The sequence below is a fragment of the Megascapheus bottae genome, chromosome 28 (assembly GCF_031878675.1).
Source record: "Megascapheus bottae isolate mThoBot1 chromosome 28, mThoBot2.hap1, whole genome shotgun sequence".
Classification (NCBI taxonomy): domain Eukaryota; kingdom Metazoa; phylum Chordata; class Mammalia; order Rodentia; family Geomyidae; genus Megascapheus; species Megascapheus bottae.
Window position 1 is genome coordinate 14,670,089 of NC_143536.1, and position 117,047 is coordinate 14,787,135.

General features: G+C 45.8%; 3 protein-coding genes across 4 annotated transcripts in view; 2 read left to right on the forward strand and 1 right to left on the reverse strand.

The window, feature by feature from the left end:
• Positions 1–5,277: 5,277 nt before the first annotated feature.
• Ube2l3 (ubiquitin conjugating enzyme E2 L3) lies at positions 5,278–59,034 on the reverse strand. Of its 2 annotated transcripts, XM_090320559.1 has the most exons (4): positions 58,972–59,034; positions 35,036–35,131; positions 18,207–18,393; positions 5,278–7,756 (listed from the first exon to the last, which is right to left on the reverse strand). In XM_090320559.1, exons 1-4 carry the CDS (start codon positions 58,996–58,998, stop codon positions 7,602–7,604), a joined length of 465 nt encoding a protein of 154 aa, XP_090176685.1. In that variant the 5' UTR covers positions 58,999–59,034; the 3' UTR covers positions 5,278–7,601. The 2 variants fall into 2 exon arrangements, with proteins under 2 accessions (XP_090176685.1, XP_090176684.1); XM_090320558.1 differs by lacking the exon at positions 35,036–35,131 and having other exon boundaries at positions 58,972–59,027.
• A 14,064-nt stretch (positions 59,035–73,098) lies between these two features.
• On the forward strand, positions 73,099–78,410 carry LOC150045270 (RIMS-binding protein 3-like). The gene has a single exon (XM_090320557.1). It carries the CDS (start codon positions 73,188–73,190, stop codon positions 78,021–78,023), a length of 4,836 nt encoding a protein of 1,611 aa, XP_090176683.1. The 5' UTR covers positions 73,099–73,187; the 3' UTR covers positions 78,024–78,410.
• Positions 78,411–103,901: 25,491 nt separating this feature from the next.
• The window catches only part of Hic2 (HIC ZBTB transcriptional repressor 2), a 35,918-nt gene continuing 22,772 nt past the window's right edge, over positions 103,902–117,047 (forward strand). The window contains exon 1 of the mRNA XM_090320161.1: positions 103,902–103,973. The gene's annotated coding sequence lies outside the window, so the exon portion shown is untranslated. The remainder of the gene's footprint in view (positions 103,974–117,047) is intronic.

Sequence of the window (117,047 nt, forward strand, 5' to 3'; positions counted from 1 at the left end):
AGCTAGGCCCTGTCATGGAGCCATTTTCTGCTCAAGGATAACACTCAACCACTTGAGCCACCATGTCACTTCTAGCTTTTTTTAATAGTACCACCCTATGTCTGAGCCTTGGTGTTGTACCTGAGCTTTTCAGCTCAAGGCTTCTGCCCTACCCTTGAGCCAATCCCCACTTCCCATTTTTTAGGGGTTAATCAGAGGTAAGAGTCTCAGGTCCGTTTGTACTGTACTAGCTTTGAACCATGATCCTCAGATCTCAGCCTCCTGAGTAGCTAGGATTACAGGCATGAGCCACCGCACCTGGCTTCATAGGGCTTTTTTTTTTTTTTGGTGTCAGTCCTGGGGCTTGAACTCAGGGCCTGAGTACTACTGTCCTTGGGCTTTCTCAAGGCTAGAGTTCTACCACTTGAGCCACAGCAGCACCATTTCCAGCTTTTTCTGCATATGTGCTACCGAGGAATTGAACCCAGATCTTCATGCATAATAAGCAAGCACCCTACCACTAAGCCAAACTCCTGGCCCCTCACTGGGACCTTTCTATCCAGGCTGGCTTCGAACTTCTATCCTCAGATCTCAGTCTCTTGAGTAGCTAGGATTACACACATGAGCCACCTACATCCCAGCTTTCAGCTCCATCTTTTCTAGTTCCATATCTATCTTCCCTCCTTGCCTGCTCCTGACTTTGGCAACAAGAGTACCTTTGCCACTTCTTCTTATGCCTGGTTGGTTTCTCCTGTTTTCTAGGCTTTTCCTCCTTCCTTCCAGCCAGTCTAGCAGCAGTGCTGGTTAGTTGTAGTTGCAGGCTGCCGGCTAGGGCTGACAGGAGGGAGAGGTGCTCCCAACAGAAGGGTTCTGCAATGGAGTGCTCAGTGAGGAAGGCACCTGGCTCTGATGTTTGGGAGAGAAATGTGAATAAGCAGAAGATATTCTTGGGGTTAGAGGAGTCTGCACTGATGCTCAGACAGAGCTGCAGGAATGGCTACCCAAGAGAGGAAGAAGAGACCAGCAGAGGAGGCTGAGAATAGCTCTCTGAGCTTTCAGGAATGGTGAGACTTGCAAGAGAATCAGGTGACTGAGACCCACCTCACTAGAGAAAGGGAACAGCAAAAGGACAGGGAACCAAGAATGTGGCCTAGTGGTAGACTGCTTGCCTAGCAGGCATGAAGTCCTGGGTTCGATTCCTTAGTACCACATATACAGAAAAAGCTGGAAATGGTGATGTGGCTCAAGGGTAGAGTACTAGCCTTAAGGAAGCTCAAGGACAGTGCTCAGTTTAAGCCCTAATTTCAAGCCCTGGGACTGACAAAAAAAAAAAAAAGGAAAAAGAAAAAAGAAAAATAAGGACAGAATCCAGTGCATGTCACATAAATAAATGGGTTTTCAAAGCTCTGCTAGGTAACCACTAAGTCTATACAAGAAGACATGAAAAATTTAATGACTGTGACTCCTCCACATCCCCAAGCTGGTCCTGAGGCTTGGAGGGCCTGGGTTCTGTACCTGAGCCTCTCTGTGCTCCTACCACTCGAGCCATAGTGCTAGTTCCAACCTTTTGTGTTTATGTGGTATTGAGGAATCAAACCCAGGGCTTCACACATGTTAGGGAAGCACCACTAAGCCACATTCTCAGCCCATAAGTTTCTTATTTTTGTTTTATTGCTGATCCTGGGGCTTGAACTCAGGGTCTGGGTACTATCCCTAAATCTCTTTGTGTTCAAGGCTAGTGCTCTACCTTCTGAGCCACAGCACCACTTCCGGACTGTGAGACTCTTCAATTAGTAGTCTAAAATTAAGATCTGCCAAGCAGGTGGCTCATGCCTATAATTCTAGCTACTCAGGAGACTGGAGGATGGTGATTTAAGGCCAATCTGGGCAGGAATGCCTATGAAACATTAAAAAAAAAAAAGCTGGGTGTGGTGGCTCATGCCTATAATCCTGGCTACTAAGGAAGCTGAAATCTGAGGATCACAGTTCAAAGCCAGCCCAGGCACTCAAGTCTGTGAGACTCTTATCTCCAGTAAAAAACTGGAAGTGCCAGTCAGGCACAGAGTAAAAGTCCCACAACTGACAAAAAAAAATGGAGGAGTGGTTGCTCGTGGCATTTGAACTCAGGGCCTGGAAGCTGTCCCTGAATTTTTATGCTCAAGGCTATAGCACTCTACCAATTTGAGCCACAGCTGCACTCCTGGTTTTCTGGTGGCTAATTGGAGATAAGGATCTCACTGGGAATTTCCTGTCCAAGCAGGCTTTGAATCACAATCCCCAGAACTCAGCCTCTTGAGTAGCTAGGACTACAGACATGCCACCAGGAACCAGCTTGTAAGACGTATTCCAACAAACTCCTCAAAAAAAGCCAGAAGCTGGGGTCAGGAGTGTGGCCTAGTAGTAAAGTGCTCACCTAGTACATACACAGAAACGCCGGAAGTAGTGCTGTGGCTCAAAGGGGGTAGAGCTCTATTCTTAAGAAAGCCCAAGGATAGTGCCCAGGTCCTGAGTTCAAGCCCCAGGACTGGCACACACACACAAAGCCAGAAGTAGAGCTACAGTTCAAGTGGTAGAGCACTGGCCTTGAACAAAGCAGCTGAGCAAGGACAGTGCCCAGTGCTCAGGCTCTGCATTCAAGCCCAGGACTGGCGCACACACACACACACACACACACAGAACCAGATTTCTTTTCTCCCCTTTGGTACTAGGGTTTGCATTTGTTATGCAGGTGCTCTGCCACTGAGCCATGCCTCCAGCATGAGCATATTGTTTGGCAGTCCTGGGGCTTGAACTCAGGTCCTGGGCACTGTCCCTGAGCTTTTCTTGCTCAAGACTAGCACTCTACCACTTGAGTCACAATGCCACTTCTGTTCATGGGGTACTGAGGACTTGAACTCAGACCTTCAAGCATGCTAGGCAAGCACTCTACCACTAAGCCACCCTCCCAGTCTATGAGCCTATTCCTTTTGTGGAGTCCTTTGCACACAATGAATGCCTTAGGCAAATGGTTTACTGTTATTCCAAACTTTCAGTGCTAATGCATACGAAGTCTACTTTTGCTAGAACTCTACTGATCTACACCACCAGTGTGGTCTAGTTACACTGGGGCGCCTACAGTAACGTATGAGGTCAACTATGTGGGCATCCCTAATTCTGTCAGAAAGACTCTTGAAGGACCAGGAGTTTGGCCTAGTGGTAGAATGATTGCCTAGCATGCACGAAGACCCGGGTTCGAGTCCTGGTACCATGTATATAGAAAAAGCTGGAATGATGCTGTGGTTTAAGTGGTAGAGTTCTAGCATTGAGAAAACCCAAGGGCAGTGCTCAGGTTCCAAGTTCAATCCCCAGAACTGGCAAAAAAAATAAAAAAATGACTCTTCAGAAGTGGCTTACTTCCCTGGCCCTCTGGGCTCTTCCAGGAGTCCTAAGGAGCATGTTCTAACCTATGAGAAAATAGTCTTTTTACTCGGTACGGACTAGACCAGGCACTGGGCTGTACTCAACAATTCCCTGCACTGGCTTTGCTATGGCTCAGGCAAGAAGAAGACTAGAGCCAGGCAGGGAAAAAGACCAATACCAGCTCTGGCTTTCTCGTTGATTGGTTGAACTGTATAGGTGGGTAGAGATGAACTGCCAAATGAAAGTCAGAAAAAGGCTCAGAAGCTGCTCATTTGGCAGCAAGGTACTTGTGAGCCCCATGGTCAAAGGAGGCTTCAAGATATTAAGGGTGACAAGCCAGGATCCAACTGGTACCAGAATTATGAGCTAGATGTTTATTTCAAAGCTAAACAGGGAAAGAAATGAAAGGTGTGAGCCAGGCGCGGTGGCTCACATCTGTAATCCCAGCTACTTAGGAGGCTGAGATCTGAGGATCAAGGTTCAAAGCCAGCCCGGGTACAAAAGGACCTGAGACTCTTATCTCTAATTAACCTCTAGAAAATGGGAAGGGGCTTGGCTCAAGGGTAGGGCAGTAGCCTTGAGCTGAAGAGCTCAGGGACAGCGCCCATGTCGAGTTCCAGCCTTATGACCCCCCCACACACACAATAAATAAATAAAAGTTGTGGTAGCACTAGCTATAATTCTAGCATTCATTAGTTTGAGACAGGAAGATTTCAAGGTCAATGACATCATGTACCAGATACTGAAACCCTCTCAAAACCAAACTAACCACCAACCCAACCCCCCTAAACTGTTGGGAATGTGCACAGCAGAAAACTAGTTTAGAAGACAGGTATTTGAAGGTTTTTCAGGCCATTGGATTTTTTTTTTTTTTTTGCCAGTCCTAGAGCTTGAACTCAGGGCTGGGCACTGTCTCTGAGCTTCTTTTGCTAAAGGCTAGTACTCTACCACTTGATGCACAGCACCACTTATGTTTTTTCTCTTTATGTGGTACTGAAGAATCAAACCCAGGGCTTCATGCTTGCTAGGTAAGCAATCTACCATTAAGCCATATTCCCAGCTCGAGGCCACTTGACTTTTATTTTTGGCCAGTCCTGGGGCTTGAACTCAGGGTCTGAGCATTGTCCTTGGACTTTCTTTTCCCTCACAGCTAGAGCTCTACCACTTGAGCCACAGCGCCACTTCTGGCTTTTTTTCATGCATGCTAGGGAAGCATTCTACCACTAGACCAAACTTCCAGTTCGAGGCCACTGACGTTATCGTCAGTGGGCTTGTGGCTAGGTCTAGACACACAGAGACCCCTGGGGGGAGGTAGTATGCAGACTGATGGGCCCACACTGAATAAGTATAAAAACATAGCCAGGTGTTCCTATTACTTGGAGACTACTCTATAAGATAAAAGGTGTTCACAGAGGTGTATTGAGACTAGAGGACAAAAATGTGTGACAGAACCCATCTCTGGCCAAAGAAAAGGACCTTTCTCTTTCCCCTGGTAAAAATAACACACCAGAAAGCTTCCCACCCAAAGACCTGAGGTATCTGGTATTCAGTTCCAAGTAGTAAATTTGGCCTGACCAAAAGTGGTTATGGGTCTGGCTGAGTCAGCCCTATGGTTGGCATTTGTTTCTGGCTAGAATCCTTTAGGGGATCAGCCCAGCCTTCATCAAAGCCACCCATCCCATCTCAGGGTGTCTTCACCTCCGTTACATGAAAGTGGTTCATATCATCACTCTTCACCCATCTGCTTCCCTCTGGGGAAACACAATTCCCATGCCCCTTTTTTTTCGGAGAGCCTGGGAAGGACAGGTCAGAGGCCCAGCCACCCCTTCCCAGTGTCCAGGGACTTAGGCCCCTGTAATGCCCACCCCAAAAGAAAGAAGGCAACATGACCAAGCCAGCCAGTGTTGGAGAGCATTTTTATTAAGGGCAGCAGAATGGGATCGCAGCATCTTAGAAGAAAGCCTATTCTCCGCCACTGTGGAGGGGGCAGGGCGAGGACCTAGGGCACTTCAAGGAACCAGGCAGATGTGAATTCCTGAGGCAGCACGGGTCAGTGGTAGATGGCTGCTCCACAGCTCGCCCCTTCTCTAGAGTACCCAGCTTTTGGGTTTGGGAGCAGCCAGCGCTGCCACCAGCTTGCTGAAAGCCTAACCCAGGGCAAGGCTGAGAGGAGCCCAGGACACACAGGCCCAGGGAGGGATACCCACTGCACTGACTCCAAAGCCAGGCCTCTGCTGCCAGGGAAGACAAGAGTCCCTGAGGGGCTGCCGGCATAGCGGTGCCCTCCTGTGGGGGACAGAGAGCAGTGAGGGAGTGTCAGGCAGGCAGAGCTACATTGGCAGAAATGTGAAGCAACAAGACTTTCAGGAATGGCAATATTTCTAGATTCAGAGGAGCAACGAGAACAAATGGTAGCTTGTTTAGCTTCTGACAGAATTTGGCATTTTATTACAAATCTGAGTGTGAGTGAAATAAACTCCATGATCATTTTTCTGCTAGTGAAGAGACAAGATGTGGAAATGCTAGTCCAGTGCTCTTGCCAGCTAGGATCATGGGAGTCTCCACCCACCTACTCCCCTGTGAACCTAGGACTAAAGAAGCTGAGTTCATTTCCACAGCGTGGGGCTGCGTGCTTGAGACAGTATTATGCTGCCTGACCCATAAAACTTCTTACTTCTCTGCACAGATGAAACCCAGAGCTGTCTTACAACATCTGTGAGCCAAGAAAGACCTCAAGTTCTAGAACTAAAGTTAAAACAGAGAGCAAAGTTTTTGGAAGTTGTCTTCTCCACAGGATCTAGTCTCCCCAGAAGACGAGAAGGGAAGCCGCCAGTGGTAGAAGCAGAGTTGGTGATACAGGGTTGGGCGAATGCTTGTCAGCTTCCGCAGGGTGTCAGAGTGCATTGTTTTTGCTACTGTTTCAGGGATAGTCCCACTTGCTTTGAAAAGACATTAACATTCAACTCCTTACAAAGTTCATCTGATGATAAATTCTAAGGTCAATTTTTATTTCTACAAAAAAAAGGCAATCAAAACAATATAAAACACATTGAAAGGGTACTGAGTGAGCTTCAAGTGGAGCTTGACTCTGCAAAGGCTGTGAGTCCAAAGGGAGAGGGAAGGCCATCTTGTTCCTGGGCTGGGCTGGGCTGGGCTGGCAGCTGTTCCGAAGGAAGAGGCCAGTAGGAAGGAACCCGAGCGACCCCAGACTGGTGCTGGCTACAAAGCCACGTCCCACCAATTCCAATTCTGCAAAGGGTCAAATCTGCCAAGGGAGGGCTGTGGTGGGACTGCCGCACTGAGTTGGAGAGCTCCGTGGCACATTCAGATGGTAGAGGAGCTTGGAACTTCAAAAGGATATTCTGGCTTTGCTTTATGATGACCAGTGGATCTTCTAACATGGCTGCAGGAAGGGATGCTGCTGACCTTTGAGAGCTTTTCTGGTGAGAAATTCATCACACAAGTGCATAGCATCCTCACCTGACAGGCCCTCCCTCCAGCGTCATCATATGAACAGTGGAGCTTTCGCCCATTCAATCCACATTATTGTGGAAACAAACCAGGACTTTATACAGGAGCTGAGCTTTTCTTTGGGTGGCCTTTCTTTCTTTCTTTTTTTTTTAATTTTTATTTTTTAAAGAGAGGAGGTATGTGCATGGAGTGTGGATGCTTGCTTGTTTTGTAAATTTTTTTTTTTTTTTAAAAAGGATGTTATAAACTGGTATCAGGAAAAGTCTGAACCAGCTCCCACAGGGCAATAGGACAGAAGAAAAGTCACCACTGCCACTTTGTAGAGGGAGGAGATAAGACTTGGGTCTGGGGAAGTGAATTACTTGAAAAATAAACTAAATGCAAGAAAGTAGGAGTTGCTAGGGCAGGAGAGGAAAAAGAACCGCAACTTTTTTCCCCCAACCTTCTGGACTAACTTGAAGATTTAGGGTAAATTTGGATAAGAAAAGAAACACCATTCTTTTGAAGTAGATTGAAGCAGTGATTTTTAAAACAAAGAAAGCAGAACTAGAACATATGAAATTTTTAATCCTTTCTTTACAGGTTACCTAGACCACTTTTGATTAAGAAAACTGTAGAAAGTTAGTAACTGCCACAAGCGAACGCCAGGCGGTGGCACATGTCAATTTTCCACAGAGTCCTGCTTTGCGGGGTGTCTGAATGCACTGCTCGGGGTCTCTGTTCACACTTGCTGGAATCGTTCACGGCAGATTTTAGTCCACAGGTCGCTTTTCCCCATATTTCTTTGTAAACTCTTCAGCGTTCTTACAGAATTTTTTACGGTCCTTAGAGTATTCTTCAGCTAGGTCAGCCCGGAGGGGGTGCTCGGGCTGGGGGTCGTTCACCAGTGCTATGAGGGACTGGATTACTGCCAAGAGAAGGACAAGGCATGGCGGGTTAGAACAGACTCAGAGAGTACAGGAGGCTGCTGATCTCAGGAAATAAACCCTTGACTTCTATAAGGACTAAGCAAGTGTTTTTTAGAAAAAGTATCCTCTATTTAAAAAAAAAAGCAACAACAACAAAAAAAACGATCACCAGAACTGAACCTATCATGCCTCTGCAATCAGAAGAAACAGCCATCATTAGAGTGGGTAAACGAGTGGTGCCCTGCGCCTCTGGGAAGCCTTCCTCACTTGACACCTTGGGATCCCCTGGACCTCGTCATTCCCATTTGCCTTCTGTATGTCGGCTAGTGAGAGTGCATGCCCCCACGCACACAGTCACTTCTCAGGTCCAGACCAGTTAGTGCGTATGCTAAGGTGGTACATACACAGTTCAAGATAGTTTCAATCACAGTGATCCAGTAAGTAGAAGAAAGAGGGGGTATAACAGGGCTGTACTTGTCCATATGCAACGAGCTCATCTTAGAGGAACCCTGAATCTTCTGAATTTGCAAGTAAAGTGAGTTGGTATACTTCATCCAACTACAGAGAGATTGACAACTATCAGTAACATGAGTCTGTCAAGACACAGGCATTGACAATGCTGTGTTTACTTCCCACTGACAAGTTCCCAGGTCAAAGATGCCTTTCATCTCTCATCTCTGGATGTTGACACTGCAGATTCCCCTCCTGGGCACAGGAAAGCTTTGCAGCTATCATTACAAAAAATGGAGTAAAACACTAACAGTGGTTCAGTTATACAGAAGGGTAACCAGTAATGACCCATGCTGAGTAAAGCAGGGCACAAAGACACTTCTCCCCAACGGCTGCCTATTAATGTCAGTAGGTGAATAGGTCATCAGAGAGCTCATGCGGTCATGGTGGGCCTGGGCAGGCAGGGGGAACATGTAGGGTGGACAAGGTCCAGGATGAGTAGGAAATATAGGTGGCTGGCCCCAAAGGGTGAGCTCTGAAGAGCAGAAAGGTGCCAAGGCCCTAGAAGGTCTTCTGAAGGCCAGAATTGCTTCTTTAATTCAGTCTCAATACCCTTCAGAGTAGACTCCTCCTTGTACCCGCAGTATGCAATATCTCTAAAGGAGTATGTTTTTGCCTCTTTATTTCAAAGTTTTCCTTTCTACATTTCATTTCATTCATTGTATCTGAACAGATACAATAAATACATTTTGTTTCTATATTTTTTCACTGCTATGCCACTGTTAACTACTCAGTTTTGTTGTTGTTTGTGCTTTGTACTGGGGTTTGAACTTAGGGCAGGGGCTCTGTCCCAGAGCTCTTTTACTCAAAGCCAGCACTCTTACTACTTTGAGCCACAGTGCCACTTCGTTTTTCTGGTGGTTAACTGGAGATAAGAGTCTCAAAAATGTTTCTGCCTGGGCTTGCTTTGAACCATGATTCTCAGAGATTAGAGCCAAATGAATAGCTAAGATTATAAGCATATGCCACTGGCACCCAGCTCATTCCAGCTTTTTTCTGGCTAACTGAAGATGAGGGTCCCATTGATTTTCATGTTTGGGGTGGCCTCTGACCTGTGATCTACAGATGTCAGCTTCTTGAACAGCTACAATTACAGATATGAGCCACCAGTTCTTGGCTACCTCATAGAGGTGGACAGTGTGATAAGGGCACACAGTTCAGGACTAATCCCTAGCCTTTAAATATGTTTTTCAGAGGCAGGAAAATTAATGATTCACATGAAAAATTTTTATTTGCCATAAACAGAAGCCATACATTAATAATATAGGTAAGGAATGTATCTCAATGGTAGAGTACTTGCATAGTGTATAACAGGCCCCGAGTTCCATCTCTAGCATCCCAGAAAATGAAAAGCATCTCCAGGTCTCCCTCAGTTCCTAGCTGAGTGGCCCATAATCATACCAGGGAACACGTGTCTCCCCAGGCCATTTCCATGCTTCTTTAAAACCCTACCTTTGGGACCGGGAGTTTGTACTAGTTAGTGGCAGAGTGCTTGCCTAGCATGCACGAAGACCTGGGTTTGATTTCTCAGTACCACATACATAGAAAAGTCAGAAGTGGTGCTGTATTTCAAGTGGTAGGGTGTTACCCTTGAGGAAAGCCCAAGGAAAGTACTCAGGCCCTGAGTTCTAGACTTAGGACTGGCAAAAAAACAAAACAAAACAAAAAACAAACCCCTACCCTTAGCTTACTAACAGATGAGAGGACTGTGCCCTTTTCCTTTGTTGTTCTTCACTTTAAGTTTGGACACCTGAACCACATTTGCTAAGAAACAACAGTATATGGTGGCTTCCCCATCTTTCTTCATGATCAGAAGTGGTTCTAAAATAGAAAAATTACTGCCTCATTAGTACTTTAATAACCTCACTGGGCTAAAGTGCAAGCCAAATTCATTGTGAGGGATATTCCTAAGTTTTCAGGACTTTGTGCTCACCCTGCTATATATAGATGCTCAAGTTCTCTACTTCAGTGACCATCCTAGAATCTAATTTATTAGTGTAACACCACTTAAAAGATAATAACTTTGCAAGTTGATTGCCTATTTCATTCTTTCCTGGGAATTCATTTTTACTTCAAGTCTTAAAAAACAAAAATTACATAGGCTGGGTGTATGTGGCTTAGTGGTAGAGTACTTGCCTAGCATGTATGAAGCCCTGGGTTTGATCTCTCAGTACCACATAAATAAAAAAGGCTGGCAGTGGAGCTGTGGCAAGTGGTAGAATGCTAGCCTTGAGCAAAAGAAGCCCAGGAACAGCCCTAAGTTCAAGGCCCAAGACTAGCAGAAAAAGAAAAAGTAATCTTATCATATGAATCTCATTTTTTTTGTTGTTGTTTCTTTGGGTGTATTTCTGGTTCCTCAGCTAAACCATAATAATGACAGTAGACAGAACCTGGTTTTGCCAGAGGAACCCCGACAGCTACAAACCACGCTTGGCTCTCCAACTGCTTTTCAAGCTAACCAGTGCTGTTGTCTTGGCCTCATCATTTTTCACATACATGACACTGTATTCATCATACTCTACAACAGTCTGACCCTAGTGTTTTCACTCCTCCTTCCCCCTACAAGTCCCGTGGCTTGAACTTAGGGCTTGCGAACTGTCCTTGAGCTTCTTTTGCACAAGGCTATTAGCACTCTACCACCTGAGCCACAGTACCACTTTCAGCCTTTTCTGTTTATGTGGTACTCAGGAATTGAGCCCAAGGCATCAAGCATTAAGCCAACATTCCCAACCCTTCATTTTGGCCTAGTGGTTAAAGTGCTTGCCTAGCATGCACGAAGACTCAGGTTCGATTCCTTGGTAGCACATACATAGAAAAAAGCCGGAAGTGGTGCTGAGGCTCAAGTGGTAGAGCTCTAGCCTTGAGAAAGTCTAAGGACAGTGCTCAGGCCCTGAGCTCAAGGCCAGGACTGGCAAAAAAAAAAAAAAAGAACTAGTGTCTTGACCTTACACCAAATGCTCCCCAGAAGTACTTTTACACCTTCAAAATATACACTTAAAAAACACACTAAGGGGCGGGCGGGAGTTTGGCCTAGTGGTAGAGTGCTTGCCTAGTATGCACAAAGACCCAGGATCAATTCCTCCATAACACATATACAGAAAATGCCAGAAGTGGTTTTGTGGCTCAACGGTAGAGCTCTAGCCTTGAGAAAGCTCAACGACAGTACTCAGGCCCTGAGTTCAAGACCAAGGACTGCCTACCTGCCCCCCACCAAAAAAGCCACACACATTAAGGTGGGCATGTTTGATATATGTATTTAAGCCTCTATACTTTGAAGGCTCATCTATAAACAGTACCAGCTAGTAGGGAGGTTGAAGAGAATTACCTAAGCCTAGGTTTAAGGGCAACATGGGAAACACAGCAAGATTTATAAATACACACACCATACACACACACACACACACACACACACACACACACACACACACACACACACACACAGAAATGCACCCACACATGTGCGTGCACTGGGCGCCAGAGGCTCATGACTGTAATCCTAGCTATTCAGGAGGCTAGCATTTGGAGAATCATTGTTCAAAGCCAGCCTGGGCAGACAAACCTGACTCATCTCTAACTACCAAAACACCAGATACTGAGCTATGGCTCAAGTGGTAGAATACTAGCCTTTACCACAATAGTTCAATGACAGTGCCCAAGTCCCAAGTCCAAGCCCCATAAAACAAGGCCAACAAAACAGGCTAGTCATGGTTGTATGCTCCTATCATCACATCATCAGTTAGGATAGGATAGAAAGCCTAAAAGGCAGATTGAGACTCGGGTAGAAGGAAGCAAAATGAGATCCCATCTCAAAAATAACCACTGGGGAGGGGGGGAGAGGTACGTGTGCTAGTGTGCGTGTGTGTGTGTGCGCACGTGCACGCGTGTTAGGAGTACCTGTACCTCAGTAGTAGAGTATCTACCTAAACCAAGCCATGAGTCTGAGTTCAAGCCTCAGTACTGCCAACCCTACTATCAATGACTGCTCAAATTTTACTTTCTACTTGACTATATTATTGGAAAATAAAGCTTGTAAAAATTCCTCCTTGGAGCCGGACACAGTGGCTCATGCCTGTAATCCTAGCTACTCAGAAGGCAGAGATCTGAGAATCAGGTTCAAAGCCTGCCCGGGCACTAAAGTCTGTGAGACTCATTTCCAATTAACCACTAGAAAACCGGAAGTGGCACTGTGGCTCAAGGGGTAGGACTGTAGACTTGAGCTGAAGAGCCCATGGACAACGCCCAGGCCCAGAGCTCAAGCCCTATGACTTACCAAAAGGTGGTAGGGGTCCCTGGGAGTTTGGCCTAGTGGTAGAGTGCTTACCTACCATACACAGACCCAGGTTCGATTCCTCTGTACCACACACATAGAGCCATAATCCTCAGATCTCAGCCTCCTTAGTAGTTAGGATTACAGGCATGAGCCACTAGCGCCCCACTGCTTTCTAAATTTAATGTACTTATTTGCTATAAAATAATAGTATAGAGGGGACTGAAACTATAACTGATGGATATGATTTAATTTTTCTCTTCATATAATTTTATTACTGTGTTGTCTGCAATAAGGAGATTCAATATGGGGCTGGCTTCAATACCAATTGTATTTTATATAGAAAACCTCATTCAGCTACCAAACCAAGAATTTGTTTTTGAGACGAGATCTTGTCTTGCTAGCCTTGATCTCATAATTCTCTTAGTTTCCTAAGTCAATGATTACAGGAGGCATGTGTCACCAAGCCCTGTTCTAAGCTTCTGTTTTACTGCTAAGATACTACTAGAATCAAATTCTGCCAAACAAAACTCTTTACATTCTTTCTCCTGCTATTATCCATTCTGTATATATAGTTTTGATGTCTTTTGTGCTGTTTTAGTGCTTATTTACAGATTTTTTAATTTTTCCTAAGCTGAGACTTACACCAAAAATGTAACTCATTTCCAAATACAGTATATATTATTTTAAATATTCTTTCACAAGGTCGTACAACATCAACAGGCTTTTTTTGTTTGTTTGTTTTTGTTTTGTCAGTCAGTCATGGGGGTTGAGCTCTGAGCCTGGGCACTGCCCGTAAGCTTTTCAACTCAAGGTTAAAGCTCTACCACTTGAGCCACAGCACTACTTCTGGTATTCTGGTATTTAATTGGAGATAATAGCCTCACAGATTTTTTTTTTTGCTTTATTATTTTTTTTATTGTAATTAGTAAAAGGGTTACATGATATTTGCCAGATAGAAGGTGCATTAATTCACATACATTGATACACCCTTTCACATGTCTTGGTACAGCCTCACAGATTTTTGAGCCTAGGCTGGCTTTGAACTATGATCCTCAGATCTCAGCATCCTGAGTAGCCAGGATTATAGGTGTAGCTATCTGTGCTAGGCTTCACTTTTTTTGGGGGGGTGGGGTGAGGGCGGGGGCGATACAGTTGTAGGACTTGAACTCAGGGCCTGGGCACTGTCCCTGAGCTTTTTCACTCAAGTCAAGTACTCTACCTCTTTGAACCACAGTGTCATTTTTCATTTTCTGGTGGTTACCCAGAGATAAGAATCTCACAGACTTTCCTGACTGGACTGGCTTCAAACCACAGTCCTCAGATCTCAGCCAGCCTCCTGTACAGCTAGGATTACAGGTGTGAATCACCAGCTCCTAGCCAACAACAGCAATTTATTCATTTATTTATTTACTCTCAGTTCTGGGGCTTGAACTCAGGGCCTGGGCACTCCTGAGCTTCTTTTGTTCAAGACTAGCATTCTATCACTTCATCCACAGCTCCATTTCTGTTTATGTGGTATTGAGGAATGGAACCAAGGGCTTCATGTATGCTAGGCAAACACTACTACAAAGCCACTCCCAGCCCTCAATACTTTTTATTATCACTCTCAAAAGAAAACCCATTCTTCTCAGTATTCATTTCCAATTCTTGCTGTGGACAATCACTAATTTCTTTGGGGTAGGGGGTGTAAGTCATGGGGCTTAAACTCATAATGCTGTCCCTGAGATTTTATTCTGAAGCCTAGAGCTCTACCACTTTGAGCCACAGCTCTACTACTTGTTTTTAAATGGTTAATTGTAGGTAAGAATCTCATAGGGTCATTTTTGCCTGGGCTAGCTTCAAATTGTGATCCTCAAATCTCAGCCTCCCAAGTAGCTATGATTACAGGCATGAGCCACCAGTGTCCAGCTTGTCTACTTTATTTTTTGTTTCTGTGGAACTGAGGAATTGATTTGATCTCAGGGCCTTAAGCATGCTAGGCAAGCACTCTGCATAAGCCACATTTCTAGCCCCCCTTTTATTAAAGAATTTATTAACATTAATTTTTATATCATATTTCAAATGACATGTTTAACAAACAAGTATTCAAGAAGGGAATCTCTATACACAAATCACTGGCACTTAGATTTTAGAACATAATTAAAATTAGGCTGTATCTATGTATGTCATAGATACATATTAGTCTATATAATAAAGCATTATGTCTATAGAGTCATACATTTTTATGTTTATGTAGTTGTGTTTATATTTCTAATACCATGTCCACAGCATTCCTTCCCCCTTTTTTTGGTAGGTAGTGGGGCTTGAACTCTGGGCCTAAGTATTGTCCCTGAGCTTTTCAGCTCAAGACAAGGGCTCTACACCATAGCACTGCTTCCGGTTTGCTGGCGGTTAATTGGAGATAAGTCTCTGGGCCTTTAGTGCTTTAGAGCCCAGGCTGCTTTGATCCCAGATCCTCAGATCTCAGCCTCCTGAATAGCTAGGATTACAAGTGTAAGCCACCATGCTAGGCTCAGAGCACTAGTTTTGAAGGGGAAAAAAATACCAGAGATACTGCCCAGGTCCTGAATTCAAGCTTCAGGACTAGTACACACACACACACACACACACACACTCACACACGTTTGTGAGGCTATCTCAAACAATGGTTGTATACAGTGGCAAGGAGTGATCAATGGGGATGCTGAAATTTCTAAGGACATGGTCAGAAGGAAACACATTAGATGCTAGGAAGAGTGTCAGGGGCTGATCAAAGCAGGAGGGAGGCATATCTAGTTCAAAACTTTGGGAAATAAATGAGAAAACCACAAGGCATTTAAAAGGGAAGACACTTCAGGATGGTGGTAGTTGAGCTAAAGTGAGGAACTAGGGCTAGAAAAAACCAGGATGCTGAACATATGTGATCTGGCAAGTAGAAACAGCAGCATGATTAGGACAGCAACCATATGGAACAAGTTGCTCAAGTGAGCCTTGCATAGGCAGCAAAGGAGTTCAACATCAGTGATCTCCTGCTTTGCTTGTATAACTGTCTCATTCTGCATACCCCTCTTCACACTTGCCACACATCTTGCCAAATGAGCAGCCTGGCCTGGAAGGACTTCCCCACAGGCATGGCCAAGTAAAAAGATCTGGCCCTTTGGTAAGGTCCCTAGCAGTTGGTTGACAAGACACTTGTGAGCAAATGAGGCTAGAGACTCCCACTAGACTTAAGAATCTATAGATAAAAACACCAGACTGACGCCAGGCACGGTGGCTCATAGCTACTCAAGAGGCTGAGATTTGAGGATCATAGTTCAAAGCCAGCCTAGCCACTAAAGAATATAAGACTCTTATCTCCAATTAAATCCTAGAAAATGGAAAGTTGGGCTGTGGCTCGAGGGGTAAGGGTGTAGCTTTGAGCTGAAGAGCTTTGGGACAGCGCCCAGGCCCAGAGTTCAAGCCCCACGACCCACAAAGAAAACAAACAACAGCAACAACAACAACAACAAAAACAAACAATGACAACAACAAAAAACCCACCAGACTAGTGCGCCAAGAAATGAATCAAGCTACCATCAGCATCACTATCAAGTGTCAAACCCATCTAGCAATTATACCTATCAACTACTCAGCTATGAGAGAACTATGGCTTTCATGAGCTCATTTCCAAGGTGTGAGACTATGTGTTTTTGTTTTCCCCTTTTATCTTTTTTTTCTTTTGCCAGTTCTAGGGCTTGAACTCAGGGCCTAGGCTCTGTCCCTGAGTCTCTCTGTACTCAAAGCTCCCCCTCTACCACTTGAAATACAGTGCTACTTCCAGCCTTTTTTGTTTATGTGGTACTGAAAAATCAAACCCAAGGCTTCACGAATGCTAGGCAAGCACTCTACCACTGAGCACACTCCCTGCCCCTACTTTTTTTCTTGTAAAAGGTCTTCAACTCTATCTACCAGGGATTCCACCAAAAAGAATTGTCTTAGTCACTTCAAAACTTCACTGCAAGCCAGGCATGGTGGCTCACGTCTGTAATCTTAGCTACTCAGGAGGCTGAAATCTGAGAATCACAGTTCAAAGCCAGCCTGGGCACTAAAAAGTCTGTAAGACTCTTATTTTCAATTAATCATCAGAAAAGTGGAAGTGGCACTATGGTTCAGGGGTAGGGCAGTAGCCTTGAGCCTTTAGCCTAAAGCCTAAAAACTAGAGTCCATAATAAAGTTTTGTTACTTCCACAGGAAAAGAGGCAACCAAGATATTTTTATCACCACCACCACCCCCAAAATAAAAAAAAAAGAAATATGACTGCATCACCTAGACACATATAGGCACATAGACACACAGACACACACAACCACACCCAATTCCAGCAAGTTCCAAGTCTATTACAAGCCAACTGTATATTTTCATCCAGAAATGCTGTCTTTAACTCTAACCTTGTTCCCTCCCTCAAAACACACAGAACAGCTGGTGGCTCATGCCTGTAATTCAAACTACTCAGGAGGCTGAGATCTAAGGACCGGGGTTCAAAGCCAGCCTGGGCACTAAAGTGCAAGAGACCCATCTCCAAATAACTACCAGAAAACTGGAAGTGACACTGTGGCTCAAGTGGTAGAGCAATAGCATTGAGCTAAAGAGCTCAGGGACAGCGCCCAGGGTTCATGTCCTATGACTGACAAAAATAATCAAAAACACACACCCACAGGAGCATGGCTCATACTCTACTGGTTAGCCTGAAATGACTTCATCAACCTATTGTTTTGTTAGTTTTTTCTTTGTCCATCATGGAACTTGAATCCAGGGCTTGGGTGTTGTCACTGAGCTTTTTTTCTTTTTTTGGGGGGGGGGAGGGCATGGGGCTTGAACTTGCTAGGTACTGTCCCTGAGCTTTTTTTCCTTTTCTTTTCTTTTTGCCAGTCTTGGGGCTTGTACTCAGGGCCTGAGCATTGTCCTTGGGCTTTCCAAAGGTTAGCATTCTGCCACTTGAGCCACAGCACCACTTCCAGCTTTTTCTATATATATGTGGTACTGAGGAATTGAACCCGAATCCTCGTGTACACTAGGCAAGCACTCTACCACTAGGCCAAACTCCTGGTATCCCTGAGCTTTTATGCTCAAGACTAGCACTCTACCACTTTGAGCCACAGCTCTACTTTCAGTTTTCTGGTGGTTAATTGGAGACAAGGGTCTCATGGACTTTCCTGCTTATTCTGGTTTCAAACCTCAAGCCTCAGTCTTCAGAGTAACTGAACTAGGATTACAGGTGTGAGCCACTGGCACCTGGCTCCCTTTCTGCTTTATGAAGCCAAAGTTCAGGTGCTAAATGTTGCATGAGCCAACCTTAAATACCACTCTCATTTCCCTTCTAGGCAGTACTAAAATACTTTGCGATTTAGTGCCCATGCCCACACCCCTTCACAGCACATGCAGCAAAACACTGGGCTTATCTATGTCCTAATTGGCCAATGAAACAGTCAGAGAAGGAACTACTCAATACCTTGGTCAACACTTCAACTAAGACAAGCTAGCCTCCAAGAATAAGTGGGATCTCTTCAGTACTTCTACATGCACTTGAGCTGGTAAAGTAGGATTTCTGGACTATGTCTGGCATGGCATTCGAAGGGATTCTCAAGTCTCATCTCCACAATAGCACCCTTCAAAAAGCCCCATCTGTGGCAGAGAAGAGGGTGTGTCTTACCTTGGTCAGTCTTGGTTGCTGGCTTCCAGTTCTCAGCACTAATGACAGGCAGGCAGACCTGCCCTTTTTCATCAATGTTGGGGTGATAGATCTTTGTTTTAAATGTGATCTTCGGTGGTTTGAATGGGTACTCTGCTGGAAAGTTGATTTCAATTCTGAAAGCCCCCTTATCATATGGAGGGTTATCCTGGAAGGAAAGAAAATAAAAAGAAAATGAGCACACCAAAATAATTTAGTTCACATAGCTGTGGTCAGAATATTCTTATTGTTCATTGTAAAGATTATCCCTAATGTTGCATCAACTAAAGTCCTGCCTCAAAAAAAACCTCAACACAGGGGCTGGGAGTTTGGCTAGCATGCACGAAGACCTGGGTTCAATTCCTTGGTACTACATACATAGAAAAAAGCTGGAAGTGGTTCTGAGGCCCAAGGGATAGAGCTCTAGCCTTGAGAAAAGTCCAAGGACAGTGCTCAGGCCCTGAGCTCAAGCCCAGGACTGGCAAAAAAAAAAAAAAAAAAAAAAAAAGTCTTAGGTTCTTTTATGCCCCGGCTGGCTTTGAAACTTGAATTCTCAAACCTTAGCCTCCTGAACAGAAATCCTCAGATCTCTGTCTCTTGAGTAGCTAGACAGGCATGAACCAACAACAAACACCTAGCAAGATTTTCTCCTTCTCCTCCTCCTCTTCCTTCTTCATCTTCTTCTTTTTCTTCTTCTAGTACTATTACTACTACTACTACTACTACTAATATTATTTGCCAGTCCCGGGGCTTGAACTCAAGGCCTGAGCACTGCCCTTGGGCTTTCTCAAGGCTAGAGCTCCACCACTTAAGCCACAGCACCACTTCTGGCTTTTTCTGTGTATGTGGTATCAAGGACTTGAGCCGGGTTGTCTATAATCCTATTTTCTCAGGAAGCTGAGATATAAGGATTTAGGTTTGAAGCCAGCCTGGACAGTAAAGGCTTTTAAAAACACTTCAGTTAATTAGCAAAAAGGAAAAAAGGTGACTAACTGTGAGTGAAAAAGCTGAGTGAGAGCTCAAGGCCAAGCTTAAACTCTAGTACTGGCACAAAAACAAACAAACAAAAAAAAACAGAACAAAACCCTCCCCAATCAGAAATTAGAGCCAGTATGGTGGCTGTAATCCTAACTATGCAAGAGGCTGAGATATGAGAATGAGCCCAAGCACTGAAGTCCGAGAATCTTATCTCCAATTAACCACCAGAAAACTGCAAGTGGCCTTGTGGTTCAAGTGATAGGGCGGTAGCCTTGAGCTGAAGAGCTTAGGGACATTGCCCAGGCCCAGAGTTCAAGTCACATGACTGATTAAAAAAAAAAAGAAATGTGGAATTAGGATGTTGGGGCCACTAAAGTGAGGTCATGATGAAATTAGTGTCCTTATAAAACATTGCTATATTCCTACTATGTGAGAACACAGCAAAAGGGGGGTGTTATGAATTAGGAAGTGTACCCTCAACAGAACTCTAGAACTCTAGAATTGTGGGGTAATAAATTTGTTGCTTGTAAGCTAGATTTCTTACAGTATTCTTTTTAAATTCCACCTAGTAATATGCCTATCTTTTTAGCACAAAGTACTATTTGTCTAGATGTACTTCAATTTAATCATTCACTTGCTTGAAGGACATCTTGGCTGCCTCTGAGCTTTGGCAATGATGAATAAAGCTGTTATAAACATCTTTATGTAGGCTCTGAGTGGAGTACAAGTTTTCAATTCATGGAAAAACAGCAAGAAGCTCAAATGCTGGACTGTGTCATAAGGTGTGTTTAATTTTGTAGGAAACTGCCGAACTGTCTTCCAAAGTGGGCAGTTCCATTTTGTATTCTTACTAGCAATCAATGGGAGTTCCTATTGCTCCACATACTTGAGTTATCAGTTTTTGATTTTCACCATTTAAACTCATATGTAGTGACACCTCATTGTTATTTCAATTTCAAAAGTTCCTGAATGTATAATGTATATCTCTTTTCTATCCTCTTCCCTATCTCCCCTCCCCTTTCCTCTCTTGTACTGGGGATTGAACTCAGAACATGATATACTCTGGGCAAGCACTCTACCAATCTGCAACACCTGCAGCATTGTCCCACGCTGTTTTATGAAAGATAGAGGTCTCATTCTGTTGTGTAGGCACAAACTGACCTTAAACTGCTAGGCTCAAGTGATCTTCCATTTAGCTTCTCAAATAGCTGAGACTATACATATACACACATTACACCTTGCCTTATATCTTCATTGGTAAACTAGCTATTTAGAATCCCCCTTCCATGTGTTTGCCCTGTGGGGCTTGAACTCAGGACCTCAAGCTCTTGCTTGGCCATTTTGCTCATACTGGTACTCTACTATTTGAGCCACAACCCAAGTTGAAGAAATAACTTTTAAAACACCCCAAAACTTAGTTCTGTTTCTACATCCTAAACTGCTCTACTCAGATAAGTGAGATTATGTTACCACTGAGTTAATGAGAAACCAGGGTTTTTGAGCGTTTGTCTAAGTGTTGGCTGGTAAGATCTAATTGTACTTACTCAATATGTAGGACTGACCAATTTCCCCTGTTGTCAGCTGTTTGCTAGGCTCTCTGTTCTAAGAGCCTGTACACAAGGTTGAACAAGGCCAGCTGGTCCGCAGTTAACAGGCAAAAGCTCAGCCTGGCATTTTCTAATCAGTGGCATGTCTAAGACTATTCCTAAACACCTGTAAAATGGGGGCAGTAACAGTCTGCACAAAGTTGATGAAAAATAAGGACAATTAAGACCTACATGCCTGGCATAAGGTCTCAAGCTCAAGAAAAGCAGCTTTGGTTGGGCACCTGAAATCCTAGTTACTGAGGAGGCTGAGATTTGAGGATTGGTTTGAGGCCAACCCAGGCAGATAAATCTGTGAGACTCTTATCTCCAATTAACCAGCAAAACATTGCAAATGGAGGGATGGCTTGAGTGATAGATGGACAGCCTTGAACAAAAAAGCCAAACAAGAGTAAAAGATCTCAAGTTCAAGTCCCTATATTGGCCTCTCCCCCCAGAAAAGAAGAATGATTCATCTAACCAAGTAACAGTTTTTAGTGTACATTTGTTACAAAGGGCAGTCTGTGACATTTCCACACATGTAAACAATGTATCCCCAATCAACCTCATCCCTCTATTTATTATTCTCCCTCTCCCAAAAACTATTTCAACAGATTTCACTGTTCTATTTTCATACATACAAATAAACTGCATATCATTTTTATTTGCCCTCTCTGTTTCTGTTAGTGCCCACCTTAGAATCTGAGCCTGTTTTAGTTTCCTGTCATTTTTCTTCCCTCCCACCCCACCACTTCTCTTTCTTTTTTTTTTTTTTTTTTTTGCCAGTCCTGCCTTGAACTCAGGGCCTGGGCACTGTCCTTGAGCTTTCTCAAGGCTAGCACTCTACCACAGCACCACTTCGGGATTTTTCTGTGTATGTGGTACCAAGGAATTGAACCCTGGTCTTCATGCATGATAGGCAAGCACTCTGCCACTAGGCCACACTACCAGCCCTCCTGTCATTGTTTTTAAGTCTTCATTTATTACTCCAAGGGATTTCACTATGGCATTTCAGATGTAACTGAGTGATTTCTAGTAAATGTGTACAAGCTAAAACAGGGTATGGCTTCTGAGTAAAGGCCTAAATAAACTTCAGAAAAGAACTGTTGATATTTTAGAGCTAAATTTGTCCCATGGGAAGGTTGTTTGGAAATTACACAGAACACTAATGAGTAAACATAGCTTTGTAAAAAACCATTATACACGTTATTCGGCATTTACCTCAGAGACACTCTACAATATTTGACTCATAAATTTTTTTTTGGGGGGGGGGGAGTCAGTTGTAGGGCTTGAACTCTGGGCCTGTGAGTCCACTCTACCCTGTGAGCCACAGCCTCACTTCTGGTTTTCTAGTGGTTAATTGGAGGTATGAGTCTCACATTCTTTAGTGCCCAGGCTGGCTCTGAACTGCGATCCTCAAATCTCATGTGTAGCTAGGATTATAGGTGTGAACCACCACACCTGGCTAGATTTTTTTTTTTTTTTTTGCCAGTCCTGGAGCTTGAACTCAGGGTTGGGCATTGTCCCTGAGCTTCTTTTGCTCAAGGCTAGCACTCTACCACTTGAGCCACTTCCAGCTTTTTTTTTTTTTTTTTGCCAGTCCTTTGGCTTGAACTGGAGGCCTGGGCACTGTCCTTGAGCTTTCTGAAGGCTAGAACTCTACCACTTGAGTCACAGCACCACTTTGGGCTTTTTCTGTGAATGTGGCAACCAAAGAATTGAGCCCCAGGTCTTCATGCATATGAGGCAAGCACTCTGCCACTAGGCAAAACTCCCAGCTCTTCCAGCTTTGTGGTACTGAGAAGTAGAATCCTAGGTTTCATGCATACTAGGCAAGCACGCCACCACTAAGCCACATTCCTAGCCTCACACATAACTTGAGGGTAACCATTGGAAAATAGAATCTCTTCCTCCAAATGGGCTACAGATATTCTCTCTCCCTCTTGTCTAGACCGGGGTTTGAACCCAAGGCTTCACACTTACTCAGCTTGTGCTCTATCATTTGAGCGATGCCTTTAGCCTGGCTTTGAACTGAAATCCTTCAGATTTTAGCCTTGTAAGTAGCTACGATTAAATCAGGCAAGAGTGGGGCTAAGTTACAGAAACTCTTAAATCTCCTCCTCCATATGCCTTTCTGTCATAGAGCTTTTCATAAAGAAATTGGTCGTGGGCTGGGAGTTTGGCCTAGTGGTAGAGGGCTTGCCTAGCATGCACGAAGACCAGGGTTCAATTCCTCGGTACCACATATATAAGGAAAAAAAAAAAAAAAGCTAGAAGTGCTGAGGCTCAAGTGGCAGAACTCTAGCCTTGAGAAAGTCCAAGAACTTGCAGAAAAAAAGAAAAATGGCTGACTTGGGCTGAAGAGCTCAAGGACAACGCCCAGGCCTAGGGGTAGGGCGGTAGCCTTGAGCTGAAGAGCTCTGGGACAGCTTCCAGGCCCACCAAACAAACAAAAAAAATAATAATAAATAAATAAATTGGCTGAATGCTGGCTTACCCCTGTAATCCTACCTACTCAGGAGGCTTATATCTGAAGATCATGGTTCAGAGCTGTGACTCAAATGGTAAAGCGTTAGCCTCGAGCAAAAGAGCTCAGGGACCGTACCTAGGTCCAGTTCAAGCCTCATGACCAACCAAAAAAAGAAAAAATTATCTGCCCCATCTTGTCTAATAGGTTATATGACCTTTATTATTCCAGAGGGATCTTGTTCCATGTGAGAGGCTGAGAAGAATCTGAATGGACAGGATTGCCTGGGCTCCCCCTCATCCATTAGCACAAGATCATGCCCATTTGCCCCAGGGGCTTGAACTTGGCCTGGGCGCTGTCCCTGAGCTCTTCAGCTCAAGGTTACTGCCCTACTCCTGGGCTTGGGCATTGTCCCTGAGCTCTTTAGCTCAAGGCTACTGCCCTAACCTTGAGCCAAGCCCACTTCCCATTTTCTAGAGGTTAACTGGAGGTAAAGCACAGGCTGGCTTTGAACCTTGATCCTCAGATCTCAGCCTCCTGAGTAGCTAGGATTACAGGAGTGAGCCACCACGCCCAGCCTAGAGAACTTTAAATAGCCAAACATGTAGAAGTTCTTAAAGATGATGTGTCCAGAGAAGGCATGAAAAGCTCCACATCTCTTTCCCCATTCCTGTTCTAGACATCTCTTACCTATACTAGTAAATATTTTTATAGTTTTGTAACCCTCTCAAGCAAGTTAAATCAAACCAGGTAGGGGTTTGTGGAAATCCTGATTTAGATCCAGGAGATTTAGATCCAGAAGCATAGTGAGTGAATACATGCCTGTAATCCAAGCACTTGAGAGGTCTCAAAAAACCCACACAAACAAAAACTGCTTGGTACTGGCACAAAAACAGACCAGAAGATCAGTGGAACAGAATAGAAGACCCAGAAATAGAACCATATGCCTATAGGCAACTTGTATTTGACAAAGGAGCCAAAGATATACACAGTCTATTCAATTATTGGTGCTGGCAAAACTGGGCAGCCACATGTAGAAAACTAAAAATTGACCCTAGCCTTTCGCCATGCACAAGCATTAACTCAAAGTGGATCAAAGACCTCAATGTCAGACCGGAAACCGTGAAATTGCTACATGATAATGTAGGAGAGACACTGGAACTCATAGGCACAGGCAACAGATTCCTGAACAGAATCCCAGGGTCACAACAGATTGGAGAGACACTCGATAAATAAAGTTTCTGTACAGATAAAAACATAGTTGCAAAAGTAGAGAGACAGCCAACCAACTGGGAAAAGATATTCACCAACAATACATCTGACAAATGCTTAATATCCAGTATCTACAGGGAACTCAAGAAACTAATCCCCCCAAAACCCAATAAACCATTCACTAAATGGGCAAGGGAACTAAAAAGAGACCTATCAGAAGAAGAGATTAAAATGGCAGAAAAACGTATGAGAAAATGTTCATCATCTATGGTCATAAAGGAAATGCAAATAAAAACAACCCTAAGATACCACCTTACCCCAACAAGAATGGCCAAGATTTTGAACTCAGACAATGACAGTTGCTGGCGGGGTTGTGGAGAAAAAGGAACCCTACTGCACTGCTGGTGGGATTGTAAACTAGTTCAGTCACTCTGGAAAGCAGTGTGGAGGTTCCTTAAAGAACTGAAAATAGACCTTCCCTATGATCCCGCCATACCACTTCTGGGCATCTATCCTGAACAGCATGACCCAGGATATTATAAAGACACCTGCTCAGCTATGTTCATCTCTGCACTATTCACAATAGCCAGGCGATGGAAACAACCCAGATGCCCTACTGCAGATGAATGGATACAGAAAATGTGGTACATATACACAATGGAATTCTACATAGGCAACAGACAAGATAAAATAGTGGCATTCGCAGGGAAGTGGATGAATCTAGAGCGAATCATGCTGAGTGAGACAAGTCAAGACCTAAGGAACAAAAGGCGCATGGTATCCTTAATATGCGGTTATTAAATCCAAAGTATACAAGAGCGAGGACTCAATAACTGCATACCCAAAGCAATGGACATGGTAATGGAAATACAAACATAACTATATAGACAAAAAAACCTATGACTCTATAATCATAATGTTTCATTTCATAAACTGATATGTTTCTATGACATACAAACCGTTAGCCTAATTTTGATTAAGTTCCAAAGACTAAGTCCCAGAGAATGTAATTAGAGATTCCCTCCTTGAACAACTGTTTGTTAAACTTGTCATTTAAAATATGATGTATATTGTTATAGTATCTCACTTTGTTATCTGATATATTGAATTTATTTGTATCTAGATATTTGAAATTTGATAGGGAAGGGGGGAAAAACCAAGACGGGTGGGGGGTATGGGGGGGGGAGGGAAATGGGTACTAAGACATGTGAAAGGGTATCAATGTATGTGAATTAATGCACCTTCTATCTGGCAAATATCATGTAACCCTTTTACTAATTACAATAAAAAAATAAAATAAAATATGATGTAAACATAAGCCATATATATAATGATTGTTGTTCTTAAGGTACTATGTTATCTCTCATCACTTCTACTGTCCCTTGGTTATCTCATATTGTTACACTATCTCACTTTGTTACCTGATATATCTGATATATTTGTATTTGGTTATCTGAAATTGGACAGGGAACGGGGAAAATAAGATGAGGGGTGGGGGAGGGGGGAAGGGAAATGGGGACCATGACATGTGAAAGGGTATCAATGTGTGGGAATTAAGGCACCATTTATCTGGCAAATATCATGTAACCCTTCTATTAATTACAATAAAAAATATATTAAAAAAAAAACCCACAACACCCAACATAGGACTTTATGATTATCATCTCAGGGGGGAAGTATTTATAGGACTGAGTCCTCAATCTATGGGATCTGTGTGTATATATAACAGAAGAAAACCAAATCTGAGTTTGTTTTTATTACTGTGTCTCAAACTGAGGCCACAGCCAGGAGCTGGTGGCTGGTGGCTCACATCTGTACAACTGATTACAGTCTGGACATCTGGAGATTGTGTTAAGGCTAGCAGGACTAGCAGGTCAGAAAAGTCCAAGACACTCTCTCCAGAATAACTAGCTGAATTAGAGGCCTAGCTCAAATGGTTAGTCCAGTAAGCAATGTTAGTGTAAAGCCCACAGTTCTAATTCTAAATATAAGCAAAAATAATAACAACAACAAAGTTGAAGCTATGTTTTAATAACAAATTTATCAAAAATTTCAAGTTTTATTTTACCATGAACCTGATTGTTGTTTTTGTCATACATTCTTTTATTTGGAACTCTGAACTCCTTTAAGCAAGTATTATATCATAGACTTATTTGATTTTGGGTTTTTTGTTGTTCTTGTTGACAGGATCTCTCCCTATGTAGTAGAGCTTAGTTTTAAATTCACAATCCTCCTATCATAAACTTCTGAGTGGTGAGATCACAGATATGTATTATATCTGGCCCAGGTTATTTTTAATCTCATGTGCTCTACAATACCTTCTTTTTTTTTTTTGGCCAGTCCTGGGGCTTGAATTCAGGGCTTGGGGAATGTCCTTGAGCTTATTTTGCTCAAGGCTAGTACACTACCTCTTGAGCCACAGTGCCACTTTTTTTTTTTTCTTCTGTTTATGTGGCACTGAGGATTGAAACCCAGGGTTTCATGCATGCTAGGCGAGCACTCTAATACTGAGAAACTTTCCCAGCCCCCAAATTATTTTACTCATGCCTTTCACATTTTACTTCAATCATTCCTGAAGACATGTATTTTTTAAAAAAAAAAAAAAAACCTCATTCAGGCTTGGGAATGCAGAGAGGACAGATTTGATTCAAGAGTATTCTGGGCCAGGTTGTGGAGCAGGTGAACTGAGCTAATGGAGAAGGACAGTAAGTGGAGATAACACTGATGCTGTGTTACACTACTCTGACTACCACTACCACCACCACCACCAACACAAGTACACATAGCTAGAGAAAATCCTGCAGGAGCAAAAGTGGTTATATCAACCTCAACCTAACTTTAAAGGAGGACAAAGGCAAGAAGTGCTTTCAAAAAAGGAACTATTCCCAGACCATTGAATGCCATACAAAAGCCAGTAAACAGGACCCAAAAGATTTCCAAATTATAAAGTGACCAAGCTGCCTGCTATGAGGAATATGTCTAGCAGATTCTGACCTGCATCAAGGACTACACACAGAAAATGGTTACCCTGGGGGCCGGGAGTTTGGCTTAGTGGTAGAGTGCTTGCCTAGCATGCACGAAAACCCAGGTTCGATTCCTTGATACCACATACATAGAAAAGGCTGGAAGTGGTGCTGTGGCTCAAGTGGTAGAGCACTAGCCTTGAGGAAAGCCCAAGGACAGTGTTAAGGCCTTGAGTTCAAGCCCCAGGACTTGGAGGGAAAAATGTGATTCTCTTATCTCCAATTAATCATTAGAAAATGGGAAGTGGTGCTGTGCCTCAAAGGGGTAGTCAGTAGCGTTGAGTTAAAGAGTTCAGGGACAGTGCTCAGACACAGAGTTCAAGCCCATGACACCCCCCCCCCAAAAAAATAAAGTCAAGTCAGAACTAGTGACATGGATCAAGTGTGCCAGCTGTCCAAAGATAGGGCAACAAAAGATCTCTTATTAATTTGTCCTATCATTTTTAGATGACTCTGTATTCTCTATCTCATATATGATGCAAACATGCGCACATCTGAAGGAAGGTGGGAGAAGGGCACAGAGTCAGTGGAAAGCAGGTGAAAAAGTAAAGCAATGGGCTCATGAGCTGAACTAGACATCGATGAGAGGGAACTAAGCAACCCAAGGATGCTGAGGGGAGGGAGGAAATGAGTGGGAAGAGGGAACAGCTGAAACTGAGTAGCAGGAAAGAAATGTACAGATCACCTGCTCAGGAAAAAATGATTTTATCATTAATGTTCAAAGTGATAAACGTTTTTCCTGTGCAAAACTTGAGGACTTGGTATTTTTTGTTAATCATAAGTTTTGTAAATCAGAATGATAATCCTTATAAGTGTGAATGTAAAAATCATTATGTATGTAATTATTCAATCTCAATAAAGGAAAGAAAAAAAATGTGTCAGCTGTGAGCAAAAAGGCTCTGAACAAGGCTGAGTTTAAAACCTACTACTATGGAAGGGGGATGGGGAGAAAAGAAAAAAGAAACAGATGCCTACCAGAAGGCATCAGAACTGCTGTGAGGAAGTAGCAATGGTTTATCAGTGCTGTATAAGGGCACAGTACAACCAACATGCCTACCTCAAGGATATGAAGTAACAGGGCACACAGGCCATGGCCAATCCTGAAGTGTAGCAAGGATCACCAAAGGGCTCAGCAAAGAAGGTGCTCACTTTAAAGAACTGTTAATAGGGCTGAGAGTTTGGCCTCGCACAGGAAGACCCAGGTTTAATTCCTTGGTACCACATACACAGAAAAGCCAGAAGTGGTGCTGTGACTCAAATGGTAGAGCACTAGCCTTGAGGAAAAGCCCAAGGATAGTGCTCAGGCTCCGAGTTCAAGCCTCAAGACAGGGGAGAGTTTTTGTTTTTTTGTTTTTTTTGTTTTTTAATTTTAGGGGTCATGGGGCTTGAACTCTTGGGCATGGGTGTTGTTCCTGAGCTCTTCAGCTCAAAGCTATCCCCCTATCCCAGGGCCTGGGCATTGTCCCTAAGCAATTCAGCTCATGGCTACCATCCTACTCTAGAGCCAAGCCCCACTTCCCACTTTCTACAGGTTAATTAGAGATAAGAGTCTTAGGTCCTTTTGTGCCTGGGCTAGCTTTGAACCTTGATTCTCAGATCTCAGCCTTCTGAGTAGAAAGATTATTTTTACCTTTATACATTTTACTGTAGAAGACAGACTCATGTAGCCCCTGCCTTGGGACTTTCTCAGGAAACACATTTTCTCTTCACTGCTACACTATAGTTCATGTCATTTTCCTTTCCCAATATAGTTGAGTCATTTCTTATTTGGGGAAGTAGGTATGTGTGGGAGGGGTGGGGTGGAGTGGGGGTGGGATGTGTTCTTCTAAACCTGGGATCACAATCCTCTACACTGTTATTTTACATTTTCATCTCTAGTAAATAAGCCAACTGAAGTATTAAAAATGCATTCTGCCTATGTCTAAATTCTAAGAAAGGGACAACAGATACTTCTCACTGGTAGAGAGCATTTGCATGCCAAGTATAGTTCAATTCCTGCAAAAAATTAATCCAGCCAGGCGCTAGTGGCTCATGCCTGTAATCCTAGCTACTCAGGAGTCTGAAATCTGTGGATCATGGTTTGAAGCCAGCCTGAGCAAAACAAAACAAAACAAAAAAACCCTCAAGAGACTCATCTCCAGTTATTTACTCAAAAACTGGAAGTATATCTGTGGTTCAAAGTTGTAGAGCACTATTAGCCCTGAGCAAAAGAGCTCAGGGACAGTGCCCAGGCCTGAGTTCAAACCCCAGGACCAGTGTGCACCCACAAAAAAAAAGGAAGCTAAGTACTGGTGACTCACCACGGTAATTCTAGCTACCTAGGATCTAAAATCTGAGTATTGGGGTTCAAAGCCATCCCAGGCAAGAAAGTCCCTGAGACTCATCTCCAATTAACCACCAAAATGCCAGAAATGGAGCTGTGACTCAAGTGGCAGAATACTGGTCTTGAGTGAAAAAGCTAAGGGAGAGAGTGCTCAGGCCCTGAGCTCAACTTTCACTACTGCCCACCCCCCACACACAGTCTAGCTAATAGAGTAAGGTAAAAGTATCTGAACACTAGCCTTGAACTCAGGGACAGTGCCAGGCCTGGAGTTCAAGCCCCATGACCAACAAAAAAAAAAAAAGGATGGGGGCCTAGTGGTAGAGTGCTTGCCTAGCATGCACACAAAGCCTGGGGGTTGATTCCTCCGTACCACATACACAGAAAAAACTGGAAGTGACTCTGTGACTCAAGTGGCAGAGGAAAAGTGTCCAAGGAGGGCTGGGAGTTTGATCTAGTGATAGTGTTTGCCTAGCATGCACGAAGACCCGGGTTCGATTTCTTAGTACCACATACATAGAAAAGCCAGAAGTGGTGCTGTGGCTCAAGTGGTAGAGTGCTAGCCTTGAGTAAAAGAAGCTCAGGGACAACGCCCAACCCCCAAGTTCAAGCTCCAGGACTGGCCAAAAACCAAACAAACAAAAAAATGAAACAACAACAACAAAAAACTAGCTGGGTGTGGTAGCTCACACCTGTAATCCTAACTACTACGGAGGCTAAAACCTGAGGAATGAGGTTCAAAGCCAGCCTGCATAGGAAAGCCCATGAGACTTTTTTTTGTTCAATCATGGAGCTTGAACTCAGGGCCTGGGAGTTGTCCCTGAGCTCTTTTTCTGCTCAAGACTAGCATTCTACCACATTGAGACACAGCTCCACTTCCAGTTTTTAGCAGTTATAAGTGAAAGTAAGAGGGGCCGGGAGTTTGGCCTAGTGGTTAAAGTGCTTGCCTAGCATGCACGAAGACCCGGGTTCGATTCCTTGGTACCACATACATAGAAAAAAGCCAGAAGTGGTGCTGAGGCTCAAGTGGTAGAGCTCTAGCCTTGAGAAAGTCCAAGGACAGTGCTCAGGCCCTGAGCTCAAGCCCAGGACTGGCAAAAAAAAAAAAAAAAAAAAAGTGAAAGTAAGAGTGTCACCAGACTTTTCTGCCCCAGGTGGCTTTGAAACATGATTGTCAGATCTCAGTCTTTCTCCCCCACCACTCACCCCCACCAGGGCCTGAGAAGACTAAGGGTCTGCCTAGTGAAGCTCTGAGTTCAACCCCAGTAACACAGTATTGCTCATCCTCACCCAAAACACCAGAGAAGTCACACAACCTAATGATACATCTCAAGGTCTCAGGGGGGGGGAAAAAAAAAGAGCCAAACGCCAAATTACTAAATGGAAAGAAATAAAACAGTAAAACGGGAAGAAATTAATTAGATAGAGGCAAAAGAATAGAATCAAAATGGGAAAATCTTTGTCAAGACTGACAGGGACCAGGAGTCTGACCTAGTCTAGTGACAGTGCCCAGGCCTTGAGATAAAGCCCAGAACTGACCAAAAAAAAAAAAAAAAGATTAGACTGACAAACTTTTTTTTGTCCTTGGTTTTGAGCCACAGCACCATTTCTGGCTTTTTTTTTTTTTTCTGTGTATGTGGTACCGAGGAATTGAACCTGAGTCTTTGTGCAAGCTAGGCAAGCACTCTACTACTAGGCTAAACTCCCAGCCCAAGACTGACAAACTTAAACTAAATTAATGAAAGTCCCAATTAATAAAATCAGAGATGAAAATGGGGATAATGCAACAGCTAAAAGTAAAATTCAGAGGATCACCAGGGAATATTTATTTAAATTTAGCTCATATTAGTTATACAGACCAGATTTTATTGTTATATCTCCATTGTTTATGCTATAATCAATATCACTCTACCTTGCCCCCTTTCTCCTAAAACAAAAAAATCTACAAGTTTCAGTGTACACAATCTATTTGGATGGTATTCAACTTCCCTAACCTCCTCCTGCTAGTACCCAACCACTAACAGTCTATTTCTGTTTCTCCACATCACCCATTTCTCCTTATTGACCAACAGCTTTGAGTTTTTCTATGCTGTTGTCATGTATATGTGTGTATATATGTATGTATATACATATATATATTATATAGTTGCAGCATATTATAAAGTTATTCATTCTCTTTTTTCCCTTTTCACCTCATGGACTACTTTGTAAATTTATTTATTTGTTTGTTTGTTGTTGTTGTTATGGGGGCTTGAACTCAGGGCCTGGGCACTGTCCCTGAACCTCTTTGTGCTCAAAGCTTGGACTCTACCACTTGAGCCTCAGCACCAGTTCGAGTTTTTACACGGTTAACTAAAGATAAGAGTCTCATGGGAACTTTTCTGCCCAGGCTGGCTTTGCCATGATTGTCAGATCTCAGCCTCCTGAGTAGGTAGGATTACAGGTGTCGGCCACCAGCATCCAGATTGCAAGTTGATATTCCAATAAATTGGATCATCCAGAAGAACATATCTATCCTGCTAAAATTTAACTAAGAGGATATAGCAATCTAAACAAATCTATAACAAGCAATGAAATTGAAGCAGTTATACTACCTCTCAGCCACTACCTGGGCTACAGAGACTGCTTCAACCTTCTCAAAATAAACAGAAAAAAAAAATAAAAACAAACATAACACAATCAATAAATGGACATAAGAACTGGATAGTCAATAAATATATGAAAAGAAATGTTCAACATATTTAACTATCAAAGAAATACAAATCAAAACTACTTTGAAGGTTAGAGTTTGGAAGAGTACCTGCCCAACAAGCCCTAAAGTCCTATGTTCAAACCGCAAAACCATCAAAAAAAATAGCTAGCTAGGTACCAATGGTTCACACCTGTAATCTTCTTTTTTTTTTTTTGGTCAGTCCTGGGCTTAAGCTCAGGGCCTGAGCACTGTCCTTGGACTTTCTCAAGGGTAGAGCTCTATCACTTGAGCCTCAGCACCACTTCCAGCTTTTTTCTATGTATATGGTACCAAGGAATAGAATCTGGGTCACCATGAATGCTAGGCAAGCACTCTACCAAACTCCCTGCCTCACATCTGTAATCCTAACTACAGGGTCCCAGGGCAAGAAAATCCATCAGACATTCATCTCCAATTAACCAATAGAAAACTGGAAGTGGTGTGGTGTCTCAAAGTGGTTGAGCACTGGCTTTGAGTGAAAGAGCTCAGAGATAGCACCTAGGCCCAGAGGTCAAGCCTGATAACTGGGAGTGGGGGGAGGGGAGGGTTAAAATGGTTATCACCAAGAAACAAATGCTGGCAAGGGTAAGTATTATTCACAATAGCCAAGGTACAGAATCAGGCTAGGTGCCCATCAATGAATTTTTTAATATAATATAGTACATATATAATTGAATATTATTCAGCAATAAAGGCAAACCAAATATCATTTGTAAGAAAATGGAAAGACAAGATATGTAAGAATGTGGGCTTACTATAAGCAAAGGGCAAGTGATTTCCCCCCACCAGTCCTGGGTACTATCTCTGAGCTTCTTTTGATCAAGGATAGTATTACTACCACTTGACCACTTGTGGCTTTTTTTGTTTATGTGGTATGGAGGAAGTGAACCCAGGGCTTCAACTCCTGGCCCAGCAGTTCATTTTTTATAGCAAAAAATAAAAACAGAGGGCTGAGAGTTTGGCCTAATGGTAGGGTGTTTGCCTAGCATGCACAAACACCTGGGTTCAATTCCTCGGTACCATATACCTAGTGGAAAAAAAAGCCAGAAGTGGTACTGAGGCTCAAGTGGTAGAGCTCTAGCCTTGAGAAAGTCCAAGGACAGTGTTTAGGCCCTGAGCTCAAGCCCAGGACTGACATACATACATACATACATACATACATACATACATACATACATACATACATAAAAAACAGAGGGAAGCAGGTGCAATGGCTCACATCTATAATACTAGCTACTCAGGAGACTGAGATCTGAGGATCAAGGTTCAAAGCCAGCCAGGGCACAAAAGGACTTGAGACTTATCTCCAATTAACCTCTAGAAAACAGGAAGTGGGGCTTGGCTCAAGGGTAAGGTGGTAGCCTTGAGCTGAAGAGCTCAGGGACAGTGCCCAGGCCCAGAGTTCAATCCCCATGACTGACAAAAAAAAAAGGGGGGGAAGAGAAGAAGGTCAAGTGAATTCAAACAGAAGGCTATGCAACATCCAAATGAAGCCACCTCGTGAACCAACCACAATGAGAATGGAGACAGAGGAGTAGAAAACCTACACAACATGATAGCTATTTTGCTGTGAGAAAAGTAAGACTAACAAGCCTCAAGTTTAAAAGGAAAAAGCAGCAGCAAGCTAGCAAGTAGCAAATTGGTTACAGGCCCATAGTCTACAGTACCAAAGGAAGCAAGCAAGGGTCAGCCATGTGACTGAAAGACACTCACATAATTTAGATTAAGCATTTTCAGAACAGGAAAAATGAACACTGAGAGTTAAATACAGAACAACTCTCCGGAAGTATGAGGGAAATCAAAGGATGGGGAAAAGGAGACATAAAATCAAAAGAGTAAATATTGGGGCTAAAAGTAGTGAAGCTCTTCCATTAGAAGAAACCCAAGCCTGTTGAAAGGCAGAAGTCTCTGAAAAGGAACTGGGACTGGAGAGACAAACAGTGGAAGCAAAAGCCCCAGAAAAGGTGCTGGGTGAGGGGAACAGTAGTCAATTGGAAATAAAGATTAAGACAAAACCAAAGTCATATGTTAGATGGTCACAAGGGTAAAGTCCAGAATAAAAGTACCCAGAAGTCAAGAGACACTGATGCAAAACTAAGAGGAAAAGCAAAAGATCTAGATAGGAACAATGATCCTCTCCCAAGAAAGGCCAGAGGAAGAGATACTCTCCTGATAAACAGGGCCAAGCATCCAGAAGCTAGGGAAGATGGGATAGAGCAGGCATGGATGCATACTTCTGTGTTGATACCAGATCTGATATACAGATCTGAAAATTTCAAGACCCCTAGAATTATAGAAAACTACTGATAAGCCATGATATATTACTCGAGTCCAAGACTATGCCCTACCCTGTCACCCTGGAGCTATCACCAATTTGTGTGCTAGCTGCCTAGACTATAAGCTACATAGTAGCAGTAGTAGCAGCAGCAGCAGCAGCAGCAGCAGCACACCACCTGAAAGAATAATCTGATAAGAAGTGGAAGCGTTCAATACTCACAGGAACAATAAGCCCTTGCCAAGTCAATAAATTAGCTTCATCAACCTGGATGTTACGGAAGTTTTTCATTCCACATTTGCGGATCTCTTCAAGCTCCTGTTGATTAACAAAGCATAAAGGGGTGTCAAATAAGGGAAAGAACCATATATTAAGAGCCCTCCTGACTCCCTTATATTAAACCAGATGAGAACACCACCAGTGACATCTGAGGATGAGGACTAGACTAAGTCTAGCCAATTTAAGGAGGCAGAGAACTAGGGTAGTTCCCTTGGAGACACCACTGCTTCTAACCTGCCCCACACCTGCCCCATCTTGGTGAACCCATCAAACAAGTTGAGGGGAATTATGTTTATGTGGCCACATCACTTTCTCTTGGTTGGTCACCATAACTGCCATCAGTAGCTGCATAGGGAAAATATATAGTAGGGTCTAACCTGAGGTGCTACAGACCTTTCTTCTTCCATTCAAGATTTATTAAGTGCTGGGCTGGGAGTATGGCTTAGTGGTAAGAGTGCACACAAAGCCCTGGGTTTGATTCTCAATACCACATATAAAGAAAAAGCCCGAAGTGATGCTGTGGCTCAAGTGGTAGAGTGCTAGTTTTGAGAAAGCTCAAGAACAGTGCCCAGGTCCTGAGTTCAAGCTGCAGGACTGGCAAAAAAAAAAAAAAAGTATGCTGACCATACACTGAAAGCTAAGAATGTAAGACAAATAAACCTGGGAACTAGGAAACAAAGTCAAACATAACATTCCCTATACAAGACTGTATGATTACAATTTCAGAACTCTACCCCCTAGTCTGGACACAAGCATAAAGAACAATCATCCAGTCTGGGATAGTGGGTAGGATAGGAAACCATCAGTGAGCTTTGGTTGTCTCAGTTGCTAATAATAAGACCCAGAGTTGCTGACAATGAAAGCAGTAAGACTCCTACAAATACAAGAAGTGTGTGCTGTGCGTGCGTGCGTATGTGTGTGTGTGTGTGTGGTCAATGGGGACAAATACCATTTCATTTTACCCACAGAAAAGATAACTGTCCTCATTTATTACTTCAGAACCTGGTCTGAGATGTCTTTAGAACTATCACTTGCTTTTTCCCTGGGCACCAATTTGACTTTTGCCATTGCCTCCCCAACACAACACAAGTAGTCACCACGCCAGTCACTATATACCCTCCCACCTACATCACATGATCAACATCCCTCCAAACTCAAAAGCATGGGTGTGGAATGCCATTCCTGCCACTGCCTCAAAAAGGGCTCTGTCCAGGGGCCGGGAGTTTGGCCTAGTGGTTAAAGCGCTTGCCTAGCATGCATGAAGACCCAAGTTCGATTCCTCGGTACCACATACATAGAAAAAAGCCAGAAGTGGTGCTGAGGCTCAAGTGGTAGAGCTCTAGCCTTGAGAAAGTCCAAGGACAGTGCTCAGGCCCTGAGCTCAAGCCCAGGACTGGCAAAAAAAAAAAAAAAAAAAAGGGCTCTGTCCAATGACAGACTCCCCCAATTTCTCAGATGCTGCTTCTTCTACAACCTAGCACCACGTAGTGGGGCCCTGCTTTTGCCAACCCACACCTATTCTAGAAGGCTCTTGAGCAGAGCCATGGTTCACAATGGCATGGAGATGATTTATTAGCTCCTGTATAGTCACCAGGTCCAAAGGATTCTCCTTCACACCCCATACTCTAATTATACAGCAGCAGTTTGTTAGGCACACTGAAGCTACATAGACACAGCTACATGGTAAGAATACCTCCAAGGCAGAGTGAACAGATGAAGTCAGTGTTACCGTACTAAGAGTAAGGATTGGTCCACAGTAAAGAAATGTGTAAAATAGGAGTTTCATGGCAAGTGGAAGGCCCAAGTGTTTTCCTACAGAATGCTCATCGCTTCTCAACCCAGATGCCCACCACTATCACCTGGACTCAGGTTCAGTTCCAGAAATCTAGCCAGCAAGTGTGGGTAGAGGTAGAAATTTTTAACAAGTGGGACAGGGAGGAGAGGAGTACACAAAGGCAATGAGACCTTTTTCTGGGGGAAGATGGGGTACTGGGCCCAAGCGTTTTGGTTGGTTTAATTACTTCTCAGATGGAGCCTTATGCTCCTTGTCTGTGGCAGCCTTGGGCCATGATCCTCCTACCCAAGCCTTTCCAGTAGCTGGTAGCTGGGATTACAGTTATGCCACATCATGGTGAAGACTTGATTTTTGTTTTGGGGGAGCTGGGTTGGTTGTGGGACTTGAACTTAGGACCTGAGTACTGTCCCTGAGCTTTTTTTGCTCAAGACTAATGCTCTACCACTTTGAGTAACAGCTCTACTTCTGATTTTCTAGTGGTTAATTGGAGATAAGTCTCATGGGATTTTTCTGCCTCAGCTGGCTTTGAATAGTGATTCTCAAATCTCAGAATCCAGAGTAGGAAAGATTAAAGATGTGAGCCACCAGCACCTGGCTGACTTATTAACATGCCAGCCCGGGCACTAAAGTCCATGAGATGCTTACCTCCAGTTAACCACTAGAAAACCGGAAGTGGTGCTCTAGCTCAAGGGGTAGGGTAATAGCCTTGAGCTCCAGGCCCAGAGTTCAAGCCCCATGACCCACCAAAAAAAAAAAAGGAAAAGGGGCCGGGAGTTTGGACTAGTGGTAGAGTGCTTGCCTAGCATGCACAAGGCCTGGGGTTGATTCCTCCATACCACATACACAGAAAAAACAGGAAGTGGCTCTGAGGCACAAGTGGCAGAGCACTAGCCTTGAGCCAAAGTGTCCAAGGATAGCTGGGAGTTTGGCCTAGTGATAGAATGCTTGGCTAGACTGCATGAAGATCCGGGTTCGATTCCTCGGTACCACATACATAGAGAAGTCAGAAGTGGTGTGTGGCTCAAGTGGCAGAGAACTAGCCTTGAGGAAAACCAAAGGACAGGGCTCAGGCTCTGAATTCAAGCCCAGGGCTGGCAGAGAGAGAGAGAGAGAGAGAGAGAGAGAGAGAGAGAGAGAGAGAGAGAGAGAGAGAGAGAGAGAGAGAGAGAGAGAGACAGACAGACAGACAGACAGACAGAGACAGACAGAGAGAGAGAGGGAGAGACACTCTACTGGCAGTAATTGTGACCCACTATAGCAGGGGATGGATCTACTGGCTCCTCTACAAAGAACACCCAGAAACTGAAGACCACTCCAACATACCAGCTGCCATCTTGATCCTCCAGTGCTGATGCCTAGGACTCATCAGAAACCCTCACTGGGGACTTTATAATCTACACTTTATAATCTAGAGAAACTCAACAAAGGCAAGAGGTCTCATGACTTCAGTGTTCCAAACATAATGTTAGTGCCAGCACTGCCAGGCACTTGTTGAATGTCTAGGTTAGTGAATAGCTAGGAAGCTGGGGCTTCAAGAGGGGGAAAAGGATTCAATACAGGAGAGAGCTCTATAAATAGTACTAAAGCTCTATTTTGGCTTCCTGGTTCTTAGCTCAAGATACCTAAGAATTTTTGGCTATGGAAAGAAGATATCATCACCATTATGGTCTGAGTCCCACCAAACTACTAAAATGCTTTAGACTAAACACAGAAGAGGGTTAGGGGGATAGAACTTCCAAACCATTTTTTAAGAAAACAGGACCAAAAAAAGGCCAGGAAGGGCTGGGAGCATGGCCTAGTGGTAGAGTGCTTGCCTAGTATGAACAAAGTTCTAGGTTTAATTCCTCAGTACTACACCTATAGAAAAGGCCAGAGTGGTGCTATGACTCAAATGGCTAGCCTTGAGAAAACCCAATGAGTTCAAACTCCAGGACTGTTAAAAAAAAAAGAAGAAGAAGAAGAAGAAAGAAAGAAAGAAAGAAAGAAAAGTCAAGGCATAGTGATTCACACCTGTAATACCAATTACTGGGGAGGTATAGATCAGGTGGATCATGGTTTGAGGCCAACTAGGCCTCAACCAAAAAGCTAAGCGTGCTGTCACTTGCCTATCATTCTAACCACATGGAAGGCAAAAATAGAGAAGAACAATCTAGACTAGCAAAAACATGAGATCCTATTGAAAAACTAAAAAGCAAAAAGAGCTGGGCATCACCAGTAATCCTAGATACTTAGGAGGCTGAGATCTGAGGATTGCAGTTTAAAGCCAGCCCAGGCACTAAAGTCCATGAGACTCTTACCTCCAATTAACCGCCAGAAAACCAGAAGTGGTACTGTGGCTCAAGTGGTAAAAGGCTAGCCTTGTGCTGAAGAACTCAGGGATAGTGCTCAGGCCCAGATTTCAAGCCCCCCCAACACCAAAAAAAGGCAAAAAGCTGAGGTGAATGGGGAATGATTCAAGAGGTAAAGCATCTGTCTGTTAAGAATGAGGCTCCTGGCTGGGAGCTTGGCCTAGTGGTAGAATGCTTGCTTGCCTAGCTTGCACAAAGCCCCAGATTCAATTCCTCAGTATCACATACATAGAAAAAGTCAGAAGTGGGGCTGTGGCTCATGTGGTACAGTGCTAGTCTTGAGAAGGCCCAAGGACAGTGTTCAGACCCTGAGTTCAAGCCCTAGGGACTGGCTAACTAAATTTAAAAAAAGAAGAAAAAAAAAAAAAAGAATGAGGCTCCCAGCTGGGTATATGGCTTAGTGGTAGAGTGCAAGTGCTCACCTAGCATGTACAAAGCTCTGTTTCGATTACTCAGTATCACATAAACAGAAAAGGCTGGCCTGGCAGCTCAAATGGTAGACGACTAACCTTGAGCAAAATGCTCAGGGACAGGGCCCAGGCCCTGAGTTCAAGCCCCAGGACTGGGGGGAAAAAAAAAAGAATGAGGCTCTAAGTGTAATACTAGCTATTCAATGGGTAACACATGTAATACTAGCTATTCAGGAGACTGAGATCTGACAATCACTGCAGTTCAGAGCCAGCACAAGCAGGAAAGTCCATGACATTTTTATTTACAAATAAACAAAGAAAAAGCCAGAAACGGCATTGTGGCTCAAGTGGTAGAGTGCTACCCTTGAGCATAAAAGCTCAGAACTGTGCCTAGACCCCAAGTTCAAGCCTCAGGACCAGCACACACACACAGATTTATCCTGCTCAAGAAAAAGCAGAAAGCCACACACCAGGGGCTCAGGCCTATAATCCTAGCTATTCAAGAGACTAAAATCTGAAGCTTATAGTCTATGAGACACTTATCTCTAATTAACCACCAAAAAGCCAAAAGCAGAGCTATGACTCAAGTAGCAGAGCACGAGCCTTGAGTGTCCAGTCCTTGAGTTCAAGCCTATAGTACTGGCACAAAAAAAAAAAAGAAAGAAAGAAAGAAAAAGAAAAAAAGGACTGGGTGCTAATGATTCATACCCATAAATCCTACTTACCAAGGCTGAAATCAGAGGATTATAGTTCAAAGCCAGACCAGGAAAAAAAGTCCATGAGGCTCTTATTTCCAATTAGCCACCAAAAAACCACAATTGGACTTGTGTGGCTCAAGTGGTGAAGATTTAGCCTTGAACAAACAAAAAACTAAAGGACAGGTGCTATAGAGGGCTTCCCTCAAATGCATGAAGTCCTGGGTTCGATTCCTCAGTACAACACATAAGCAGAAAAAGCCAGAAGTAGTGGTGTGGGTCAAGTGGTAGAGCACTGGCTTTGGGCAAAAGAAACTCGGGACAGTGTCCAGGCCTTGAGTTCAAACCCCAACACTGAGGAAAAAAAAGAGAGCCAGGTGCGAAGGCTCACACCTGTAATCATAGCTACTCAGGAGGCTGAGATCTGAGGATCAAGGTTCAAAGCCAGCCCCAGCACTAAAGAATGGGAGACACTTATCTCCAATTAATTAATCCCTAGAAAACAAGAAGTGGGGCTGTCTGAAGAGCTCAGGAAAAGTGCCCAGGCCCAGAGTTCAAGTCCCATGACCAAAAAAAAAAAAGTTGAAAGTCCTACACTGTACAAAATAACCCCAAGGGCAAGAATATTCAGCCCATCAAGTGATAGAGCTCTAACCTTGAGAAAGCCCAAGGACAGTGCTCAAGCCCTGAGTTCTGACCATGCCTCCTCTGTTCAGGAAAACCTAAGTGGAAGACAATTCTACTGATTCAAAGAAAAGACAGATTCTACCTAAAGTTGTGAGACAGAGTCTGGGAGTAGGTTCAAATGGCGAAGCTTCTACTTAAAGATCTGAGACTGAAAATGAATGACTCAAATTCTTAAGATGGCAAACCCTGAGGTAGTGGTGGTGGCTCATACTTATAATTCTAGCTACTCAGGACATTGAGATCTGAGGCTAGTGGTTCAAAGTCAGCCCCTCTGCAGGGAAAAAAATAAAAAAGTAACGGTTTCCATGTCCAACTAACAGAAAAAAAACAAGGCTGGAGGAAAGGCTCAAATAATAGAGTTTTGCCATGGACAAACAAAGTCTGAGTACAAATTACTAAATTTATTCTGTTGAAACAGGAAAAAAAAAACTATCAGGCAAAATAGTGCCCCTATATGCTCTTATAATTGAGGAAGGTCCTGATAATAAACCTTCTGGAAACAAATGGAAAATCAATGTAAATTCAAAGAGGCTGAGTTCAATAAGCTGTGATAGAAAAAGGAAACCTGGGGCCAGGAGTTTGGCCTAGTGGTAGAGTGCTTGCCTAGCATGCACAAAGACCGGAGTTTGATTCTTTGGTACCATATACAAATAAAAGCTGGAAGTGGTACTGTGGCTCAAGTGGTAGAACTGAGTTCAAGCCCTAGGGCTGCCAAAAAAAAAAAAGCACAACAGAAAAAGGAAAACCATAGCCACAGCTCTAGAATAAAAAAGGAAGACCAAAACCACTGAAAGCTTAGAAAATATGCCCCTAGTTTCTTTCAAATACATTAAGTAGTACACTTCATATTTGTCCATTTCTAAGCTTTTACTTTAAAAAAGAACTTTAACTATTGGAAGACACTTGTACTCGGCAGCACTCAGGAGACAGGGATCTCATGTTCAAAGTCAGTCTGAACTTTACATCAAAACCATCTCACAAGCCGGATGTGGTGGCTCATGCCTGTAATCCTAGCTACTTAGAAGGCTGAGTTCTGAGTATCACAGTTCAAAGCCATCCTGGGCAAAAAGATCTGTGAGACTCTTATCTCCAATTAACCACTAGAAAACTGGAAGTGGGGCTTTGGCTCAAAGGGTAGGGCAGTAGCCTTGAGCTGAAGAGCTTAGGGACAGTTCCCAGGCCCAGAGTTCAAGCCCCACAACCAAGAACAACAACAACAAAAATTTCATTTTTAAAAAATGTCAATTGTGGGGTCTGGATGCTTTCCCTGAACTCTTTGTGTTCAAGGCTTACACTCTACCACTTGAGCCACAACATCACTTCCAGTTTTTAAGTAATTGAAGATAAGAGTCTAGGGAAAATGCTTTGGCTCAAGTAGTAGAGGGGTAGCCTTGAGCTGAAGAGCTCAGGAACAGCACCCAAGTCCAGAGTTCAAGTTCCATGACAGACAAAAAAAAAAAAAAAAGGCAGAGGGAGGGGGAAGGGGCATACCTTGGAGCATAGCCCAGTGGTAGAATGCTTGCCTAGCATGCACAAAGCTCCGAGTTCCATTTCTCAGTATCAGAAAAAGCTGGAAGTGGTGCTGTGGCTCAACTGGTAGAGCACAAGCCTTGAGTAAAAAGTGTCCAAGGACAGTGCCCAGGCCCTAGAAAAACAGGAAGTGGGGCTGTGGCTCAAGGGTAGGGAATTAGCTTAGGGACAGCGCCCAGGCTGAGTTCAAGCCCTATAACCCACCAAAAAAAAAAAAAAAAAAAAAAGAAAGAAAAGAAAAGAAAGGAAGGAAGGAAGGAAGGAAGGAAAAGCAAAGCAAAGCATCATCAACTGGAAAATAAAAATTAACCAAAAACACTGCTGGGAATGTGGCTTAGTGGCAGAGTGCTTGCCACTAACATGCATGATGCCCTGGGTTCAATTCTTCAGTACCACATACACAGAAAAGGCAGCAAGTAGTGCTGTGGCTCAAGTGGTAGAGTGCTAGCCTTGAGCAAAAGAAGCTCAGGGACAGTGCCCAGGCCCTGAGTTCAAGTCCCAGGACTGGCCAAAAAAAAAAAAAAAAGCCCTGAAACAAATCTTGCTATTCTCTACCCTGTCTCCCTCCCTTAGGACCAAAAGCAGAGCTGGTACCCATGTCTCAAACCTGTAATCCTAGCCACTCAGGAGGATGAGGATGAGACCTGAGGGATCCCCATTTGAAACTAGCCCAGGCAGAAAAAGTCCCTAAGACTATTTATCTCCAATTAACTGCCAAAAAAGACAGAAGGAGAGCTGAGGCTGAAGCATTTGCTAGAGCACACACACACTGGTGCATGACACCTTGACAATGGGCTTGGATCCATCACTAGTCTCAGTACCCTCATCTATAAATAAAGGCCACCAGCATCTGCTCTCCCAGGCTTATAGCAGTTTTGGGATTCTAGAGAGACTTCTGACACAAGTTTAAAGGAAAAACTCCATTGTGTATAAGCATTACATCTTCTTGATCCATTCACATACTGAGGGGCATCTGGATTAATTCCATATCTTAGCTATGGTAAATAATGTGGCAATGGATATCATTGTGCTAGTAAGCTTTAGTATGGCCATGTTTCTAGACGTTTGGGTAAATGCCAAGGAGTGGGATTGCTGGGTCATAGGGGAACTCTATATTTAGTCTTTCGAGGAATCACCAAACTGCTTTCCAGAGTGGTTGAATGCATTTACACTCCCACCAACAGTGTAGTATCGATCCCTCCTGGCCACATCCCTACCAGCATAAGATGTGGTACTTATATACAATGGAATTCCATGCTGCCATCAGAAAGAACAACATGGTCCCATTCGTAAGGAAATGGAAAGACTTGGAAAAAATTATATTAAGTGAAGTAAGCCAGACACAAAGTAACATAGGCTCCATGGCTTCCCTCATTTGTAATAATTAGTACACATCTAGGATTCTCCTAGCAGAGGATCACAATAGCTCAAAAGCTATGTACATATGGTCATACAGGATAAGACTAAATGAAATGAACTCTAGGGTATGGAAACAACAGGTTTATTTTTGTGACTGTTGTTCTTAATGTACTATGTGAAGTTATTCTTTTCTCTTTTTTTCCACTTACGGTTAATCTCATGTGGTTACTGTATCTGACTTTGTTACCTAGTATGCACATTTATTTACTTGAAATAGGGAAGGGAGGGGGGAAAACAAGACTGAAGGGGAGGGAAGGGGGGACAAAAACATGAGAAGGGATATCAAGGTTTGAGAAGTAATACGCCCATTACCTGATGAATGTAACTGTAACCCCTCTTTACATTATCCCGACAATAAAATAAATTAAAAAAAAAAAAAAGGAAAAGGAAAACCTCAACAACCACCAGAAACAAGCCATCCAGCTTCAGCCTGGCAGTGGTAGCTCACACCTAAAATGCTATAGCCACTCTGGAGGCAGAGAGCCAAAGATCTCAATTAAGATAGCCTCTACATGAAAGTCTGTGAGACTATCTCCAATAAACCAACAAAAAGCTGGAAGGAGCCAGGTGCCAATGGCCCATGCCTAGTAACTAGTAATCCTAGTTACTCAGGAGGCTGAGATCTGAGAATTTGAAACCAGCCTAAGCAGGAAAGTCCATGAAACTCTCATCTCTAATAAACTAGAAAAGGCTGGAAATGGTGCTCAAGTGGTAGAGCAAAGGACGTTCAGAGACAGTGCAGCCCAGGCCCTCTGTTCAAGCCCCAGTACCAGCAAAAAAACCCTTCCTGCTTGCTTCAAGGCTCAAAGAGTAGATAAGACATTTCTGGAACTGCCAACAGCTCACTAGGAAAGTTTCTTTTATACCCCTGCACACATCTATGCTGGATGACAACCCCTGCATTGGACATGCATTCAGGACGGAAGTGGAAAATACAGAAGATAACATTCTGAAATAATAAGGAAAACTCATCTTGAGATCAAGAGCGCTCGCTCTCTCTCTCATTCTCTCTCTCTCTCTTTTTTTTTGGCCAGTTCTGGGGCTTGAACTCTATCACTTGAACTACAGTGACACTTCCAACTGTTTCTGTGGATGTGGTACTGAGGAACTGAACCCAGGGCTTCATGTATGCTAGGCAAGCACTCTACCACTCAGCCATACTCTCAGCCCAAGAGCTCTCAATTGTATTAAGTAAATATTGTTAAACAAGAAACTAGCACCTAGCTGTCTCTGCTCTTATCAATTATAAGAGATAGGTACTCTCAGAGGTAGTAAGGCACCATAGCTAGTGAGATCATGTCCAGGCAGGCCCATCCCCACCCCCCCACCTCCTTTTTACATTACCTCCTCTCCATCCTCTAAACACTTCCACTACTGCCAGGCTGGTCTTACTACCTTGGAACATAATGTGCTCACTTTCATTACGATTACCTGCAGGTATCTCTGCATACCAGATACTCTTTGAAGCACAAGGTATATGATACATATTCACTGGTTTAACCTACACTCATAGATGAAATAATCTGAGGCACAGAGGTTAACTAATTTACTCAGAGAAGATACACCAGGGCCACGATTCAAACTCTAGAATTTGAGCCTTTTTTTGTTTGTTTTTGTGTGTGTGCGTGTGGTCATCAGGCCTGGGCGCTGTCCCTGAGCTCTCCAGCAAAAGGCTACTGGCCTACCCCTTGAGCCACAGCCTCACTGCTCCTTTTCTAGTGATTAATTGAAAATAAGGGGGGGGGGGCAGGAGTTTGGCCTAGTGGCAGAGTGCTTGCCTAGCATGCATCAAGAACCAGATTCAATTCCTTGATACCACGGTACCACATACATAGAAAAAGCCGGAAATGATGCTGTGGCTCAAGTGGTAGAGCTCTAGCCTTGAAAAAGCCCAAGGACAGTGCTCAAGCCCTGAGTTCAAGCACCAGGACAAGCAGAGAGAGAAAGGGGGGGGGGAGAAAGGACGGAGGGAAAGAGAAAGAGAGAGGGGGGGGCGCGAGCGAGCCCGTGCTGGCTCTGAACAGAGATCCTCAAATCTCAGCCTCCTGAGTAGCTAGGATTACAGGCATGAGCAACCACGCCCAGCTGAGCTTTTTTTTTTTTTTTAAATCACTATACTACTGTCTCTATCCGTGTATCTTTGCCATGAGTGAAAGTCTTCTCCCTCCCCTTTTTGTGTGCTGGCCCTGGGGGATTGAACTCAGGTCACAAGCCCTGCCCCTGAGCTTTTTTTGCTCAAGATTGGTGCTCTACCACTTGAGTCACAGCTCCACTTCTGGCTTTTTGGTAGTTAATTGGACATAAGTCTCTTGGACTTTCCTGCCTGGGCTGGCTTTGAACCTCCATCCTTAGACATCAAGTCTGAGTAGCTAGGATTACAGGTGTGAGCCACTGGCATTGGGCTCTTCCCTCTCTTACTAGGGGGAAGTTAACTCTCTCTGTATTCCTTGGGAGTTTGAGGTACACTAGGAGACACACACAGGCCAACTGAGAAGCTGACCACTTTCAAGGGAATAACTGAAACCTTTAGGTTATACCACTCTGCCACCTGCCTTGAAGTCACTAGCACCATCTTTTATTACATCTCTTCCAGAGGCTGGCTAGCCAACTTGACCCTGCCAAGGCTGTCCCCCCACCCACTCCTGATAGGTGGGAGGCACCTAGTTCTACAAGAGCCAGGAACATGACACATGCCAACCTCAAGTAAAACTAGGCCAGTTCCCCAGTGTTTCTGTAAGCACCTCAGGGGCTGGCCTAACTAAAAACAAAGGAAGGAACAGCACAAAGACAGAAGCAGATGCTTTGGGGAAGCTGGCAGATGGTTTCTGGGGCTCCTTAAGGTATCTCTCTGAATTACTGCCCAGAGTCATTCTGGAATAAAAGAAACTCAACCTCACTGGTCTATATTCCAGGCAGAAAAAGATTAGCTAGAGACATGTGTAGTAGCACCAAGAACTTGTCCCCTTCTACTACTGAAATCCTATTCATATTTAAAGATGCTAGGCCGTATTTCCTCTCCCCCTCAATGTGTGTAGGGGGTGGGGGTTGAGGAGGGGAGGAATCTTTTCCTCCCCTGGATGCCACCATGCTGGGAACACAATAGATAGGCCAGGATTTCTTGGTTCCAGACGCATGCCATTTTTTTTTTTTTTTTTTGCTCAAAAGAGAATATTCTAGAGAAATGAACTGAGTCTCAAAGGACAAAAAGTCACCCTGGTGGGCTGGGAGTTTGGCCTAGTGGTTGAGTGCTTGCCTAGCATTTGCCTAGCATGCACATGTTCAATTCCTCAGTACCACATACATAGAAAAAAGAGAATCGGTGCTGTGGCTCAAGTGGTAGAGCTCTAGCCTTGAGAAAACCCACGGACAGTGCTCAGACCCTGAGCCCAAGCCCAGGACTGGCGAAAGAAAAAAAGAAAGAGAAAGAGAGAGAGAGAGAGAGAGAGAGAGAGAGAGAGAGAGAGAGAGGGAGGGAGAGAGAAGGGAAGGAAGGAAGGAAGGAAGGAAGGAAGGAAGGAAGGAAGGAAGGAAGGAAGGAAGGAAGGAAGGAAAGAAAAAGTCCACCCTAGTACAGAGACAGGAAGACTGAACTGAGGCTATGGCTCCACTCTAGCACACACAGATCCTGGGTTGGGGGAGGGGGAGAAGCAATCAAAAGATCTGTAAATCTAGCTACTCAAGAAGCTGAGGTCTATTTGAGGATTGGGGGAGACTGGTGCCAGTCCTGGTACTTGAACTCAAAGCCTGGGCACTGTACTCGATGCTGGAGCTCTACCACTTTGAGCCATAGAGCCATTTCCAGCTTTTTAGCAGCAAACTAGAGAGTCTCAGACTTTCCTGCCCAGGCTGGCTTTGAATCATAAACTTCAGATCTCAGCCTCCTGAGCAACTAGGATTATAGGCATGAGCCACAGACATCCAGCTATGGATAGAGGTTTGGGGCCAGCCAAGGTATGAGAGTGTTCATGAATCTTATCTCCAATTAACCACCAAAGAGCCAGAAGTAGAGTTGTGGCTGAAGTGGTAGAGAACTACCCTTAATCACAAAAGCTTAGGAACAGTGCCAAGGCCCTGAGTTCAAGTCTCAGGTACTGTTTCACATACTCACACTCACACATACATACACAAAAGATCCAGAATGAGCAAAGCATGCCCTTTGGGAAATTCCATGAGCAAAACGGAGAAGAGAGGAGGGTGGAAAGCTCAGACTGAACAGAAAGATGCTAAAGATGTGGACTTAAAGTCTCTCAGTCTCACCCTGCCTTATTATATTCAATCCAATCTCTAAGCAGGTCCTGAGCAGATGTATTCTTTTCAAACTCCACATACCACTCAACAACTCTGATCCACAGCTGAGCAGCAAAGGACAGGCTAACTGTAAGGAATCTGAGGAATGTGCAGATGGCTCAATACAGATAAGGATAGCCTGAACTAAGACAGACTTCAGAGCAGATGAAGAGAAGACAGGCAGAGAGAGAACAGAGATGGTTGGCACAGTTCAGCAGAATCTGGCAGGTGGTCTAGAGGTGGGAAGCATCCAGATGGCTCCCTTGAGATTTGAGGGGTTTGGGGCCGAGTAGACAAGTGACCATTAACTAAATAAAGCAAGAAAGAGAAAATGGGGGATCAGGGAAACTGTGACAGGATGAACTTACAATTAAAATGCATTCAAGTTAATACACCAGTCCATGGAAAACACTAATGTGCTTGCATCAAAGAATCAAAGATCAGGAAGAATGTTTCTGTGGGAATTTGGCTTTAATTCTTAATTTATAGTTATAGTAAATGTGAAAATAGTGACTTTTCTATCAAAGAAGATTGCCTCATTTCTGCCAATCTTGTGAGAATTATTTTTCTGCAAAGTTCCTGCTTTGGCCAGGAGGTTTTGGCCTGTGTTCATTACATTTCAGTTACATTCTTTTCCTGACACTTTAATTATTATCTTGTGACAAGCTCCTTAAACTTTAGTTATATCCTGTTAACTGAGTCACATACTTTTACAGATTGGAACCTGAGCTCAACCAATCTGAGCAGAAGGGCAGAGCCTGCTAGATTAGGGATAAAAAGGGAGCAGCACTTTGCCCAATTTGCTTGCTTGCCAGATTTTTGGCTGATGGTGCATCCTTCTGCAAAAGTAATTTTTACCTTGCCAAGTTCCTTTTGAGTAGGAGTCCTCACTCCTACATGATACTGCAACATCCAAAGCCATTTCTAATTTGTTCAGTAATAGCTCAGTGTCTGCCTAGTCACCGTCCCAGGGCTTTTTTTTTTTTTTTTTGCCAGTCCTGGGCCTTGAACTCAGGGCCTGAGCTTTCTCAAGACTAGCGCTCTACCACTTGAGCCACAGCACCATGTCCAGCCTCTTCTCTATGGGATACCAAGGAATAAAACCCAGGGCTTCATACATGTTAGGCAGGTACTCTACTACTAGGACATGCTCCTGGCCCTGGCCATGATATTTTTGCTCAAGGCTAGCAAGTATACTACCCAAGCCATTTGTAACACAAGTAGAACAAATGAATCCATAACAGAGTAATACTTCTCAATATTGTAAGAATACTTTCAAGAGACCTAATTTAGTAATGCCATTTTTTTTAGGGGGGGGAAATCGGTGATGGGGCTTGGACTCTGGGCCTGAGTACTGTCCCTGAGCTCTTCAGCTCAAGGCTACTGCCCTACCTCCTGAGCCACAGTGCTACTTTCCGTTTTCTAGTGGTTAATTGGAGATAAGTCTCACGGACTTTTGTGCCTAGGCTGGCTTTGAACCTTGATCCTCGGATCTCAGCCTTCTGAGTAGCTAGGATTACAGGCATGAGCCACCACGCTGGCTTGCCATATTTCCTAACTGAGAGTTGAAGCAAGATCAGAAAATCCACAACAATATTTAAAAAATAGGTATTCTTGTTCATATATATACTATACATTACATAAACATGGTTCTAATATATATTATCATAGATTCGATAGAAAAAAATGTATATCCTAGGAAAAGATTTCAAATAATTGCACCCATCCTCTTTCCCAGTAACTGTTCCAATATGCATTTATTGTCCCCATATCTGTTTCTAGCTCTGCTCACTAGTAGCTCAGGCTGGCCTCAATATGGAACCCTCCTGCCTGACCAAAGGGCTAGGATTACAAGGCATGTGCCACTACACCCTAGCTTAATGGTAAGCTTTGTAAATTCTTTTTTCTTTGAGACAAAGTGTCCCTATTTAGTCTAGGCTAGTCTGGCATTTGCTACGTAGCCCAGGCTGATTTCAAACTAATGACAACTCTGCCTCAGCCTCCTAAGTGCCGGAATTATTTGCTAATACACCAGGCTATAAATCTTTTTCTAGCAAAAGAGAATGGGAGCCAGACACTGTGCCTCACATCTATAATCCTATCTATTCAGAGAGCTGAGATCTGAGGATCCATCCTGGTTCAAAGCCAGCGTAGACAGGAAGGTCATCTCTAACCACCAAAGAGTGGTGGCTCAGGTGGTAGAATGCTAGATTTTGAGCCCCAGGACTAGAAAAGGGGTGGAGGGAGTGAGGGGGGGGAGAAACAGAGAAGGAGCTAGGCTAGTAGGAGCTATTATTCTAGTACTGTAGGGGCTGAAACAAAGGATCACAAATCCAAGTCCAGTTTGGGCTAGATAGTGTCTAAAAAACAGAGGGGGGGTGGGGTGCCAGGAGTGTGGCCTAGTCCTGTATTTAATTCCTTGGTACCACATGCATAGAAAAAGCTGGAAGTGGTGCTGTGGCTCAAGTGGTCTAGTACTAGCCTTGAGAAAACTCAAGGTTGGTGCTCTGGTCCTGAGTTCAAGCCTCAGGACTAGCCCCCCACACACACAGACACACAAAAGGGGGGAAGACACAAAAGGGGGGAAAGAGTGTGACTCAAGTAAAAAGAGACGAGCCAACAAACTTCACACATACACTGCTCAGATCCACTGATGAGCAGAAACTGTGTTGGACAGAGGACAGGCTGACTGGAATCTGAGAAATATGCAGGTGGCTCATCACAAATAGGGATGGCCTGAACTAAGGTGGCAACAGAGCCTGAGTTCAAACCCCAGTACTATTAAATAAAATTTGAAAAGGAGAAAAAAGTGTGTGTTAATCAGGGGCAGGTGGCTCATACTTGTAATCCTAGCTACTCAAGAGGCAGAGATCCAGAGGATCACAGTTCAAAGACAGCCTGAGCAGAAAGGCCAAAGATTGCATCTCCAATTAACTAGTGAAAAAGAAGAGCTGGAGGAATGGCTCCAGTAGAAGACTGCCAGTCATATGCGAGTAAGCTGAGTAAGCTTAAAGCCCCAAGTTCTAGTCCTAGAACCAGGAGGAGGCAGAGGGAGAGGCTGAAGCAAGAAGATTGCAACACCAATCCAGGCTATATAGCAAGCTTAAGGCCAACTTGAGCTACAGTGCAAGACCCTGTCTCAAGAGAAGAAAAAAATAAGTCCAGTGACTAAAAAGGCTGAGATCTAAGGATTATGGTTCAAAGCCTGCTTACACTGGAAAGTCTGAGAAACTCTTTTATCTCTAATTAGCCACCAGAAAACCGGAAGTGGCACAGTGTGGTTGAATGCTGAAAAGCTCAGAGATAGCACCCAGGCTGAGTTCAAGTCCCACAACTGACAAGAGGGAGGGAGGGAGGGAGAGAGGAAGGGAGGCAGGGAGGCAGGGAGGCAGGCGATAACGACAAGGAATACAATGAGGAAAAAAGGAAAAAGAAATAATAATAATAATAATAATGAGCAGATGGGGGACTGCAGCCCAATGTCAAAGAGTACTAATTTAAGTTGGGAGCAGTGGCTCATGCCTATAATCCTAGCTACTCAAAAGGCTGAGATCTGAGGATCAAGGTTCAAAGCCAGCCTAGGCACAAAAGTCCGTGAGACTTATCTCCAATTAACCACTAGAAAACGGGAAGTGGTGCTGTGGCTCAAGGGGTAGGGCAGTAGCCTTGAGCCGAAGAGCTCAGAGACAATGCCCAGGCCCAGAGTTCAAGTCCCATGACCAAAGGTGGGGGAAAAGAGTGCTAACTTAGCATGTACAAGGAAATGGTTTTAATTTCTAATACTGCAGATTGTATGTGTGTGAGCTACACAAACTTTCCTATCAGTGCTGGCCTTACAACTTGATCCTCATATCTCAAGCTCCTGAACAGAATTACAGGCATAAGCCACCTGCACCCAGTTCCTTAACTTTTTGGCTCAAAGTTGGCACTCTTTTTCTTTTTGCCAGTCCTGAGACTTAAACTCGGGGCCTAAGCACTGTCCTTGGGCTTTCTAGAAGGCTAGCACTCTACCACTTGAGCCACAGCACCACTTCCAGCTTTTCTATGTATGTGGTATGTAGGAATTGAACCCGGGTCTTTGTGCATGCTAGGTAAGCACACAACCACTGGCCAAACTCCCGGCCCCGCCTCCAGCTTTCTGGTGATTAACTGAAGGAACAGTCTCATGGACTTTCCTGCACCAGCTGGCTTTGAACTGCAATCCTCAGATCTGGCCTTTTGAGTATTTAGGATCACAGGAATGAACCAGCATTTTTGTTGTTGAGATGGGATCCAGGCCCAAGCAATCTTCCTACCCCACTCTTCCAGAAGTTCATCTGCACAACTTCTAACTCTCCCCTTACTTCCTCAAACAACTACCAGACACAGTGCTCTATGATCAATTACCCAACCTGGGAGAATGTAAACCTATACTCAAGAACTAGTGGTAGAGTGCTCACCTAGCATGCATGAAGCCCTGGGTTTGATTCCTCAGTACCGCATACACAGAAAAAAACAGAAGTAGTGCTGTGGCTCAGGAGGCAGCATGCTAGCCTGAGCAAAAAGTGTCCAAGAACAAGGTTCAGGCCTGGGTTCAAGCCCCAGGTATGGCAAAAAAAAAAAAAAAAAAGAGGGGAGGAGGGGCGGGAGTTTTGCCTCGTGGTAGAGTGCTTGCCTAACATGCACAAAAACCCAGGTTCGATTCCTTGGTATCATGTACATAGAAGAAAAGCCAGAAATGGTGCTATTGCTCAAGTGGTAGAGCTCTAATCTTGAGAAAGCCGAAGGAAAATGCTCAAGCCCTGAATTCAAGCCCCACGACTGGCAATAAATAAATACACACACACACACACACACACACACACACACACACACACACACACACGCATGCATACATACAAACTAGCTCATCCCTTAGTACACAAAATTCCAAAGAACAAGTTCTTGTTTTTTTTCTTCCCCAAGTCCTGGGGCTTGAACTCATTGCATGCGCACTGCTCCTGAGCTTCTTTTGCTGAAGTCTAGCACTCTACCACTTGAGCCATAGCTCCATTTCTAGATTTTTTCTGTTTATGTGACACTGAGGAATTGAACCCAGGACTTCATGCATGCTAGGCAAACACTACCCACAAGCCACATTCCCAGCCCACCAAAGGACAAGTTCTTATTTAACTATTCCTCCTACTCCTTCACGTGTTTATAGACTGAGCCAAATATATCAATGAGCATTTCTGAGTGAACATTTAGATAGCATTATGTTGCTCAGTTATTTGTCTCCATAATTATGCTTGGGGGCCGGAAGTTTGGCCTAGTAGTAGCCCCAGGTTTGATTCCTTCATACCACATACATAGAAAAAGCAGGAAGTGGCACTGTGGCTCAAAGTGGTAGAGCTCTAACCATGAGAAAGTCCAAGGACAATGGTCAGGCCCTGAGTTCAAGCCCCAGGACAGACAAAAAAGAATAATTATACATACATACATATATATATATATATATATGCCTGAATAACTAATGAAATATTATCTCCCCCTCCCTAAACACAAATTTCCCCTCTAAGAAAAGCCCTCTGAGAAGTAATTCAATGTGAGAGCCCTTAAGGGAGATGTGTGTAGTATAAGGCTAAGAAATGACTAGTTCACTAATCAAATTTCCCTAAGCTAGGGAGGTTTTGCTTTTGATTTTGTAACTATTTCCTGACCAGTGAAGCAATGGCTACAATCTAGGTGTCTCTGTCATCAAAGCTGAACTAGCTGCTTGTATATAAAATGTAGTTAAGGTTTTATTAACATTGTAGTTCATAAAAACTGGTCTAAAATAAAAGAATCTTTTACCCTAATGTTTTAGAAATTAAGAAAAAAAAACAAAAACTTTTGTCTTAGGTCACTTTACCTAAATTAACTAACTTCACAATTTGGAAAGAACAAAGCACTTTTTTTTTTTTTTTTTTTGGCCAGTCCTGGGCCCTGAACTCAGGGCCTGGGCACTGTCCTAGGGCTTTCTCAAGGCTAGAGCTCTACCACTCGAGCCACAGCACCACTTCTGGCTTTTTTCTATGTATGTGGTACCTAGGAATCGTACCCAGGTCTTCGTGCATTGCTAGGCAAGCACTGCACTACTAGGCTAAAGTCCCAACCAAACAAAGCACTTTTAATATTGTATATTCTGGATCGGAAGTTTAGGGTAGTGGTAGAGTGCTCGCCTAGCATGCACCAAGCACTGGGTTCAATACCTGGGTACCACTTAGGTAAAAGCTTAAGCAGTGCTGTAGCTCAAGTGGCAGAACCCTAGCCTTGAGCAAAAAGTGTCCAGGACAGTGCCCAGACCCTGAGTTCAAGTCCCAAGACTGGCAAAAAAAAAAAAATTGTATATTCTGCATGTTACAGAGAAACTTTTCAAGAAAATCTAAGATTAAGATGTAATTAATTTGATTGACATATCTCTATTCTACCTGTAGTTCCACTGTACTCCCAATTTTTAGCCAGTGAAAATTCCTTATTGTGCCAGGCACAATGGTTCACACCTGTAATCCTAGCTACTCAGTACGCTGAGCGAGATCTGAGGATTGCAGTTCAAAGCCATCTAGGGCACTAAAGAACATGAGACCATCTCCAATTCCACTAGAAAATGGGAAGTGGGGCTGTGGCTCAAGGGATAGGGCGGTAGCATTGAGCTGAAGAGCTCAGTGACTGTGCCCAGGCCCAGAGTTCAAGCCCCAAGACCCACAAAAAAAAGAAAAAAAAAGTTCATCATCTTTTTGTTCGTTATAGGACCTAAATTTGGGGTCTAGGCATTGTCCATCAGCCTCCTGAATAGGTAGGATTATAGGATTACAGGCGTGAGCCACCAGCACCCAGCAAAAATTTCTTTCTTACTGGGAGAGTAAAGGAAGGAGTGAAACTGTAAGAAATGTATTCTTTTTTTTTTTTTTTTTTTTTGCTACTTCTGGGGCTTGAACTCAGGGCCTGAGCACTGTCATTGGGTTTTTCTCAAGACTAGTGCTCTACCACTTAAGTTCACAGCATGATTTCTGGCTTTTTCTGTGTATGTGGTACCGAGAAATCGAACCCAGGACTTCATGCTCTCTAGGCAAGCACTTTACCAGTAGGCCACGCTCCCAGCCCCAAGATATGTACTGTTTACCTGACTTATGTAACTGTAACTCACTGTGCATCACTTTTACAACAAAAATAAAAAAATAAAATTCCTTTTTCTTACCAGACATAGGTGTCTCACATCTATAATATCAGTTACTGAGGGTACTTAGCTCCATAGGATCAAGGTTCAAGAGCAACATGGAAAGAAAAGTCTTAAAGAGACTGCATCTCCAAAAAGGAACTGGTGGCTTACGCCTGTAATCCTAGCTACTTAGGAGGCTGAGATCTGAGGATCAAGGTTCAAAGCCAGCCTAGTTACAAAAGGACCTGAGACTCTTATCTCCAATTAACCTCTAGAAAACAAGAAGTGTGATCTTGGCTCCAGGATAGGGTAGTAGCCTTGAGATGAAGAGCTCAGGGACAGCACCCAGGCTTAGTTCAAGTCCCATGACCCACAAAAAAAAAAAAAAAAAAAAAAAAGCCAGCCCGGGCACTAAAGAACACCATCACCATACTAACAAAATAGAAAAAAAAAAGAAAGAAAGAAAGAAAAGGAAAGAAAAGAAATCCCTTTATCAACCTGCATCAGAAGTTTTCTTTTTTTTTCTTTTTTGCTTTTTTTGGCCAGTCCTGGGCTTGAGCTCAGGGCCTGAGCACTGTCCTTGGACTTTCTCAAGGCTAGAGCTCTACCACTTGAGCCTCAGCACCACTTCTGGCTCTTTTCTATATGTGGTACCGAGGATTCGAACCTGGGTCTTCATGCATGCTAGGCAAGCACTTTAACCACTAGCCCAAACTCCTGGCCCAATCAGAAGTTTTCTTTCTTCTTTATTTTTATTTTTTGACTAGTCAGGCCTACAGAAACCCTCAGTGACAAGTAATGATCAGCAACATACAGCTAGAATTACACAACTGAATTAAAAGAAATTTCTGCCAGGTGCTAGTAACTCATGCTTATAATCCTAGCTACACAGGGGGATAAGATTTGATGATCACAGTTCAAAGCCAGCCCAGCCCAGTCCTATGAGACTCTTATCTCAAATTAACCACCAGAATACCAGAAGTGGTGTTGTGGTTCAAAGTGATAGAGCACTGGCACTGAACAAAAGGAGCCCAGGGATAGCATCCAGGCCCAGGGCTAGCAAAAAAAATAAATTAATTAATTTAAAAAAAAATATATATATATACACACACACACACATGTATATATATTTTCCTCATCCTATCCCTCTACCCCTGAAAGCCTGAAGATTCCAAATTGGACTAAATTAGAGGGATCCCAGGAGGAATAAGGTCAAGACCCATGCCTTTCAGGATTTTGGAATCCAGTGTAGAAAAGTACATAATACAAGTCAGATTATGGCAATGCTCAAAGAGAAACAATGTATTGTGCTCACACAAAGAAGGCAGCAATTCATTTTGAGGGGCAGATGGTGGGTTCATAAAGTAGGTAGTAGGAGGGGGAGGGACAACAGCCTAATGGTACAGTGTTTTGCCCAGCATGCATGAAGCTCTGGGTTCGATTCCTCAGTATCATATACACAGAAGTTGGAAGTGGTGCTGTGGCTCAAGTGGCAGAGTGCTAGCCTTGAACAAAATGTGTCCAAGGACGGTGCCTAGACCCTGAGTTCAAGCCCCAGGACTAGCAAAAAATAAATGAAAATAAAGTAGGTAGTACTAGAATTGAAGGAATAGTAGAATAGTGAGGAGGAGAATGGAGAAGGCAGCATTTCTCAGGTGGAGGGAAGAGCACATAGAAAGACGGTATCATTTTAGAAAGCTTTGTTTTGGAGTCAAGACTATTTCAATCACACCTTACACTCTCCTTTGCTGGGTGCCTGAGGCAAGCCAACAAATTTCTGCAATCCCTTTTCCCATCTACAAAATGGGACTGTTGGCTTGTAATCCTAGCTAGTCATTAGGCTGAGATCTAAAGGTCACAGTTCAAAGCCAGCTAGGGCACAAAAGTCTGTGAGACACTTATCTCCAATTAACCACCAGGAGCACTAGCCTTGAGCTGAAGAGTTCAGGGACAGTGCCCAGGCCCCGAGTTCAAGCCCCATGACAGAGAGATAGAGACAGAGACAGTGAGAGGGAGGAGGAGAAGGAGAGGGACGGAGGGGGAGAAGGGAGAAGGAACTCTCGTGTCTACAAAGTTGTAAAGAGTGTTCTACAAGAGGGCATCTTAATGATGAGAGGTAAATGGATTCAAAAAAAAAAAAATTCTGTAAGATTATAAATCAAAGGATGCAAGCACAAAACCTTCCAAAAGCCAAATCCACAGGCTTGATGGATGACAGCATATAGGGGGGAGAGCAAGAAATACATTATTTTCTCTTAAGTAGGTAAAAGATGGTGTCCTCTGACACCAAGATGAGAAGGCTAGGGTCTGCTGATTGTTCTTTTGTGCTCACTTCCACGCTGGTTTTATAAAGTTAAATGTCTGCTCCATCCCTTAGTGAACAAAAGGAAGGAAACGTTCCCAGGGAAGGAAGGCCTGCAGGCTGTGACAAGCTCCATGTCTATCTAGTTCTACCAAGAACAGCTCTTCTCAATATCCAGTAGGAACCCAGCCTTTCAGGTGCCCTCCAGAACCAACTTAGGGGTCTTTTTGTATTTTCGGTCCGGTGGCAGCTCGGCGGCACTAGGGAGCAGCCAACTCGACGTCCTCGAGAGACAACTCCCCAGGACGTCGTCGTCGGCAAATCCAGAACTAAACCAAGTTTGCACCTGTGTTCCTCATCAAGGGAGCCGATTAGCAAAAAGGCACCCCGCTGTATTCGAGATCCCAAGTACGTTTACAAAATTATTATTATTATTTTAATAAACTTTGGCTTGATCCGAACAACCGAAACCAATCTCCACCCCCACCCTCAACCCCACCCCCCCAAAAAATGTCACTTTGCTTCATCAGGGAAAGGAAATCGGGATGACTAAGTGGCGGATAAGGAAGGAGATCGAGAAGGAGAACCGAGCCCCCGATCTCAGGCAGGCCGGCCCCACGCTTTCCCGGAGTTAGTTGGAACTCGCCAGAGCGACAGTTTGCTAGAACCCAACACAATTTCAAACAACCCACCAACAAACTGACCTAACTTTGGCCACCCTCCCTCCTCCTCTTCTACTTCCCCTCGCTCCGGCCTCCCAACTCTCCCGCCGCACGGGATGCGGGCGGGCCGGCCGGGGTTCTCAGTCCGACGGCCGTGGCCCAGGGCGGGGCGTCTCCGCGGCGCGGGCTCCCGGCCGGGGCTCCGGCGCTCGGGCCTTCGTCGCTGGTACCCGGTGAGGGGACACCTCCCGGCCGAACCCCACATCAACGGCGTCCCGAGCCCAGGCCGCAGTCGCCGCGACGGGGGGGGGGGACACACGGCCGGGTGGTGGGAGGAGCGCGGTATGGATGCCCCGGGCTGGGGGAAGGGGCCAGCGGCCGTTCCCAGCGAGGCCTGGCGCTCCCGCCCAGGCTGAGGCCTAGGCGGCCCCGTTAGTTCCCCGAACCCGCACGCTGCCTGGCGACATGGCGGGGCCACACACAAAAGTAAACCGGATGGCGGCGCTCGGAGGAGCCCCAGCTAGCCGTGAGGACTCCCGGCGGGGAACGGCGCCCCCCGCCTGTCCGGCGCCGGAGAATGGCTTTTACCTTCATCAGCCTCCTGCTGGCCGCCATCTTGAATCTGGTGCTGCTGCTTTCCCAGAATGCATCGCGGCGGGCCCGGCGGCTGAGCCCCCGCACTTCCTGGAGAGGAGGGGAGGGGGAGGGGCCGGCGGGTGGGGCGTCCAGTAAGGGCGAAGCACCTACTGTGTGCCATCAAGGGGCTCAAGAAGTGTAGTTGAACTCAGGTAAACTAAGATGAAAACCCAGCCTTTATGGAGTATGTAATCCGATAACCAGTATAATCTGGCACATAGTAGGTACATTTTAAATTTAATTTTCATAATATAATTGAATAACTAGCCGGGTGCCAGTGGCTCAAGGCATGTAATTCAGGCTAGTCAGGAGGCTCAGATATAAGGATTGCCATACAATATCAGCCCACCCAGATAAGACATGAGACTCATCTCCAATGAACCACCAGAAAACTGGAAGTGACACTGTGACTCTAAGTGGTAGAGCGCTAGCCTTGGGCGAAAGAGCTCAGGGACAGCACCCAGGCCCTGAGTTCAAGTCCTGGAACCGACAAAACAAATGAACAAATAACTGGAAAAGAGTAAGAAAAGAAGAAGAAAAATGTTTTTGCTAATTAGCCAGGCACTGGTTGGCTCACCCCTGTAATCCTAGCTATTCAGGAGGCTGAGATCTAATGATCAAATTTCAAAGGCAGGGAGAGGGAGTTTGGCCTTATGGTAAAGTGCTTGCCTTGCATGCATGAAGACCCACAGTTTCGATTCCTTGGTACCACATACATAGAAAAATGCCAGAAGTACTGCTGTGGCTCAAGTAGTAAAGCTCTAACCTTGAAAAAGGCCAAGGACAGTGTTCAGGCCCTGAGTTTAAGTCCCAGAACTGGCAAAAAAAAAAAAAAATTTCAAAGCCAGCCAGGGGCCAAAAAAGTCTGAAAGACGCTTTTCTCCAATTAGCCACCAGAAAAACAAAAATGGTGTTGTAGCTCAAGTGCTGGAGTGCAAGCCTTGAGCTGAAGAGCTCAAGAACAAGTGCCCAGACCTTGAGTTCAAGCCCCAGGATTGGCAACAGAAAAGAAAAAGGAAAAAGGATCCGGAAGGTGGTAGAGTGCTTGCCTCACATGCATGAAGCACTGGGTTTCTCCTCACCACATACACAGAAAAAGCCAGAAGTGGTGCTATGGCTCAAAAGCAAAAGAAGTTCAAGGGTGACTTGGAGTTTGGCTTAGTAGTAGAGTGCTTGGCTAGCATGCATGAAGACCCAGGTGATTCCTCAGCACCACATACACAGAAAAAGCCAGAAGTGGTACTGTAGCTCAAGTGGCACTAGGCCTTGAGAAAGCCAAAGGACAGTACTCAGGCCCTGAGTTCAAGCCCCACAACCAACAGCAACCAAAAAAAGATGGATCTGTGGTTCAAATCGTAGACCACTAACTTTAAGTACTAAGCTCAGTGACAGTGCCCAGGCTCTGAGTTCAAGCCCCAGGACTGGCATTTAAATAAATAAATCCATGCCTATATTTAGGAAACTGAAGGAGGATTAAGAGTTCAAGGTCAACCTAGGATACATAGTAAATTCCAGGCCAAACTAGCTGCATCACACCAAGACTCTATCTCCAAAAAAAAAAAAAGAAAGAAAGAAAGAAAGAAAGAAAGAACAAAAGAAAGAAAGAGATGACAGAAAAACAGGACCAGGACCAGGAGTCACTTAGAAGTCTATTACAATAAAATAAAAGATGATAATGGTTTGGACCTCAGATGACAGTAAAGGGATAGTTTCAGGACACATTTAGACTGCTTTCTTTTTCTTTTTTCTATGTGTGTGTGCGAGTGCTTGTGAGTGTGAGAGTGTGTGTGTGTGTGTGTTGCGGTGTTGGCACTGGGGTTTCAACTAAGGGCCTCACATTCCTACTATTTAAGGATATTTTTTTCCTCCATTTTAAGAGCAGTATGTTTCCCATGAAAGGTGAGAAGGAAAGTGTACTGGAAAAAATAGAGCCTGAAATACAGTCAAACTCCCAAAAATGCATCCTGCCTGGGGGCTCAGCCAGGGAGGAGAAAACTAGATAATAAGCTTCCATCTATAGTCCCTACTTTTACACTAGTTTCCAGTTTTTAGAGATTTCACTTCCTGAAGGTTTAGTTATCCACAGTCAACAGCTGTCTGAAAATAATAAATAGATAGTTACAAAAATAAATCAAGACTGGGAGAGAGTGAGGGAAGGGAAGATAGCATACAAATGGAAATGTACTCATTACCTAACTCTTGTAATTGTAATGCTTTGTATATCACCTTCATAATAGCAATAAAGTAAATAAAAAGCTGGGTGCACGTGGCTCACCTGTAATCCTAGCTATTCAGGAGGCTGAGATCTGAAGATCATGTTTCGAAGCCAGCCCAGGCAGGAAAATCTGTGACTCTTACCTCTAGTTAATTTCAGAAAAACATGGAAGTAGTGCTGTAGCTCAAGTGGTAAAATGCTAGCTTTGAGCAAAAGAAGTTCAGGGACAGTGCCTTAGCCCAGAGTTTAAGGGCTAGAACTGGCAAGAAGAAGTAAATTAAAAATAATAATAGGGGCTGGGAGTGTGGTCTAGTGGTAGAGTGCTTGCCTAGCATGCATGAAAACGCGGGTTCAATTCCTTGGTACTACATACATAGAAAAATGCCAGAAATGGTGCTGTGGCTCAAGTGGCAGAGTTCTAGCCTTGAGAAAGCCCAAGGACAGTGCCCAGGCCCTGAGTTCAAGGCCCAGGACTGGCAAAGAAGAAGAAGGGGAGGAAGAAGAAGAAGAAGAAGAAGAAGAAGAAGAAGAAGAAGAAGAAGAAGAAGAAGAAGAAGAAGAAGAAGAAGAAGAAGAAGAAAAAGAAGAAGAAGAAAAAGAAGAAGAAAAAGAAGAAGAAAAGGAAGAGGAGGAGGAGGAGGAGGAAGGGGAGGAAGAGGAGGAGGAGGAGGAGGCTGAGATCTGAGGATCACGGTTCAAAGCCAGCCCGGGCACAAAAGAACCTGAGACTCTTATCGCCAATTAACCATTAGAAAATGGAAGTGGGGCTATGGCTCAAGGGTAGGTTAGTAGCATTAAGCTGAAGAGCTCAGGGACAGTGCCCAGGCCCAGAGTTCAAGCCACATGACCCCCCCACACACAAATACACACACACACACACACACACACACACACACACACACATGCCAGGTGTTGGTGGCTCACGCCTGTAATACTAGCTACTCTTGAGGATCAAAGTTCAAAGCCAACCCGACATGAAAATCTGTGAGACTAACTAGCCACCAGAAAATCAGAAGTGGTGCTGTGGCTCAAGTGATAGAGAGGTAGCCTGGAGCTGAAGGGCTCCAGAACAGTGCTGAGGACCAGAGTTTAAGCCCCAGAATTGAAAATAAATGAATGAATAAATAAATATTTTGGGGGCCTGGGTGGGATGGTTCACGCCTGCAATCCTAGTTACTCAGGGGTCTGAGATCTGAGAATACAGGTTCCAAGCCAGCCCAGGCACTACAGAGCCTTGAGAATCATCTCCAATTAATCTCTAGAAAACTAATCTCTAGAAGTGGGGCTGTGACTCCAGGGTAAGGTGGAAGCCTTGAACTGAATAGCTCATGGACAGTGCCCAGGCACAGAATTCAAGCCTCATGACCCCCAAAAATAAATAAAATGAAATAAATTAAATAAATCTTGGGGAAAAATAATAATCAAGGGCTGGGAATGTGGATCAGTGGTAGAATGCTTGCCTACATGAAGCCCTGGATTTGATTCCTCCATATCACATACATAGAAAAGGCCAGAAGTGGTGCTGTGCCTCAAGTGGTAGAGTGCTAGCCTTGAGCAAAAAGCTCAGGCACACTGCTCAATCCCTGAGTTCAAGCCCCTGGACTAGAAAAAAAAAATGCTGGAAGTGGCTGTGGCTTAAGTGGTAGAGCTCTAGCCTTGAACAAAAGAAGCTAAGGGAAAATGCCCAGACTCTGAGTTCAAGTCCCAGGACTGTCAAAATAAATAAATAAAATAATAAATGAAGTTTAAGATTCTTAAATTTAGTGTATTAACTGTTCAACTGTATTTTGAGTTATTATTACTTTCTTACTGTGCCTAAGTTATAAGATTTTTTTTTTTTGCCAGTCCTGGGGCTTGAAATGAGGGCCTGACTACTCTCCTTGGGCTTTCAAGGCTAGAACTCTGCCACTTGACCCACAGCACCACTTCTAGTTTTTTTCTATGTATGTGGAACCAAGGAATCGAACCGGGGTCTTCATGCATGCTAAGCAAGCACTCTACCACTAGGCCAGACTCCCAGCACATAAGTTATAAGTTTTTAAACTTTGTCATTGGTACTGGTGGCTACACTATATGCCTGGTTACTTGGGAGACTGAAATATAAGGATTGTAGTTCAAAGCCAGCCCAGGCAGAAAGGTCCATGAGACTCTTTATCTCCAACTAACTACAAAAATTCAGAAATAAAACTGTGGCTCAAATGGTAAAGTACCAGCCTTGAATGGAAAGCCCTGTACCAGCACACACACACACACACACACACACACACACACACACACACACACACACTCACACTTTATCATAGGTAAATATGTTCAGTTAGCCATGTACCATATAACATTTCAATGACAGATCACATGTACCACCATTGTCCCATAGAGCCATACTTCCACTAGGGCCTTTTTGTAAGGTGAGGACTTAGATTCATGATCCTTAGATTTCAAGTCTCCTGAGTAGTTAGGATTACAGGTAGGAGCCATCAGCAGCCTAGAATATGCTTGGCTTATGGGGCCTTTCTCCTCTTCTAAAACCATTGTTTAAATCCAGCCATAAAGGCTGGCTTCTGGTCACACCCACTGTCCTCCTCTCAGTCAAATTTCATTTAGACCTGTCCTTTCTGTTTTACTTCCCAAACCTCCCATCACACTTAGTCTCTTCCTCCTCCTCCTCTTCTTCTTCTTCTTCTTCTTGGTCTAAGGCATTTTATTCATACTTCCTCCAATCAGAGCAGAATCTAGAGTACTCAACCTTTAGGCCTCAGACTGAGGTCCAGAGAAATCAGTTCAATGGTACCCTGCTTTCAAGTAGATCACAGCATGCTGAGAAAGTACTAAGGAAGATGCCATATGGATATGTATGTAAGAAGCCCCTGAAACGAGCCAGGTACTATTCTAGGTATTTAAGAGAGCAGAAAACACATCAACACAAAGATAAGAAAGGACAGTCGGGAGCCTATGGCTCATGCTGGTAATCCTAGCTACTCAGGGTGTTAAGATTTAAGAATCAAGTTTTGAAGGTACCCAGTTCATGAAAGACCATTCTACTCTTTTTTTTTTTTTTTTTTTGCCAGTCCTGGGCTTGAGTTCAGGGCCTGAGCACTGTCCTTGGATTTTCTCAAGGCTAGAGCTCTACCACTTGAGCCTGAGCACCACTTCCGGCTTTTTTCTATGTATGTGGTACCGAGGAATCGAACCCGGGTCTTCATGCATGCTAGGCAAGCACTTTAACCACTAGGCCAAACTCCCGGCCCAAGACCATTCTACTCTTATCAAAAACTAAAAATAGGGGGCCTAGTGGTAGAGTGTGTTCCTAGCATGCACAAAGACCCGGGTTTGATTCCTCAGTACCACAGATACATATGAAAAGCCAGAAATGGTGCTGTGGCTTAAGTGTAGAGCTCTAGCCTTGGGAAAGCCCAAGGACAGTGTTCAGGCCCTGAGCTCAAGCCCAGAACTGGAAAAAATAAAAATAAAAATGGAGCTGTGGTTCTAGTGGTATAGGGCCAGGCTTGAGAGAAAAGCAAAGACGACCCCCAAATTCTGAACTCAAGCTTCAGTAGTTGGAAACACACACACACACACACACACACACACACACACACACACACACACACAGGGAGGTGGGTGGAAGGTGTGTCCAGAAGATTAAAGCCTGCTTAAAGCCTTCTGGGATGAAGTCCATGCCCTTTTCCAAGGCCAGGCAAGCTCTGCCAAGCTTTAATAGCAGAGCAGAGCTTTAATAGCAGAGCAGAAATGGCAGCCAGGCCAGGATAGCAGAGGAGAGATCTAAATTAAATCACCAAGGATCCCAGACCCTGTGACCCAACGGGTTTAGAGTTCTGGGAAGAGGAAACAGAGGACAAGAGCTGATATTGTGGACAGTCACTAGTGGCTTACACCTGTAATCCTAGTTATTCAGGAGACTGAGGATTGTAGTTCAAAGCCAGCCTAGGCAGGAAAATCCATGAGACTCATTTTCTTTCTTTCTTTTTTTTTTTTTTTGCCAGTCCTGGGGCTTGAACTCAGAGCCTGAGCACTGTCCTTGAGCTTTCTCTAGGCTAGAGCTCTACCAATTGAGCCACAGCACCACTTCTGTCTTTTTCTATGTATATGGTACTGAGGAATCCAACCAGAACACTCTACCACTAAGCCAACTTCCCGGGCCCATATATATATATATATATATATATATATATATATATATATATATATATATATTCCTAGGGCTGTAACTTAGCCCTAGGCACTGTCCTTGAGCTTTCACTTCTGGCTTTTTCTGTGCATGGGGTACTGAGGAATGGAACCCAGGGCTTCAAGCATGCTAGGCAAGCACTCTACCACTAGACCACACTCCTGACCCACCAGCTTTAGTAACTTTTTTTTTTTTTTTTTTTGGTGGGTCATGGGGCTTGAACTTGGCCTGGGCGCTGTCCCTGAGGTCTTCAGCTCAAGGCTACCTCCCTACCCTGGAGCTAAGCCCCATTTCTCATTTTTTAGAAGTTAATTGGAGATAAGACTCTCAGGGTCTTTTGTGCCCGGTTGGCTTTCAACCTTGATCCTCAGATCTCAGTCTCCTGAGTAGCTAGGATTACAGGAGTGAGCTACTGTGCCTGGCTAACTTTTGCTTTGTAATAATTTGTTCTGATCTAGGCCTGGGTGCTTTAACTGAGTTATGTGCTCAAATGTAGCTCACTACCATTTGAGCACAGTACCAGTTTTGAGTTTTCCTATTTATGCAGTACTGAGGAATTGAACCCAGGACTTCATGAATGTGAGGCAAGGACTCTACCACTAAGGCACATTCCTAGCCCCTAGAGTAACTTTTTTTTTTTTTTGCCAGTCTTGGGAATTGAACTCAGGGTCTAGGTACTGTCCTTGAGCTTCTTTTTGCTCAAGTCTAGCACTCTAGCATTTGAGCCACAGTGCGAGTTCCTGTTTTTCATTTTTATACAGTACTGAGAAGTTGAACCCAGGGCTTCATGCATGTGAGGCACGCACTCTACTGCTAGACCAAATTCCTAGCCCCCCAGAGTAATTCTTAGTTAAGCCAAAGTCATCCTTGCAACCTGATCAATAACACTAATGATTGGATCTGCCCACTGAAGCAGGTAGGGGCCGTCTCTGCTTTTCAGTCCATTATATGATATTTCCAGGGAACCCTGGAGCTCTAAGAAACCTTGTTGGAAAACCACCCATGCACAGTCCTTTCATTTTATTTATTTTATTTTTAGTCCTTTCATTTTATAAATGAGAAAGCTAGATTCAGAGAAGACAGTGACAAGGTAAACTAATGTCAGGTCTCCTGCTTCTCAGTCTGAAAGTCTCTCTTATATCTATGTTCTGAGCCTCATGCAAGGACATGATAGAGACCAAGGAAAATATGGTCCTTGTATTCCTCAAGCTGGGTCTATTAGGTGTGACATACAAGTCTTCGCACAAAACACTAGAGAAACCCAATTTTCTCATCCACTTAATCACATTCTGCTACTTTTTTTTTTTTCCAGTCCTGGGGCTTGAACTCTGGGCTTGGGCACTGTCCTTGAACACTTTTGCTCAAGGCTAGCACTCTGCTACTTGAGCCATAGCACCACTTCCGACTTTTTCTGAGTATGTGGTACAGAGGAATCAAATCTGGGTCTCCATTCATTCTAGCAAGCACTCTACCACTAGGCCAAACACCGGGCCATCTGGTATCCTTTTGACAGACTACAGGAGTTTCTTTTACAGACAGCTGCCAGGTATTGACTGAAGGGACCCCAGTGATTTACCCAGACCTACTCCTTAATAGCAGCCTGCCCTCCTGACCTTTCAGTTTAAGACCCTACCAGAAGCTTCAGCAAGACATCTAGGCTAGGGAGGGATATCCACCACTTTAAAGTAACAATCCAACTCAACTATAGTTGCCCAAGGCCCTGGAAAACAACTATCTTCTAATAAGCATCAGGTTTTCCTCTGTGAAACAGACTGTAAAGCCAGGAACTGGTGGCTCATGCCTATAATCCTAGCTATTCCGAAGGCTCATGGTTTGAAGCCAGCTCCAGGCAAGAAAATCATGAAACTCTCTCTCTCTCTCTTACTCTCTCTCTCTCTCTCTCTCTTTCTCTCCTTTTCCCTCTCCCTTCCCCCCCCAAGTTCTGGGGCTTGAATTCTGGGCCTAGGGGGTCGGGAACATTCTCCCCCTCCCTGAATTCTTAGCGTAAGAATGTGCCTGCATAGTTCCTTGCCCTAGGGGCAACATTTTGTAATTAAGTCACTAAGCAACGCATGCCTGCTTGTGTTGATATGCAAACATCCTACCATGGGACCTCCTACCCCAAGCAGTACCCCAACCCCCTCTTGCCTCACCTGAAGAGGCATATAAACCCCTGTGTAAAAAATAAAATTTGCAGCTTGATCAGGACGCTTGTCTTGCTGCCTTCTTCGTGTCTCCCGTCCCTTTCATTCCTCCCTCTAGGTTGACGTCCCGCTGGACGGGACACCTAGGCACTGTCCCTGAGCTTCTTTGGCTCAAGGCTAGCACTCTACCACTTGAGTCACAGCACCACTTCTGGCTTCTTCTGTGTATGTAGTACTGAGGAAACGAACTCAAGATTCCACACATGCTAGACAAGCACTCTACCACTAAGCCACCCTCCCAGCCTCCATGAAACTCTTATCTCCAATTAACCACCCAAAAAAAAGCCAGAAGTGGAGATGTGGCTCAAGTTAGGTAGAGTGCTAACCTTGACTATCACCAAAGAGAGACAGAGACAGAGACAGATAGGCTGTAAGGATTCCATGAAGACTATCACATAGCTACTACAGTACCACCTCCAGGCTAAGGTCATCCTTACTTCTCAACTACCACTCCTAGTCCCATCCAACCTCCACCTCAACTTTCAAGATGAACATCTTGAGCTATATAATTCCTGGGAGTGTGTGTGTGTATGTGTGTGTGTGTGTGTGTGTGTGTGTGTGTGTGTGTGTGTGTGTGTGTTTGTAGTACTAGGGCTTGAACTCAGGGCTTGGACCCTTGAGGCTAGTGCTCCATCACTTGAGCCACAGCTCCATTTCCAGCTTTTGGTAGTTTCTTGGAGATAAAAATAGGTTATCAACTGGGCACCAGTGGCTCAGATCTTTAATCTTAACAACTCAGGAGGCTGAGATCTGAATCTCGGGTCAGAGCCAGCTAGGGCACAAAGGTCATGAGACTCTTATCTCCAATTAGCCTTCAGAAAACCAAAAGTGGCACTGGAGCTTAAGGGATAGAGCGCTAGCCTTGAGCTGAAGAGCTCAGGGAGAGGGCCCAGGCCCAGAGTTCAATCCCCAGGACTCACAAAAAAAAAAAAAAAGTACAAAACATGGACTTCCCTTACTGGGCTGGGATTTAGAAACTGCATCCTCAGATCTCAGCCTCCTGAGTAGCTAAGATTACAGGCCTAGCCACTCCCCACCCTGATTCTTCCTGGTGGTCTTGCTACTCACCATTGCCCCAAATTATTTCCTATAGTTTTAGAGGAAACTAGTTTAAGAAACTTGGATATCAGCCAGGTGCTGGTGGCTCTCACTTACAATCTTAGCTATCCAGTGCACAGGCCTTTAGTTCAAGCTTCAAGACCAATCAAAACAAACAAACAAACAAACAAACCACCTTGTATATCATGGAAAGGCTGAAGCAAGAGGCCCAGGTAGGGGGGCCAGTAGTGTGGTCTAGTGGTAAGTGCTTATCTAGCATACACAAAGCCCTGGGTTCGATTCCTTGGTAGCACATACACAGAAAAAGCTGGAAGTGGTACTGTGTCTCAAGTGACAGAGTGCTAGCCTTGAGAAAGCCCAAGGACAATGCCTAGCCCTGAGTTCAAGCCCCAGGACTCACAAAAAAAAAAAAAAAAAAGAGGCCCAGGTAGGGCTTGGAATGTGGCTTAGTGGTAGAGTGCTGGCCTAGCATGTATAAAGCCCTAGGTTAGATTCCTAGTACTATATAAACAGAAAAAGCCAGAAGTAGCACTCTGGCTCACGTGGTAGAATGCTAGCCTTGAGCACAGAGGCTCAGAGACAGTGCCCAGACACAGAGTTCCATCCCCAGAACTGGCACAAAAAAAAGAGGCCCAGGTACTGAGTAAATAATGTTGAGAAAATTCTAGGTACTTCTCAGGCCAATCAAAGGGGCTTTTTTTTTTTTTTGCCAGTCCTGGGGCTTGAACTCAGAGCCTAAGCACTGTCCTTGAGCTTTCTCAAGGCTAACACTTTACCACTTGAGCCACAGTACCACTTCTGACTTTTTTCTATGTATATAGTACTGAGGAAATAAACCTGGTTCTTCATGCATGGTAGGAAAGCACTCTATCACTAAACCAAACCCCCAGGTCTTCTTTTTTGTCAGTTGTGGGGCTTGAACTCTGGGCCTGGGCACTGTCACTCTCCCTGAGCTCTTCAGCTCAAGGCTACCCACCCTACCCCTTTGAGCCCCAGCACCACTTCTGGTTTTCTGGTGGTGAATTGGAGATAAGAGTCTCACTGACTTTCATGCCCAAGCTGGCTTCAATCCACAATCCTCAGATCTCAGCCTCCTGAGTATTTGGGATTACAAGCATGAGCCACCAGTGCCCAGCTTCAAAGGGGTTTCTAATATGACCCAACACTGGATACAAATAGCTGGATACCCCACTTCAATCTGGCACCAGAAGCTTCAAGGAGGAGCCAGGCTGAAGTCAGACTACTGACTTCAGAAGATAGCCAGATAGATATTGTGCGTGCGTGTGTGTGTGTGTGTGTGTGTGTGTGTGTGTGTGTGTGTGTGTGTGTATTTTCTGCTAGTTGGAACCCCACTAACCTGAAATCCTATTGAACTTCAGTGGCCCATCAGCTGTAGCCTTCTGATTTGGAAGACTTTGGAGAACTATGGATGAATTTCTGGTCTGGCTATCTCCAGGAAGGTGACAAAGGACTTGGTTTGGCCTATAAGAGCCTCTGGCTCTGCCTTTCAGGAAAACAGTCAGTCCTAAGCACTTACTAGTCAGACTAAAGGGTGGGCTAGTCTCTCATATGTGACTGAGGGAGTAACAAGTTCATTCTCTCACTTTCCAGGAGACTTCTCTGAGTGATAGCCCCACACATCTGTATTCTACTTACCTGTCCCCCCCGCACACACCCCACTCCTCTCTCTGCATTCTGGAAATGTGATATTCTTCTCTGAGAGAAAGACTAAAGAAAGGTCCTCACAACTAACCCTAAGTTGAGGAGTTGAAAGACAGGCTACTCATGAGTCTGGAGGCAGATTTTTGAAAATTTTAATCCGCTTGGTAACCATGTGAGGCTTCTTTACCTCTCAGTATCTTCATTAGACGATGATAAAAAATGAACCAAAGAAATCACAGGTCAGGGCCAGGAGTTTGGCCTAGTGGTGGAGTGCTTGCCTAGCATGCATGAAGACCCAGGTTCGATTCCTTGGTACCAAATACATAGAAAAAGCTGGAAATGGTGCTGAGGCTCAAGTTATAGAGCCCTAGCCAGAGCAAGCCCAAGGACGGTGCTGAGGCCAAGTTAAGCTCCAGGACTGGCAAAAAATAAAAAAATTAAAAAATTTTTTTAAAAAAATCACAGGTTAGAGATTCAGGAGTGGTGTCTCACCCCTGTAATCCTCGCTATTCAGGAGGTACAGATCAGGAGATTTTCCCATTTAGCCAGGGTAAAAAGTTATGGAGAATCTAAAAAGTTTAAAAGTGAAAACAGCTGAGGGCCAATGGCTCATGTCTATAATCCTAGGTACTCAGGAGGCTAAGACCTGAGGATGGAGGTTCAAAGCTAGTCTAAGACTCATATCTCCAAGGGAGATAGAGCAGTAGCTTAAAGTATCAAAGCACTGTCCTTCAGTACAAAAGCTCAGGGAGAATACACAGGACTTGAGTTCAAGGCCAGTTGCTGACAGAAGGCTGGGAATGTGGCTCAGTGGTAGCGTGCTTACCTAGCATGCATGAAGCCCTGGGTTCAATTCCTCAGTATCACATGAACAGAAAAAGCTGGAAGTGGCACTTTGGCTTAAGTGGTAGAGTGTTAGCTTTGAGCAAAAGAAGCTCAAGGGGTAATCCTAGCTACTCAGGAGGTTGAGATCTGGGAATCATGGTTCAAAGCCAGCCGGGCACTAAAGAACATTAGACTTTTATCTCCAATTAACTACTAGAAAACAGGAAGTGAAGCTGAGACTCAAGGGGTAGGGTGGTAGCTTTGAGCTAAAGAGCTCAGGGACAGCACCTGGGCCCAGAGTTCAAGCCCCATGACCCACAAAAAAAAAAAAGAGGAAGTTCAAGGGCTGGAAGGGCTGAGAGTTTGGCTTAGCGGTAGAGTGCTTGTCTGGCATGCACGAAGACCTTGTTTTGATTCCTCAGTACCACACACATAGAAAAAAGCCAGAAGTGGTGCTGTGGCTCAAGTGGTAGAGCTCTAGCCTTGAGACAGCCCAAGGACAGTGCTCAGGCTCTGAGTCTGCCCCAGGACTGGCAAAAAAAAAAAAAAAAAAGCTGAGGGCATGACAGGTAGGTAGACTGTGTAATAGAGCAGGGTAAACACCTGTCTCCAAATTCAAATTCCTGTATCACCAACGAAACCAAACCACAGGTTAGAGACCTAGGGGTATAGCTCAGTGGTAGAGCATGGCTAGCATGTACAAGATATAGGTTCCTCTTACAACAATGGAAAATTAAACTAAGAAAACCACAGGTCCAGACTGGGTTCTAGTGGCTCATGCCCATAATCTAGGCACTCAGAAGACTGATATCTCAGATCTATGATCTAACGACCAAGGTTTGAAGTCACTGGGCAGGAATGTCTTTGAACTCCAATTAACCACCAAAAAGTCATAGCTCAAGGTGGTAGAGCACTATCCTTGAGCCAAAAGAAAACAACAAAAAAAAACCCCAAAAAACAAAACAACAAAAAAACCCTCAGGTATGGGTTGGGAATGAAGCTCAGTGGTAGAGTGCTTTCCTAGCATGCACAGAGCTCTGGGTTCAATTCCTCAGTGCCACATATACAGAAAAAGCCAAAGTAGCATTATGACCACCAGCCTTGAGGCAAAGCAGCTCAGGGATAACACCCAGGCCCTGAGTGTCAGTCCCAGGACAGGCACAAAAGAAAAGAAAAGAAAAAGAAAAAGAATAAGAAAGAACAAAACAGAGACAGAAGAAAAGGAAGGAAGGAATCTAGGAAGAGAAGAAAGAAGATCAGTGCTTTGACTTCCACAAATGTCCTTTTCCTCTGTCTCAGTTGACACCCAGCTTGAGCATGGGGTTTCAGACTTCTCATTTGTAAAGTAGGCCTAAGAATTTGCAATAGATGAGGTATGTACTACAAGAGTCTATAGATGATTTCTCTCAGCAGAATAGGCACAGTCAAGTACAATCACCAGTTGCCATCTCCCTGTTTTAAGAGCTCAGGCTCACTCCCAAGTTTAAGCCTATCTCGCTGTTGTTTTCAGACAAGCTGTCAAATACCCTACCTGAACCCTTGTGAGCAGGTCAAGAATGCATACACACCCCATCTCCAGCCTTGACCCACCTGTGCCTTCCTCCAGGTTCTGAAGCAGCACCCAAGTCTCTCACCAGGCACCTGGGCCTGGAAAAGATTGCAAAGTGTCTGAGACTGGACACGTGAAACAAGAAACCTGGGAAGCTAGAAAAGTACCCCCAGAAATTTCAAGTTTGAGCAGAGATGTTAGGGAGTCCAGTGAGCCCTGGTTTAGGCATCTGGGAGGGCCACTCGGCTGAGAGAGAGACCCATGGAAGGGAGAGACCCGTGGAAAGGGGTGGGGGCCCACCCGTGGGGGCCCACCCACCGGCGGAGGCTCACCCCGAGGCGGAAAGGGCACGCGGGGACTCTAGGGATCACCGGAAGGGGCACGCGGGGCGGTTGGCCCGGGGCCGGGGCGGCGGCCGTTGGCTAACTGTGGCCTGCCAGGTGAGGTGGCTGGGGTGCGGCCACCATGACCAAAGATTCGCCCACCCCTTTGGGTGGCGGCCGTGCGTCGCCCAAGAAATCAGGTAGCCCCGGCCCGGCGGCAGCAGTGGTGGAGGAGCAGAAGCGGGAGCTGGAAAAACTGCGGGGAGAACTGGAGGCCGAACGCGCGCGCGGGCGGGCGGAACGGCGGCACTTCGCAGCCCAGGCGCGCCAGCTGCGGGAGTCCGCCGAGCAGGAGCGGCAGCAGCTGGCCGACCATCTGCGCTCCAAGTGGGAGGCACAGCGCTTCCGGGACCTGCGGCAACTTCAGGAGGAGGTGCAGCGCGAGCGCGAGGCTGAGATCCGGCAGCTGCTTCGCTGGAAGGAAGCCGAACTTCGGCAGCTGCAACAGCTGCTGCACCGTGAGCGTGACGGAGTGGTGCGCCAGGCCCGAGAGCTGCAACGCCAGCTGGCCCAGGAGCTGGTGAACCGCGGTTACTGCGGCCGCGCGGGGGCGCGGGAGATCGCCGCCACGCAGTGCCGCTGTCGCCTGCAAGAAGTGCTGGCGCAACTGCGCTGGGAGAACGACAGCGAGCAAGCCGCACGCATCCGCCACCTGCAGGCGGCCCTCAATCTGGAGCGCCAGCTCTTCCTCAAGTACATCCTAGAGCACTTTCGCTGGCAGCCGGCCTTACCGGGGTCCCCGGACCCCCAAGCCGTGCCACCTTTGGAAGATCGACTCATAGAAACCGGGAGCAGTGCTCCCTGTCTTTCCAAGTCCGCAAGTCGAATCGGATCCCTCGACAACTTGAGCGATGGCGTCCGGGTGCGCTCCCGCTCTCTGGATCTGGTGCCAGCTGCGTGCTCCGGCTCCCCAGATGATCTGCTCCCCATTCGCGCCACCTCCCTGGATTCCTTAGCAACTGCGCGCTCCTGCTCGCTCGACAGCGCCCTGAGTTGCCACAAAGCCCCTGAATCCGAAGTGCGGGCCTCTTCCACAGACACTTCCACCCCAGGCTCTTCTACTCCCTCGCTGCCGCCCCTGCCATCGCCAGCACACAGGAAATCGAACGACCCGGGAGGAGGAGAAGGCTCCGGGAACCAGCCCTGTGAAGCTCTGACTCCTTCGCCCCTGGGCCTGGATTACAACGAATTGGCCAAGCAGAACTCGATGCTGACGGAGGCGTTGCAGGTGCTGTCGCGTCGCTGCTCGTTTCTGCGCCAGGAGAACCAGCAACTCCGGCGCACAGGCTTCTCGGACCAGACCGATGAGAGGGTGAAGCGGCTCAAGGTAAAGCACGCGGAGCTAACGGGCCTGGCACGGCGTCTGGAGGACCGTGCCCGCAAGCTTCAGGAGACCAACCTACGGACCTTGAGCGCGCCTGTTCCAGGTGAGAGCCGCGCCGATCTGGAGCTGTGCCAGGCATTTGCTCGCCAGCGCACCCGGGACCTGTCGGAACAGGCCAGCGCGCTCCTGGCCAAGGACAAACAGATTGAAGAGCTGCGGCGAGAGTGTCACCTGCTTCAGGCGCGCGTGGCCACCGACCACGGCAGCACCTCGCATCCTGAAGGGGGCGCTCCTCGCGCGCCCTGGCTCAACATCGGCGACTTAGACCGACTGCAGCGGGAGTCCCAGCGAGAAGTGCTCCGCCTGCAGAGGCAGTTGACGCAGCAGCAGGGCCAGGGCGGCGCCGGGGCTGAGGCCAGAGGCCCGAGCTTACCTGGCGAGGTGGCGCAAAACCAAGTGCAGGCGCTGGAGAGCGAGCTGGACGCACGTCGGCGCGAATGTGAAGAGCTGAGCGCGCAGGCGGCGGCCGCGCAGCGGCGAGGCGAAGATGCAGAGGCGCAGCTGCAGGCGGCGCTGCGCAAGGGCGCCTGGCTGGCGGAGGAGAACGCGCGGCTGCAAACTCAGGCCGATTGGGTGCAGAAAATGGCAGCGGAGAATAGAGACGTGAGTGGGCAGCTGGGCCGTGCGTGCCAGGCGCGAGATGCCTCGGACCTACTGGCAGGGCAGCTGTTGCAACAGGCGGAGCACGGGCAAGATAGACAGCAGCAGTTGCAGCACGACCTGCAGACGGCCCTAGAGGACTTCCAGGCTGCCCAGAAGGAGAGGCAGGCATTGCAAGGTCCACCTGGCCCCCTTCTCCAGCAGCCGCACGAATCCCCCCAAGCCCCCGAGTCCCAAGCCAGGGGCAGTGACAGACCTAAATTTAAGCCAGGCCTTGAAGATCGTGCACTACCCAGCCGAGACAAACAGAGCCAGCCTTCTGTTTGCCTTTCATTGCAGGAAACACCACTTGTCTTTGGAGAATCAGCCACTGCCCCTGAAATATCAAACAAAGACTCTACTAGTCAACCTCTGGAGTCCAGACTTCAAGCCAAGAAAACCAGTTCCCAATCAAACTCCTCTTCAGAGATTGAGTCCATGTGGGCCACAGTGCCATCTTGTTTTACTCTGGATAGAGATACTGCAAGCGAAGTGGATGATCTGGAGTCAGACAGTGTGTCTGCTTCTCTGGAAGAAGGAGTCTCTGAGACTCCGACCACGCCCAAGCTCAAAATCTTCCTGGCTAGGTATAGTTACAATCCCTTTGAGGGGCCCAATGAACATCCTGAGGGCGAGCTGCCTCTCACAGCCGGGGATTATGTGTATGTCTTCGGGGATATGGATGAGGATGGCTTCTATGAAGGGGAACTAGGGGATGGTCGTCGGGGGTTGGTGCCTTCCAATTTGGTGGAGCAGATTCCAGACAGCCCCACCTTGGACTGCCTACTACTCAAAGCCCCTGACCTTAGCCTCACTGCACTACCAGCTGAGCAAAACAAAGCCTTGAAGAAAGAGAGCTTATCACTTGGAGAAGCCCAGGTATCCATAGATAAAGGGCCAGATGTAGCAGTAGAGATGGTGGAGAAGAAGACAGAGGCCTGCTGGTTGGGCTCATCACAGAGTGTGGGAGAACAAGGCTTCTGTACACCCCTTCTGGAGGCCAAAGGAGGATTCTATGTAGCCCCCATGAAACTTCACCTGCAGAGTGTCTCCGCTACATCAGCTGAGATCACCTGGGTCTATGCCAGCAGCAGACACCCCCATGTGGTATACCTTGATGATCAGGAGCATGCTCTGATCCCCTCGGGTGTGAGCTGCTATACTTTCCAAGGCCTACATCCTGGCACACAATACCAGGTGCGCGTGGAAATGCGGCTGCCTACAGGCCTGCTGCAAGTGCTTTGGGAAACAACGTCCTCCACGATCACTTTTAACACACCCTTAGCAGGACCCCCGGACCCTCCGCTGGATGTGCTGGTTGAACACCATGTCTCACCAGGCTTCTTACTGGTCAGCTGGCTTCCCGTGACCATTGACTCAGCAGGGTTCTCCAATGGAGTGCAGGTCACTGGCTATGCTGTATATGCAGATGGGTGCAAGGTTGCAGAGGTTACTGATGCCACTGCTGGAAGCACCCTAGTAGAATTTTCCCAACTCCAGGTGCCCCTGACATGCCAGAAGCTCTCAGTGAGAACCACATCACTTTATGGTGAGTCCCTGGATTCAGTGCCAGCTCAGATCCCTGAGGATTGCTTCACCTATCACTCATTCCTGGAGGCCCCTCTCTTCAGCCATTCCTGTAGCGACCCATCCACTTGCAGAGTCACCTTCCCCGTTTGTCACCAGAAGCTGGCACAGGCTTCACTGTATATCAAAAGTAATCCCTACACCTGTGAAAGCTATGAGACACCTCAGGCTACGTTTCTCGAAGGCTTCCCTGAAGTAGACCCAAGGAAGTCATCACCAACGTCCAGCCTGGTCTCAAAAGGGGCTGGCAAACAAGCCCAGGGGCCTATTGAGGCCAAGAAGGACTGTGGAAAGAGTCTGCCCTTTCAGAAAAGTCCTTATAACCACAGACCACCTCCACTCACCTACAAGTCTCAGTACCGGCACGTGAGCAGAAGTTCTGCTTCAGGATTCAGCCATCCGTCCTCTGAACATGGGCCCAGGGAAGAGCCACGGCAAGAGAAAGCTGCCCTTGAGAAGGCACTCAAGCAAAAACATGATGATCACATGTTCATACCTTGCCAGAAGGGCACTAACCAGAAATATGCCACCAACTTCCATAAAGCATTGGAGGAAAAGGAGGTAGAGTGCTTGGATTCTTGGCATACAGGAAAACCAGACCAGAGAAAGACGCTCAAGCCCCAGAGTGGACAAGGACAGGCTCTGGGAGACAAGAGAGAATGCCAGCTCCGTGAACCCAGCTTGGTGCTAGGTTCAGCTCCATCCAACAAAGTCCTTAAAATGTCTGGAGGTAGTACCTCCCTGCTGAAATCAGAGGCCAATGCTCCAGCCAGGGTCTTTGTAGCCCTCTTTGATTATAACCCCTTAGTGATGTCTTCCAATCCTAAGGCTGCAGAGGAGGAGCTGGCCTTCCAGAAAGGGCAGTTGCTGAGAGTAAGGGGATCCCAGGACCCCCACGGCTTTTACCATGGCGAGTACAATGGGAAAGTGGGCAACATCCCAGGGCACCTGGTGATGGAGGTGGAGGTGGGCACAGAGCTGGCTGATGAAAAGTGGCATTTGTCAACACAAGGGCACTTTGAGAGGCTCACCAGCCCCCAGGGATCCTTATTAATGCCCCAAGAGAACTCTAGGTCACCCACCCTGTGGACCTCAAAGACAATGGTGGCAGCCCTGGACTATAATCCCAGGGATGAGAGAACAGGGGGACGGGCAAAGGGCAAGCTGACACTGAGGGGAGGGGACCGGGTTACAGTCTATGGGCCTGTGGATGATAAGGGATTCTATTATGGTGAATGTAATAGCCACCGGGGCCTGGTCCCTGCCCATATGCTGGACGACTTGTCTGTCCATGCAAAAGGAGTATAGCTCCTTTTGGGGTGGTACCTTCTGGTTACCAATATCCCTCTAGAAAAATATGCACATCTCCCCTCATACAAAACCCCTCACCACCACCATAAGCAACATTCACTCCAGGTACCACTGTGTTAAACTGGTAGAAGTTCCCAACTGTCCTGCATCCTCTAAAAGCAGCAAGACTGAAGTCTGAGTTGTTTCCCGAAGAAAACTAAACATGCCAATTCTCTGAAAGTTTGACCGGTTGTTCCAAAGTTGTTGGTAACTTTGATATGTATTTCAAGAAGTGCTTTTTTGCCTGTGATGAGTGTTTTCTTTAGCAGGTTAACATTATTCACCCGTTGCCTTGTATGAAAGTCTCAAGAAAAGTCTGCATCTCAAAAAAAAAGGTAATCAAAATGTTATTTTTTTTCTATTTTATGTTCAACCCCTCATTAAAATGTTCATAGAAAAAAGAGAATACAAGTTAAAGCATAACCAAAGGAAATATGAACACAACTCTTTTTTCCCCTCTCTCTTCTCTCCAGTGGACCTTTCAGTGTAGCAGATATGTTTTATCCAATGGAAAAAAAGAAAATACTATGGGCCGGGAGTTTTGCCTAGTGGTAGAGTGCTTGCTTAGCATGCACGAAGACCTGGGTTCAATTCCTCCTCGGCACCACATACACAGAAAAAAGCCGGAAGTGGTGCTGAGGCTCAAGTGGTAGAGTTCTAGCCTTGAGAAAGTCCAAGGACAGTGCTCAGGTCCTGAGCTCAAGCCCAGCACTGGCAAAAAAAAAAAAGGAAAAAAAAAGAAAATACTATTCTTTAGGGTAGATCCACCTCAGAATAGACTAGTTTGGCCACAGAAGGTCTCACTAGCCAGGCACTGATGGCTCATACCTGTAATCCTAGCCACTCATGAGGCTGAGATCTGAGGATTGCAGTTCAAAACCAGACCAGGCAAGAAGGTCCATGATACACTTACTTCCAATTATCCACCAGAAAACCAGAAGTGGCTCTGTGGCACAAAGTGGTAGAGTACTAGCCTTGAGTGAAAGAGCTCAGGGACAGTGCCCAAACCCAGAGTTCAAGCCCCACAACCTACTGAAAAAAGGTCATGAAAAGTCAGAGCTGATGCGGCCAGGAGTTTGGCCTAGTGGTAAGAGTGCTTAACTAGCATGCACAAAGACCAAAGTTTGATTCCTTGGTGGTACATACATAGAAAAAGCCAGAAGTGGTGGTGTGGCTCAAGTGGTAGGGTTCTAGCCTAAAAATAAAAAAAAATAAAATTAAGAAAATTTAAAAAATAACCGGAAATGGTGCTGTGGCTCAAGTGGTAGAGCGCTAGCCTTGAGAAAGCCCAAGGACAGTGTTCAGGCCCTGAGTTCAAGCCCCAGAACTGGAAAAAAAAAAAAGTCAGAGCTGAGAAGTTCTGGTGCTAGGGCTGCATCACTGGTGGGGCTTGGATAAGACCCGGATGGGGTTTGTGTATCTCAACTAAGTTCTACTCTAATAGCTGCTGATTCTGCAGGCTGCTTTACAAGGGATTCCTTGGGAAGACATTTAGTTGTTCTACTTTATGAAGGACTACTGATATTCAAAGGAGCCCCGATGTCTGTGATCATACAACTCAAAGAGGTGGCTACACCTCCTGTGCCCTTCTACAGCTTCTAAGAGTAGGTAGAAAGGAGTGGCCTTCATCCTGGTTCACATATCCCCATGTTCCCCACCTAAGGAACTCTGTTAAAAGGACACTTAATGTTAAGGGCTAGGAGCATGGCCAAGTGGTAGAGTGCCAGCGTATCATGCATAAAGCACATACACAGGGAGAAAAATAAAAAGCCAGAAATGGCACTTGGGTCAAGTGGTAGAGCACTAACCTTGAGAAAGCCCAAGGACAGTGCCCCGGTCCTGAGTTCAAGCCCCAGGACTGGCAAAAGATAAAAAATTAAAAAGATACTATTAGCTGGGTGTCAATGGCTCTCATCTGTAATCCTAGCTACATAGGAGGCTGAGATTTGAGGGTCCATATTTGAAGCCTGTCCAGGGGACTGACACTGTCAGGGCCTAAGCACTGTCCTTGGGCTTTCCTCAAGGCTAGTTTGCTACCACTTGAACCACAGCACCATTTCTAGCTTTTTCTATGTATGTGGTACCAAGGAATCGAAGATGGGTCTTTGTGCATGCTAGGCAAGCACTCTACCACTAGGCCTAATTTACAGCCCAAGTTCATGAGACTCTTACGTCCAATTAACTACCAAAAAGTAGAGCTATGGGGCCAGGAGTTTGGCCTACTGGTAAGAGTGTTTGCCTACCATTCACAAAGACTTGGGTTTGATTCATCAGTACCACATACATAGAAAAAAAAACAGAAGTGGTGCTGAGGCTCAAGCAGTAGAGCTCTAGCCTTGAGAAAGACCAAGAACAGTGAGTGGAGTTATGGCTTAAGTGGTAGAGCTGTAGCTTTTAGGAAAAGCTGGGGGATAGCACCCAGATCCTGAGCTCAAGCCCAAAGACTGGTACAAGAAAAGAAAAGAATCAAGGTTCAAAGCCAGCCCAGGCACAAAAGGACCTGAGACTCTTATCTCCAAATTAACCTCTAGAAAATGGGAAGTGGGGCTTGGCTCAAGGGTAGGGTGGTGGCCTTGAGCTGAAGAGCTCAGGGACAGCACCCAGGCCAAGTACAAGCACCATGATCCACAAAAAAAAAAAAAAAAAAAAAAGCCACCAAGTGGTGTGTAGCTCAAGTGGTAGAATGCTAGCCATGAGCAAAAGAAGGTCAGGGACCTGAGTTCAAACCCCAGAACTAGCCCCCCCCCCCAAAAAAAATGGTGGGGGGGAGAAAAAAGGAAGGAAGGAAAGAAGGAAGGGAGGGAGAGAGGAGGGACAGATCCAGGAACCCGTGGCTCCTCTCTGTAATCCCAGCTACTCAGGAGTCAGAGATCTATGAATGTCCACTGGAAGCCAGCCTGGACAGGAAAGTTCATGAGACTTTTTTTTTTTGGTCATGGGACTTGAACTTAGCTTAAGCTTTGTCCCTGAGCTTTTGTGCTCAAAGCTTTGAGCCACAGTACCACTTCCAATTTTCTAGTGGTTAATTAGATAAGAGTCTCATCAACTTTCCTATCCAGGCTGGTTTTGAACCATGATCCTTAGATCTCAGCCCCCTGAGTAGCTAGAATTACAGAAGTGAGCCACCACTGGCACGTTGCTATGTCCTTGCAACTCTTATCTCCAATTAATCACCAGAAAACTGGAAGCAGTCCTGCATAACCATTGGTAAATCAATAGCCTGGAGCAGAAGAGTTCAGAAACAGTGCCCAGTTCCTGAGGTGAAGCCTCATAATAGATCCACCCCACCCCGCACTGTCAAAAAAAAAAGGATACTGCCAACCAGGCACTAATGGCTGAAGTCTTAATCTTAGTTACTCAAGAGGTTGAGATTTAGGATTGGTGTTCAAAGCCAGCCAGGCAGACAACTCTTAGAGACTCTAATTAACTAGCAAAAAGCTGGAAGAAAAGATGTGACTCAAGTAGTAGAGCACCATACCAGCCTTGAGAAAAAAAAAAAAAAGCCAGGCATGGTGGCTCATGTCTGTAATCCTAGCTACAGAGGAGGCTGAGATCTGAGGATCATGGTTCAAAGCCAGCCTAGGCACTAATGTCCATGAGACTTTTATCTCCAATTAACCCCTAGAAAACAGGAAGTGGCACTGTGGCCCAAGGGGTAGGGGCAGCAGCCTTGAGCTGAAGAGCTCAGGGGCAATGTCCAGGCCCAGGGGTAGGGCGGTAGCCTTGAGCTAAAGAGCTCAAAGACAGTGCTCAGGCCCAGAGTTCAAGCCCCAGGACTGACAAAAAAAAAAAAAAATGAAAGCAAGAAAACAACAAAGACAAATCAAAAGCAGGAAGCCCTGAGTTCAAGCCTCAATACTGGCACCTACACACACACACACACACACACACACACACACACACACACACACACACACACACACACACACGGATACTGTCCTCCAGAATGTAGCAGATAACACCTCGGAGACAGAAGCATGGAAGCCTGACCAGCTGGTTTCACAGTAAGTTGGTGAATTGGGGCTAGAGGTCTATTGTCCTGGGGCTGAAGGTGGGAGCCTGAGAGCTAGCCCAACATGTGGCTGCTTGGATTTAAGGAGAACAGAAATGACATGAGAAGCCTGGTGGTCATGTCTATACTCACTTGTGAACTAAAAGTTACAGGACTCGGGGGGAACAAAGAAGCCACCTCAGTCCCCATGGATTGATTAGGCGCCACCCTGATTCCTTCTGAGACCCATCTTTACCATGAGAAAACAGGCTCAAACAGGTTCTCAAACAGGTTCTGTGGCTGGCCTAGGGGAAGAGGGGGTTAGAACCCAGACCAGCTCAGCCCACCGGACTTCATCACCAACCCTTGAGGGCAGCCACCACCTTTCCTCTTTTCCGCCCAATGATCACAGATCATAGCTGAGAAAAACACCTTTCACAATTGTTTTTTAAAACCAAGGGGCTAGGGTGTGGCCCAGCAATAGAGGGTTTGCCTAGCATTCCTAAAGATCTGGGTTCCATTGGGGTGGGGATGAGGGAGAGTATGTGAAAACATAACTGGCACAGGTACCGTGATGGGAGATGGGACTATAGCTCAGTAAATCAGTAAATTCTAGGTTCCATACTCCGGAACCGTTTTAATGAATTGGCCTGGGGGGCGGGGAGCAATACTAGGATTTGAACTCAAAGCCTTGCACTCCCTTGGCTTTTTCCTTGCCCTCTATCAGTTGAGGCACACCTTCAGCCCTTCTTTTTGATGGTTATTTTGGAGATAAATCCTTTTTCATTTTCTTTCTTTCTTTTGGGTCAGTCAAGGGGTTTAAACTCAGGGCTTGCGTCCTGTCCCTGAGGTCTTGTGCTCAAGGCTATCACCCTATCACATGAGCTACAGTGCCACTTCCAGTTTTCTGGTGACTCTTCTGGAAAGAAGAGTCTCATGGATTTTCCTGCCTGGGCTGGCTTTGAACCATCATTCTGAAATTACCAGCACCCTGTGATAGATTGTGCGTGTGTGTGTGTGTGTGTGTGTGTGTGTGTGTGTGTGTGTATGCATGCTGATTCTGGGGCTTGAACCTAGGGTCTGGTCATTGTCTTAGCTGTTTTTGCTCAGGGCTAGTGCTCTACCACTTGAGCAATAGCTCCACTTCTGGTTTTTGGGTGGTTATTTGAAATTCCGAGGACATTTCTACTGAGGCTGGCTTCAAACCTCAGTCTTCAAATCCCAGCCTCCTGTGTAGCTAGGATTATAGGCCTGGGCCACCATGTTTAAGTGAACAGCTTAATAGTGTTCTAAGTACATTCACATTTGGTTGTGAAACCAAAAAAGTTCTTTGGAATTTCTAATTTTGCAAACGGAAACTTTATTCACCAAACAATAATATTCACCTCCACCCTAACTCCTGGCAAACATTAACATCACATGGAACCAGCCAGTAGCTCCAATTACTGTGCTTCAATGTTCTTCCAGTGATTTCTGGCTACACTTGGGAAGACAACACCCTTCTGACAGCATTGTTGACCATGAGAAACCAAAAGATCATTCTAGTTTTTCTTTCTTCCCCCCCCCCCCACCCCAGTACCCAGACCCCGATCTTGCATATGCTAAACAACTATTCTACCACTGAGTTGAGTTACACCATTAAAAAGATTAAAACCTTTTTTTTTCTCTTTTGTTTTTGTTTAGTTATGGGGCTTTTAAACTGTTTTAAAAAACCTTTCCTCTTTCTTTCTTCCTTCCTTCCTTTCTTTCTTTTCTTTTCTTTTCTTTCCTTTTCTTTTCATCAGTCTTAGGGCCTGGGCGCTATCCTTGCGCTTCTTTTGCTCAAGGCTAGCACTCTGCCACTAGAGCCACAGAGCCACTTCCAGTTTTTTCTGTTTATGTAGTACTGAGGAATTGAACCCAGGGTTTCATGCATGCTAGACAAGCATTCTACCACCAAGCCACATTCCCAGTCTTCTTAAAAAATCTTTCCTAGGGGGCCGGGAGTTTGGCCTAGTGGTAGAGTGCTTGCCTAGCATGCACGAAGACCCGGGTTCAATTCCTCGGTACCACATACATAGAAAAAAGCCGGAAGTGGTGCTGAGGCTCAAGTGGTAGAGCTCTAGCCTTGAGAAAGTTCAAGGACAGGGCTCAGGCCCTGAGCTCAAGCCCAGGACTGGCAAAAAATGAAATAAAATAAAATAAATCTTTCTTTATGGTGCTATGGCTCAAGTGGTAAAGCTCTAGCCTTGAAAAAACACAAGGACAGCACTCAGGCCCTGAGTTCAAGGCCCAGGACTGGCAAAAAAATAAAAATAAGCTGGGTGCTGTGGCTCATACCTGTAATCCTAGCTACGTAGGAGGCTGAGATCTGAGGATCAAGGTTCAAAGCCAACCCAGGCACAAAAGGACCTTAGACTCTTATCTCCAATGAACCTGTAGAAAACAGGAAGTGGGGCTTGGCTCAAGGGTAGGGTGGTAGCCTTGAGCTGAAGAGCTCAGGGACAGCATCTAGGCAGAGTACAAGCCCCATGACCCACAAAAAATAAAATAAAAAGTCTTTTCTTTTGTGCCAGTTCTGGGGCTTGAATTGAGGGTCTGGGCACTGGCCCTAAACTTTTCTGCTTAATTCTAGCACTCTATCACTTGAGTCATAGCTCTACTTCTGGCTTTTTGATGAAGGTAAGTCCCATGGTCTTTCCTTCCTGAACTGGCTTTGAACTCTGATCCCCATGTCTTAGCTTCCTGAGTAGCTATGACTATAGGCTTGAGCCACTAGCACCCAAGTCACTTCTTTTCCTTTTCTTCCCTCCTTTCCTTCCTCCCTCCCTTCTTCCCTCACCTATGCCTACTCAGCTTGTTTGCTTAGCCAGTGCTCAACCACTTGAGCTAAACTTCGAGCTCATTTTTTTTTTTTGCCCCTCCTGGGGCTTGAACTCAGAGCCTGGGCACTGTCCTTAAGCACTTTTGCTCAAGCCTAGTGCTCTACCACTTGAGTCTCAGCACTACTTTGGACTTTTTCTGTGTATGTAGTACAGAGGAATCCCAGGGCTTCGTGAATGTTAGGCAAGCACTCCACCACTAGACCACACTCCCTGCCCCTCCATCCCATTTTTATTGTTATTTTGGAGCTAGAGTCCTGAGGACTTTTATACTCAAACTGGCTTTGAACCACCATCTCCCAGATCTCAGTCTCCTAAGTAATTCAGATTATAAACATGGGCCATTGGCACCTGGCACCTAGCCAACCCTTGATTTATTGAAATAAGATCTCATCATGTAGCTTTAAACTGGCTTTGAACTCTAGATCTTCCTATCTGAAAACTAATGAGATTATAGTGTAATCATACCCAACTGTAGCTGTGAAATTGAGTACTATAGGTATCTCATAGAAATAAACTCATGCAGCTGGGTATTACTGACTCATGCCTGAAACCCTAGCTACTCAGGAAACTGAGGTCTAAGGATTGCGCTTCCAAGCCAGCCAGGTCGGAAAGTCCATGAGACCGTTAATGCCAATTAATCACAGAAAAACCTGGAAGTGGTGTTGTGGCTCAAGTAGTAGACTGCTAGACTTGAGCAAAAGGAGGTCAGGGACAGTGCGTAGGCCCAGGGTTCAAGCCCCAGGACCAAAAAAAAAAAGTCACAAGTCTGTAATTCTAGCTATTCAGGAGGCTAAGCACATGATTTGAAACCAGCCCAGTCAGACAACTTGATGGGATTTTATCTCTACTAACCAGCAAAAAACTAGAAGTGGAGGTGTAACTCAAGTGGCAGACTACCAGCTTTCATAAGAAAAAAAAAAAAGGTAAGTTAGATGGGCCTGGGAATGTGACTTAGTGGTAGAGTGCTTGCCTAGCATGCATGAAGCCCTGGGTTCGATTCCTTAGTACCACATACACAGAAAAAGCTGGATGTGGTGCTGTGGCTCCCCTGGTAGAGTGTTAACCTTAGCAAAAGAAGCTCAAGAACAATGCCCAGGCCCTTAGTTCAAGCTCCAGGACTGGCAAAAGAAAGAAAGAAAAAAACAGAAAAATAAAGATCATTCATACACTTTCAAGAACAAGCCCTCCTTACCCCTCCAGCCCTGGACCAGTGTTGGGGATTAAATCTAGGACCTTGCACATGCTCTGAAACCATTTTACCACTGAGCTATCTCGCCCAAGTCCTATTTATATATTTATGTATCTATTTGTTTTATTTACCTAGTTCCTTATATTTTGAGAGTAGGTCTTGCTAAGTGACCCAGAATGGGCCCCAACTTGAGAGCATGCTGCCTCAACCTCCTAAATAGCTGGAATTACAGAGATATGCTACCTCACCTGGCTCAGCCAACTTTTTACTTAATTTCACAATCTGCCCTCACTCTTGCCCTAAACCACTCACCTTTTCCCCAACAGCTACAGTGTCAAGAGTTAGGAGATACTGCTTCTATCCCCCATTCCTGTTCCCTCCCCTGTTTCCTCTGCAGCCCTCACACACTTACGTTCTCTGTTGCCTATGTTCCATCAAGCCAAGATAGACAAAGGTTCTTGACGTATATAGGCTTGCTTAACTGTAGTGTTGATATTTCTTTTGAGCTGGCTATTGCTGGCTTATGCCAGTAATCCTAACGACTCAGGAAGCTGAAATCTCAGATTCCAGGTTTGAAGCCAGCCAGGGCAGAAAGGCTTTTGAGACTATCATCTCAAATGAATCGCCAAGCTGGGTGCTGGTGGCTTATGCCCCTAAACTCACTCTGCAGGAGGCTGAGATGTGTGGATTGCAGTTAGAAGCCAGCCCAGGCAGAAACGTCCTGGAGATACTTTATCTCCAATAAACTATTCAGAAGAATCCATAAGTGGTACTGTGGTTCAAGTGGTAGAGCTCTAACTTTCAGCACAAAAGGCCCAGGGACAATGCCCAGGCACTGAGTTCAAGCCCCAGGACTGGCAAAAAAAAAAAAATTAACCACTAAAATCTGGAAGTGGAGCTGTGGTTCAAGTATTTCGGCAAAAGCCTGGAGCAAAAGAGCTAAAGGAACAATGCTAATACCTTAAGTTCAAACCCCCGCACTATCACCAACGGTTTTATTTTATTTTATTTATTGTTGAGGTGATAAACAGAGGGGTTAGAGTTACATTCATCAGGTAGTGGGTACATTACTTCCTGAACACTGTTATCCCTTCCCATGTTTTTCTCCCACTTTCCCGGTCTCCCTCTCCCCCGTCCCCCAATTTTTTTTAATAATATTTTTTGAGCTTAGAGGTCTGCAGCTCAGGTCCCACTTGACTTTATTTGCTTCTCCAGAGCACTATCTTTTTTTTTTCTGTTGTTATTGTTGTTTTGTTTAGTTTTAAGCGATGAGGCTTAACCTGAGCTCTTTTGCTCAAGACTATCACTTTACCACTTTGAGCCTCAGTGCCATTTCTGGTTTTCTGGTAGTTTACTGGAGATAAGAGTCTCATGGAGTTTCCTGTCCAGGCTGGCTTTGAACCATAATCCTCAGATCTCAGTCTCCTGAGTAGCTAGATTACAGGTGTGAGCCATCAGCACCCAGCTTCCAGAGCACTTTTGAAAGTAACCCCGCAAATTGACAGGACCCATCGTTCTAGAGGAGAGGGGATCAGTGCCAGGACTAGCCATTTTGGCCCTAAGCTACACTCTTCAGAACCTCATTAACCCTAAATCTCAGAGTCCATGAGAAGTTTTGATGAATGAAAAAAAAAATAAATATAAGATTGGAAGAACCATATTGTGGCCCTGGAGCCAAATGATACTCTGCCAAAGGACAGCTAATGGAACCTCTGCTGAGTCTGTTTTCTTATTTGTATCAGCGCTAGTTGGTTTGTTTATTTAGTTCTGGAGCTTAAACTCAGGATCTGAGCAGTGTCCCTCAACTTTTTTGCTCAAGGTTGAGCCACAGCTCCATTTTTAGCTTTTTGCTGGTTAGTTGGATATGAGTCTTATGGAGGGCTAGGAATATGGCCTACTGGTAGAGTGTTTGCCTAGCATGCATGAAACCCTGGGTTCAATTCCTCAGTACCACATAAAAAGAAAAGGCAGTGGTGCTGTGGCTCAGGTGGTGGCATGCTAGCCTTGAACAAAAGAAGCTCAGGGACAGTGTCCAGGCCCTGAGTTCAAGCCCCAGGACTGGCCTATCCCCAAAAGAGAGAGGGGGGGGGAGGGGGGAGGGAGTCTTATGGCCTTCCCTGACTAGGCTCATTTTGAACCTTGATCCTCCCTCCAGCCTTGGCCTCTTCAATAGCTAGGATTTTATAGGAATGAGCCATTGGCACTGGTTGTGTGTGTGTGTGTGTGTGTGTGTGTGTGTGTGTGTGTGTGTGTGTGTGTGTGTGTTTGTGTTTGCCAGTATTAGGGATTAAATTTAAACATTGTCCTTTAGCTTTTCACTAAAGGCTGGTCTTTTACAACCTGAGCCACAGTTTTACCACAGTTAATTGGAGATAAGAGTCTCATGAACTTTCCTGCCTGGACTAGCTTCGAACTGAGATCTCAGCCTCATGAGTTGCTAGAATCACAGGCCTGAGCCACTTGCACGCAACAGGGCCCACTGTGTGAATGGAACACTCTCTAGGGGACCAGGACAAGGAAATACGGTGCTGTACTGAGCTTGACTTCCTTGGGATCCTCAAGAACCTATGATATTAAGCAGGGCCGAGGGAAAGGCACACAGGTGTAGTAAGATCGGGAGGCATCTCAAGGAAGAGAGGCAGCTCAGGAAGGAAGGAGACACCCGGCTGTGGCCTATCCTGAGCCCCTCCCTGGCTGACCACATGATCTAAAAGCTAAAGCCTGTTCAAACTAGCCCAGGAAGGGACTGAAGGGGACAGGAAGCCTGACTGGCCAGAAGGCAGCCTATAGAGTGGGCAAAAAGGGCAGAGGTCAGCCAAGGATCACTGAGTCTATGTACCTCTGTTTGGAGACCTCTAGACCATCTATCTCATCTGCTGTTTTGCATTTTTTTCAAAATGGAAGCTGAACTAATCCACTTCTGTCATTGTACAAAATCTGGACATTTCACAAGAACTCATTGTGAAGTCTGCACAGTGGCACACTCCCAGAAGCTCAGTGTCAAGAACCTGAGGCAAGGCAATCTGGAGATCAAGACCAGCCTGGCTGCATAGGAAGACTCTTATCTTAATAAACAAACAACCCACAATAGAACACATTTTTTTTTTATTGTCTGTCATGGGACTTGAACTCTGGGCCTGGGCATTGTCCCTGAGCTCTTCACCTCAAGGCTTCTGCCCTACCCTTGAGTCTCAGTCCCACTTCCCTTTCTCTAGTGGTTAATTGGAGATAAGACTTTAATTGGAGATGGACTTTAGTGCCTGGGCTGGTTTTGAACCTTGATCCTCAGATCTCAGCCTCCTGAGTAGCTAGGAATACAGGTATGAGCCACTGTGCCTGGCTAATAAAATCTTTTTTTTTTTTTTTTTCAGTACTGGGCTTGGGCTCAGAGCCTGATCACGGTCCTTAGGTTTTTCTCAAAGCTAGAGCTCTACCACTTGAGCCACAGCACCACTTTTGGCATCTTCCTATATATGCAGTACCAAGAAATTGAACCCTGGTCTTTGTGCATGTTAGGCAAGCACTCTACCATAGGCCAAACTCCCAGTCTCCTGAGCATCTTTTGCTCAAGGCTAGCACTCTACCACCTTGAGCCACAGCGCTGCTACTGGCTCTTTCTGTGTATGTGGTACTGAGGAATTGAACACAGGGCTTCATACATGCTAGGTGAGCACTCTATGACTAATGCATAGCTCTTGGAACACAATTCTTTTTTTTTAAGTTGTGGCTCACACCTTTAATCCTAGCTATTCAGGAGGCTGAGATCTAATGAACATAGTTTGAAGCAAAGGTGCGCAGCAAAGTCCATGATACTCGAATAAACTATACAAAAAGCCATAAGGGTAGCTATGACTCAAGTGATAGAGCACTAGCCTTGAGGCCTTGAACACAAAAACTTAGGGACAAAGCCAGATGCGGTGGCTCATGCCTGTAATTCTAGCTACTCAGGAGGCTGAGATCTGAGGATCAAGGTTCAAAGCCAGCCCAGGCACAAAAGAACTTGAGGCTCTTATCTCCAATTAACCTGTAGAAAACAGGAAGTGGGACTTGGCTTAAGGGTAGGGTGGTAGACTTGAGCTGAAGAGCTCAGGGACAATGCCCAGGTGAGGGGGGAGGAAGAGAGAGAGAGAGAGAGAGAGAGAGAGAGAGAGAGAGAGAGAGAGAGAGAGAGAGAGAGAGAGAGAGAGAGAGAGAGAGAGAGAGAGAGAGATTATCAGTGGATCAGGGCTGTAATCCTAACTACTCAAGAGCCTGAAATATTGGGATAATAACTTGATTCCAACCCAGGCAGGCAGTTTTTTTGTGTGTGTGTTTTGTGTGTGTGTGTGTGTGTGTGTGTGTGTGTGTGTGTGTGTGTGTGTGTGTGTGTGGTGGGGCTTGAACTCAGCCTGGGCTCTGTCCCTGATCTTTTCAGCTCAAGGCTACCATCCTACCTTTGAGCCAAGCTTCATTTGTCTTTTCTAGAAGTTAACTGGAGATAAGGGTCTCAGGTCCTTTTGTGCCTGGGCTGGCTTTGAACCTTGATCCTTAGATCTCAGCCTCCTGAGTAGTTAGGATTACAGGTGTGATCCACTGGTGCCCAGCTAGAGGCAGACTTTTGAGACTCTTACCTGCAATTTACCATCAGAAAGCTAGAAGTGGAGGAGTTGTAGAGCATCAACCTTGAGACCAGAAGTCAAGTGAAAGCTTGAGGCTCTGAGTTCAAGTTCCAGTACTGGCACAACAAATAAAGAAAGAGAAGGTTCAGAAGGTTTTGTGGTAAGGATGCAGTGTAGTTCAGTGATAAAGCATTTACTTTATGAGGGTCCTGGATTTCATATCCAACCTTAAAAAAAAGAAAGAAAGAAAAGAAAAGAAAAGAAAAAAGGCTCCTTTTGTCCACCCCTCTTCTTGTTTCACTCAGGTGAAGGTGAGATTTAAAGGAGACTGGGTGGATCTGGGAGTCAAGTTTCTCAGCAATGGTAGAATATTTTGGACAGTAGCTGGTCTTGTGAAACCAAGCAGATTGCCTCAATCTCTAGGATTGTGGATACTGTAGGATTCTGAGGCTATCGTGGCACCATTGACACTGTATCTGGCTCCAGCCAACTTCCCAGGCTCTTCCTTTTCTCTGTCCTAGATGGAAGGTAGGGTCCACAGTGGTTCTGTTTCCCAGGTTCTATATTTGAATCACTTACCAATTGTCCCTGCCCAGAGTGCCTGTTCACCTTTCCCATGAAAACCTGTAACTCTGATATCTGGAATGTCCCATTTTACACTCTCATAGAATTTCTGGAATTCTGAGTAAACCTTATGATTGGATGGCCTGGCTGTGCCTGCATGACTAAGTCTGGAACATTAATCCTTTTTTTTTTTCTTTTCTTTTCTTTTTTTGCCAGTTGTGGGGCTTGAACTCAGGCCCTGAGCACTGTCCTCGGACTTTTCTCAAGGCTAGTTCTCTACCACTTGAGCCACAGCACTACTTTGAGCTTTTTCTTCTAGGTATGTGGTACCGAGGAATCAAACCCAGGTCTCTGTGCATGCTAGGGAAGCACTCTACCACTAGGCCAAACTCCCTGTTCTTTTTTTTTTTTTTTTTTTTTTTTAAACTCAGGCCTTGTTCTGGTCCCTTAGCTTTTTCTGCTTAAGGCTAGTACTCTGCTATTTGAAGCTTCACCTCTGGCTTTTTGGTGATTAATTGGCGATAAGAGTCTCCCAGTCTTCTCTGTCTGGAAAAGTGTCTAGCCATAAGATCCTCAGATCTCTGGCTTCTGAGTAGCTAGAATTATAAGCATGAGCCACCAATGACTGGCTTTGTTCTGTTTTTGTTTTCTTTGGTGATGCTGGGGAACAAACCCTGGGCCTAGAACATGCTAATCAAGTAGCAACAGCCCCCATCCCTAACCTGTCTTACTGACTCTGGCTACATTCCTTTGCTTAAGGTTCCCAGAGTAGAATATGCCCTCTTTGGGACTAGATATCTCTTGCCTAGCCCTTGATGGGGACAGGACTGTATGGAATCTTGGCCCATTCCTAGTTGAGTGGCCCTGCTCATTCCTTTGTTGATGACTCTCAGTCTCAGTTTCTTTCACCCCCCAAAAAACTGGCCAAAAAAATAAAAAATAAAATAAATATTAGCCTTTCCAGAGTTTGCTGTTGGCTCACAGCTGTAATCGCAGCTGCACAGGAAATTAAAGATATGAGAATTGCAGTGGAAAGCCAGAGTGGGAAGGAAAATCTATGAGACACTTATCTTCCATTAACCAGCAAAAAGCCAGAAGTGGACCTGTGGCTCAAGTGGTAGAGCAGCAGTCCTGAGTGGAGAAGCTAAGGAACTCATGCCCTGAGTTCAAATCCCAGGATTGACACCACACACACACACACACACACACACACACACACACAGGCCCCTATAATCAAATCACTCCAAGGAGTCTTTCAAAGTACCCCTTATCACTTCTTTCGGGAAGTTGTGTTTATCCCATTCCTCCTTTCCTGGACTTAACTGCCACTCCCACATGCTTGGACTGCCCCCAGGCTTGATCTCCGTACCAAGGAATTACTCATTTACCCAGCTGTCGCCTCCCCATCAGACTGGCCCTGGCTCCACACACATCTTCAATGTAAGTATTCCGAATACAGAGCAGGCAGGGGGGTTGTGAACTGTCCCCTTCCTAATCTAGGAACATTACCAACTCTCTTGTGACTCTGACCACCCAAGAATGTGTATATGGCCTTTGGGTTCTCCGTAGTTGGATTTCCTTTGAGAATTGACAGCTGCTGAGCTGAGTCCTCCTCTCCTGTGCCTCGCTCACTTCTTGCTTAGACCAGTCTTCTCCAGAGTGTCTTTCAGTCTGACTTTTTCATATGGGGAAAACTGAGGTTAAAAAAAAAAAAAATCTTGTATTTCAGAGCCAGGTGGCTCATACCTATAATCCTAGCTATTTAGAAAAATGAGATCTGAGGATTGAAGTTTGAAGCCAGCCCAAGCAGAAAAGTCCATGAGACACTTATCTCCAAGGAATCACTGAAAACATCGGAAGTGGAGCTGTGGCTCAAGTGGTAGAGCCTGCTAGCCTTGAGCAAAAGGAGTTCAGGGATGCACCCAGGCCTAGAGTTCAAGAAATAGGACAATAAAAATAAATGAAAAAAAAAAAGAAAAGAGATCTTGTGAAGGTGGTTGGTGGCAGAGCCAGGAGTCTAAACTCCCATGTATCCCTTGGCCCCTAGTGCCCTTATCTGAAAGATTTGGTTTCTCCCACCCAGGGAGAGGGCCTAGATCTAGGGAGGAGAGAAGCAGGAGGCTCAGGAATTCAAATTGGTAGGGTGGGTACCATGGGGGGTGGGAGGGGGGGAAGACTTGGGGAGTGGCGGGCAGTCTGGCTTTGGCAGCTGACTCCACTGAGACATACTGGGGGGTGGGGGGAGCAGAGCAGGTACAGACTTGCTGAGTCAGATGCCCAAGGGACTTCAGGTGGAGATATTTTGGAGGTGGATGGGGGCTAAGGCTACTGAAAGCACCCCAAGGTGGCTTGGTCCGGAAGTAGACCTAGGTGCCGAAGGCTCACCCCCGCCCCCCAAACACACAGAAGCTTCAGGATTTAAGAAGAAAGAGGCCTCAGACAGGGCAGAGGGTCACATTTTCCAGAAGGAGGGAGTGGTCAGCCTGCACAAGGTCAGTGGAGATAAGGGTTAGAGAGCCCAGCCCAGCTGCCCTCGTGATTGTGACTAGTGGTTTCGGTGTCTTCCCCGGGGGCTTCCTGGTGTCCTGACCAAGAGGGAGACAGCCCCCTCCCCCACTTCCAAGGCAGGCTCTTCTATGATGGAGGAAGGTTCCTCAGAGAATACTGGAAAGTTGGAATTTGGACATTCCATGTTACTGTCCTAGGCACCTTTGGTTAACTTCCTGTATGGTAAAGCCAAAACTAGAGCCACCAAGAGGTTCTGATGCCTCTAACACCATGTTTATCACCTTAGGTGGAGGAGGGTCTGGTTCCCCTAGCCACTCACTCCAGATGAGCAACCTTGTTAGGGAAACTAGACATTGCCTAATCTTTCTTTTGTCGGCCATGGGGGCTTGAATTCTGTGCCTAGGAGTTGTTCCTGAGCTCTTCCATTTAATTCTACCGCCCTACCCCATGAGCCACAGTGCCACTTCTGGTTTTCTGGTGGTTAATTGGAGATAAGAATCTCATGGATTTTAGTGCCTGGACTGGCTTTGAACCAAGGTCCCCAGATCTCAGTCTCTTGAGTAGCTAAGATTATAGGCATGAGCCACTAGCGCCCGGAGTCATTGCCTAATCTTATTCCCACTTCACCCTCCCCCATACCCATTTCTTGTCTGCTCCAATATTTACTGAGGCACTATCGAGCTTCTGCCTGTCTGATGGATTGATTACCTTACATTTGCATAGCCAATGGAGTAGCTATGACAATGAGTCCCATTTCATTGGTGGGAAAACTGAGACCCATAGAGGTCAGTTCTAGGTTAGTCTGCCAATCAGTGAGATGGCTAGGATTTATATCTCTAGCCAACTGTTTCCCCAGGGACTTCCCCCTGAAATACAAACCTGCCAGTCATCATTGCTTCTTTCCCATCTCAGAGGAACAAGGTTTTCTTTTTGTTGGTTGTGGGCCTTGAACTCTGGGCCTGGGCTCTGTCAGCTCAAAGCTAGTGCTCTATTACTTGACCCACAGTTCCACTCCAGGTTTCTTGGTAGTTAATTGGAGATAAGAGTCTCACGGCCTTTTGTGCCTTAGGGTAGCTTTGAACCATGATCTTCAGATCTCAGCCTTCTGGGTAGCGAGGATTAGAGGCATGAACCATGGGCACCTGCCTAGGAACAACTTTCTCCCACCTTTTTGTTTTTTTGGCCAGTCCTGGGGCTTTGAACTCAGGGCCTGGGCACTGCCCTTGAGCATTCTCAAGGCTAGCATTCTACCACTTGAGCCACAGCGCCACTTGAGCCACTGTCCCTGAGCTCTTCAGCTCAAGGCTACTGTCCTGCCCCTTGAGCCACAATGCCACTTCCCATTTTCTAGAGGTTAATTGGAGATAAGAATCTCAGGTCCTTTTTGTGCCCGGGCTGGCTTTGAACCTTGATACTCAGATCTCAGCTTCCTGAGTAACTAGAATTACCGGCATGAGCCACCATGCCTTGCTTAGCTCTGACTTTTTTGTGAGGTGATACTAAGGCTTGGTCATTATCTCTTAGCTTTTTTTTTTTGGTTAGTTGTGGGGCTTGAAGTGGGCCTGGGCACTGTCCCTGAGTTCTTCAGCTCAAAGCTAGCACTCTGCCACGTTGAGCCACAGCACCACTTCTGGTTTTCTGGTGATTAATTGGAGATAAGAGTGTCATGAACTTTCCAGCCCAGGCTGACTTTGCCTAGCATGCACAAAACCCCGTGTTTGATTCCTCAGTAACACATAAACAGAAAAAGCCAGAAGTGGCACTGTGGCTTGAGTGATAGAGTACTATCGTAGAGCACAGAGAGGCTCAGGGACAGTGCCCAGGCTCTGAGTTCAAGCCCCAGGACTGACAAAAAAAAATATCAATTCAACCACAGCAAACCTGTCTATGAGACTCAGATCTCCAATGAACCAGCAAAAAGCCTAAGTGTAGTTGTGGCTCAAGTGGCAGAGTACAAGCCCTACATGGAAAAAGCTAAGGGACAGTGCCTAGGTCCTATGTTTAAACCCCAGTGCCTGCACGTGTACATGTGCCCACAGCACACAGACACACACACACACACACACACACACACACACACACACAAATGGTTCTTATAAAGAGTAAAGTGGGTGACCAAATGCTAGGTTTTTGCATGCCATTCTGTTCCCTATGTACCAGCAGGGAGGTATTTGCTATAACTATGAATTAATGAGCCTACATAACAAAATATAATGTGCAGAGAAGCAAGAGGGTTACACTGTGGCAGGAGGGAAGAAGTCAAAAGGAAATTTATTAAATTCATTCATTTATTTGACCATATTTTATTTATATTTCTGTTTATTTGTTGTTTGTTTGTTTGCTTATTTATTTATTTGCCAGTCCTGGGGCTTGAAGTTAGGGCCTGAGCACTGTCCTTGAACACAACGCTAGAGCTCTACCTCTTGAGCCATAGCACCACTTTCGGCTTTTTCTATGTATGTGGTACTGAGGAATTGAACCTGGGTCTTTGTATACGCTAGGCCAGCGCTCTACCACTAGACCAAATTCTGCCCTGCCCCCTCTTTTTTTTGCTAGTCTTGAGGCTTGAACTCAGGGCCTGGGCATTGTCCTTGGACACTTTTGCTCAAGGCTAGCACTCTGTCACTTGAGCCACAATGCCACTTCTGGCTTTTTCTGTGCATGTGGTACCAAAGAATTATACCCAGGGCTTCTGCAAGCTAGGTGAGCAATGTTCCACTAGGCCTGCTTCTTCTGAGTAGTTTATTGGAGATCAGAATCTCACAGACTAGCATGCCCAGGTTGCTGGCTCTGAACTAGAATAATTAGAGCTCAGCCTCGTGAGTGGATCTATCTATCTCTCTATCTATCTATCCATCCATCTATCTATGTCAGTATTAGAGCTTTGAGCTCAGGGTCTGGGTGCTGTCCCTGAGCTTTTTCTTTCTTTCTTTCTTTCTTTTTTTTTTTTTTTTTTTTTTTTTGCCAGTCTTGGGCTTGAGCTCAGGGCCTGAGCACTGTCCTTGGACTTTCTCAAGGCTAGAGCTCTACCACTTGAGCCTCAGCACCACTTCCAGCTTTTTTCTATGTATGTGGTACTGAGGAATCGAACCCGGGTCTTCATGCATGCTAGGCAAGCACTTTAACCACTAGGCCAAACTCCCGGCCCTCTTTCTTTTTTTTTTTTGGTCGTAGGGCTTGAGCCCTAGGCCTGGGTGCTGTCCCTGAGCTCTTCATCTCAAGGCTACCATCCTACCCTTGAACCAAGCCCCACTTCCCATTTTCTAGAGCTTAGTTGGAAATAATTTCAGGGCTTTATATTGCCCGGGCTGGCTTTGAACTACAATCCTCAGATCTCAGCCTCCTGAGTAGCTAGTATTACAGGTGTGAGTCACTGCATCCAGCTCCCTGAGCTTTTTTTTAGTCAAAGCTAGTGCTGAACCCTTTGAGCCGCAACACCACTTCTGGCTTTATTCTGAGTAGTACATGGGACATAAGAATCTCAGTGAGGGGGCTGGGAATTTGGCCTAGTGGTTAAAGTGCTTGCCTAGCATGCTTGAAGACCCGGGTTCGATTCCTTGGTACCACATACATAGAAAAAAAAGCCGGAAGTGGTGCTGAACCTCAAGTGGTAGAGCTCTAGCCTTGAGAAAGTCCAAGGACGGTGCTCAGGCCCTGAGCTCAAGCCCAGGACTGGCAAAAAAAAAAAAAAGAATCTCAGGGAGAATGGGAATGTGGCCTAGTGGTAGAGTACTTGCCTAGCATGCACAAAGCACTGGGTTTGATTCCCCGGAATCACATACACAGAAAAAGCCAGAAGTGGCTGGGAATGTGGCTTAGTGGTAGCATGCTCACCTAGTATACACAAAGCACTGGGTTTGATTCCCTGGAACCACATACACAGAAAAAGCCAGAAGTGTGGCTGTGGCTCAAGTGACAAAGTGTTAGTCTTGAGCAAAAAATGTCCAAGAACAGTGCCCAGGCCCTGAGTTCAAGCCCCAGGATTGGGGGAAAAAAAAAAAAAAGGCCAGATGTGCTGTGGCTCAAGTGGTAGAGTTCTAGCTTTGAGAAAGCCCAAGGACAGTGCTCAGCCCCTGAGCTCAAAGTCAAGGACTGGGAAAAAAGAAAAAGAAAAGAAAAAGAAAAATCCTTGACACTCCAGAATAGTCAGCAAAAATGCAGCAGTAGTAGCATGGTTCAGTTTGTAGAATGCCAGCTAAGGTAGGCAAGCCAAGGAAACACTAGACCTTGAGTTCAAGTCCTCATACTGAAAAATATAACCACCAGGGCCGGGAGTTTGGCCTAGTGGTGGAATGCTTGCCTAGCATGCATGAAGACCCAGGTTCGATTCCCCGGTACTGCATACATAGAAATAAGCCGGAAATGATGCTGAGGCTCAAGTGGTAGAGCTCTAGCCTTGAGAAAGTCCAAGGACAGTGCTCAGACCCTGAGCTCAAACCCAGGACTGGCAAAAAATAAATAAATAAATAAACACCAGCTGCTGATCACTTACCATACAAATCATTTAACCAATCCCTTATTGTTGGAAAATTACATTGCATATGATTTTTTTTTCATTATTATAAATGACACTTGGAAGTTAAGAAGGTTGCTTATCTTTGTATTCCTAGCTACTCTGGAGGCTAGGAATTGTGGATTGAGGTTCGATGCCTACCTAGATGGAAAAGTGCTGGACAGTCGATCTCCAATTAACCAGCAAAAAGCCAGACTAAAGCTATAGCTCCAGTGGTACGTTAAGCAAATTGTGCCTGTATTTTTTTTTTTAATGGGCAGTCCTGAGGCTTGAACTCAAGGTCTAGGCACTGATCTTCTTTTGGTCAAGGCTAGCACTCTCCTACTTGTGCCACATCACCACTTCTGGCTTTTTCTGTTTATGTGGTACTGAGGAATCGAGCCTAGGTCTTCATGCACTCAAGTGGCTCTACCAGTGAGCCACATAGGAAGGTGCCTATGTTTTATAGTTATAATTTGAAACTGATATTTTGAGTGTGTGGGTGTGGGGGGGGGTCCGTTTTTGCTTGCTGCTAGTGCGCCTACCATTTGAGGCTCAGCTCCACTTCCAGATTTCAAACTATGATGCTTCGATCTCAGCCTCCTGAGTATCTAGGATTACAAGATTGATAGTTAATTGGAAATAGAGTCTTATAGGCTTTCTTGCCTGCACTGGCTTTGGATTGGGATTCTGAGATCTCAGTCTTCTGATTACAGGCGTGTGCCACTGGTGTGCTACTTTATGTTTTCTTCTTCTTTTTTTTGTCTTTCATTTTTTCTGATCTTGGATTTTGAACTCAGGGCCTAGGCACTATCCATGAGTCTTTTTCCCCCCCTCAGTGATTGTTCTACCACTTTGAGCCACAGTACCATTCCAGCTTTCTGGTGGTTAGTTGGAGATAGGCGTCTCACCAATCTTTTCCTGCCATGACTGGTTTTGAACCAAAGTCCAAAGATCTCAGCCTCCTGAGTAGCTAGCTTTACAGGTTTGACCCATCTTTGCCTGGTTCTTTGTCTTTTTGTTTTTTTGTCAGTCCTGGGACTTGAACTCAGAGCCTGGGTACTGCCCTTGGACACTTTTTGCTCAAGGCTGGTGTTCTGCCACTTGAGACACAGCACCTCTTCCAGCTTTTTCTATGTATGTGGTACCAAGGAACTGAATACAGGACTTGAGGCATGCTAGGCAAGCACACCAAGGCTAGGCCACACTTCTGACCTCTTTATGTCTTCTCTTAAGTGTCAATTCTCTGAGTAGGAGAGAAAATAGCTATTTGTCTTTCTGAGTCTGGTTTAAGTTGCTTTAACAGCAAGATTTCTAGTGTCATCCATTCTTTGCAAATGACATTCCTGCTTCCTCCTCCTATCTCTTATTGTTTGTTAAATGATCTCCATTCTAATGGAGTGAGATGAAATCTCAGTGTGGTTTTCATTTGCATTTTCCTAATAGTTAGAGGTGTTAAATATTTTTTCACATATTTATTGACCATTCACTCATTTAGTTCACCTACTCAGCTGTTTTCTGATTAGATTGTTGGTCCAGTGTTTAATCTTCCTTTCTTTTCTCCTTCCTCCCTCCCTCCCTCTCTCCTTCCTTCCCTCCTTCCCTCCCTCTCTCCCTCATCATCCTCTCTCTCTCCCTCTCTCTCTCTCTCTCTCTCTCTCTCCCTCCCTCCCTCCCTCCGTCCCTCCTTCCCTCCTTCCCTCCCTCCTTCTTTCCGTCCCTCCCTCCTTTACTTCCTTTTTCCTCTTCTTTTTCTTTTTTTTTCCAGTCCTGGGGCTTGAACTTAGGGCCTGAGCACTGTCCTTGGACTTGCTCAAGGCTAGAGCTCTACCACTTGAGCCTCAGCACCACTTCTGGCTTTTATCTATGTATGTGGTACCAAAGAATCAAACCTAGGTCTTTGTGCATACTAGGCAAGCACTCTACCACTAGGCCACATTCCCAGCCTCGTATTTCTCTTTTTCCTTTCTTTCTCTCTTCCCTCCCTCTCTCCCTCTCTCTTTTTTTCCTTCCTTCCTTCCTTCCTTCCTTCCTTCCTTCCTTCCTTCCTTCCTTCTCTCCCTCCCTCCCTCCCTCCCTCCCTCCCTTTCTCATTCCCCCACTCTTTCTTTTCTTGCTATACAGTCCATGCTTGCCTCAAACTCAGGATCTATCTGTCTCAGCCTCTAAAGTGCTGGGATTACAGTTGTATATCACAATACCACACACACACACACACACACACACACACACACACACATATTCTGGGTGTTAATTCATTGTCAGATGAGTAGCTGACAAGACTTTTTCCAATTTTATAGAATGTGTCTTCATTTTTGTTATTGCTTATGCAGAAGCCTAAAAATCTAGTGCAAGGGGCTGGGAATTTGGCCTAGTGGTAGAGTGCTTGCCTAGCCTGCACAAAGACCTGGGTTTGATTCCTTGGTGCCACAGACATAGAAAAAGCTGGAAATTGGTGCTATAGCTCAAGTGATAGAGCACTAGGACTTGAGAAAGCCCAAGGAGAGTGCTCGGGCCCTGAGTTCAAGCCCCAGGACTGACAAAAAAAAAAAAATCCAGGGGCTGGGAGTTTGGCCTACTGGTAGAGTGCTTGCCTAGCATGCATGAAGGCTGGGGTTCCATTTCTAGGTACCACACACATAGAAAAAAGCCAGAAGTGGTGCTGTGGCTCAAGTGGTACAGTTCTAGCCTTGAGAAAATCCAAGGACAGTGCTCAAGCCCTGAGCTGAAAGCCCAGGACTGCAAAAAACAAAAACAAAAACAAAAACAAACAATGGAAGTACTAGAAATGTGGCTTTGTGGTAGAGTGCTTGCCTAGAATGCATGAAGCCCTGGGTTCAATTCCGCAGTCTCACATAAACAGAAAAACACGTTATTGGAATTGTGGCTCAAGTAGTAGAGTGCTAGCCTTGAGCAAATGAAGTTCAGGGACAGTATCCAGGCCCTGAGTTCCAGTCCCAGGACTGGGGGAAGAAAAAGTCCAACAGAAGCAGGGATAGGAGGGGAAAGTGAAGGGGTGATGTTCAAAAAACAAAACAAAAAAAAGAGAGAGAGAGAGAGAGAGAGAGAGAAAGAAATGTATTTATAACCTATGAAATGATAACCTCTTTACACACCACTTTAATAATAATAAATTTACATTAAAAATTCAGCGTAAGCAATTCTACTGCAATGCAATTTATGCCTGCAGCATTAGTTTCTCAGGAGGCTGAGATCTGAAGATCATAATTCAAAGCCAGCTTAGGCAAGCAAACCCTTGACTCTTATATCCAATTAACTGCCAAAAAAACAAGAGGTGGTGATATGGTAGATCAGTAGTCTTGAGCAAAGAAGTTTAGGGATAGGTCTCTGGCTGTGAACTCAAGCCCCAGAATTAGTTCACAAACATACACTCATTTAATGTAACCTTCATTTGTCAATTTTTACTGTTGCGTATTAAAATCATACCAGAAAGTCACTGTATAGGGGGAAAAACATGAGAAGGGTTATCAATATTGGAGAAGTAATGCACTTACTACCTGACAAATGTAACTGTAACCTCTCTATACATTACCCCAACAATAAAATACAACAAAAAATAAAAAAGTCACTGTATATGCCTATATCTGGAAATTCCCCCCCCCCTATATTTTCCTCTAGTAGTTTTGGAGTTTTAGATCTTTGATCCACTGATTTTTTTGTGTGTGTGTACAGGTTACGACAGAAATAAAGTTTAAATGTTCTACATGTGGATATTCACTTTTCTCAGAATAATTTGTTGAAAAGGCTATCTTTTCTCAAACATATGGTTTTGGCACCTTTATGAAAAATCAGATGGCTTTAGTTGTATGAGCTTATTTCTAGATTCTCTATTTCCATTGGTGTCTTGTGTATTTCTGTGCCATTGCCATTCTTTTCCTTACTATGGCTCTTGCAGTTTAATGAGAAATCAGGCATTTTGATTCCTTTAGCATTACTCTTTTTTTGCTCAGAAAAGCTTTAGCTTTTTTCAAGTCTTTTTTTTTGTGCGGGCTTACATATGAATTTTAGATCTTCTTAAAGCTTTAATTTTTTTTCGTTGTTGTTAAAAGAACAGCGGACTTCCCCCCCCCCCCCAAAGACCTTTCAAGTAGAGAGTCCTTTGCTGAGCTCTATTTGTGAAACACTTCTTTTCTTCTTCATGATGTTTGATATTTTCTTTTATACAGTTGTTTGATAGTTTCCTTTTCATCTATTGTGTTCTTACCATTTCCTAAGGTTGTTTTCCAAGCTTTGTATTCTATATCTTGGTTTCTACGGGCTGAATTCACTGCAGTAGGTTCACATTGGTTTTCATAGCTGTCAAATCCACTTTCCTTTCTATATTTTGTTTCCGTGGGGAGGAGGCTATTTGTCCAGACGAATTTAGAATTTCGTTAAATCTAAGAAAATGCCCTGCAAAGATTAGATGAAGTTTATGTCTGGATTAAGAAAGAATGGTTGCACAAGTAACTGTTTAAAGGGTTATTGAATTGGGTTTGTTGCTTCACTGGAGCTAGGTGACAATTTCTCTGTCTAAGCTGTTGCGGGGATTTTTCTGAACTTTTCAGACCTCACTAGTGGTGCGTCCGTCCCTTTGTCTGGCTTTCAGAGAAGAGGGAAGTCAGTTAAGTAACTCCTTGAAGAAGTGTCATGACTCACCGCCAGCCCCAACCCCTTAGAAGGCCATCGGAGTGAATGGCACAAGCCTCGGGTCCCAGTGGGCCAGCTTGGGCGCGCCGCTTGACCCCTGGGGCCTGCGAGGGGCTGTGGTCACCGGAAGGGGCTGGCTGAGGAAGCGTGCTCCGGACCTCTGCGCCTTCGGAGCAGGTAGGACCGACTGGCAGAGGTGCGGGACTGGGGACCCCAGGGGCCATTAGGGTTAGGGGTTATGGGGCTCCCCTTCTCCAACGGGCTGGCTTTGGACTCCCCTGGAAGCCAGACTTCAGAGCCTGCAGCCCCACGGGGAGCTGAGCTTTGGAGAGCCGAGGCTTCTGCAGGGAGCGGGGATCTGGGGATGTTGTAGGTGTTCGGGGGAGGTGGGAAGCAGACTTGTAGAGATTCCTGAAAAGGGGCCTCCGAAGGGTCAGGGTCAGGCTCCAAGTGTGTGTGTGGGGGGCCGTCCAACCTTCAGTTTTAGGGGCTGAGTGTGGGCCCACAGGGACTCCGTGCCACGGGCTGCGCCGTCCCGGTGTCTCGGGGGTCGGGGGAAGATCTCGCTGTCCTCCTCTGGAGCCTGTATTGGGGTCTTGCTGGGCGGGACGTCCCGGGGCGGGGGGGTCTCAGGCTCCCCCCCCCCTCACGCGCCCCTCCCCCACGGCGCCGACTCGTGCTCCCCCCCCCCAGTCCCACCCGGCCCCGCCCCGCCCCGCCCAGGCGCTCAGACCCTGCTCGAAAGGCTCCGCCCCCTCGCTAGGCCCCGCCCACCGGTGGACCCACCCCTATCCCCGCCCCACCGCTCGCCCATTCAGATGTGGGTCAGGGGTGAGCGGGCGGCGCCGACGTCACAAGCTTCCAAGATGGCGCCGGGCGGGCGGCTGTGAGAGGCGCTCGGGGCGCGCTGGGCGGGGAGCCGAGCCGAGCCAGCGGCGGGCGGACGGGGCGGACGCGGGCGGCGCGGGCCGGGCGCCGAGGACGAAGGACCGCTGGCAGGGCCGGCCGGCCGGCGGGCGGGCGGGCGGAGCGCCGCCGCCGACGCACATGAGGTGAGGGGGGCAGCCAGGGGTGTTTGGGGCGGAGGTGGGGGGGAGGACACTAACGGGGCCGCGGGGTCGGGCGCGCCCCCGGGGAGAGGGGCGTGGGCGCGCGTGCGCTCGGGCGACAGGAGAAGCTGCGCGTGTGGAGGGCGCCCGCGCCGCCTTCGGGCCTGGGCGGGGGGCGCACGCGGGACCCCCCAGTTGGCCCAGGCTTTGTGGCCCGGGTGCCCGGCGGGGCGCTGGCGGCAGCGGCAGCAGCAGCTGGGGCCACCCTGGGCACAAAGCCCCCGGGGCCGCGCCAGGCCTGCGGAGCAGGGGTCGGCGGGCTAGCGGGCGCCGGCTCTTTGTGCCTTTTCATTAGCAATCTAATCCGAACTGCGTCCGGCGAGCTCCGCTGCCTGACAGGCGGGCAGGGCTCCCATTATGCAAAAGGGCTGTGTGCCCGCGGCCGCCCCACGCCGGACGTTTTGGCCATTTCCACAACTGCGCTGTCCTGTACCGCTTGCGGTACCTTGTCCCCTTGCCCCTGTCCCCTCGGGAAGACCTGTCGGACTAGGAACGGGGACAGAGTCAGGCTTGGAGGGGCCGATCCCAGAGGGCCAGGCTCTGCAGCTGGTGGGCTTGCTGCCCTGCCCCCAGACCTCTCTTGTAAGGCTGCGGCTGGGCAGGAAGAGAGATGGGCTTGGAGGGAAGTTGGTGGGGGGGGGGAGGTTGGCAGGGGGAGGTGATAGGCTGGCTGAGGGAGGGGGCTGGAGGGGCCCCAGCTTGTCACTCTGTTTATCTTTCAAGATGGTTCATATTCACCCAGGCTTGAGTGAGTGTGTTTGGGGAGGGGGGGGGTTAGATGCCTCTCCCTCGGAGGGGTGGGTAGACACTTTCGGACTGGAGGGAAGGAGGCCTGATAATACTCCCAGCCGCCCCACCCAGAACAGTTTGGGACTGCCTGGGGACTGCCCTGCTGATCCTGACCTGAAGAGCCATGTGGAAGTTTAAAGAGAAAAAAAAAAAATCTTTCCTTCTACTACTCTATGCCCAGTGCGTTTTCTAGTAGGAACTGACACATCTGGAAAGCTGTGTTCCCAGCCTCTCAACCCCCAACAGCAGGAGGGGTGTAACCCAGAGAGGCCACCCCTCTGACATATGTGTTGGGGGAGGGGCAGAGCCTTGCGGAGAGGAATCCTGTGGCGGTGGATTATTGACTGGGGATTGCTGTGCCTCTTGTCCTAGTGGAGGGCTTCGGTTTTTAAGCTGAACTTGGGACTCTCTACCAGGGGCCACAGAGGGAGGGATGGAGTTGGGTTATACAAACCAAGACATTTTTGGATCTAGCACTTATTGCTTCTTGGCTTCCTGATTTGCCTTTTGCCTTCCATTTCCATCTGCCAGTGTTTGGACTCCCTAACCATCCATATGATATTTTCAGGAGCGCAGGCCATGTGGCAGCATAGTTGTTTCAGCTCAAGGAGGGAGTGACTGCTTGTGGAGCAGGATTGCTAGAGTAGTTGGAAAAAAAGCAGATGGGCCAGCCTGAGGCTGGCCTCTAGAGACAAAGCTGTATGGTGAGATTGCTGGTGTAGGAAGCTCTCAACACCGAAGTGGAGTGTAGATTAATATTGGGAGGGAGTGGGTTGAACTGAAGCCTCTGGCCTAGGGTTCTGAAGAGTGGGTTACCATGCTTGCAAGTGTGCAGTTGAGGTTTCTAATGGACTGGGAGGAGGTTTTCAAAACCCTCTGCTTGCCTCCCTGCCTGCCTTGCTTTATTTGAAGAAGTTGATCTGCTTTCTTTTGGCTACTCGTCTCTTGCATGTGAATATTGGGGTGTTGTGGAGGGGCTACAGCCCAGCTTCTTGGCTGTTTGGCCTGAATTCAGCCTTGTGCCCAGAATTATTCTGTGTAATGCTTTCCTGCCAGTTGTTGGGGCTTGTAGATTAGTCACTGAGGTTTTATGAGTGATTCCTGAAAAGTACAATCTCGCTGTGGATGCTGGCTCTGCATAGAGGAAGAAGGAGCCTGAGGGAGCTGGGCCTTTAATTAAAGCAAAACCAAAATGATTGCTGCAATTGCTGGAAGGAGAAGAGGTGCTGGTGGAGCAGAGGTGATGTGTCCTGTCCTGCTGTGCAGTAACTGCTCTGGGGACAGGTAGGCATGATTCTGTCCTCGTTCTCTGGTCTTGGCCAGCAGCCCAGCCTTCTCCACAAGCTGCAGTCCTGGATTAATCCTCATGCAGTGTTTTCTTTCCATAGATCAGATTTCTCATTTTGTTAATAAGTACAGCCTCCAATCCACTTGAAGTCAGCTGTTGTGGACTCAGAGCAACAGGGTTTTGCATTATTGAACTGCGGAGCCTGCTGTCTTTTCTATGAGTCCTCATTGTCTATCAGGATCAGCTCTGAGGGCATGGGATAGGGTAAGGGTGGAGGGTGCCTTTTAATCAGCAGCTAGGCCCTGGAGAATGACTGGCTGGCCAGTTCTGGAAAGTTAAGAGGAGTGAGGAAGGAATAAAGTTCAGTTTACCCAGGGGACCTATAGCTCTGCCCCTTTTGCTTGGCCTATTGACCTTGAGCTGTCAGCCCCACCCCATGCTTGCTCTTGTCCCTGGGGCTAAGAGCCACTGTCCCCTCCACTTCTAAACCTGATCTTTAGAAGGATGAGGAATCTTCTTGGGCTGTCCCTGCCAGCCTGAGAGTCAGCTTCCATCTTTGAAGAAGTAATCAGGTTTTTGTCCCCTTTTGGCTCCTAGGAGCCAAGCTGAGCAAACCCCTGCAGGGCAGTAAGAGGATGACTGGACTTGATCAGGAAATCTGGAGTCTCCCTGGCTCTGATATTTATTTACTCTTCATTCAGCCTCAACCATGGACAGTGACTAATTCTTCTTCCATTATAGTGACTAAATTGGGAACTGAATCGGAGTTTATATCAGTGTGTCTGTCTTCCAGAGCTCAGCTTAGTAAAGTCAGACAGGCAAACAAATGATTGTAAGATGACGTGATAAGGGCATAGCCATGTGGTGTGGGTCTGTTGTGGACTAGAGTTGAGCCCTGGATGCCATGCTGGGTGGCATTTGTAGGTTGAGAAGTTGGTCTGTGTGCCCATGTGTGCGTACACATAAGCATGCACATCAGTCAGTATAGGAGCTTGAACTGAACTGAGGGCCTGAACACTGTCTTTAACTTTGTCACTCGAGGCTAGCTTTGTACCACTTGAGCCACAATTCCACTTCTGGCTTTTTGGTAGTTAATTGGAGATAAGAGGGTTTTTTTTTTTTTTTTTTTTTTTTTGCCAGTTGTGGGGACTCTCCTTGGCCTTTTTCCTCAACCCTTGAGGCACAGTACCACAATCCAGTTTTTTTTCTATGGTGCCCAGGAATTGAACCGGGTCTTCATGCATGCTAGGCAAGTACTCTACAACTAGGCCAAACTTCCTGCCCTGGAGATAAGAGTTTTACAGGTTTTCTTGCCTAAGCTGGCTTTGAACCTCAATCTTCAGCTCTCAGCTTCCTGAGTAGCTAGGATTACAAATGTGAACCACTGGTAACTGCTTTTTTTTTTTTTTTTTTTCCTCTTGCTGGTTATGGGGCTTGAATTCGGCCTGGGTGCTGTCCCTGAGCTCTTCCACTCAAGGTTACTGCCCTACCCCTTGAGCCACGGTGCCATTTCCAGTTTTCTAGAGGTTAATTGGAGATAAGAGTCTCACATTTAGTGCCTGTGCTGGCTTTGAACCTCGATCTTCAGATTTCAGCCTCCTGAGTAGCTAGGATTACAGGTGTGAGCAACTTTATTTATTTATTTATCCACTTTATTTATTTATTTATTTATTTATTTATTTGCCAGTCCTGGGGCTCAGACTGAGGGCCTGAGCACTGTCCTTTGGCATTCCTCAAGGCTAGCACTCTACCACTTGAGCCACAGTACCGCTTCTGCCTTTTTCTGTGTATGTGGTACCAAGGAACTGAACCCAGTTCTTTGTGCATGCTAAGGAAGCACTGTACCAGTAGGCCATGCTCTGGCCCCATTTTTATTTCTATTTCCATATAGGGTTCTTAGGGTCTTAAGTAATCTAGCTGGCCTGGAACTTATAATTTTTTTTCTTTTCTCAGCTAGGGTTATTGATGTGTACCATCACATCCAACTGAAATGATTTTTTTTTTTTTTTTTTTTGGTGGGTCATGGGGCTTGAACTCAGCCTGGACACTGTCCCTGAGCTCTTCAGCTCAAGGCTACTGCCCTACCCTTGAGCCTAGGCCTACTTCCTGTTTTCTAGAGGTTAATGGGAGATAGGAGTCTCAAGTCCTTTTGTGACTGGGCTGGCTTTGAACCTTGATCCTTAGAGCTCAGCCTTCTGAGTAGCTTGAGTAGCTAGGATTACAGGCATGAGCCATCGTGCCCAGCTTTTTCTTTTCTTTTTTTTTTTTTTAATGCTGGCTGGTTCTGGGGTTTGAAGTCAGGGCCTGGGTGCTGTCCCTGAGTTCTTTTGCTCAAGGCAATGCTCTATCACTTGAGCCATAGTTCCATTTCTAGCTTTTTGGTGTTTAATACTAGGTAAGAGTCTCACAGACTTTCCTACTTGGTCTATCTTTGAAGGGTGATGATCCTTAGATCTCAGCTTCCTGACTGAGTAGCTAGACTTATAGACATGAGCTACTAGTGCCTGGCTTTGGCTTTTTTTTTTTTTTTTTAATCAGTATGGGGCTTGAATCCTGGGTGTTGTCCCTGAGCTTTTCAGCTCAATGTTACCTCCCTACTCCTTGAGCCACAGTGTCACTGCCCACTGCCGGTTTTCTGGAGGTTAATTGAAGATAAGAGTTTTACAGACTTTAGTGCCCCCACTGGCTTTGTCACTGAAGGTTTTCTGGTGGTTAACTGGAGATAAAAGTTTCTGTAACTTTAGTGCCCCTGCTGGCTTTGAACAGTATACTCTTGTCAGATTTCAGCCTCCTGAGTAGCTAGGATTACAGGCATGAGCCACCATTCCTGGTTATGGCAATTTTTTTTTTTTTTTGGCTTGGGGGTGGGTCAGAGTTGTGGAACATGAAGTCAGGACCTGGGTGCTGTCCATGAGCTCTTTTGCTTAAAGCTAACGCTTTTTGAGCCATTACCTCATTTACGGTTTTCTGGTGGCTAATTGGAGGGAGAAAAGAGTCTCACAGACTCCTGCCAGGCTGGCTTTGAACCATGATCTTCAGATCTCAGCCTTTTGAGTAGCTTGAGTAGCTAGGTTTACAGGCATAGGCCACTGGTACCTGGCAGCTTGGGCTCTATCTCTGAGCTCTTCAGCTTAAGGCTTGGGCTCTACCATTTTGAGCCCAGCACCACTTCTGATTTTCTGGTGGTTAATTGGAGATGAGTCTCAGAGATTTTAGTACATGATTTGTCTTTGAACCTCATCCTCACATCTCAGCCTCCTGAATAGTTTAGGATTATAGGCGTGAGCCACCAATGCCTGGGCTTTGGCTTTTTTGCTCAAGGCTGGCATTTTACTACTTGAGCTACCTCCACTTCAGCTTTTTTTCTGGTTAGTTTTTCTGGTTGGTGAGATGATTCTCACCAACTTTCTTTTCCTTCCCTGTACTGGCTTCAAACCTGGATCCTTAGATTTCAGTTTCCAGAGTGGTGTGAGCTACCACTGGCCAGCCACATTTTCTGAGATTGATCTCTGACTAGACTAACTTAGGATGGCCTGTATTCTCTGTTCATTGCTGCTCTTCAGGCACTTGTGGATTTTCTCAGAAACCTTCCAGTTTATCAGGAGTCTCTTCTTACAGAGACAGTAAATGAGACTACAAGGTTAAATAACTTGTTAGGGCTGGAGGGTACTTGTTGGGGCTGGAGGGTAATTTCCTTTGACTCCAGAGCCTATGAGGTCCATATAGCATGATGTCTGGAGAGGTTAAGCAGAGAGCTCCCTGGTTCCCTGTTAGGGACTTGCAAAGAAAGTTTGTTCACTTTTGAGTCTAAAAGGCCCTACTAGAGTTTGCTTCGTGTGTGTGTGTGTGTGTGTGTGTGTGTGTGTGTGTGTGTGTGTGTGTGTGTGTGTGTGTATGTGTATGTGTGTGTTCCTAAGGTTTGGGAGTCTCCAGTGGGAGTAGGGTAATGGTGGTAGTGGTTTGTGGGAGCCCTAAGGAGAGACTGGTCACCTTGAACACAGTGTTAGCTGGGACTGGCAAAGCAAGAAAAGCAAGTGGGTGGGGGTTGGGTTCCCTGTGAGTTTGATAAGGGAGCTGGTCTTAGGCCCTACCCCAACCCTGAGGGAAAGGTCCTGGAAGGGCATGACTGGACTGAATGGAGAAAGTGACCCTACAGGCTTGCTGGGATGGTGAGGAAGGCTGCCAAGCCTCATGGAGCTGACCTTCCCTGTGATAACCTAACCCTATGATTAGGGGTATGGAGTGTGACTTGAAGGTAGGAAGGGGTGGGAATTCGGAGATTTTTCCAACTTTCTAGATGAATAGGAATGGAATGGGTCTTCCTTGCTTTTGTGTATGAGAGGGAGGGAGGGAGGCAGGGAGGGAGGGAGGGAGACAGAGAGACAGAGAAAGAGACAGAGAGAGAATGAGAACGTGTGAGCACCACACTGGGATATGGAAAGGCATGCAGTTCTGCCTGGTCTCCCCATCTATCTTGTGGGTATTCCCAGATTGACCAAGGGTTTGGTGAAATGGGTGCTTCCAGATGGGAATTGGCCTGTTCTGGATATATAAGGGCCATTAGTTCTGTCACAGGCACCATTGTTAGGCTGAGTTTCCTATGTTGTTCTGGAACCTTGGGTTTTATTCCTTGGGAAGAAATCTACCTCTGGGAGAGTGGATTCTCTTGGAAGTTTGGGGAGGGGCTGTACCTATTCCAGCACTGGCCTGTTGGCCCCCATTCCAACACACACTCATTGGTCTATTCCTATAGTTTTGGACTCTTTAAGGAGGAGGGCCTTTTAACTCTAATCCTGTGACCCTTGCAGCTTCCTACTTTGCTGCCATGGAAATAGGTAAGCTTTTGGTGAGTTCTCATAAATAGGAAGGAAAGCTGGGCCAGTTGGCTCACATCTGTAATCCTAGCTACTCTGGAGGCTGAGATCTGAGAATCTGAGGTTCAGAGCCAGCCCAAGCACTAATGCCCTAAAGCCTTGAATCTTATTTCCAATTAATCTCTAGAAAACAGGAAGTGGGGCTGTGGCTCAAGGGTAGAGTGGTAAGCTTGATTTGAAGAGCTTAGGGACAATGCCCAGGCCGAGTTCAAGCCCCATGACCCAAAATAAATAAATAATAGAAAGAAGATCGGGGCCTGGGGTCTTGTGTGGTGTGTCTTGTGTGGACATAGTAGGTTTTTTTTTTTTTTTTGGCCAGTCCTGAGTCTTGAACTCAGGGCCTTAGTACACTGCCCTTGGGCTTTCTCAAGGCTAGAGTTCTACCACTTGAGCCACAGCACCACTTCTGGCTTATTTCTATGTATGTGGTACTGAGGAAACGAACCCTGGTCTTCGTGCATACTAGGCAAGCACTCTACCACTAGGCCAAACTCCCGGCCCTAGAGATTTCTTTGAATGATAAGTACAGGCTAAACATTGAGTGCTTTTGCCCACCTCTGCCCTTTCCTCAGCTGAAACCTTGGCTGTGTATCTTAACTTTCTAGGAGCCCACTATGTTCCTAGATAGGCTCAGATACCTTGGTTTTTTATAGTGAATCAGATATATGATGCTATATGTATATGTGCCACACACGCACACACACACTCACACTCACACATGTACATATTATATTGTCAGTGATGGGGCTTGAACTCTGGGCCTGGGTGCTATCCCTGAAGGCTACTTCCTTACCCCTTGAGCCAAAGTTCCACTTGTTAATTGGAATAAGAATCTCATAGACTTGAGTGTCTGGGCTGGCTTTGACCTCGTTTCTCAGAACTCAGCCTTCTAAGTAGCTAGGATTACAGGCTGTGCTGTAACCAATCAAGTAAAGCAAGTGGTGAAGAGTGAGCCAATGAAGCCGAGTAGGCCAGTGTGTTATGGGATGCTGAGGTCTGCTTTTTTGGGGGGCGGGGGGGATGATCATGGTGCTTGAACTCGGCCTGGGCAATGTCTCACAGTCTTTATAGTGCCCTGGCTCGCTTTGAACCTCGATCCTCAGATCTCAGCCTGCTGAGTAGCTAGGATTTTAGATGGGCTGCTTTTTTTTTTTTTTTGGTGGGGCTTGAACTCGGCCTGGGCAATGTCCCTGAGCTCTTCAGCTCAAGGCTACCACCCTACTCTAGAGCTAAGCCTCACTTCCTGTTTTCTAGAGGTTAATTGGAGATAAGCATCTCAGGTCCTTTTGTTCCATGGCTGGCTTTGGAACCTTGATCCTCAGCCTCCTGAGTAGCTAGGATTACAGGCATGACCACTGGGCTGGCTAGATGGGCTTTTTGCTTAGCTTTATTGCTCTACATCTGAGTCATAGCTCTATTTATTTATTTATTTATTTCGGCAAAGTGTGGGGGGGTTATGGGACTTGAACTTGGCCTGGACGCTGTCCCTGAGTTCTTCAGCTCAAGACTATTTCCCTACCCCTGGGCCTGGGCAGTGTCCCTGACCTCTTCAACTGGAGGCTGCTGCCCTACCCTTGAGCCAAGCCCCACTTCCTGTTTTCTAGTGGTTAATTGGAGATGAGTCTTAGGTTCTTTTGTGCCGGGGCTGGCTTTGAACCTTGATCCTCAGATCTCAGCCTCCCTAGTAGCTAGGATTACAGGCAGCATGAGCCACTGCACCTGGCTCCACTTTTTTTTTTTTTCACTAGTTCTGGGTCTTGAACTCAGGATCTGAGCACTGTCCTTGGGCTTTTTAAGGCTAAAGCTCTATCACTTGAGCCACAGCACCACTTCTGGGTCCCTCCCCCCCATGTTTGTGGTGCCAGGGAATCAAACCTGGGTCTTCATGTGTGCTAGGCAAGCACTCTACCACTAGGCTAAACTCCTGGCCCTCCACTTGGCTTTTTGATGGTTCACTGGAGATGAGAATATCTTGTTTGCCCAGTTTTGAACTGTGATCCTCAGCTCTTAGCCTCCTGAGTAGCTAGGATTGTAAGCATGAGTTTATACCTGCCTTTGGCTTGCTTTTCTGTTTATTCAATTTGGGTTCTTTGTAACACCCTGACAAACCCATTGTCTCCATAATTGAAGTGACTGAGTCGCTGGGTTCCTGGGACTGCTGCTTACTCTTTTCCTCTGACGTAGATATTCCTGGCAGAAAGGAACTGGCTTCTTGAGATTGTTTTCTTGGGCCGTATTATATGAGCAAGGTGTCTGAAGTCACTAATAGACAGGGAAGAGGAGGGACAATGAAAGGGTGTAAGAGGCAAAACTTTATTTCAGACAGAGCATTGTAGTTTGTAATTGGAGTTAAGTTTGCTTTCCAAGTGACAGTACTGGTAAAATCACTTGGGGTAGTGTAGTTCTGATTGGTGTCCTGGGTAACAGATATACTTAAAGGGGAGAGATATTTAAAGGGGAGAGAATGCTGGGCACTAGTAGTTCATGCCTGTAATTCTAGCTAATCAGGAAGCTGAGATCTGAGGATTACAATTCAAAGCTAGCCCAGGCAGGAAAGTTCATGGAAATTTTTTCTCCAATTTAGCACCAAAAAACTAGAAGTGGTGTTGCTCAAAGTGGTATAGTGCTAGCCTTGAGCAAAAGGAGCTCAGGAACGGCACTCAGGTCCTCAGTTCAAGCTCCACCATTAACCAAAAAAAAAGGTGGGGCTTGAACTCAGGGCCTGAGTGCTGTCCTTGGGCTTTCTCAAGGCTAGTGCTGGGGCCGGGAGTTTGGCCTAGTGGTTAAAGTGCTTGCCTAGCATGCACGAAGACCCGGGTTCGATTCCTTGGTACCACATACATACAAAAATGCTGGAAGTGGTGCTGTGGCTCAAGTGGTAGAGCTCTAATCTTGAGAAAGTCCAAGGACAGTGTTCAGGCCCTGAGCTCAAGCCCAGGACTGGCAAAAAAAAAAAAAAAAAAAAGGCTAGTGCTCTATCACTTGAGCCACAGCACCTCTTCCAGCCTTTACTATGTATATGGTACTGAGGAATCAAAACTGAGTATTTGTGTATGCTAGGCAAGACTCTCCCACTAGGCCAAACTCTCTTTGTGATACTCTGCTCTGGGAAGCATAGGTGAAGTTTTCATTTGGAGTGTAGTGGGTGGACTAGAGGGCAGAGAGAGTACTGTGGGTTATCCTTGTCCTTCATCACAGATCCAGCCCTGTGGTAGGTTAGAATCTTTTTTTTTTTTTTTGCCAGTCCTGGGCTTGAGCTCAGGGCCTGAGCACTGTCCTTGGGCTTTCTCAAGGCTAGAGCTCTACCACTTGAGCCTCAGCACCACTTCCGACTTTTTCTATGAATGTGGTACCGAGGAATTGAACCTGGGTCTTCGTGCATGCTAGATAAGCACTCTACCACTAGGCCAAACTCCCAGCCCTAGAATCTTTTTTTCTTTTTTCTTCACAATTGTGGGGCTTGAACTCAGAGCTTGGGTGATGTCCCTGAACTTTTTTGCTCAAGGCTAGTGCTTTACTACTTTTACCACAGCTCCACTTCCAGTTTTCAGGTAACTAGTTAATTGGATATAAGAGTTTCCCAGACTTTCCTGCCTGGGCTGGCTTGGAACCCTGATGCTAAGATTTCAACCTCTTGGGTAGATAGAATTACAGGCACGAGCCACCAGTGAGTGCCTGGCTGTGTTGGAATCTTGGTTCCATGGAAATTTGTGCCTTTGCTGAATACCTCTGGGAGATGTTTGTGGGACAGTGTGGTGTTGGTGGGAACCCAGAACCAATGGCCCTCCCTTCTTTTGGATTTCTTTTCACTGAGCAAATAAGAGGTACTCAGGCACCACATCTCTTGGTGTTACAGAGATATTAGTGGTACCAGAGACAGGGTGACCTCTCGGTAAATGAATTCAAGGGCTTGGAGTGAGGAGAGGGAGGGACCAAACCAGCATGGCCTTTTAAAAGTGCCTCCAGGCAGTCAGGTATTGGACTTGGGCTGTCCTTTGTCTATAGTAGGTGAATCTGAGCCCCAGAAGACCAGGTATAAGACCCAGGCAGCCCCCATGAAGGCTGGGGGGAGAGGACTGTTTCCAAAGTCCCACATTCCATGCATGTGTGGATGTTGATAAGGGAAGCAGGTCTTGCCTAGTTACTTTGGTTAGGAGGGGACTTTGACTTCATGCCCCCAGCAGGCAGCGTGCACATCCTGCTTCCTGGTAGGGCCCCTCCCTCACTGGTCCCCTCTGCCTCCAGGTGCAGAGAACACACAGGTCCACAGCCTGCAGAAACAGGGGAAGGGCAATGCTGCTCTCTGGGGACATCACTGGCCTTTGAATTTGAGAGGCATTTGGAGTTCCTGTGTAATTGTTTCTGCTGGCAACCCCCCCCCCCCGCCTTTTTTTGGGGTGCAGTTCTTAGGGCTTGAAATCAGCTTTTGTGCTGTCCCTGAGCTCTTTTGCCTCAAGGCTATATCACTCTCACTTGAGCCACAGCTCTGACTTCCGGCTTTTTTTGAGTCATTTATTGGAGATAAGAGTCACAGTCTTTTGTGCCTGGACTGGTTTTGAATTAGAATTTTCAGGTCTCAGCCTCCTGAGTAGCTAGGATTACAGGCATCAGTGCTTGGGTGTCCAGCTCACAGGTGGCATTTAATGTGGAACTTTTATTTATTTCAGTTTTTTCTTAGGGGTGGGGGGCTAGGGGAAGCAGGGCAGTCCTAGGGCTCCGAACTCAGGGCCTGGACATTGTCCCTGAGCTACTTTTTGGCTTAGGACTATTATTCTAATACTTGAATCATGGCATCACTTCTGGCTTTTTCTGTTTACATCGTACTAGAGAATCAACCCCAGAGCTTCATGCATACTAGTTAAGCACTCTACCACTTACCCACATTCCCAGCCCTATTTCGTATGTTTTACTCTTTGATTTCTAGGCGGCCTTTCACCCAGGATTTTGATTTTTTTTTTTTAAATTTGATGTTTCAATGGAAAGAGGACTCCTTAACCTCTCTGGGTTTCTCTCCCTCTCCCTCCCTCCCTTTCCCCCCCTCTGGTACTGGGCCTCCAGCTGTTATATTGTTCCATTCATATCTGTTGCTCTTGCACTAGAGTCATGCCTCTAGTTCTGGCTTTTGGAGAGCTAACTGGAGATAAGAGTCTCACAGATCTGTCTGCGCAGGTTGGTTTAAGCCTTGAGTCTCAGATCTCAGCCTTTTGAGCAGCTAGGATTATAGGTATGAATCACTGGCACCCTGCAAGGGCCTCATTTTCCTTATCTGTAAACTGGGTGGGAAATATTTGAGACAGCTGGGAGGTAGAATTAGGGAGATTAAAGTCGGAGGATCACAGTTCAGCACCACTGGAGGCCAGCCAGGGCAAAGTCAGCAAGACCTGATTTCAAAAATAAACTAAAGCTGGGTGCCAGTGGTTCACTCCTGTAATCCTAGCTACTCAGGAGGCTCAGATCTGGGGATCATGGGTTGAAGTTAACCTGGGCAGGAAAGCTGGTAAGACTCTCACCTCCAATTAACTACCAAAAATGCCAGAAGTAGATCTTGTCTCAATCAGTAAAGTGCTAGCCTTGAGCAAAAAAGGTCAGGGACAACCTCCAGGATCTGAGTTCAAGCCCCAGGACCTCCAGCACAAAATAATAAACTCAAAGCAAACGAGCTGGGAACATGGTTTCCTGTGCTTCCTTAACAAGCTCTAGGCCCTGGATTTAATTTCTAATACTGCTAAAGGGAAAGTAAAAAATGAGACAAAGCTGGGCACAGTGGCTCATGCCTGTAATCCTAGCTACTCAGGAGGCTGAGATTTGAGGATTGCAGTTGAAAGCCAGCGTGGGCACCAAAGTCCTAGAGACTCTTTTTTTTTTTTTTTTTTTTTTTTTTTTTTGCCAGTCCTGGGCTTGAGCTCAGGGCCTGAGCACTGTCCTTGGACTTTCTCAAGGCTAGAGCTCTACCACTTGAGCCTCAGCACCACTTCTGGCTTTTTTCTATGTATGTGGTACTGAGGAATCGAACCTGGGTCTTCATGCATGCTAGGCAAGCACTTTAACCACTAGGCCAAACTCCTG

Bases quoted from the DNA above. Each gene is read 5' to 3' on its own strand.
- LOC150045270 (XM_090320557.1), top strand. From the start codon at position 73,188: ATGACCAAAGATTCGCCCACCCCTTTGGGTGGCGGCCGTGCGTCGCCC.
- Ube2l3 (XM_090320559.1), bottom strand. From the start codon at position 58,998: ATGGCGGCCAGCAGGAGGCTGATGAAG. The intron at 35,132-58,971 runs GTAAAAGCCATT...GTTAATCAACAG, and splicing joins CCAGCAGGAGGCTGATGAAG to GAGCTTGAAGAGATCCGCAA. The intron at 18,394-35,035 runs GTGAGTATTGAA...CTTTCCTTCCAG, and splicing joins GGCAAGGGCTTATTGTTCCT to GATAACCCTCCATATGATAA.